This window comes from Balaenoptera borealis (genome assembly GCF_965194805.1).
Source record: "Balaenoptera borealis genome assembly, chromosome: 5".
Classification (NCBI taxonomy): domain Eukaryota; kingdom Metazoa; phylum Chordata; class Mammalia; order Artiodactyla; family Balaenopteridae; genus Balaenoptera; species Balaenoptera borealis.
Genome location: NC_138862.1, coordinates 2,856,554 through 2,980,187, shown reverse-complemented (window position 1 = coordinate 2,980,187; position 123,634 = coordinate 2,856,554). Strand labels below are relative to the sequence as shown.

Sequence of the window (123,634 nt, the reverse complement as noted above, 5' to 3'; positions counted from 1 at the left end):
ACCGCAGCTAAGGGACCATTTTGGGGGGGGACATGGTCCCCCTGCTTCTCTGTTCTCAGGGCCCCCGCATCCACTCAGCCCATTTGAAACTCCCAGAGTCGGCGTCCTCAGGAGCAACCTTCAGTCAGGAGGGGCTGTGTCAGGATAAATGCCCCAGCTCTGTCCCTCGGTCAGGGGGAGATCCTGATGTGTATCCTACATGATTCCTCAGGGGTCCCTGTGGCTTGAGCCCCAGCCCCCCACCTTAGCGACCCTCTCATCAGGGGACACTTTACTGGCTTCCCTCCTTTCCTGTCTCACTGCCCTGCCTCACTTCTGCTTCCTGGGTCCTCCCCACACCCCCGGCTAAGGGACCAGCACCTGCATCTTCCCTCAGGGTCTGCTCTTGGGGGGCCAGGCAGAGACCCCCCTCCTGTGTCACTGCTTCTCTGTGACAGCATCAAGGGAGACGGATAGGTCAGGGCCTCTCCCTGAGTGCAGCGTCCAGGCTGGGAGATGCTGTGCACGGCTGACCACCTCCTTCTACTAAGCAGACACAGAGCTGCAGACACCCCTCTCCCGTTTTGCATCTGGCTGCCGTGTGAAGTCAGCGGGGTAGAGTCTCTGGTTAGGGAAGTTGTGTCTGTGGCTCAGGAAACAAAGGCTGACCGCCCGGCCTTGTCCTCCCTCCCCGGATGCTGACCCTGGGACGCTGCTGCCCTGTCCCTGTGCCCGCTTCCTCTCATCCCTGAGCACCAGCACCCACGTGTGTGCACAGCCGCACGCAGCCCCTTGGCCACGGCCAGGCCGATACACACTCACGTCTCTTCTTGCCGGCCGCCCGATCGCTCCCATCCAGGTGGAGGTCACGATGAGATTGTCCACCGAAAAGTCTGGGCAGGTCAAATGAAGGTTTGGGCGGCGTGGGCTCTGGCTATCCGATTGTGATGACTGTCAGAAAGGCGTAACTGATCCAGAAAAGCAGAGCGTTCTACGCTGGGACCACGAGACACACAGCCCGCTTGTGGGCCCCGTGGGCCTCCTGGCATCCACGCGCCTCGGCCCCTGCGCTGAGGATGGGGGCTGCAGTGTCATTCATGCTAGCACTGAGTCCACCCCAGGCGTGGCGACAACGCTCAGAAACGTTTGCTATTCACACGTGCACACACGCTCTTCAGATACGAAACTTACCCAGATGGAAGGGTGGCTAAGTTCACTGTCACAAGGGGCTTTTCCAAAGGCCTCTCCCTTCATCTCAGCATTTCCCCCAGAACTGCTAGTTCCTCTGAACAGAGCGGATGCCAGGACTTGAGTCCTCATTACCTGCCTCTAAGCATTTTGGGGTCAGCGTGGAATCAAGGTAAACATGTAAGTGGGCCTCCAGTCAAGCCAAGGGGTCTCACGGAGACTCCTGTGGTTGGCCTGCTCTGCGCTCCGTTTGAAGTGTCATGAGCTGGGCGGTGTGCTGGGCTCCCGGGTTGGGAGGCTGCCGCCACATGCGGCCTGACTCTCCCTCCGACTCCTGCGAGATGCAGCTGAGGGGATGGGGACACTGATATCCCACATGAGAGACGAAGAAAAGGGAAGAACCAAATACCTAAGTAACCGCGTAACGTTAAGGAAATTAATAGCGGCATAAATCCGGAAAACACAGAAGGAAGAATATAATAATAGGGGCAGGAGTGGATGCAACAGAAAACCACAAAGCCAAAAACTGATTCTTGAAAAATCAAACAAAATTGACAGACCTCTCCAGATGAACAAGGGAAAAAAAACAAGCGGACCTAAGTAAACAGCAGTAGGAAGGGAAAGGGGAACGGGTCCCCCGTCGTGCTCATGGGGCCCAGAGGAGGTGCAGTCAGAGCCCAGCAGGAGCTCCTAATGCCGGTGACTCTGGGCACCTACACAAAACTGTGTGTAAAAAGAAGGGAAACCACGAGTTGCCATAACTGACTCAGGGAAAAAAAAATAGAAAATCGGTAGTCCCCTGTAACCATTACAAAAATTGAATAGGTAGAAAAAATGTCCCCAAAATAGAAAACATCAGGCCCAGATGTTTACAGGTGAGTTTGCCAACGTTTAAGGAAACTCTTCCAGAGAAAAGAAAAATAGAAAACATGTCCCTGCCCCCCATTTTATTATGAATCATAACCTTTTTATCAAAACCAGATAAGGAGAGTAAGAGAAAGATTATGGGCCAGTTGCATTCAGAGCATAGATGCAAAGTCATAAACGTACTAAGCAAACTTATAAACCCACTGGCCGTCTCCTAAGAGCCCTGGGGGCAAGGCTGGGCCTGGGCCCCCATCTCCACACGGTGGGGCTGCGGGAGCTCTGGCCCTCAGACTGACTTCCCTGATCAGGGGCTGGACTCTCCAGAGGTTGCCCAGAGGGGCCCAGGGAAGACAGGTCAGAAATGCAGGGAGTTAGTGCCCTTTGGAGCAGATTTGGCCCATGAGAGTGATGACATGGGAAGCAACCGGCAGTTAAATTCTGTTCTGAGGTTCTACCAGCTGTGCTCTTGTCAGGGCTGCTGCCAGCTCCAGAGAGCACCACCATATACTGTATTCTATTCTATTCTATTCTATTCTATTCTATTCTATTCTATTCTATTCTATTCTATTCTATTCTATTCTATATCATGTATCATATCACACCCTCTTTGCATTCCTTCATTTCCCGCTTTCCTTTTCCCCACTTTTGCTCCCCTGGGATTGCACCTCCCAGTGAAGTGTTAATACCCACGCTTTGCCCCTGCTTGGTTTTCTGGGAGGCCTGGGTTAAGACAACTCAACTGGGTTGATTCCAGCCTTGGAAGATTGGTTAACAGTAGACAATGAATCCATATGGTTCACCATTTAACAGATCAAAAGAGGAAGACACGTGAGACCTTCTCCATAATGCAGAAAAAGCTTTGGAAAAAAGATACCTCTCCCTAACAACCAAAGAAGAGAGTGGATTTGGTTTGGGTCTTGATTTAAAGAAATCAATTGTAAAAGGACATATTTGAGATGATCAGGATGTTTGATTAGGGACCAGGTGGTAGATGATACCAAGAAATGATGACTATCAAATATGAAATGGAATTTGTGCTGATACAAGGAAATGTTCATCTTTTAAGAGAAGTTACTGAAGTATGTAGGGGTGAAATGACAGGAAGTCTGGGCTTTGCTTTAAAGTAGGAGTTTGGGATTAACATACACACACTAATATATATATAAAATAATCAACAGGGACCTACTTTATAGCACAGGGAACTCTACTCGATATTTTGTAATAATCTATATGGGAAAAGAATCTGAAAAATAATAGATACATGTATATGCATAACTAAGTCACTTTTCTGTACACCTGAAACTAATACGACATTGTAAATCAACTATACTCCAATATAAAATAAAAATTAAAGAAATAAAATAAAATACTCTAGGAAAGAAAAAGAAGATGAAGCAAATGGGGCCAAAATCATCGCAATTGTTGAATCTGGCTGATGAGTATATGGGGGTTCATTGTACAACTTTTTCTACTTTTTAGATGTATGAAAAATTTTGTAACAAAAATAAACTCAATGAAATAGTACTTTACTCTCATGGCAAAAATTATTGAAAATGCCAAGTGTCGTGGGCAGAAGTGGGTGACTCACTGGGTCAAACACGACCTGGTGTGTTTGGAACAGAACTGTCTCAAGTCCCCAGCTTTGCTCGTTTCCCTTTCAGGCGGTGTTTGGGGGGCCTCTGCGGGGTCTGCCGATGCCAGTGTCCTGGAAGGGGCTGGAGGAGGATGGCCGGCCCTCCCGTCCCTCCCTGGGGCCGCAGTGGGTGTGGGCAGGGGACTGTCTGTCCAGCCTGCCGGCCTCACGGAGGGTCAGGGGCGAGCGAGGGCTCAGCCCGCTGACCCACAACAATGCCTGTTGGCCTGCGTTGGGCAGATTTGTGGGTGAGCCCCGCTGGGCCTTGGAGTGGAAAATCGGGGTGCCGGGGCTTTGTGACTGCGCCTGCAGACTGCTGACGTCCGGGAATCCTGTAGATAAAGCAAATACCAGCCTTTGTGTGAGAAGGGCTGGCATTCAGCTGCTGTGCAGCGGGATGCAAAACTGCTGAGAGCAGGCTTAACCCGCCACGGAAACAATGCGAGAGGGGCCGGCGCGTCTCTGGGGGTCACCCTCCAGGCCCCACTTCCTGCCGGCACAGGGCTTTGCCAGCGTCCGGCACCAAACTCCCAACGGGTCCCGATCCGTTTAGATGTTAGAGAAGGATGGTCTCAGGGACTGGGGCTCTCGCTTCCCCAAACGCACACACTGCACAGACACACACACACCCCACATGTGCACCCCCATATATAGACACACACACACATACACACAAGCACACACGGACACACAGACACACACACGTACCCCCCATACAGACACACACACACACACCCCACATGTGCATCCCCATATATAGACACACATACACATACACACAAGCACACACGGACACACAGACACACACACGTACCCCCCATATAGACACACACACACACAGACATAATACACAGTCACACACACGCACCCCCCATATAGACACACACACACACACACAGACGTACACACCAACACACACATAGATACACAGACATACCACACATGCACCCCCCATACAGACACACACACGCAGACATACATACACACACAGGCACACAGTGCACCCCTTCTATACACACAGACACACACACACAGAGCCACACGCTCGGGAGCTGAGGGCCCCGGCCCCCGCCCCCCGCTGCAGCCCCCGTGGGCCCGGTCCCCCCTCTGCAGGCGGGAGGTCCAGGGCCGCCCCTGCACAGACCGGGCCCAGGCCAGACACACACCTGTGCACTCCCCCTGCTCCCTCGCCTGCGCTGCAGGTGGCCTTGGCGTCAGCTCTGTGGCCTTCCAGATGCCATGGCGGGGCCGGGTGGGAAGACCTCTGTTGGCGTCTCCAGGACAGGCTGGAGGGATGGGAGCACTGGAGCACAGCCGTCCTGGTCACTAGGGGTTTGCACAAGGCAGGGTGCCACCCGGGGGGGCCTGGCTCAGGGCTCAGCGCGAGGGCAGCCGGGGGTCCCTGCACAGACACGAGGGGGGCGTCTTTGTCACAGAGAGGGTGGGTGGTCAGGCCCCCAGCACCCCTCCCCTTGGGGCGTCCTCAGCCGCTGGCCCCTCCACGTCTCAGGAGCACGTTGTTGGGATTTTTGTGGTTCCGGCTTCCCTCGGGCACAACTTTCTGGTCGGCTCCCAAGACCCTGATAAATAGCCCAACAACCAAAATGGGGAAGACTCGCCACCTCCTCTGAGACAGCCTGTAACAAATACTCAGGGTTTGGTAGGCTTATGGGTATTCCCCCCACTTTTAGGTTTATTGGATTTATCCAGATTCTGAATGACAATGGATCGCTTTTATAACAGCAGTGTTATTTGAAATAGAATGAGCATCACAGGGTTCATCGGTCCTCTTCTAAAGACTTAGTACACAAAGACCTTCTCGAGAAAGCATCTCCTCGTCAGCAGTCTGTTTTTGTGTATGGGAATGATAGAAAGGACAGTGCAGAGGGGCCTCGGGCACCCGTGGATGTCCATGGGGCTGTGTGGTCCTCAGAGCTCAAGTGTGACCATTAAGGGCTGTGGCGCCGGAGCCGCTGCCCCAGGTTGGTTTACCAGGCGGCCCTCCCACCGAGAGGCAAGGGAAGGGTGGCACCTCACTCTTGTGACACGCTGGTGTGACCTCCTCGTGCATCCTCTCCGCCCGGGGGCCCCAAGGCTGCTGGTGACCAAGCGGGCTGCAGCCTGGGGCTCACAGAGGCAGAGCTGAGGTCCTGGCCAAAGGGCTCCGTGTGTGTGTCCACCCAAGACCTTTTTGAGAGCTGTGGGCAGCGGGGCGTGTACGGTGGGCTTCAGGTCTGCCCTGGACAGCTGCGGGGCCCACATCACTGCTGCAGATCTGCAAGATGCTCCTGGGATGCCAGCAGAGAGCTCAGAGGAGCCCGAGGCCAGTGGTGTGCCCGGTGCATGTGACACCCGGAGCAGGTCACTCTCCTCCTCCACACGACACAGCTATTTCCAGTGTAATCAGGGAATAATCATGAATAATCATGAGTTTCCTGATTTGTTCTTTAAAACAAACAATTAACAATAAAATAGAATATATTTCAATCTTAAAGATATTCCTCAAAATCAGTGAACTATTCCATTGAGGACTATCGTTTGCCCTGAAACATCACACCTCACAGCCTGTGCTCTGTTTCACAGTTTTATATTTTAAACACGCAATAAAAGTGCCAAGAAGTCACACAGCATGACAGAACCGGGATAACTCCGGTGCTGTCTTCACGTGGGCTGTCATTCGCCAACCTGAAGCCCCGTGTTTAAGCACAGAAGTCAGAGGCTGGAGGTAAGAACCGCCCTGGGAGCCTGAGCAGTTCCTGACCTTGGAAACCGGCTCCAGAACAAACGTGCAGAGCAGGGTGGGCCAGCCTCGGGCCGTGTCACTGTGAGTTCTCCGGGTGATCTCCACTTAGCACCTGTTTAGAGAAGGATAAGAAAGAAAACTCTGCTTGTTTGAAGATTACACACATGCAGGCCCTCCTTGTATTTGCGGATCCTGCGTTTGAGGATCTGTCTCCTGTGTTAGGTGCCCAGGCCGCCACACCACAGAACCACACACGAGTGGCTTAAACAACAGAAGTTATCTCTCAGTCTGGACTCTGGAAGCCATGATCCAGGTGTGGGCAGGGCTGGAACCCCTGAGGCCTCTCCCCATTGGCGCGTAGACGCTGTCTTCTCCTGTGTCCTCATACAGTATTTCATGTGTTTGGGGACCCCTGGTGTCTCTTCCCCTTATAAGGACACCAGCCCTCCTGTATAAGGTCTTCCCCTGTGTGTATCTGTGTCCTCATGTCCTCTTTTCATAAGGACACCATCAGATTCGACTAGGACCCACCCTAGCAGCCTGATTTTATCTTGATCACCTGTTTAAAAGACCCCTCTGCAAGTAAGTTCACATTCTAAGTACTGGGGGTTGGGACCTCAACATAAGAATTTGGGGGGGACACAATTCAGTCCATAATATCTGCTTTCTGAAATTTGACCTCAAATCCATGCTCATGGCCCTTTTCACAGTCATTCACTGAGCAGAGCGGCAGAGGTGAAAAATCTGCGTGGCCGGATGTGCACGTCCCCGGCCGAGGGTGACAGGGCGACTCCGCCTGCTTGTTTCAGCTCGTGCTGCAAACCAGCGTCCTTTCCAGGGTCTGTTTAGTATCCCGTTTCCCACAGTTTTCTGCTTTTTGTGGCTTCACTGTTTACATGGTCCCAAGCACAGCGGGAAGGGCTGTCTAGTGTCCTAAGTGCAGGAAGGCTGGGACGTGCCTCCCCAGAGAAAACACGTGTCAGGTGAGCTTCGCTACAGGAGTGAGTTATGGGGCTGCTGGCGTGGGTTCAGTGTTAAAGAATCAACAACAAGTATGAAATTAGCTGTCTTTGTACAGAAACACACACCAAACAGGCTCACGTATTGATCGATGAAAATGTTGCCCACGTAGTGACTGATGAAAATGTTGTGACCAGAGGCTGGTAGGACCTGACCCTGTGTTTCCCTGGGAGAAATGGCTCGTTACCAGTTCACTGTTCACGGCAACTTTATAGGACATCACTACCTCCAATGAGGAGATCCGACTGTATTATTATGTATGGATTGCTCAGACCTCAGACTAACAGAAGAGGAGGGGTATTTTGCACCTGCATGATTAGAACGGACCTTTGGGTGGTTTGTTATTGTTTTAAATCTCCGCAGATGCAGACAGTGCACCCCTTAGCTCATGGCCGTGAATTCAAGGAGGAACCCAGGCCCGGAGAGAAAGGGTCTTGTTTTCCAAGAATCCAGGGTGGGAGGGTCTGGGCTGTGTGAGGTCAGGTGTGAGGCAGGGTGAGTTCGCACAGGTGAGCTGGCAACAGCCAGTCGCCCATCACTCCGTCCTGCATCTCCTCCCATCCCTGTGGCCACTTTGCGGAGCTCTGGACCGCCTGCCATAGCACGTGTGGGCCACAGGTTTGGCCGATAGGCGAGGTCAGCAAACAAGACAGGAAGTTGGAAGGGCTCAGACGCCTGACGGAGCTGTAAGTTGACTTGAACGAGGTGGTGGCTCTGAGTGGTGTGAGTTTGTATTGGCCGCTACTGGTGGGCCTTTCCTGAGCTGAGGGTCCCTCCAACCGCCCAGAGGGAGGGCGCCTGTCATCACAGCGCTTCCCTCTCTGCAGCAGGTGGTTAATGGCCTCCCCACCCTGATTCCAGGACCAGTGAATGTGTCACCTTACATGGCAAGGGGGGAAATAAGGTTCCTTCAAGAGCAGACTGGAAGACTGGGGGGTGATCCTGGATTCCCCGGGTGGGCTCAGTAATCACAGGGTCACTAGAGGGAGGCCGAGGGGGACAGCCAGAGGGATGTGATGTGACGGCTGCCTTGGAAGACAGAGGAAGGGAACACGGGTCAAGGGATGGGCAGCCTCTGGAAGCTGGAAAAGGCAAGAAACGGAGTCTCCCCTGGAGCCTGCAGGAGGCGCCAGCCCTGCCGACACCTTGATTTGAGCCCAGTGAGACCCATTTGGACTTCTGACCTCCAAACTACAAGGTAATACATTTGGGTTGTTTTCAGCCACCAAGTTTGTGGTCTTTTGTTACAGCAGCTGCAGGAAACTGATACAGCACCGTCATCTTGGGTTGGAAAGGTCCCCAAGGGCTCTGTGGCCATCCTGGGGCCCCTGTCTGGGGCCTACATGGCTGGGTTTGCCACCTTGGTGCTGGCTCACTCTGAAGGCCAGCCCTGGGCTCCCGCTGGCTGCAGCCCACGGGTTGGGGGCATGGGTGAGTGCCTGGGCACCCCTATGTGTCTGAAGGACCTTGGAAGACCCTCAGCGACCCTGGGCCATGCATCCCGTGGGCCGAGGTTGTACCCCGCCCCTGCCTGCAGACCCAGCCTGTTTGAAGGACCACATGGACAGCCAGGTGTAGGGTGAGAAGGTACCAAGTGTCAGGGGGACCAAACGCAGTCATCAGGATACATCACATCTTAATGTGATGTTTAAACAAATCAAAATGGGTGCAAAAAATCCATGATGAACAAAAGATCAAATTGTACATAAAGGCAGGATCCTTACTGCTGGCTTTGCTTTCTGTCTTCAGCTTCAGTGTGGCTCTGGCCTGCACTGACCGTGTGCCTGGCCCAGCTGGACCCTCTCCTCAGCAGCCAGCATGCCTGTGCCCTTCCTCCCCCTGCCCCACGCCCAGGAGCAGGCAGCCCATGCTGTGTGGGGTCGCCCACAGCCCTGCCCATGCCCCGGTTGACTCCCAGCCTGGGTGGGCAGCCTGCACCAAAGCCCCCTCCCCTTCCTCCATGCTAGGTGACCTGTTTAACCTTTCTATACCCTGCTTTCCCTGCCTATGAAGTGGGGAGATTTGGGACCTACATGCCATTTAGGGTGGCTGCAAGGGACCATGAGGTCACCATCAGTGTGGGCTCAGGGAGGCCCGGGGCAGGGAGAGTGCCCTCTACCCCCTCAGAGTATTGATTATCTGCCCCCTAATTTGGCCCTTGTTGCCTGACACCCTAGGGAATTGTAGACGTGCAGGGCAAAGGGTGGCATTTCCAGTTTTTTCTGGGCCCTTTACCACTGGCTAGATGCATATCACAGGTGCTCAGAGAGGCAGGGGGGTGGGCTTTGATACTGTGCACTGCTAGTTAGGGAGGGGCTGTGTGAGGGAGGCGCTGAAATTCCCACTTTTGACACCAGTTGCTTCTTAGATGTGTGAGACAAAATCCTCCTTAGGTACAGGGTGAGTGCCCTTTCCTGACCCACTAAGCCCAGGGCTTGGAGGTAAATTTGCAAAGATCCTGAGTGCTTTGAAGGTGCGCTGACCCCACAAACAGGAGGTGGACGCTGGTCAGAAACTGCATGAGGACCTGGGGAGGTGCAGGGTGAATTAGAAGCGTCTCACCGTCTGGACTGTGCATGAAAAAGCTGGCTCGGGTAGGGCGTGGGTCCGGCACGCTCCTGTGCTGCGGGTGTGGAGGGGGTGGTGAGTCAGTCTAAGGCCCCCGGAGGCCAAGTTACTGAAAAGTATGAAAGCCTTAAAACCAGGAGTGCCCCAACTGTGGCCGGTGCCCCCGGAGCACATCCTGGGCCATAGCTGGATGGGCCACAGAGACGGGAGCCAACCAGTCACCAGGCCAGTAACAGGGACAGGGCACCTGCTCTAAGGACCCTGGCTCTGTCTGTTCCCAGGCCCCGAGGTTCTCAGGGATGGTGTCCAGAGGAGACCCCGGGATGCAGGGTTTCCATGTTTGTCAAACCAAACCTGCCTCCCCTCTGGATGCACACAGACCCCACAGCAGGGCTCCCCGGTGCTGGCATTACGGGCGCGTTTTAGTTTCTTCTCTGCATTTTCTGTCTTTGTTGAGATTTTTTACAAGTATGTGTAATGTTTGTAATCAGGAAGAAGTAATAGAGGTAATTCTGTTATAAAACACAATGCAGCCTTGCCTCGCAGCGGTGGGATTTGGGGACCACTTGTCTAGCCTCTGTGTCTCACTCTCTTCGTCTGTGAACCAGGGGTATGAGCTCCCACTCGTAAGGTGGCCGTGAGGTCACAGGGGACCACATATGCAGACACAGGTACCTGGCACACAGCACCCTCGCCCAGGAAAGGGGAGATGCGAGCCTTCTCTGCAGCACCGGCTGAGTGTGGGGGGCACAGAGAAGCCCCTTGGGGACGCCGTTCTCCTGGCATCCAGAGCTCTGGGCTGGTCAGCGCTGCAGCCGGGGCTGGGAGAGGTGCGCGCTCAGCCCAGCCCACGTTTCTGCTGACTGGGCGGCCTCCCTCCTGAGCTCACGCCTTCCAGACAAATCCCCCTAATGCCTCCATTCTGTCCCGCCGTATATAGGGAGGGCGTGCGCCCCAGCTCCCCAGTGCGCTGCACAGAGGCCCCTGCCCTGACTCCCCGCCAGCCCCGGGTCCCTGCAGAGTCGACGCCCGCCATGGACATCGCCATCCAGCACCCCTGGTTCAAACGTGCCCTGGGCCCCTTCTACCCTAGCCGGCTGTTTGACCAGTTCTTCGGCGAGGGGCTCTTCGAGTACGACCTGCTGCCCTTCCTGTCCTCCACCATCAGCCCCTACTACCGTCAGTCCCTCTTCCGCACCGTGCTGGACTCCGGCATCTCCGAGGTGAGACCCGCTGCGCGCTGCGCCCTCCTGCGGCGGCAAGGGGGCCCGGGCGGGAAGCGGGGCTTTGTGAGGGCCGGCCCTGGGGCAGGCGCGGCACCTCTGCTCTGTGCGCTCCTGTCCTGCTTTGTGGAGCGGCTGGTGACGGCCGCGGGGCCACTTTCCCGCCTCAGCCCGCCTCGTCCGTCCTGGACGCACAGAGGCCAGGCCAACTACCCCCCGGCAGAGCCTCCCGTGCCTCCGGGGGGGTGGGGGGGAGCCGGCCTGCTGCCTTTTCCTCCTGTCATCAGCTCAGGACCCGTATGTGGTGGGTGGCATCCCTCCACGTGCTGGGAGACCCCCGAGCAGCCCGGGGCACGGGCGCTGGTGGACGGAGCTCTGTGCAGCCTGGGGCTGCCCTTGCCCTCCAGCAGCGAGGTCTGGCAGGAGGCCTCCTGTCTGAAGCCCTCTGCGGCCACAGAGCTGCAGTGTGTGGGCTCTTCCCGAGTTTGCCCGGGCGCCCGAGGCCAGGCCCTGAGGGCAGGCAGGGCGGTCCACCGGCCTTCGCTCCCAGGGTCCAGTGTTCTGGAGGTGCCAGGGGTCAGCACTGCCTAAAACACAGGGGCCTGCTCGGAGCTGGTGAAACGCCGAACATTCCGGGGCCGATGGGGCCCACAGGAGTGTCCCAAGAGAGGGGAGCGGGAGGGGAGGAGGCTGGAAGCACTTTCTGTGCGAGAAGCTAGGTGACCTGCGTAGCCCACCGGGCACATCACATGCACGCCCGTGTGCAGAGACAAGGCCCCAGGCTGTTCACGGAGAGGCGGGCAGAGGCCAGGGGCCGCGACCTCATTCCAAGTGCTCAGTCCCACCGACCGGCCAAACAACACATAACCAGCCAGCCAACCAATCTTTCACCGGCCACTCAACCCATACCAATCAGCCAGGCAACCCCTCACCTACCAGGCGGCCACAGACCCCCGGGGCTCTGGGTGTCAGCCGAGTGGCCACAGTGTCCTGAGTCCCAGGTCCCTCTGTCCCCCGGGCACGTGGAGGGAGAGGTTAGAGCCTTGACCGCAGGTTCTGTTCTGATAACTGGGGACTGAGCCCCGGCCACCGCACTCCAGCCGCTCCGGCCAGCCCCCTCCCTGAGCCACAGCCCCGTGGAGACCCACACGGATACTTGGTTTCAGGTCCGATCCGACCGGGACAAGTTTGTCATCTTCCTGGACGTGAAGCACTTCTCCCCCGAGGACCTGACCGTGAAGGTGCAGGAGGACTTCGTGGAAATCCACGGCAAGCACAACGAGCGGCAGGTGAGGCTGGGCCCGGAGGGAGGGGCTGCATCTCCGAGCAAGGCCCCCCTGGTGACCAGGAGGCCACCCCGCGCCCGCAGCAGGCCTGGGCAGCGGGTGAGCGGCCAGCGGGGGCCCGTGGGGAGCCCCACTCAGGAACTGCTCGGCATCCGGGGCCCTGTCCAACTCCCCTGGGTGATGGGGTGGGACTAGGAAAGACCCCAGGAGACGCCAGCACCAAGGGAGCGAGCTCCAAGCCACGTAGGTTTTCACACCAGCTTCTCTCGGGAGGACGGTGCAGCTGACTCGTGTCGGAGCCCGAGGGCCCGGAGCCCATTATCTCGAGGGGGCAGGGGCCCAGCCAGGACAGCTCGGAGACCAGGGCTTTGTCCAGTAGTGGGGAAGCTGGAGGCGGGGGAGAGACCCCACTGCCTCTGCTGCTCTCCCCTCCTGGGCCCCTGGAGATGCCCGGACACTACGCTGAGGCTCTGGGTCTTTCCACCTGGAGGGGAGGGAGTCGGGCCAGGGGCTAAGCTGGGTCCAGGGCGTCAGGAGAAGGGAACGTCGAGGCACGGCTTTCTGACCCAGCTAGATGGACGGCAGGGACCTGAGCCCAAGCAGTCTGTGAGGCCAGAGGTGAAGGGATAGCTGGACCCAAGGGCAGGGCCAGGGGCAGGACCACTCACACGACGTTGGGGTGACATTATCGTGAAGAGCCAGGGGCCCCAGGCAGGCCCAGACGGTATGCAGGGATGCAGGGTGGTCCCAGGGCCCTGGACACGGTCCAGCCGCCGCCCCGTGAGGGTATCGTGGGTCTGGCCCTCGTGCGGTCCAGGAGGGCCTCCTCTGTGCGAGGCCGCCGCCACCCGCTGCAGCGGCGTCTCTGACCGCGCCCTCCCCTGGCCCCCCAGGATGACCACGGCTACATCTCCCGCGAGTTCCACCGCCGCTACCGCCTGCCTTCCAACGTGGACCAGTCCGCGCTCTCCTGCTCCCTGTCTGCAGACGGCATGCTGACCTTCTCCGGCCCCAAGGTCCCGTCCGGCATGGACGCCGGCCACAGCGAGCGCGCCATCCCCGTGTCGCGCGAGGAGAAGCCCAGCTCCGCGCCCTCGTCCTAAGCTCGGCCTCGGCCTCGGCTGCCACCCATCCCTCCGGGGGAGCCCTAGAAAGTGGGGCGTCTGTCTCCCCCGCCTCCCTCTTTTCCGTTTCCTTTTCCTCTTCTCCGAGGGCATGAGGGTTTGAGAGAGTAGCCTGGAGAGCTCGGGGCCTTGGCCTGAGGTGCTGAGACCTCAGAGTGACCCGGATTCCAACACCAGCCAGTCGGTGGAAGTGACCGCCATCCCAGCTTCTTAGACGGCATCCCCGTCCTCCCGGGCTTGCGGGCCATCTAGGCTGCCCGGGAGGTCAGAGAACACCCCTCGCTGAGCAATCTCTGGGTGACCTCTGGTCTCCAGGGCCAGCCAGGTGCGTCTCAGCCCTCGGTGGCAGGCGCCCGCACCGGGGCCGAGCCGGGTGCCGTGAGGTCCATCTGGCGGGAGCTCCCGGGCGCCTGGGCTCTCTGCAGGCTGCACCTCTCAGACCCCCTCCCCTCCGACCCTCCTCTATGTAGTGCCGCTCTTGGGGCATCTGGTCACCCACGAGAAGGCAGCCCGTGGCAGTCAATAAAGAGCAGATGACACAAGCAACTAGCCGTGTGCTGGCCGTGCTATTTTCCGGGGGGGGGGGGATGGTTGGGCTGGCCGCGCTATTTTCAGGGACGGGGTTTGGGGAGCGATGGAGAAGGCACGAGGGGATCCGTGGTGGGGAGGCAAGGGACAGGGAGGGGCGGGGGAGACTGGTCCGCCTGTCCCTGTTCAGCCCCGGCCGCCTCTAAGTGACTGGGTCACCTCCTGGCTCCCAGACCCGGTGCTTCCTCGAAGTCAGCTGTGCAGGCAGGAGGGGGTTCTTCCAAGAGCCCTGAGGGATGGAGGGAGGAGGGGAGGGGGCGGGGGACGTGGGAGGGAGAGGATCTGGGCTCCCTTCTGTAACCCTGTGTGGGAACTGGGGTGCCAGGTGGGGATTTCCTGACCGCTGGCCTCCCCCTGGGGACTTCTGTCCTAGCTCCCTTGGGGATTTGCTCCCTGGAAGTCAGAAGTGCCCATCCCTGTTAGGTACCACGCCCTGGGGGCCCCCCTCACTCTGGCTCCGCCTTCCCGGAACAGGCACGGGGTCCTCGGGGGTCTCTGGTGACCAGGTCTGAGCGTCCCCCACCCAGAGGGGTGGCCTTCGTGCTGTCTGCCGACTCCCCCGCTGTGGGAGGAGACGAGAGGCTAGCGGCCTCCTCAGGGGAGCTGGCAGGGGGTGGGCGGACCAGCCAGGGCCCGCCAGCTGCTCGGTGACCGTGCGGAGGGCAGTGGGCGGCCAGCTGTGGCCTCCGGGAGCGGAAAGCGAGCGGATGCCCCGGCTGGCGGGCCTTGCAGGTGTTGCCAGGCCATGTGGAGCGGAGGCCCAGGGCCCTGGGCACCCCGATGGGGCCCAGCGGGACGCTCCTTGCGGTGGTGCCACGCTTCTCCTCCCGGGAGAAACTGGACACCAGGAGGGGAGGGCACACGGGAGAATTTCCAAAAGTGAGCCCTGCTTAACACACAGGGAAACCGTTGCTGTCACGTGGATTTAAGTGGAAAGCAGGGCATTCGTGAGAACACACACACACACACACACACACACACACACACTTGCGCCCTTGTAGCTTGGAGTCACTCTGGGTTTGGCCCCATCTAGGGAAGGGTCCTCACCCCGTGGGAGCTTCTCCAGACTCCTTTCCACCCGCCCCCCCCCCGCAGACTCCTTCCAACAGGAAGCCCCCCTGCCGCCGCCCTGCCTTTTCATCCACACCCGTGGAGAAGGGCATACCCTGGGTAGGCGGCATAAATGGCCACTGCACTTGGGGGCTGGGCAGGTATTTTGGAAAATTAGAGTCTCTGAAGCCCCTGTTCCTCCCAGGTCCCCCCAGAGGGCACCTTCCGTTTTGTACAGCCTGGCCTATCACTGCACCGGGTCTGGGAGGCTGAGGGGTCCTGTCGATCTGGCCGCAGCCAGAACTGAGCTGTCATTAGATGCCGCTGGTCTCGTGTTCACTGTGGTTCTTGCCCAGGCCTGGTAACGGCCTGAGCTGTGATCCCCAAATCCATATGTAAGTCCTCCCCCCAAGCATTGCAGAATGTGACTATTTTGAAGATGAGGGTCTCTAAAGGGGTGAATAAGTTAAAATGAGGTCATGAGGGTGGCCCCTAATCCCATAGGGCTGGTGTCCTCACACGGAGAGGAGGTTAGGACTCAGACGCACACAGAGGGATGACCATGCGGGGACACAGGGAGGGGACGGCCGTCTACATGCCCAGGAGGGAGACATCAGAGGAACCGCGCCTGTGACACCTTCATCTCAGATTTCCAGCCTCCAGGACCGTGAGAAAATGAACTTCTGTTGTTTAAGCCTCCCTGTCTGGCATTCCTCATGGCAGCTCGAGCTGACTAATACAGGCCTGAATATGCAGACTTTGGCCCTCTGGGGAGGGGTGTGAGGTCACGCAGCAGGCTCAGGGAATCCGGGATGCAGCTCCTCGGGGATTTGCAGGGAGCACTGGGGCCCAGCCCGGGCAGGGAGCTGAGAGGACTTTCCCTGATGTCAGCACGCTGGGAGACCCCACCTTGCCTGGACTCCTGAGGCAAAGCCTCGCCCCGATGTCCTCCCAGGGCCCCCGGGCGGCACACGCCCCTTCTCTGCTCTCCTCCCTGCCTGGGCGTTTCTGAAGCTAAGGGGCCCAAGGGCTGGCCCACCGCTGCTCTGCGGAGATGCCCGGGACTCTGGGGCACGACCAGCTCCTGAGGCCATTGACAGAGGGCCAGGGTCGGCCCCTCCTGGGCCCAGGAGGCCCAGCCTGCATCCCGGTGGCCTTCGCCTGTCTGGGGCTGCCGCGTCAGCTGGCGTCCGAGCTTCCTCGTCTTAGGGTCTGTTCTGGAACAGTCTCCCCGCACGGCCCACCCACCATGGTTGCCGTCAGCCAAGTTACGCGGACTCTGTGCAGGCACCCAGCTGACCACCGTCTTCTGCAGAGCCGAGGGCGAGTCTGCCTGACGCTGGCCGGACAGGAGGCCGCACTGACGCAAGCAGGGAGCACAGCTTGGGCTGCGGCTGCCCCGCGCGCTCTGGGATCTGACGGCCACCAGATCCCTGACCGTGGTGCTCCCACCGGTATCCGCCCCTCGGGCTGCTGCAGGAGGAACTTCTGAACCCCGAGGACTGTCTGCTCCCCTTCCCTTCAAGCTCCGTCCAAGCTCGTGTCCGTCTACTGATGCAGGGCCCGAGCTCATCACCTGGGCAGGTGCCAGGCCCCCGCCGCCTGCTGCTGTGCCTCTGCCTGCCGGCCCTTCCTCACCCAGGTTAGGTGACAAGGGTCTACCTCTGGTCACATCTCTCCTGAGGGGGGCACTGCCCAGACAGTCCTGGGCCACCAGAGCCTGGCCCTGCCCGCTCTAGGACGCGTGTCTGTCCCCTCTACCAAAACCACGAAGGTGGGATGGGTCCCCCAAACCTGTCGGCCTTTGGGACCCACCCAGAGTGCTGCACAAAGACAGATTCCTGGGCCCTGTCCCAGACCCAGCAAATCGGACCGTGTGGGGCTGGAGTCCCGGAGTCTGTGTGTCCGATAATTCTCCAAGAGACACCTATAACCAGGCTAATCCGGGACATGACAGAGTAAGAGTGGTCGCCTCCATGGGTGGGGCGAGTGCGGGGAGAGCAGTCTCGCCGGAGGCCGCCTCTCCCGTCTCAGGGCTCAGGTCGCGTTGTGGATCTCTGGGAGGGGGAGGGGGCAGCTGCTCATCCCAGCCAACAGGATGCTTGGCTGTGGCTACGTCGTGCTTCTGGAGCAGGAACATCCCTGTCCCCTCCTGGGGTCTCGTTTTCATCCTGAGCAGCAAGCTCGGCACCATCGTCATAGCCTCCTCCTCCTCCTCCACCTCCTCCTCCTCCTCCTCAGCAGCAGGAAGAGCATTTACTGAGCACCTACTGTGTGCCAGGCACCGTGCCAACCGCCCTGGCAGCTGGCAGCCCTCAAGCAGCCTCCTGTAACAGGCACCACTGTTAGGGAGGAAACCCGGGCTTGGAAGCTGAGTCCCTTGCCCGGCGTTCCCCATCGGTGACGGCCTGGCCAGGACCCAGCCCGTCTGCCTGACCTCAAAGGCGGGACTCGGAACCCCTACCTGATGGGTATTATACAGCCTCACCCCTAACCAGTAAGTCAGGAGGCACTGAGGAAGCCAGGCTGGTTGTTCTGCAGGCGGCTCGCTGCGTGAACACAGACAGATTTATCAAGCCCTCTGGGTATCAGATTCCCATCCTTACCGGTTCACGAGGGTGGTGGACTAGATTCTCCCAGGGGTGTCCAGTTCCCAGATGACCACCTGCGATTCCAAGATACACCACCAGATGGCAGCAGAGGCTTTGCCTTGGCCGCCAAGACCTCGCCGGAAGGAGGCGCGGATCTTGTCTCAAAGGTCACCTTCACGGGTCCAGCCTTCGGGAAGCAGCCGCAGCACACGTCCGCAGAGGGCCTCGCGCGTGTGGGTTGGGCTGGCCACGCAGAGCTCTGGGAGACCCCATCCTGACCCAGGGAGCCAGTGTCCAGCAGAGGACACTGAAACAGACACAAAAAACCCCAAAGGGAGCCAGTGGTATTTCTTTATAATAAGCAGTTTTTGTTTCATTTGCTCGTTTGCAAAATCATCTGAAAAAGAGGCAGTCTCTGCCTGGCAGGACAGCACTGTGCTGGGGTCCCTGCGGCTCTGGCGGGATCTCTTCCCACACAGAATGACGTGGTATGTCAGCCCTCCCAGGCCACCGGCTTCCCGGGCCCCCGCGGCCTCTGCTGGGAAGACTCTCAGAGCAGCCTTGGTCCTGCCATGTCCCAGGAAGGGACTCGGCTCGGCAGGCAGCCCCAGAGCCTGATACAGGCGGCCGGATCACGGGGTCAGAGGTCCCGCCAGCCAGATGCTGCATGTGGCCGCCTGGGAGCGGGCTGAGACCCAGAGGCTTATGCATACGTGTCAGACCTCAGTTTGAAAGGGGGCCCGAGGGATGGGACCTGAGGGATGAGGCCTGCACCTGTTTCTAGGGGCCGGTGCCTGCCCCCAGTACCTGCCTCGGCCTTCAGGACGGGAGTGGAGGTGCGGGAAGTGGATTCCCACCCAGGCCAGGGCCAGATGAGCGTGGCCTGCGGAAGGCTGCAGCCCCTACGTGGCCCACATTGGGGTCAGTTCCCTGATGCCGGGCTCGCCAGGCTGCAGGTGGGGCTCTGCTGCTGCGGGGTTACCCCACGATCCCGGGCGGAGGGTTGAATTTTCAGGGTCAGGGGAGGGGAGCCGGCCCTACACCTGTGTGTGCAGGCTGCTGTCAGGAAGACAGAACCGAATAGAGGACATGCACACGTGTGCACACACACACACAGAGCAAGTCACATGCACACGCACACACACACATGCACACAGAGCAAGTCACGTGCACACGCGCACACACACAAATACACACAGAGCAAGTCACGTGCACACACGCACACACACACATACACACAGAGCAAGTCACATGCACACGCACACACACAGGCGTGCACACACATGCACAACACCTGCACATACATGTACACACGTGCACACAGAGGACACACACACACACCACCCCTATGTGCCTGCAACAGACACGAGCAGGGTCTAGGCTCTATTTCCTACCTCTCACTGGCTTCCCTCTGTGTCTGATTAGTACTTGAAGACACAATCACACAAAGATGTTTCCTGCTTGTTTCTCCACCTCGAGGAGAAACCTCCCGTGTGCTCTGGTCAGCAGACCCTTTCACACCAAGGTGCTTTTAGGGAGACCCGACATTCTTTGTGTGGCTCGAGATACCTGATGACCTTCCGCTGCTAGAGATTAGCAAGAGAGAAGGTGGGGCGGTGTGCTCAAGGGTACTCCAAGGTCACAGGGAAGGAGTGTGAGGAGTGGGGCGGCCCCTCCTTCCCCGGAGCTGTCAGCTACTCGGAGCCCCGTGAGCACGTTCCTGCACTCCCCCCACTCCCACTCCCACCCCACCTGCCAGGAGCCGGAAAGCAATAAAAAAAAAAGATCTGGCTCCAAAACGCAGCTTTCCGAAGACTTTTCAGACGGAGCCTCCCTGCACACAAGGGTGGGTTTGCAGAGTTTTGCTAAGTTGGGGGGTGGGACACCGGGCACCGGCCAAGGACACCAATCAGACCTGGGGGACCGAGGTGGGAGGTGGGAACTGGGAGGCCCCGTGCTGGCCTGGTAGCGTCTGGCTGATGACGAAGGGGAACGGTTCCTGGAGGGGCTGGGGGCCAACTTCCTCCCGATGGCTGGTAACAGCGAAGTTTGGGGTTTTCTTGTGCCGGTCTGTGCTGAGAGCGCACCCCTGGGCTCACCTGTGGGGACTTACCAGGGGCTGTTGCTGCTGCTTCTGCTTGTTTCCTGTGAAAAACCGAGTTAAATGAAGGGTCTGAGGACACCTGGCCTCCGAGGGGGTGCAGGGATGTGAATCCCAGCTGTCTCCTCCTGAGCCCGGTCCTGGCTCTCTCCACCGCCCGTCCTGCAGCCAGTGTAGAGCTTGTTTCCCCTGGTGGGCAGCTCATGTCCCGCAGGGCTGTGCAGGTTTCCTGGGGCTGCCGTAACAGATGACCACAAACTGGGCGGCTTCAAGCTACGGAAATTTATTTGGAGGCCAGAAGTGTGAAATCGAGGTGTGGGCAGGTCATTGCTGCCACAGGGGCTCGAGGGCGGGGTCCTTCCGGCCTCTTCCAGCTCCCGGTGTTGCCAGCATCCCTGGCTTGTGGCCGCATCCCTCCCGTCTCTGTCTCCTCCAAGGTCACGTGGCCTTCTTCCTGCGTCTGTGTCTCTGCTCTCCTTTTAAGGACACCACTCATTGGGTTTAAGGTCTACTCGGGTAATGCAGCAGAATGATCTCATCTCGATCCTTACCTTAATTACATCTGTAAAGACCCTTTTTCCAGATAAGGTTGCGTTTGGGAGTTCTGGGGTTTAGAACTGAGACAGCTCTTTAGGGGTCACTATTCTGCCCACGGCCAGGACTGACCCCCCAAGTCACACGGCCCTCACCTGCTGGGATTCTTCAGGTGCACCACTCCTCTTGGTCCAGGAAGGGAGTCTCTGAGGTTGGCAGGACGGACACCAGCCCATTTTAAAGAAGGAGAGACTGAGGCTCAGAAACGTAGAGCCAGGGAGCAGGAGGCCTGGGGGTGGGGGGAGCCCCGGCGTGGCCACTGGCCGGGTTAACCTGAGTTGATGTAGCCGTGAAGTGAAGGGCAGTCTTCTAAGGTTCCTTTGTGAGGAAATGCTGTGATTTCTTGGTAAAGGCAAGTGAGGGGTCTGCGATGCACTTGGTGACCCCTCCCCAGCCCCCCGCAGGCCAGGCCGCCCCGTGGCCTCCATCTCAGCAGCCGCACCTCTGCTTTAAGAGCTGGGTTTGGATGGGTACGTCTGAGGTGCCCCCCACCCTGGCTCCCCCAGAGCCCAGCCTGCATCCTGACACTCGGAGGCCTGGGGTTCTGTTTTAGGAATTGCTATGGCAACCCTCTGTTGCCCAGCCATGGATGACCCGATGTCCTGTGTCTGTCAATGATTCACCTATTAACAGAGCTGTGGGGCAGCCGCTGACCCGGGCCCGGTTATTGCCGCCCACGGGGCCCCAAACATTCCTGCCCGGAACCAGGAGACCGGCGGGCGCCACTCAGGGAACATCCCCGCCCTGCCAGCAAGATGGTCCTGGACGTGGTCCAGAACCTTGCCCAGGGATGTGGCCCCCAAGGCCAAGTGCAAAGGAGGCCTTGCTGGGCCCTGGGCACCGGGGAGGGGGCAGGGTGAGGGAAGGCCTGCGGCCCAGGTGGCTGGGATAGGCCCAGGGGACTCCGGGTCACCACTAACCCCGGGGCGGGCACTCCCGGGGGCTTCCTGACACACCTCCACCCTCGGCCTGTCCGCCCAGAGAGGAGAGCCAGGGCTTGGGTGATGGGGGCTTGAGCCCTGCCCCCCACTTCTGGTGAGAACGGAGGAGAGGGGAGCAGTGGCGTGTGGCTTCTGTGTGTGTCTGTGTGCGTATGTGGGGCCTGACGTCAAGGGGGGACGGGGAAGGGCCCACGTGATAAACTCAGTGCCCCTCAGACACTGCTTCCTCCAGTGTCCTGAGGACTCAGGTGTTTCGGGGCTGGATGTGCCGGCGGGGGGCAATGTGGGTCTCCGGAAACGGGCCGAGACCTGCTGCAGGGTGGCAGAGAACATCCCACAGCGCGCCTCACGGAGGTGGCCTTTGGCCTGGGCCGCATCAGCCAGCCCCAGGAGCCCACACCCTGCCTGACGGCCACGGGGACCCTATGGTGTGTTGGCCGGGCCGTGACTAGGGAGGCCCTGGTGGGCAGCAGAGGCGGCCCTGCTGTTGGGGTGTAAAGGATGGGAAGTGGGGCGCCCAGAGCCCCCCTTTGGGGAAGGGTTGGGGCCACCCCCCACTCTCCCCCGGCCCTGCTGGGCGGCTCTCCCTCTGCTCCAAGGCCCCCCGGCTCAGCCCACCTTAGCGCTTCCCGCCCCTGGCTGCACTGGTCGCCACCCCTGAGCCCGGGGTTTAGTGGGTGATGGAGTCGGGGTGGGGCTGGGGGAGGGGAGCTGTGGGAGCCCCCAGGTGAGTCCCCGTGTGGCTGGTGACTTCTCTCCTGTGCGCTGAACCTGGGGGAGCTGGGGGCCCAGGTCCCAGCCCCCTGCCGCACCGGACCTTCCCGTGAGAGCCCCCCCACCCGGGCGTTGCGGGTCGTCTTCCCCAGGTCACCTGGACACCCACCGGACTCCCTGAGCTCCAGGCCAGGCCCCCTCCCTCTGCCCACGCTGGGCGCCTTCCACAACTCCCTCTCCTCTGGCTAATTAACGCGACTCAGGGCTAACGGATAAACTCAGGCCCCTGGACGCAGTGCGCGGGAAGATTTCCGTTTTGGAAAACAAGGAGATGCAAATTCTCACCCAAAGCCGGCCTTCTCCGTAGGCCATTCCCAGGCAGGTGGGCGGCGGGGAAGGTGGGCATCAGTCCCTTGGGTCTGGCGGGAACTTGCCTGCACGGCAGTGGGAGTGAGAGATGGGGAACCCCCCTACCAGGGGCGCAGCTGCCCTGCCCCTGGGGCTGCCCCCACCAGGGTGGAGCAGGGACATGGGCCCCTCCTCCTGGGGGTCCCGCGGGGAGGGAACGGGAGAGCCAGGCGCCAAGGTGTGAGAGAGCAGCTCGGGCCCAGGTGGCCTGCAGGAGCGGCTCACCTGTCCTGAGCCCCGCCCACCACCTGCGGGCAGGAGTGCCGGCTGTGGGAAACGAGCCGTGGCTGTGAATGGCTGGGGTAGCCTCACGGCCACTGTGTCCCCACGACCCCGTGGCTGCTTCCCGTGCCCGTCTTGGTGTCACACCCCTTGAGCTCGGCTTGGACCAGAGGCCACACGGGAGGGGCTCTGCCATCCCGAGAGGCCCACGGGGCAGCGAGTGCTGGAGCTGAGGCTCCACAGGGCAAGCCATGACGGGAGGGGGTGGATCTGCGCCTCCCCGCCTGGGGGCCAACCCCGTGGAAGCCCGCGTGCAGAGCCCACGTGCCCGGGGGTGACGGCTGCTGAGGCCGCTGCGTCCGTGGCCTCGTGGCTTCTGCCTCAGTTCCCTCCTGGCTGTCGCTGCCCTGGGCTCGCACTTCTGAATTTAAGCTGCTCAGTATTCGGTCCGGACTCTGCTTTCTAGAGCAGCGCTTCCCCGACATGACTGGCCATCACCTGAGAATGAGGCTGTGGCCCGGCAGGTGGAGGCTGCGCCCCGTGTCGGAACCAGCTCCGGGGAGGACGCCGCAGTGGACAGCACTTAGTGGGGAGGAGTCTCGTCCGCGTCGGGCCTGCAGCGTCAGGGCTGCAGGTGGTCCTCCCTGGTCCCAGCCCCCAGTCACCCTGGGCCCGCTTTCTGACCGTGCAGCTGGGAAGAGCATGAGGGGCGTCTGCAGGGACAGCCTGGGGTAGGGGGCACTGTGGAAGCCTGGGGCTCACGCGCAGCCTGCCGTGGGGCCCGGAAGCCCTCCCCCATCGATGATCCTCACGTGCGGGGTGGGGGGGGCCGGGCAGGGAGGACGCCGGGGACACTGGAGCCCTGGGCTGACCAGGCTCCCGGCTCTGTCCCCACAAGGCCAGCTCTCCAAATGCGTCCACTCCTCACCCTCCAAGTCCGAGCCGGGGGCCAGCTCCTGCGGCCAGCCCCGCTTTGCAGACACCAACTGGGGTTTGCAGAGGACAAGGAACTTTCTGGGTCACGTCTGGTTGCTGAGAGGCGGTGGGGGGGGCTCCTAGAACCCTGGTCTGAGCCCCCAGTCCGCTCCTGGTCACTCCTCCTTGTTCCTCGGGGCATCGTGGGCCCGTGCTGCCCTGGGGGGCCCCAGCTCATTCAGGCCGGGTCTTTTCTCCTCTGAACTTGGGCGGCTGGATGACCGTAGCCCTGGGCTGGGGGAGAAATCCCCGTGGCCCCTGCCAGTGGGGGTGACAGGTGAGGTCCCGACTGCGGGGACGGAATGGGCCCGGGCCCCCCGAAGCTGCCAGCTGGGAAAGCCCCAGCTAAGAAAGGGCGGGGGGCTTCACCCAGAAACTCCTCTGCCTGCTCCCCGATCCCTGAGGGACTCCCCAGAGGGAAGCTACCGGAAGGAGTGGTTTCTTGTGGCTTCCGCGACCCGGGAGGACACGGCCACACTGCCGCCTACACACACCCTGCCTGCTGTGGCCTCCCCTCCCCCCGCCAGCCCCTCCCCGAGCTCTGTACCTGGTGGGCGGGGCTGGGGGAAGGGAGCAGGGCCCCTTAGGGGGCTCCTTATCTGCGGCCTCCGTCACCCAGGGGACTGCAGGCGGTCAGACGCTGAGTCAGTCTGAGCCACTGGCCCTTGTCGGGGGAGAACTGGGGGCCGGGGTGCTCGCAGTGAGGACGTGAGGGGAGAGCCGGGTCCCTGCCTTCGGGGCCAGCAGGTCCGGGCAAATCTTGGAGCTTTGGGCTTCTTGCCTCAGTTTCTGAATCTGTCAAGTGGGACGCTGAGACTGACCTTGTGGGGCCTGCTGGACGTGGGTGGCCCAGCGTCCTCTGAGGAGGAAGAAGGTCTGCTCTCAGGCCTACAGGGTCCCCACTTCCTTCCTGCCCCAGGCTTGGGCCAGTCGCACTCTGCACCAGCCGCCCTGCCCCTCACCGCAGGCTCCTGCCCCAGGACCTTGGCACGCTCCGCCCCTCTGACTGGAGGGCCCTTGTGCACGGCTCCCTCTCTCCCGGCCCCGAGCCCCCCTGCTGGACAGCCTTGGCTGAGCACGCCATCTAGACAGCGCCTTTCCCACCCCGTCACAGCATCCCGTGCTCTGACAGCCCAGAGCCCCCCTGTAGGACCTGAGCCCCACGAGCACAGCGGCGGGTCTGTCTCATTCACTGCTGTTCCTCCAGGGCCTCGGGCAGAGCCTGGCACCACAAAGGTGCTCCATAAATGCTGGGAACAAATGACCGAAAGAATGAATGAGTGAATGAATGAATGGGGTGATGGTCAGAGGTGGAGGGGTGGTAGAATCAGAAGCTGAGTGAGTCCTGGAAGTTCCCATGGGAAGGTCAGCCCCACAAGCCTCCCTTCCCCTCAGTGTGTTAACCTTTCCCCAATTCCACGGTTCTCGGCCCCGGCTGGCCCTCAATACTTGGGGAGCTTTTAAAACTACTGAACCCAGGCCACCGCCCTGCTTCCCCATTTGGACATAGTCTGGGCGGGCCTCCACAGGTATGTCGTAAAAACCCTCAGGCGATTCTACGTGCAGACGGGGTCAAGGACCCTGGTTTGGCTTTATTTCAATCCTCGACCAATTAGAGAGGCATTTAGGTTAATTGGCAGGTCTGGCAGGTCCCATCAGCCATTCACTCTTGAGTCTGAATTGGTGGCGGAGCCTGTTTCTTTTTCCAAACACTGTGCTGGGTTAGGCAGGTGAGGGAGTGGAATGTTTCCTGGGTGGGAGAGAGAAAAGAAGAAGGTAGTGCTGGGACGGAAAGTCCCTGGGGGGCACGTTTGGGTCGGGGAGGGTGATTTGAGGACCTGGAGGTGAGGCGGAAAAGGGGCGACCTTTGGGACCTGGAAGGGAGGGTACTTCTGCTTTCTGGGTGCTTCTCAGGGCCGGACTTAGGATGGGGCCCCCTCCCCAAGGGCAGAGCAGGTTTTCCTGCCCAGCCTGGTGAACCTGGGGGCTCCGGGCCGAGGCTGACGACCCCGTGACAACAGTCAGGTTGGTGGCGGGGCCTGGCTGGCTTCTTGTTACGCTCTGACCCCTGGGACCACGGGAATCCGCACTTGCGGCTCTCCGTCTACAATGCCCTCCCCACCGGTGGCTTGACCTTGCCAGTGACCTGCAGCTGTGGGTTTCCAGGCAGATCCCTGCATTGGCAGAGATTTCTGACTCTGAGGCGGCCCCGAAACTGCTGGGTGCGGCTGGGTTCTCACAAAGCCTCCAGGTGACTCTGTGCCCGCTGGTCTCCCAACTGTGCCCAAGAGATGGGGTTACCCTATCGCAGAAGGGGAGGATGGGGGCTGAAAGATGGCTCATCCCCACAGCCCATGGTCCCCGATTGCTCAGAGACACCGCTTATGCCCAGACCCTCCTGGTCACGCCACAACTGCTGCCCAGGTAAATCTCCCCATGTGGCCCCTGGGAACAGATGACCCACACCCCCATCTCAGTGCCTCGGGAGTCTGTGGACCACATCCCTTAGAAGCCGGTGACCTTGAGCAAGCTGCAAGGTCACTGTCAGCAGGCAGCCAAAGCTGAGACCCACGGGAGCTTGGAAAGCGCCTGTGCAGGAGCGAACAGACACTAGATCTGCACCTCGAAAGGGGAAGAGTGACAACCTTAAATTGAGTCTGAAAGTGACCAATCAAAGGCAGTGACTTTAATGCATTTCACCATTTTAAAGTTCAATAAAACGTGCTTTAATTAGGGTGTCCCCTATCTTCACGTTAACGGCCCTGACAGTTGGCACACGACTTCTGCGTGCAGGGCCCTCTCCTGTACTGCTGGGGCGGGTCAGCCTGGGTGCAGGGGGGTCCTGAGCCCTGCTCGCTGGGGAGAAAGCAGTGTGGCTGGGGGCCCAGTGCCTGGCCTGGGTATCAGAAAGCTTGGCTTCCCGGCAAAGCCACTGAAGTGGATTCCAGCGTGGTGGGGTTGAGGATTCTGCCGTGGGGACCCAGCCTATTCCACATGCCAAGCGGGGGTGTCCGGGTTTTGGCCAAGTTGTCTGGCCTCTCTGGGCCTCAGTCTCTTCATCTGACCGATGGGAATCCCAATACAGTCATGGGGTTTGGGGGATCAGACAGAACTCGGCAGGTCAGTGGTGATGAGTTAGCCCTGGGGGATTCCTGGGGCCAGGAAGGGAGGGGCACAGACCTGCAGCGGGGTGTGGACACAGGGTAGGAACTTCTGGGGAGCAGGCTCGGTTCTCCTGGGCTCACCTGTGCCCTCACCTGTCACAGGGGAGGAGCTGGCAGAGCTTCCATGGCCGTTCCTGTGCTTTCTCTTGTTCCAGGACACCCGCGTCTCTGCAGTGTAGACACATATAACCCACACCCGAGGAGGGCAGTGCTGGGGGCTGACACCCCTCCTGCCAGTCCTGCAAACTCAGTCCCCTAGCCACGCCTGTCCTTGGCCTCCTGTGGGCCCAGCCCAGGTGAGGTCTGTTGGCCTGTAGACACAGGCACGCATGTGCCCACTACACACGTGCAAGTGTGTGGAAACCAAAGGGTGAAGTCATCCGATGCTGCCAACTGAGGCCTGGCCACCAAGATCCATGCCGATTGTCGCTTGGCTAAGTTGTCACAGACCCACATTTGGTTCAACAAAACAGAGGCTGGAAGAGTCTCAGGAAGAGTCTCAGGCCACCCACACTGCCACATTTAGTAGCGAGAGGCAGTGCCACACCTTCATGTCCACTGAGGTGCAGTCCATGGGGCCTGGGATCCTGAGTGTGTGTGCACATGTGTGTATGCGTGTGCACGCATGCATTTGTGCCATGTGCCCACATGCATTTTTGTACCACCTCCATGCACACGTACGTGCATGTGTGCGTGTGTGCGTGTGTGCATGTGCACACACCTATGAATGTGTAGACATGTGTGTATGCAGCCCCCGGGTAGAAATGCCCTAGTTCCATGACAGCGACCAAGACCTCCTTCAGAACTCTGCGCTCAGAGTGGCTGCAGCCTGGTTTTCATGGGCTCATCCATGGCTTGTGGGTCCCTCCTGAAGCTAAGCCCGTGTTTCTGAGTGTGTGGTGAGCCTGTGTGTAGGAGACCGTGTGCTCAGCACACACAGGGCTTGGTCAGCTAGGGGATGTGTGCCTTGGTCACTGACACAGTTCATGCTGTGAATAGCGTGTTCTGCCCAAGGCAGGATACTGGATTCGTTCACTTATTCACCCATTCATTGGTTCACCAGTGGTTTATTGAGCATTTACTGCATTCTGGGCTGGCCTGGTTTGGGGAGGCAGGTCCTCGTCCTTGGAAAATGCTCTACTAGGAAGGGAAGGAGGTGGGGGAGGCAGGAGGCAGGTGGGACATAAATGGAAAGATACAGCTACCATGCGAACTGATGCCTTAACTGGAGCTGGGGAGGAGTGAGACATGTGCCCTCCAGCATCTTTTCCTGCAGCAGTCAGGAGAGACTGCTTGTGCTGCATCACAAGCATGCCCCAAATCTCAGGGCCTCAGAGCAGCCTTGCCTCTGACACGGGGGCCGAGGGTTTAGTTCTGGTTGCTGCTGTCTGACCTCACAGTGTGGCATTATGTCCATCCCTTCATTTTCAGCATCTCTTCCTGAGAAAGGGACTCTGCCCCCTGGTGTGAGGTGGGCCATGAGCGAAGAAGAGGGAAATGGGGCTTGTGGTCTCCTGCCCCAGTCTGGCACTGTGCAAGGCCAGCCCAGATTCAAGTGGAAGGGGGCTAGCCTGTGTCTCTTGGTGGAGGAGCTGCAGGGTCCCGCTGCAGAGAGCATGGATGTGGGAAGGCCTGGGACACTGGGGCCACAGTCTACCCACCCCAGGACTCTTTACACACTCCTTGCAGAGGGGTGGGCCCTTATCCGCTCCCCTCCTTCAGTTTTGCAGCTGAGCTGGGAGCCCAGCCAGGGAAGGCGCTTCTCTCTGCCCCAGGGGTACCGTGACTCAATTTTGAGCCTCTTGTCAGGGCTTTCCAGGCTCTCCCTGCCCTCCCCTCACCCCATGCTTGTTACAACACAGGAGAGTCCTGCGTCTGGGAGGTGCAGGGTGGATTTTCCTTCTCGAGTCACCTGTGGGTGGAGGGTGCAGCTGGGTAGAGGGTGCCACTGCTGCCAGGGCTCTGGTGGGCTTGGGTCTGAAGTCTGCAGCCAAGCCCATCTCCTCTCTGCTCTGTTTGTCACCACTGGCCAAGGGCCTGTGGGTGTTCTCTCCATGGTGATCTGTCTGTGCTCGTGACACGTGTGGACGGCCAGGCATGGGGGAGGGAGGGCACCGCCGGACACACGGGCGGGAGTGGGGAGCACTGGTCCAGATGGAGTCTTCCTGAGCTTGACCCCCCGCCCCTGCGTGGGGCCTTTGGTACCTCTGGAGACCCTCGAGGTAGGCCCCAGGGGGCGGCTTTCCCAGGGGGGAGATTCTTGGGCCAAGGCCTCCCCTTCTGGGCCCTGCTCTGGCTCCAGGCTGAGAGCACGTGTCAGGAGGAAAGGGGCGACGGAGGAAAGGGGCGACGGCCCTCCTGGTCCCTGGCCTCTGGGTAGAGCCCTGGGGGCACAGGGCTGATTGGAGAGCATCTGACCTCCCCTCCCCCAGACTGGCTCAGACACCTGCACTCGCTCTCCTGTGGGAGACCCCCATGAGATGTCCAGAAGGGCGATGAGGGGGCAGCCCCTGGGTGCCCAGCGGTGGGGGCCTGGGGGGCTAGAACTTGCTGCTGGGGTGAGGGCAGGACCCTCGGTTTCTGGAACTGGCTGGCTCCTTTGCTTTTGAAATGGGTTGTTTGTGGGAGGATCTCAGAGTTGGGGGTGGAAGGGACCTTCCGTTCTGCAGGACACCCTGTCACCCAGACCACCCAGCCCAGCCCCTGTCGGGGCAGTGTGAACTCCCCACAGAACCGTCCCCTCCGTGTCTCACCAGCTGGACCCCCCAGGACCGACGGGATGCACAGGGGGCGTGGTGGGGGTGTGCTCTCCAGGAGTCAGGACCCCTGCCGGGAGAGCTGAGCCGGAGGGCTCTGCACCTGGGCTTCCATCCCCACAGCAGCGTGGAGCGGGGGCTGCTGGGCCAGAACCCCCTGAAGCCTCCCTGACCTTTTCAGATGAAAAGAACTGACAAGGAGAAGAAAAAGGAAACAGGGAGCTGGGGAAACCAGCTGCGAGGTAGGAGGTGACAGCGGCTTGCTCCATCTTGGCAGCTTTGAGCTCAGCCCGGTCCCAAGGATGCTGAACAGCCCAGGAGAGGATGCAGGTTCTGAGCTGAAGCCTTTGAAAGCTGAGCATGTGTTGTTTAAGGGCACAAACCTGCTCCTAGTAGATAAATGAGGCCCGGGGATCTAACCCACAGCCCTGTGATTATAGCCAACAGTACTGTATTATGAACTTCAAAGTTGCTGAGAGACTACATCTTAATTGTTCTCACTGCAAAAAAAAAAAAAAAAAAAGATAATTATGTGAAGGGATAGAGGTGTTAGCTAATTATGGTGGCTACCATATTGCTACATATAAACTTATCAAATCAACAGGCCAGTACACCTTAAACTTATACAATGTTATATGACGATTATACATTAATTAGAAAAAAAAGCAGGGTGCACCTTGGAATGGAGTTGGGACACGGGTGGGGGGGATGGGTCTCTGGATAAGACGTTTCCATCGGGGCTGACAGGGGAAGGACCAGGAGAACCTAAGGGTGGGGTTTCCTTGCGGAGAAGCCTGGAAGGCCCAGGGCACTGGGACAGCACCGAGAGGGGGCCGCCTGCTACCACCCACGTTTTCCCCAGGCGCCCTGCCGGTCTACTCCTCTTTGCATCCTAAAGGAAATATCCTGGCTTCTTTCCATCCCGCTGAGCAGGGGCAGTGGTATGAGCACGCGCTTTGGGGCGCACGGGCCTGGGTTCCATCGTTGTTAGCTATGGGACTTGGGCAGGTTGTCAAAGCTCTCTAAGTCTCAGTTTCCTTTTCTGCAAAATGACACTAATAGTGTCTATCTCAGATAATTGTTTTAAATATTAAAAGAAGATGTATTGATAAAACACTTAAGGTTTAACTTAAGGTTAAGTTCTCAATGAATTGAAACAACATGATCACCACTATCACCGTAATCATCATCATCACCACAATTATTATCATCATCATCACTACCATCTCCATCATCACCATCACCACCATCATCGTTATCACCACAATCATCACCATCACCATCACCACCACCATCATCATCACCACCATGATCATCATTACCATCATCACCACCATCATCACCATCACCATCACCACCACCATCATCACCACCACCATCATCATCACCATCATGATCATCATCACCATCATCACCATCATCATCATCACCACCATCACCATCACCATCATCACTACCATGTCCATCATCACCAACACCATCATCATCATTATCACCACCATCACCTTTACCACCACCATCATCATCACCATCATCATCACCACCATCACCACCATCATCATCACCACCACCATCACCACCACCACCGTCATCACCACCATGGCCATCATTGCTGGGTCAGTCTGCCCGAATGCTTAGTACTCCTCTGGTGGTCTAGGCAAGGGTGCAAAAAAGAGAGTGTGAGAGAGAGGGTGGGACCAAAGACTGACCTCTACAAATCTGACCACAGATTGCTCATGAGGTGTGGGGTGTGGTGGGTGGAGATGAGGAAGGAGGAGGTGGTGGTGGGATTAACATGAGGGTGGATTCTGAATTCCTTCACCCCGCAGGGGTCTACGGTGGGCCCTCTGAAAGTTAAGGTGCTACATACAGTGTGCTGGGCAGGCCCATCTGACTCAGGCTCCCTGACATGGAACAGGGAGTCAGGAGGGTCCGGGGCCCTGGGCTGCCCAGGGGTGAGGCTGATGGGAAAGAGGATTAAGAGTCCTTTGTGATGAAGTTCTCAGTTCAGAGAGTGTCAGACTCAGAGCCCAGTGAACTGGCTGTGTGTGTATGTGTGTGTGGTGTGTATAGATGTATATGTGTTTACATGTGAATGTGTATCTCGGTGTGTGTATGTGTGCATCTGTGTGTGGTATGTGTATATGTGAGTGTGTGTATGTGTATATGTGAGTGCGTGTATGTATATATGTGGCGTGTGTTAGGTGTATGTGTGTATATGTGTGAGTGCATATCTGTGTGTGGTGTGTGTATACCTGTGTGTGTGTGTATCTGTATGTGGGGTGTGTGTATGTGTGTATGGCTGTATCTGTATGTGGGGTGTGTGTATGTGTGTATATGTATGCGGGGTGTGTGTGTGTGTGTGTGTCGTGTGTGTGGTGTATATAGATGTGTGTGTGTTTATGTGTGAATGTGCATCTCAGCGTGTGCATGTGTGTATCTGTATGTGGGGTGTGTGTATGTGTGTATGTGTGTATCTTATGTGGGGTGTGTGTATGTGTGTATGTATGTATCTGTATGTGGGGTGTGTGTATGTGTGTATGTGTGTATCTGTATGTGGGGTGTGTGTATGTGTGTATATGTATGCGGGGTGTGTGTGTGTGTGTGTGTGTGGTGTGTGTGGTGTATATAGATGTGTGTGTGTTTATGTGTGAATGTGCATCTCAGCGTGTGCATGTGTGTATCTGTATGTGGGGTGTGTGTATGTGTGTATATGTATGCGGGGTGTGTGTGTGTGTGTGTGTGTGTGTGGTGTGTGTGGTGTATATAGATGTGTGTGTGTTTATGTGTGAATGTGCATCTCAGCGTGTGCATGTGTGTATCTGTATGTGGGGTGTGTGTGTGTGTGTGTGAGTGCGTGTGTGTGTGTGTGTGTGTGTGTGGTGTGCCTCGGGGCGGGTGTCAGGTTAAGCCACAGAGCCAGGAGGGAGGGGTTACGACGAGGGCGGGGCAGTGGGTGGAGGAAGCAGGCCGAGGGGCGTGGCCGGGTTGGGGCCGCGGGTCGGGGGTGGGGGGGGGGGAGGCTGGCCCAGGGCGCTATGGGCAGAGCCGGGGCTGGGGCAGCGCGGGCTGCTCGGCAGCGTCCCAGGGGAATTCTGACCTGGAGACACAGGGACAGCGGGGCCGGGCGGGGCCCACACCCGGGAGCTGGGTGATGACGTCCATGGGGGGCGGGCCCTGGGGGTGGGGGACGCCTCGTGCTGCACGCAGGTGCCAGCGTTCGGCAGCTTCCTCTCTCCACGGCCAAGCCGCCTGCAGGGCCTGAGGCTGCGTTCACGCGTCAGCTCAACCGGGCTCTGCGCTTCCGCACACCGAGGTTAGGACTAGCCGTGCACCTTAGGTGGTGTGTGTGTGTGTGTGTGTGTGTGTCCACTAACGTGTGAGCGTGTCCATGAGCATGTGATTGTGCGTTGGTGTGCAAGCGTGTATGAGTGTGAGGGGGTGTGTGTGAGTGTGTGCACCTGTCCACGAGCACGTGACTGTGTGTGTGACTGTGTGTGTGTCTGTGCACCTGGGAGCGGGCTGCAGAATAGGAAGTGGGCACCGGTCTGGAACCCAGGCACTTGGTCTTTGCGGGGAAAGCACCATGTTTGTGGGCCCTCAGGTGGCAAATACCCAACATTAACTAAATATCCAGCCCCCCAGAGCCACCTGGGAAGGTTTCTGGGGGGCTGCTCACAGCGTTCCTTCCCTTCTAGGGTGCAGCCAGGGGTCGGCCTCCCGTCTCGATGGAGCAGCTGGCCCCCGGTCTCTGGGAGAACCGGCTGTGCCCTGCTGCGGGTCATTTCCACATGCAGGTTGGCAGGAGGTGAGGACTCCTTCCAGGGTACCTCGGTGGGAAGGTGGCTGTCTTCTCTGGCAGGTGGAACAGCAGGAGGGCACCGGGGCCCTGTGGTGGGTGGGCCACGGTGGACAGGCTCTGTGCAGCTGGTTTCTGTGGCGCTGGCTGCGGGCTGAGCAACACGCGCGAAGGTTAAATGCGGAGTAGCACTGAGCGCGGTCTGTGGCCGTCCCGCCGGACAACCTGCAGGCAGAGCAGTGGCCCCAGAGCCCCCGCGGCATCTCAGCATACGCCCTACCGTGACTTCGTGGCCAGTGGTGGCATCCAAGGATGTGGAGGGCAGAGGGTGTCCCTGGTACACTCGTAGTTCCTCAGGGGTCCTTGGTGCCCAGTGTCCACCCAGTGGAGGTGATGGTGGGAACAACCATGGCACGCATGTCTTGTGTGTGGATGGCCTTGCTGCACGATCTGTGCCAACTGCAGACAGGCAGAGGCCCTTTAAGTGAATTCCCGCGCACCCCGCGACGGGACCTGGCGGATGGCTCAGGTCGCCTGCTGGAATTGCACCTGCTCTAAATTGCGATCCGGCTAAATTAGATGGAAAAACATGCAAATACAGTTGGAGCTTTTTGGCAAATTAGCATGCAGACAGGCAGAGGTGAGGATTGCTCTGGAAGGAAAGAGCTCGCCCCGTTTGACTAATTATCCAGGCAGTCAAATTGAGACAGCGGGCTCTCCATGAGAGCATTTTTAAAGGGGGAATTATTTCAGCTACATCTTCTAGTTTTCCAAGGTTGCCTAAAAAGGCCAAGAAAAGATATTCCCCTGCTGGTTTCTTCCCCCACTGTATGGGTAAAACTGGGAAAGCTTTTTCATACTAAGAGTCTGGAGATTTTCCTTGGTCAGCCTTTGATCACAGGATATAGAATCCCAATATGTTTTACTGGGTGGGTTATTTTGGCTACGCTTGCTGAAGATGGAGGAGTCAGGGCCCTGAATCTGAGGTCATCTGTGTGTAGGAAGTAACTGTTGGACTCCGTTTGTGTGTGATGCCATGACGTCTCAAATACCGCAGCTGCACGGAGATGGTGTTAGGTGTTAGCTGTCCGGGGGGAACACACGGCGTGGGGGTCACATCAGCAAAGAGGACCAGTGGTAACATGATACCAGGCCCTCGCGTGGAACGGGGCCATGTGTGGATGGCCAATCCAATTGCTCACCTGGGTACCATAACTTAGCATCAGGTCAAGGCCAAAGGCATGTCTGGGGTGCCCAGTGGGGACAATGGACATGGCGTTGTCATTTGAGGGGGGTGAGGAGCCATCCCACGTTACTCCAGCTCTCTCTGACCCCATCCTTCCTCTGGATGCCCCTAGCACTCCCACCCCATCACTAATGGGGCCCTTCTGTTTTTAGTGCATTTTCCTAACTCCCCATCCGAGGGAAGGACTGTGTTGTGCACCTTCCTGTGATTTGACGCCCCTTCTCCCTCCTGCCCTCAAGGTCACGGCACACGCAGTGCTGCGGGGCTGAGCTCACCCTTGTTCATCCAGGGTGGGTCCCCCGGTGAGGCGTCCGCTGCTCTCTCTGAACGGCTGAGAGTGGCAGGAGGGCATCCTGGGCATCTGCCCATCGCGGGAGACACAGGGGCGGGAGGGCTGGCTGGCCCGTGGGCAGGATCCCTAAGATGGCATCACTGTTTGTCCTCTTGATCTCAGAACTCAGCGAAGCTCTGCGGCTCACCCTTGTTTCTGGACAAGCCAACAAGCAGCCTTTCCCTGAGTCCCCGAGGGTGCACACCTGTGGCTGGCGGGGCTGCCAGAGCAGCTGCCTTTGTGTAGACGGAGGCATCGGGTGGCGACGGCCCCGTGGCTGGCCCGCACCTGGGTGCCCCTGCTGCAAGCAAGGCTGTGGGGTTGGCCACGTTAACCATCTCGCTCGTGGATGCTTGGACTGAATCCAGCATTTTTTCCCCTGGGATGGAATTTGGAGGTGGAAAAAAATCACATAAAGACTAATGTAGCTAATTATCAAGTATACACGGAACAATCCCCATCACGTCCTATGTGGGTGGTCCTGCAGCAGGTAAGCTGAGGTTAAAACAACGACAACAGCAACAATAACATCACACAACGCAGAATTGCTGCGATGTGCATCCTGTGTTTAGGAGCTTAGAGTTTCAAGTTGTCCTCCAAGGTGACTGCCATGGTTGGAGAGACCCACTGTGCCACCTGTAGAGCTGAAGTAGAAAAATGGGACCCTGGGACCCTGGGGGAAATTGGACCCAAGGCACCTCAAATCCTGGATGAGGAGAGATGAGAACCCCCACTTTGAAGCTGTAGGAGCATCTTCTGTGCAGAAGAGACTCACGTTTGCATTTGGGGGTGACTGTCTGCTTGCTCTCGTCCCTGGCGGTTGTGCACGTGTAGCCAGGAGCCACGTCTTACTCTTGGAAGATGTGAAGCTTTCCCCAGTGGAGGTAGGGGCTGTGTTTCAGCAGGTCTGTGTCTCCTTTACGTAACATGTCTCTTTCCTCATTCATCGCTTCCTGGGAGACCTGCTGGTCCTTTCCAAGCACCGGGCATTGAGAAGGAAACAATAAGCAGCTGGAAGAAAAGACGTGGGGGAAGCCGCCCCCCTGTCTTGAGGCCTGGCGGCGCCAGCACTGCCCCAAGGTCGCCGAATCCACTTCAGCTCTGACGAGTGCCACATGGCACCGCTTCAGGTTAAACAAACTTGACCGCGGATTCCCAGCTCCCAGAGAAGGTCTTGTTTCCCCTGTCTTCCTGCTGATTATGAACTCTGGACAAAATAGAAGCAGTAAGTAGTTGAAGGCATTGGAAAGGGGCATAAAGCAAGAGAAAAGCCCTAGAGGGGTATAAGCTGTTAAAGAAGGCCCCTTCCAGGCCCCAGAGTGGGTGCAGCTCAAGCCAAAGGTGGCAGTCCTGTCGGGCTGAGAGGTCTGAGGCTAGAATTTGGGGCTGCCAGAATATCTGGATATTTAGGGAGAAATCTCAGAAAAGCCACACGGAGCCGATGCCCCTACACCTGGCACAATCTCCCCTCAAATCCCTGGCCGGCACGGAAGTGAGTGTGGACGGACAGGACTCCAGAAAGCCCAGGAGGAAGCGGCGGCCGGACAGTGGAGAAAGCAGAGTGTCCAGCTGGTCCTGGGAAGACCGGTTTGGGGTCACGTCCACCAGGTTAGAGGAACGCGGCAAACACCTTGGGCTTTTCACCAGAACCCCTGACATGGAGTGAAATCTTCTATGTGCGGAAATAAAATGATTATCAATTATACTGATCCTGGGCAGCAGGAGGGAGAGACGTGCCCTCACTGGTGTGACGGGCTGGCCACCTGGCGCAGAGGGAGGTGAAGCCCTCCTGGACGCAGGAGCAGCGCACTCAGGTCGAGAGTCTGTGCTGAGGTTCCCTCTGGGTCCCCTCGCCTTCCTTCTCTGAGGCCCTGGTGCATGTTCTAGATGCCTCCCTGCCTCCCCCATCCCTGGGGCAGCTGAGGGAGGGGTCCATGTCTCGGGGAGGACCCGGTCATCAGCAGACCCCTGAGCTGCGGGACGAGGTGCGTGGGGTGCCCTCGCCCTCGGAAGAGCGTGTCCAGAGGCCACCTTGCTCCCTCCGTCTCCTGCATCATCACATGGCCCGGGCTTGCAGCAGACACCTGGCCACCGGCGTGAGGACAAAGGCTACACATGGAAGAGGGTAGAGCTGGGGTGCCTCATAGGAGCAGCGCCTCCTTTCTCCCCCCCGGATCCCCATCCTGCGTGCGCCAGTGGGGCTGATTTTCTGTTCCTCGAAGCCGAACACTTCCCACCTGGCACATGGTCTGGAAGTGAAGTAGTGATTTCGTCACTCCATGGCAGGTGCAGTTAGGTGCTTGTGACCTTGGCCCTGACCGTGGGCTTATGGAGGATTGCCCACTGTGAAGTCCAGTCACTGTGGTGAAATAATGAAATTGGATCGGCCACGTGGCTGGTCACTGGCTTGACCTCAGAGCCCTCTGCTGAACCGTGAAGGTGCCGCGGCAGGGCTCAGGGACACTCGGTGTGGACGAGGCACAGGGAAGGGGCAGGGGCCTGACACACACTGGCCCCAGGTGCTGGACTGGCCAGGCCTTGAATAGGCCACGGCGGGTGTCACTGTCACCACCCACACTTTGAGAATGTGCTTCCAGAGCCCAAGACGACTGGGCCAGGGCAGAGCTGGGGTTCAACCTGGAGCTTCCGACTCTGCAGCCAGGAGCCCGGAGTTCCTTCGGGACTAGGACCCCGTCCTCTGTGGCCCTTGGTCACGAATCAGCCCCGCCTGCACGTGGTCCTGGGGCTCAGGTAACCAGCGCGGCTTCTGGGGAGACCTGTTTGAATATTCACGTGCCTGGTGAACCCCCCCCCCCATGTGGTTCTCCTACTGGGGCCTCTGCGCCCCATCTCGAGTGTTCCTTCTTGCCCAAACGAGCCCTCCCGTTTTATATACTGGTTTAATCTTTGCATCGTCAGCCGCAGCTGCATTTCCCGCCCAGCCCGGACCCCCGCCCGGCCGGTGTGGTGTGCAGCGCGCCCCCGGCTGAGGGTTACGTTATGCGGCATTGGGCTCAGGGCCGGCTTCTCGGCTCTTCGAGGTGGTGGCTGCAGGTGGTGGCCCTGCGGTCCTGCTGGGCCTTTGCTCTTGCTGCTGCCCGGGGTCCTGGGCTGGGCGCCGCCTGGCAGTGTGGTCCGTGCACGGCCGATCCCCAGGGCGGTGCAGGTAAAGCACGGGTTTCCAGGGGTGGACACAGCTGGCCTGCCTCCCCCTTCCTGTAACACGGGGTGACCTCGGATTCCCTGAGCGCCACAGAAGGGGCTGGGCTCAGCCCGGGCAGGAGGAGGGAGGTGGGACTTGGACTCACTGTGGGCCTCCCTGAACCTTGGTTTCCTCATCTGTGACATATGGACTGGGGCGGGTGCAGAAGGTCAGGGGTGCCTCTGAAAATGTGATCGGAAAGCACTGACTCGTTTCTAGGAAAAGTGCACATATGCACACTCACACACACAGACACATACACACACCTGCACGCATGCACACAGAAACATGTGCTTACACATGAGCACATGCTCACACACACAACATGCACACAGCACACACACATACATAATTGCATGCATATATGCACTCGCTCCAGGGGGCTCATGGGCTCAGGGAAGCCCGTCCATGGACCCCAGGTTGAAAACCCTTAGGGAAACCATATTTTTCAAGCTGTGGTCACATGTTATTAACTATGAAATTCATTTGGCGGGTCGCCACTAGCATTCCTTAAAAAAGAAACAGGGCTTCCCTGGTGGTGCAGTGGTTAAGAATCTGCCTGCCAATGCAGGGGACACGGGTTCGAGCCCTGGTCCGGGAAGATCCCACATGCTGCGGAGCAACTAAGCCCGTGTGCCACAACTACTGAGCTTGCGCTCTAGAGCCCGTGCTCCACAACTACTGAGCCCACGCGCCTAGAGCCTGTGCTCCGCAACAAGAGAAGCCACCATAATGAGAAGCCCACGCACCGCAACGAAGAGTAGCCCCCGCTCACTGCAACTAGAGAAAGCCCGCGCGCAGCAACGCAGCCAAAAAAAAAAAAAGAAAAAGAAACAGAATAGAGTGGAGTGGAAATGGCATAGTTTCATCACCCTTTCATTTCAGGGCTGCACCCTGGCTCACATGTGCTCTAGCCATGCGTCCCTCCCCCTCCTCTTCCCCTCCCCCCTGCAGAAACGTTAGCCAGAGGGGCCCGTCCCAACCTCTCTGCTAATGGCACTAATGAGCAAACTCGCTTCCATCCCGGTGGGCAGCTTGGCAGTTGGAGCCTTTCAGCGTGCCAGAGCTTCCTCCTCGCCCGTCCGGGGCTGGGAGGACCGCGTATCTCAAAGAGGGCACGTGCCGGCCTCCCTTGGCAAGCCCATGACTTTTCTCCACTTCTGCCAAAAATGTAGCAAAATCCAGCTCAGTTTCTTGAGCTCTTCTGGAACTCAGAAAAGAAAAATAATGATTCCATATTTTTCCCCTAAACTTTCCGTCCTCATTTTCTTCTGATACTTTTGTCTATTTCTGCACTAAAACCGCAGTGCTTTAGCTATTCTACTTCGGTAGTGTCAGTAGTGTTAGTAGATTTAGTTATTCGACATCGATAAATACAAGTTCTCCCCCAACACTGTTTCCTTCCAAATGTTTTTGTGATTTAAAACAATTTTATATTTTTATTGTGAAATAGAGAGTGCATACAGAGGAGTGTGTACAACACATATGCGCCTTTTAAAGACTGTGTGGCCTCTTCCCAGATGAAGAAACAGGGCATTTACCAGAACCTTTGAAGCTGCCTGGGTGCCCCCTGTGGTCATATCTCATCCCTCCATCCATCCGTCTGTCCGTCCATCCAACCATCCATCCATCCATCCATGTATTCGGCACATCTCTGGGCCCTTGCCATGTGCCAGGCATCGTTCTGCATGTCTGGGATACACAGTGAACAGGATGTGAAAACCCTGCCCCACAGCCCGATGTGGTCCCTCAGGTAAAAGGCCTTTTGATGGTCGTGGCTTCCCTGCCCTTCAGAGTCTGTGTGCCCGGCTGTGTCCCTGATGTACTGTGCGGGTTTGCCAGTTTGGGAACCTTAGGTCAGTGGGACTGTGTGCCTGGCCTGATGGTCCTGCCCCCGCGCCGTCCTCATCTGTGAGATGCATCCTGTCGTTGTTATGTGGGTGTCGCTCGCTGGCGTTCATGCCTGTGACCACAAACACCCAATCCATTTCCCCATCCTGCTGCGGATGGACAGCGGGTGGTTTCTGATTTGTGGCTCTGACGGAAGATGCTGCATGAGCCTGACTCTCCGTGTCCTGGGTCCCGGGAGCGGCATTGCTGTGCCCCAGGACTCGCTCGCTCTACTGCACCAGGTAACGGCAGCTCCGATTCAGTCCAGTTCGCGGTCACAAGGGATGTGAGTGCTGCGTGGATCTGCATCCCCTAATACTGTGAGGCCAAGTCTCTTTTCACAGGTTGTATCCTTTTCCGTTGGTTCTTTTTGAAGTCTCTGCCCTTGTCCTCCATGTTTTGGCCTTTTTCTTTGACTTCTAAGCCTTCTCTATATTGGCTGTTCTCAACAGAGGCGGTTGTGTCCCCCAGGGGACATTTGGCAGGGTGGTTCCTGCTGGTCGGGGTCCCTGTGGCACCCCCTTGGGCTCTCAGGTTGCAGCTCTTCTCATGAACTCCCCAAGTGTGGCTGCCGGCTGAGTGGCTGGCTCCAGTGACCCCTTCCCTGGGGGATCCAAGCCCAGATTGGCCCTGGGGCACCACTGGTCAGGGTTCCTCCTCCTGGTGTCTTCCTTGGGCTGAGTTCTTACCCTAAATGGAAGAGGGAGGGGCCAGGGTCATTGCCACATACAGATGTCCTTCCCCCCTTCCCAGACCAGCTCAGCCTGCACAGGCCACCTGTAATCTGTCCTTCCGTCCCTCAGGGCAGCAAGGACCTGCCCAGGTGTCACTGCTCAAATGCTGGCGCTCCTCCCCAACAAAGGGGTGTGCCCACCGTGACCTGCCGTGCCCACCCACCAGAGAAGGGCCGGCAGGGTCTCAGACGGGGTCGCGCCTGTGGATTACCTACCTGTGGATTACCTGTGGGTTACCTGTGGGTTACCTGTGGGTCACCTGTGGATTACCTGTGGGTTACCTGTGGATTGGGGACTGTATCGCCACTGTCACCTCCCGAGGAGTCTGGGAACAGCAAATTCGAAAGTACAGGTAGTTCCTGTAAACCACGATGGCGACAGCCCCCCTCCTCGCCCCGTTACTGCCCAGACCCATGAGGCTCTGATTCAGAGATGCCAAGGGGTGGGGGAGGGCGGCGGTCCACACCCGCTGCTGTCAATCAAACCATATTTGGAATGAGATGCGGGAGTTCAGCGTTCAGAGGCGTCCCGTCACAGACCTGTTGGTAAACGAGAGAATTTTTCTTTAAAACGTGGATTTTCTGACGTCATTCTGCTTAATAGACAAAGTTCAGTGAGGCGTGAGGAGGCGGCTACGGCAGGAGCACGGATGTCAAGTCCGCTGAGAGTCCTGAGGTGTAAGGGGAGGGGTGGCAGAGAGGAGCAGGATTGGCAGGTGGGAGAGGAGGTGGCGGTGGGCACAGGGGACACCCGCGTGCTGGCGGGAGGGGAGGCCTTCTGAGCCCCCAGGAGGAAGGTGCCCACGTGCTGGTCCAGGGCGGGGGAGGGGGAGGGGGAGGGCTCTGCTGCCGGGGGAGGTGACTCAGCTCCGTTGTGGGGACCGTCCGAGAGCCCCTGCTTCCTGGGCCCTGTCCCGCGGGTGCGGAGCGGCCTGCATTTGAGAAATGACAGCAGTGCCTTCAATGTTTTCTTTTACACCTTTGAGTCGTTAGCCGTAAATTTCCTCCCAACAGCAATTAGTTCTATGCTAATGTAAAAAGCACCGTATACAACTGCCACCCAAGTCAATTTTGTGCAAATGAGTGAAAACAGAGGGCAGGGTGGCCTCTCATCCTTTGTGGATGGAGAGACTCCTGCCGCGGGCTGGTCTTCCGGGGTCTGTCTCCACCAGTCATGGCCATGGGGGCGGGGCACCGGGCCTGGGGGAGCCCCGGAGTCTGTCCACGCAGCCGGTGTGTCTGGGAGCCCAGGCTGTGGACCCGATGTCCCCTGCCCCTCCCTCTGCCAGGGCCACCTCTCAGCCCTGGGGATCCTCCAGGGAGCAGCGGCGGTGGCGGTGAGTGCTGTGAGGAGGAATGCAGGGTCCTGAGAGGAGCCCCCACCAGCCGGGTCCCTCCCTCCCGCCCCCTCCCCCTTTGTCTCAGTCGCCTGGGCTTCCTTAACGAGATACCCTGACTGAGCAGCTTGAACAGCGGACATCGACTGCTCACAGCTCTGCAGGCTGGACGTCCAAGATCAAAGCGCCCACCGCTCCGGTGTCTGGCGGGGCCCCACTCCACTCGCTGTGTCCTCACGTGGCTGAGAGACAGCGTTGGTCTCTGCCTCCTCGTGCGGGCCCGGCCCTGCCCCGTCAGGGCCCCGTCCACCCTTTATCAGCTCCTCACAGACCCTGCCTTCTCACATGGTCACCCTGGGAGGTAGGGCTTCAACATGTGAATTTCAGCCCACGGCACTCGCCCTGTAGCAGGACGACTCCCAGGGCCTCACTCCAACCTCATCTGGCTGCTTTCGAGTCCGATCTTGGGACCTTGGGCTTGGCTCACTGAGGGGCAGTATCTCCTAGGCTCCCTGTGTTTTGCTCAATTTCTCAGGTCTGTGTAAGCTTCTGTCCCTCTAGCAGCGACGATCCAGCCCCGAGGGGCCTCCAAATGCGCGGGGGTCCTGTGTGAGTGGTGGGGACGCAGGGCGCACGGTGGAGACCCGGCACCACGGAAAGGGGCTGTTGCCTCTCGGCGCCAGGGCGACTGTGGTTACGGGAGATGCAAGCCCAGTCTCATGGCATCTTCGTAGTTACGGGAGATGCAAGCCCAGTCTCATGGCATCTTCCGATTTTTTGAAAGAAACAAGAGATCAGGATTTATTAGCTTATATTAAAAAGTGCTGCACAAATCAAACAAAACATGTCTGTGAATCAGCTCTTTGGCCACTGGGTTGAGACCTCTGCCAACGCCTTCCTGGCTCTCTGCTTTGCCAAACTGGGCAACAATTAAATCACATCTTGCTAGACTACCTGTATTCGGTTTTAGCATCCCTGCAAACGATGGTGATCATTTTGTTATGTGTTCAGTGTCCTTGGATGCAAAATAGCTCAAGCGATGGGGGCTTATTTTAAAGATAACAGAGGAATAAAGGTGGCAGAGCTTCCGGGAATCCAAGGTAGGAGCTGTGACAGTGTGATGTCCTTCCACGAGGCAGAGCCCTGGGGCAGCTCAAGGGACCTCTCAGGGAGGCTCCGCCATCCGTGAGACTGACGCCATCTCTGTGTGTTTGCGCTGTCCCCGTGTTCTCATTTTCCTGTCTTATAGCTTCACTTACTTGTAACTTCAGCAAGTACTAGCCTGTCCTTTCTCTGCCCCTGAAGGGTCCCAGACTTAACTCAAGGCTCATCTCTTTAGTATCTTTTGAGTTTCAGCTCTCACTACTAAATGTCTTGTTTGTTTGATATGTATTAGTTCGTATCCAAGTGAAGGATATTTTTCCTTGCAGGCCACCCCACAGGCCACTGGCAAGCATGTAGACAAGCTGTGCTGCTCAGGGGTCCACTCTAGACCAGGCGACTGGAGGAGAAGGACCAGGGCCAAGGGTGCCAACATGGTAACCCACGTGGCAGGGCTCAGGGGCCGGGAGCTGCTCAGTAGAAAGGGCCGTGGCTGTAGGCACATGCCTAACACGGTCATCTTTACAGCTCATCCATCTTGCTGGAAAGTTGGTTTTATGAGGATCTACTAACTCAGAAGAAAGCTCTTTCATCCTAGAAATAGAAAGCACTGGAGTGGGCGTTTGGTGACAACAGACCTAGATCACTCTACTCAGAAATGTGGCTCATCCAGGAGTTTTATCAGTTGGAAATCCCAATGCATCCCACTTTGACTAGAGTCATGTGTTTGCAAATTCTGCATGTTGCTTTTGTATTTTTGAAAGTGGGAGTAAATAACTCATATAAAACACCAAGATCACAGATTGCTGGAATCAGAAGGAACTTGGCCCTAATCCCTCTTTTGTTCTGCTCTGGACGTGCCTTGGCCTTTAGTCCTGGATGACCACACCCTTGTGTGGTTCCTCTTCCCGGCCTCAGGGACTCTTGTTCCGACCAGTCAGCCTTCCCAGGGTCTGGCGTTGGCAGGTGGTTAGTACGTGTCTGGTGCAGGCATTTTAATCGTCTCCTTGAACCTTCTCAAGTTCCATTTCTAAGAGTTCCTAAGGAAGGGAGGTGGTTTAAAACACCAAAAACGGTTTTCAGAATTTCTGCAGCCAGCCACAAAGGCATAACTGGTAGGAAACTTGTGCTGGCTCTTTTCTTTTTGCCAAAAGAGCTTGAAAGCTGGACACAGTATTTGCAACAACTGGATTTGGACATCAGGACAGCAGGTGGTTCAGGACCGCGACCCCTTCGAGAAAGGGAACAGACGAAGCAAGTCTGTCCAGTCCACACTGTTGTCTTTCCGGGGGCAGCGATCCTTCTGCCAGCTGGGAGGAGGAAGGTCCGAGAGAAGAAGGTCAATGCCTGCATCAGGTCCCGTTGAGCTTTGACTGAATCTGAGTCTACACACGCGTCAGGGAAGTTCCATGACGTGAGCTGGCAGTGGAATAATTCCCAGAACTCAGGCCAGGCGGGGAGATGTGTGCACTCCATCGAGCCAGTTAGAGAGACAGCTCAGGGAACGCTTGGAGGCGACGGATAGAGGACACCAATGGTTATGCGGGGGTAAATCAGCCCAGAGGAAAGTGTACTTAGATCTGCCCCAAGGAAGCACAAAAACAAACCACAAAAGGAGCAATGTCGTCTGAAGTCAAGAACATCTTACCTGATACAAACTTTAACCATTTCATGTTGTATTTATAGGAAATATTGTTCTAATAGGTCTTTAAAAAATTTCCTGTATGATAGTTTGATGTACAGGAAGATGCAGAAGCGTATGATCTGATTTAGGGGGGAAAAAAGTCAATGCCAAACCTGCTGGTCCTCAGACCATGTGCGGAGCCAGCTTCCTGTGATGTAATCTCATCTACCTTGAGTGAATAAGGTAAGATATTGTAATTTTAATTCCTTCAATCCCAAATGTGTATAGTTATTAGACAGCAAGCTGGACTTTTCCCTAGGAAGACCCTTTTTAATATATATTTTATTATTTTTACATACCTTGAATCTTTGAGATCTGACCTTTCCAGAATGTTCTTAGTGGGCCAATGTTGTTTCCATCTGCTTCCCCCTTTGTTCTGGTCAGTGCCTGCCTTTCCCTCCTCCTCCTGCTCATTCCAGGCCATGCTTCCGGTCAGAATACCCTGGCTGTCAGAGTACCCACAAGAAGGGACATCTGGTCAGAGTCTGGCCAGTCATAGTACTCTAAACCCCACCACAGGGCCTGATCCAGAGATGGGGCCCGGACTCCTTCCCTTAATCAGCCAGCCTCAAAAAATCACCAGTATTGATGGCTCTAATCTTCAGGCTGGTCGTGAGGGGGCGTGAAAGAGCTAAGATTCACTGTATTTAATCAGGATTCCCCAGAGAAATAGGATCTATCTATCTATATATATATATATATATATATATATATGCATATATTTAATTTATTATAGGAATTGGCTCACAAAGTTGTAAAAACTGAGAAATCCCATGATCTGCCCTCTGCAAGCTGGAGAACCAGGAAAGCCATTGGTGTAATTCAGTCTGATTCTGAAGGCCTGAGAATCAGGGACCTGACGATGTAAGTCCTGGTCTGAGTCCAAAAACCAGAGAATTAGCTCGATATCTGAGAGCAGAAGATGGTCATCCCAGCTCAGGCAGAGAGAGCAAATTCACCCTTCCTCCACCTTTTTGTTCCGTCTGGGCCTTGGTGGTTTGGATGAGGCCCACCTGCCCTGGTGAGGACCATCTGCTTTATTCAGTCTACTGATTTAAGTGCTAATATCCTTGGAAACACCCACACAGCCACCCCCAGAAATAATGCTTCTCCAGCTGTCTGGGAACCCTCTTCCCAGTCAAGTTGACACATAAAATTAACCATCACATACACTATATAAGCTTTCACCTCATCTCACTGTTCTTAGCCATGTGCCTCTCTCCTGACCTCTTCTGCACCCAATATCCCTGGATCCAGCGAGTTACTGCTTTAAACCTTCAGATAATGAAACTCTAGATTCTTGTGGGGAAATGCCTGGCATGGGGCTTGGAGGGAGACCTCCCCACTTTCAACCAAATCTCCTGTTTTAGTACTCTACATCACCCCCCCTTGCATGATAGTGGTACCTCCAACTCCTGACCCATTCTGTGGTTCTGAGGTTCATCCTGAAGTAGTTCTTTCACGGAGCGTCTGTGAAAAACAAATGTGACTTGTCTCTGCTTTTTTTCTGAAATGACTTTGGTTCATCCTTGTTGTGAAGAATAGTTTGGCTGGGTATAAAATCCCAGATTGACAGTTATTTTTCTTCAGCACTTTGGCGTTCTCACTTCTAAGTCTTTTGGCGTACGTGGCTCTTGACAGCTTCCTGGTGTCCCCTTTTGAGGAAATCTTTCTCTGTAGTACCTTTTAAGATTTTTGTTTGTCTGGGGCTTCCCTGGTGATGCAGTGTTTAAGAATCCGCCTGCCAATGCAGGGGACACGGGTTCGAGCCCTGGTCCGGGAAGATCCCACATGCCGTGGAGCAACTAACCTCGTGTGCCACAACTACTGAGCCTGCGCTCTAGAGCCCCCGAGTCACAACTACTGAGCCCATGTGCCACAATTACGGAAGTCCGCGTGCCACAACTACTGAAGCCCGTGTGCCTAGAGCCCTTGCTCCGCAACAAGAGAAGCCACTGCAATGAGAGGCCTGCATACCACAACAAAGAGTAGCCCCACTTGCCACAACTAAAGAAAGCCTGTGCGCAGCAACCAAAATCCAACACAGCCAAAAATAAATAAATAAAATAAATAAATTTATTAAAAAAAAAAGATTTTTGTTTGTCTGTGTTTATTTATCCTGTTTGGCACCTGATGTGCCCTGCCCATCTGTCTCACATCTTCAATTCTGAAAAGTTCTGAGCCATTACCTCAGAATTTGCCAGAGAATCACAATGCCTAACTGCAGTTTCCTCTGTTCTCTATGCCTGGAGTTTCTGAAAGGCATGTGCTAAATCTTCTCTACCTGCCTTCCTCATCCTCTAACTTTTCTTTCATGTTTTCCATCTTTTGACATCTCTATTATTCTCTTGGTCATTTCTTCACTACTAACTTCCATTTCACTAGTTATTTCTTCTTCTGTGTAGGGTTTATCCCAACTGTTGAGGATTTAAAATTTTTTCATGGCCATAGTTTTTATTTCTAGTATTTTTAATTGGTTCTCCCCTATATTCTCTGTTCTTGACCAACAGTCTTCTTGGCTTGTTTTCTAATCTCTGGGGATTTCGAGTTTAGGAAATGTTATAATGTCTGTTTTGATTGCTTTGTGATTCCATTGCTCCCATCTGTTGAATTTATTGGCTGAGTATCATGGCATTAGTTTTTCTAATGTGTTTTGAAAGTTTAGTTTGTAAGTTCACCTCGAGTAGGTGTTTTCTGTTTTATTTTGCTTTTCTCCCCTCCCCCTTGCTCAGCCAGACCCATGCATGAGCACTTTTTTTTTTTTTAAGAATTTATTTAATTTTTATTTATTTATTGGCTGCGTTGGGTCTTCGTTGCTGCACACAGGCTTTCTCTAGTTGTGGTGAGCGGGGGCTACTCTTCATTGTGGTGCATGGGCTTCTCATTGTGGTGGCTTCTCTTGTTGCGGAGCATGGGCTCTAGGTGCGTGGGCTTCAGTAGTTGTGGCTCGCGGGCTCAATAGTTGTGGTGCGCGGGCTCTAGAGCGCAGGCTCAGTAGTTGTGGCTCACAGGCTCAGTAGTTGTGGCTCCCAGGCTCAGTAGTTGTGGCTCATGGGCTCTAGAGTGCAGGCTCAGTAGTTGTGGCACACAGGCTTAGTTGCTCTGCAGCACGTGGGATCTTCCCGGACCAGGGCTCGAACCCGTGTCCCCTGCATTGGCAGGCAGATTCTTAGCCACTGCACCCCCAGGGAAGCCCATGCATGGGCACTTTTGCAGCTGCCACCATTGGGTTCACAATTCAGAACCAGGTGTGACTTCAGCAGATGGAGGTTCCCTCCCCGAGGCTGATGTGGCTGAGACTTTGGTTCCATGGCCATCTGCGCCCTGAAGGCAGCAGCTCCCTTTTGGCCGCTGTTTACAGGCAGAGCAGCCTTATACCAGCCCGGTCCCAGGCTCTGCACACTTCTGGTCCATGCAGCAAGGCCGGCTCAGCCTCTGTCTGGGAGCAGAGACTTCAATGCCCAGGGGAAAGGGGTGTCCCCTGGCTTCTTCTGCACTTCTCGAGTCCAGCCTCAACTTCTGATTCCTGTGGAGAGTTTCTGCTCCCTCTCAGGCACTCCAAAATGTTTAGCTTGCTTTTGAGCTCAGCCGTGCCCTTTTATTTTTATTTATTTTTGGCCACACCTCATGGCTTGTGGGATCTTAGCTCCCCAACCAAGGATTGAAGCTGCACCCTCGACAATGAAAGTGCAGAGTCTTAACCACTGGACCGCCGGGGAATGCCCATCAGCCGTGCCCTTTTAAACTAAAAACCCCACCGTGGACGGGAGTTGGAGTGGGGGCGACTCTAACATGACCCTAACAGGTGGTCCACGGAGCTGTTCTTCCCGCTCTGCCCGAGGCTGGGCCTCCCTGCTCAACCCTGACTGGGCTGCTGTAGGGCAGGCCTCCATCACCTCTCGTCCAAAGTCGCACCGGCCTCCGCTTCTGCCTGCAGGTCCATTCTTCACGTTGTGGAGAGGTCACACCCCTAAACGTGGAAGGCCTGGCAGCGACCTCAGCACAAACCCTGACCCCCAGGCTTGGCGTCTCCCTGTCTGGCGCCTCCAGCCCGTTCTCTCCGGTGTCCCGGCTTTCTCAGCTCTGGGCTCTTCCTCCTGTGCCTTCCCTCCTCCTCGGCGTCCTGAGTGAGCGTTTGGGTGGTCTGGCTCATGCCTGGGTGTTCCCGTGGCCGGCCTCGCTCCCAGCCACAAGGCAGGGGTGGCCCTAATGTGTCTCGCTCCCCAAGGTCGCTCAGAGACCAGGGGCATCTTCTCCTGTCTCCAGGCACGTGGCGAAGTCTCCCTGCCTTCGCAGGTGCGGCCTGTCAGTCCCACCACGAAGTTAATCCGCCTCCAGGGGGAGTGGGGGGAGTGGGCCCTGGATCAGAGTCTTAACTCACCCCCCATGCCTGCCCCCCAGCCAAGGGGAGAAAACAGTTCCTCTCTGAAAAAGGGAAGGAGATCAGAAGAACCAGATGTATCCATGGGAAAGCCACCCGGGCGAGAAGGCAGGGCGAGTGCTCAGTGGTATCTTAAGAAGAAAATGCGTTGATACCCCCTGGAGAAAGTCAGAGCCGGCGCCGTGTCCAGCCGTTTCCCAATTAATGCAAACACCCCCGCCATCAGCACTTCCCAGGAGAGCGCTTTCCCTCCTCGGGACCCTAATCCACGGATCTGTTTGTCTGGGATGACGCACGCGCTGCTGTTCATAAAATACACGTGCGTTCAGGAGCAGGACAAGCCACCGTCCACTCAGCACACTCAGGGTCTCCAAGCGACCAGAAAATCACCTTTCACTGCAAAACCTGGATGTTACACCACAGGGTGACCTTGACTGCGCTCAGGAGAACTTACAGGGGGCGGCTCTTGCCTTGCTCAGAGGGAATCAAATTATCACCAAACGGAAGGCATTTGATCAAACTTCACCAGTAAGTGACCGGACGGCCACGTGAGGAAGGCCACACGTTGGCCACGGCGGGGACACTCACGCCAGCTGCTCTGTGTCCCCGTCAAAGACCCGTGTAGGGCCGGCCGGGGCGGGTGCACACTGGGGTCTCCAGCGCTTCGGGGAAGGCAGGATTGAATTGGAGAGCAACTTTCAAATGTACCTTAATAATTCGGGGAGGAGGACCCGCATGGATGGGGCAGACGATATTGGCTTTCCTGGGCTCTGGACGGTGAGTTCAATTTTCCGACTTTGCAAGGAGAAAGCTCTCTTCTTGAGTTCATGAAAACACAGCCATTTTCAAAGTTCGGCTACGGATTGTGTGTGTGGGGGGCCGCGTGCTCATTTTAGCGCAGCCTGCTCCGTCCTTCTCACAAGGCCCCTCTTCTAAAGGGCTCCCTTGTTCCGGGAACTTGCAGACTTTTGTGTTGGCCCCTGACTTGACCCCCGGAGTGGCTGAAGCCTGATGGTCACCCCCTGTGTCCTCTGCCCTCTAAGCCCCGGCTCCCGGGAAAGAACAAGAGGAATTACTCCCACCAAGGGGCACACGCAAAGAACCCATACGTGTTACCCAGGAACTTGGGGCTCAGCAACACCGGATCTTAACCCAACGCCGTCAGGGTGCCAACGTGAGCAGGCCGCCCGGTGGGGGGATGCTGGTGCTGGGGGCAGACCCCATCTGTGCCCTCCTGGGTCTGACCCCAAATCCAACAACTGCCCCCATCCCGGGCGACTGTAACTGTCCCCTGTGTGTGATACAGATGGACTCCCAGTGGTGACATCGGGGCCACGAATGTGTGTGCTCCTCCGCCGGGGTTCCCCAAGGCAGACGTGGATGGAGCGTGGCCACCCGGGTGACCGGCTTCAGCGACCTTGCTGAGGGCCCTGTGTGCTCAGCTCTGCGGCCCCGCTGCCCCTGGAGGAGTCCCCCCCTTAAAGGGCCCTGGGCACGTCCCCCCGCTGGCTGATGGGCTTGTCACGTGCAGGGGGTTTCATCCCCCTCTCACAAGCAGGCTGAGCCGAGCTCCTTTTGTCCCCTTTGTGTCACGCCTCCTGCCTTCACCGTCAGCCGAGGGATGGGGTGGCCCGGCAGGGGCTGGTCGAGCCTGTGGGTCTGTGGTGGACACAGCGCGCAGCACCCCATCCTGGGACATTAAGATGAGGGCGCGACTGCTGGGAACATCAGGGACCCCCGGGCAGTGTCCCCCGGGCCCTGTGCCCCCTGCGGGGCGGGCTCAGCCGTCGAGGTACAGCAGGCCTGCCGGTTTCCAAGGTTTAGAAAATGACAGTTTGGGTGAATGAAGGGAAAGAAAAATAGCTGGTCATTTAAGAAAGTTTGCCGTGTTTCTCTTTTCCCGCTTCTGGTGCCACTAGGTGGGGGGGTCTCGCAGGCTGCCCAGCTCTGCACGTGTCCCCTCTGCGCCTGTTACGTCACCTTGAAGTAGGGAGGGCGTTCCCTGCAGCACGAGCTGCTGGGGTGACAGAACTAAACCCCGAAGGCCCGGCTCCCAGCAGGTGCTGCGCCCGCAGTGCTGACCATCGCCGCTCTTTTCCGCAGTGGCCGCCGTCACCCGGCTCTCGCGGGCGGCTCTGCTGCGGGGCTGGGCCAGCCAGGTCCTGTCCTTCCAGAATCTGCTTTGCTGCTCCTCCAGCCAACCGTCCCCCTCCTGCCACCAAAGCGGTTCTCTGGTCCCCTTAAACAAGAAAGATACCTCCCTGGACGATTAGAATTGGGGCTTCAGGCTACTCTGGTTGACTTTGGACGATTCTGGAATTTTGTCCCTGTTATCTGTCATCATCTCATCATTTCCCTGCAGACACGGCCAGTAAATCTGCTCAGATGAGACGGGCCCATGGGCTCAATCTGGGGGGCAACATGGGGGGTGCTGGAGAGTCTGACCTGTCAGAGTCGTCTCGGGGGTAGATGCAGGGACGCCCGGGTCAGTCCCCTGCAGGGTGGGTGCTGGCCCGTCTTCTCCGACCAGAGCCCCCTGGGACCCCCGACTGCAGTTCCGGCCTCCTGCCTCCACCCGGGACTCTCAGGCTTGCTTTTTGGGGGCCATCAGGACCAGAGTGCCCCCTCCTGCCCACAAGCACCATCCTTGGGGGCACCCCTTCCAGGCCCGCTCATTTTATCGGGGTCCCAGTCTCCAAGCTGCTCAGTTTCAGAATCCTGCGGCAGCTCGGGGGCGTCCAAGGCCACCAGGTGCCCTGAAGTCACAACCACCCACCTAGGAAGCCCCGGAGTCCTGAACCCTAGGAGGGAGAGGCGTTCGGTCCTTCCCAGTGGCTCCACGGGCAGGGTCCTCCGTGCCAGGCCCGCCCGCTCTTTGCAGACGATTCCATGTGCCGCCGCGAGGGCCCCCGCGTCAGGAGGGCGGTGTGAGCCTGGCTCCTGGGGCCGTGTGGAGGCCGCTGGGCAGCGGGGAGACGCCTTTCAGCCATCTGACTTGGTTGGCTGCAGTTTTTTAAATCGATCCTTCAGTTCACAAGCGAAAGAAAATCACGAGTTCCTGCCACGTGCCAGGTGGGGGACCGGCCGGCGACAGTCTTTCCAGAGACTGTTGTTAATTTCTCTGCAGCCGCTGCCCGTTAGGTGCTGGGAGGCCCCGGTTCCCAGGCAGCCGGCCTGTCATTACCTGTCCCCAGGAGCTGTACCCAGCAGAGCGCTTGAGTGTGTAGGTTCCCAGAGCTGTCCCATGAGGGCAGGGCCCCGTCTTTTGTTTTGTTTTGTTTTTGTATATGCAGTCCAAAGCCCAGCACACGGTACGTACCTAATAAATGTTTGCTTCGTGTTTATTTGACTTAATGTCCACCTCATTCCAGAAGTTTATAGTGGTCATGAATGTTTATTGAATAAATTAATATGCCACACATTAAAAAAAAACTGTGGCACTCGGGGCACGAAGGGCGTCCTCGGCCGGGGCCTCTGCTCGCTGAGGATCCTCACAGGAAACCGTGGGGCTCAGGGTCTTGGGAAAAGCCTAGAAGCATCCACTCCCCGACATCAAGCTTCTGGGGTCAGTCAGAATGCCAAGTTTCTTTGCTTCTAGAGGAGCTTCATCGTCTTTGTCATGTAACGCCATCTCACAGAGATGGAAGCTGACTGACAGTCAACGTTTGATCCACGAAACAAGAGGAAAAGGAGTTAACCTCCGCTTGGTAAACACAGTTCGCTTGGGGCTAAGTGAGCAAAAGTGAGCAGCTGTCAGACAACCACGCGCAGGGCACGGGGGCACAGGAAACAGCTTTTTTGGGCAAGTATGGCTGAGATTTCTAGTGGAACCAGTGTCCATCCCGCCTTTCTGGATACGCAGCCACCCAGATAACAACTACACCTCCCAGCCTCTCTTGAAGTCAGGTGAGCCACGTGAGCCACTGTGAGTAGAGGGATGAGGTCATTTCTGGGATGCGCCAGTAACGGTGAAGGCTGTGTCTACCTTCCCCTTCTCCCCTTCCAGCTGCCTGGAAACTAGAAGAGAAGGACGGAGTTGGAGCAGCCATCTTGGGCTGCGAGGTGGAAACTGCGTTGTGAGGAGGGCAGAACAGTGAGATGGAAGGAGTCTGGGTCCACACGCACGTGCGTCTGGAGGAGAAATCTCTGCCTTGCTTCTGCTGTTGTGTTTGGGGCTCTTCCTTACAGCAGCACCAGCTGTACCTCACTTCCACGGTGCCCAGCACTCCTTGTCTGAGCCCTCCTCTTGCCATGTGATCCCTGACCTCCACCCGAAGGCAAATGTCACTTTGAAAATTCTCACTTGACTTTATTTTCGAAACTTAGTTTATTAGACTCTTGGTGAGAAGTGGCATTTAAAAAAAATTTTTTTTGGCTGTGTTGGGTCTTTGTTGCTGTGTATGGGCTTTCTCTAGTTGCAGCGAGCAGGGGCTACTCTTCGTTGTGGTGTGCGGGCTTCTCATTGCGGTGGCTTCTCTTGTTGCGGAGCATGGGCTCTAGGCACATGGGCTTCAGTAGTTGTGGCTCGCGGGCTCAGCAGTTGTGGCTCGCAGGCTCTAGAGCGCAGCTCAGTAGTTGTGGCGCATGGGCGTAGTTGCTCCGCGGCATGTGGGATCTTCCCGGACCAGGGATCGAACCCGTATACCCTGCATTGGCAGGCAGATTCTTTTTTTTTTTTTTTTAACATCTTTATTGGAGTATAATTGCTTTACAATGGTGTGTTAGTTTCTGCTTTATAATAAAGTGAATCAGTTATATATATACATATGTCCCCATTTTGCAGGTGGATTCTTAACCACTGTGCCACCAGGGAAGTCCCGAGAAGTGGCATTTAAGTTTCCTAATAATCCCCTCTCAAAAAAAAAAAAAAATTCCCTTTTTATCATTTCCCGCTCTCCTCTTTCCTCTGCTTTCATTGTTTCTTGGCTTCTATTTCTGAGATCTGGGGTGGGGTGATTCCCAGCTCTGTGTCCAGCTTGAGGCTGCCGGCTGTTCCCACCCTCCTTCTGTTTCTTCTCCCTGCCCCCGTCCTGTGCTCTCTCCCCACATCAAGACCTCATCGAAGGGAAGTGAGAAGGATGTGGGTTGTATCGGAAAGTTGCTGGTCTAGGACTCCCTGGCCTGTCCAGGCAGCAGCGGGAACTCAGGCTGTGGGGTGGGCCTTGGACCCCAGATGTGCTCCATGTGTTGAGAAAGCTAGTGTGGGGCTGGAATTCAGAGAATGAACCAGAAATTCCAAGGGTCATTGCCTTGATTTTATTTTGTGTACTTTTTTGTTTTTTAAACATTAGAGGTCTTAGGTCTGCTATGTTTTCTTTTACTTTTTAGCATGTCGGTCCAGGCTTGCTTGAATCAAATCCCCTTTTTAGTTCAGTGACTGTAAACTCACCTTCCACCTCCGCTCCCACCCTGCAGACGTTTCTGCTCATCACCATGGTCCCCCGATGAATGGCTCCTTGCACCTGGTTCCAGGAACAAGTGAGGCAGCAGGATGAAGGGAGAGATACTCTTCTCCCACCCCTCAGGCTGCACCCGTCCCAGTCGTGGGTGACTCTTCCCACCCTGCATATTTCTCCCCGTTTCATCGGCCGTACAACTTGTGGGAAACCCTCCCCAACCTCAGAGACCCTGCACTTTCCTCATCTCAGAACAAGCAGCTCAGCAAATGCCGTGAGGTCTCTGGCTGCCAATTGGAAATGTCAGTTTACACAGACGGCAGCCCTCCCTTCCCACAGCTGGAAGTGGACGCTGGCTGCAGACGGGCACCCATGGGCACCCACCTCCCTTTACCCCCGGCCTGGGTGAGGACAGGGACGTGGACGCCATGAGTTAGTGCAGCTGAGCCTTTGCCAAAGGGCACACAGGGGCTGCTGACTGCTAAGGATGGTCTCGGAGGGCCGATGCCAGGTGTTTCTGGCTTCCTCAGGTCCATGAAAAGCTGAGGGCTGGAGAAGGAGCCCAGGGGAGCCCCTGAGCCCTGGAGGGAGGCGGGGCCTGGGAGACAGAGATCCTGGGAGGCTGGGACCAAGGGCCTTTGGAGGCTGGCAGTGCGGGGGGGACGGTCTGCCCTTCTCTGGAAGTGATGGAAAGCAGGGTGCCCTCGCAGGGCCCTGCTGCCGACTGCCCACCTTGCAGGTGTGGTCTTGTCATGTCATGTGCCTGGGCAGCCCCGCCTTCCCCTGGATTCCAGCCCATGTCCTGGGGCTGCTGGCTCCCAGTTTCGCCTTCATCAACAAGGGGGTCATCCCCTTGGGAATTGGGGGAGATACCGGGCCAGGGCCTGGTGGGAAGGATGAGCCCTGCAGACACGTGGGCCAGGAGTTGGGGGCCGAGGAGAAGACGCTGGGTCAGAGGGGGACACGCACACAGGGCCTGAGTGGGGACCTCGGGGAGAACCCAGCAGGTGGAGCTGACAGCTGAGGGCCGGGTGAGTCGAGATGAGTCATGTCCCATTTTCTGAGAGGTACAGTGTTGACGTGAGTCACACGCAGCCAGACCCCAGGAATAGAATCGGAGAGCCACTCTGCTCCCCACAGGCCCCTTGTGGATCCGTCTGGGTCAAGGTCACGAACGAGAGCTACCTCCACCCCGTGGCCACTGTCCTTCTCGGCTTCCCTGTCCCGAGGCCAGCAGCACCCCTCATGCAGGAGGGGATAGCGGGAGGCTGGCGGTAGGGACGAAGGTCATCCACAGGCCCGGGACACCCTGGCTCTGACCACGCCCCTGCCCCCTCCCCAAGTGCTCTCACAGCGTCGGAAAGTGCCCCCCGCGCCCAGCTCTCCGAGGGGTTGCTCTGTGCTCAGAAAATGAGCAGTGCTCGGCCCACTGGTGGCCGCTCAGCGTTTGTTCCAGGTTTGAAGCTGTGCGGCCCCGGTGGGCTGGAGGCTGTGTTCCAGCTCCCGTGTGCCCCCCAGCAGAGGGGGTGCACGTGTGCACGTAGAGCATTTCCAGAAAGCACGGGCACTGGGCGTGGGCAGCGGGGAGGAGGAAGAGGAGGGGAGAGGGCTGGGTGCTGAGGACACTCGCTGCGTGGCCCGGGGGGTGCCGGGCGATCCCCACCAAGGAGCCCCGGCAGGCAGGCGGCAGGTGAGGGCCAGGACTCGGGATCCCGAGGGTCGGGGCCAGGGCTGGCCTCCAGGACCCAGGCCTGCAGGTGGCTTTGAAGTCAGCCCATGGGGAAGCAGCGTGAGAAATCATTTCCCCGTCGGGGAAAGAGCAGTTGTCGGGGGGCCAGCAGGATCACTGGCTGCAGAAAGGGTGCTTTTCCTCCAAGTCTCTGCGCTGGTGCTATTTGTGCAGAGGTTTCCTGGAAACGCCACTGGATCTCCCTTTCAGGCAGATGGCCTCGTAATTACCCCCAAACTGGTGGCCGCTTGGCCCCCCCTGGGGTGCTCCCGGCTCAGCCAGCCAGCTGAGGCCTCTCTGGCTGCCCAGAACCCCTCCCCCCCCCTCAGCCGTCACCGTCCGGCATCCAAGCGCCTGCAGCCTAGCTGGCGTTCGCTGCGTTCGCTGCACACAGCAGATTTGCAATCTGTAACAGACTGATGGAGACGTCTCTCTTTTCTTCCCATGGAAAAGGGCTGCGAAAAGGAGAAGGTGTATCTGTTTGGGGAGCTTTGCCCGTCGCTTGGTTTGGCTCTTGGGAATAATTTGCCCCAAACACCCCAAACCCAAAACAACCACGGAAAGGTTACTCTCACAGTTGGAGTTTTGAAAAAGACACAGCGCGGCCTGCTCTGCCTCTGAGGTGCTCACGGCTGCATCACTGCGCGGGCCCGAGTGTGAGCTCTCTGGCCTCACTTTGTTTCACTTTGTTTCTGGGGCTTTAGCAAATGCTGTCACCTGGGTCCCACCCCCAGGAGTTCTGATTGCCTCGTCTGGGGTGCAGCCTGAGCACTGGGGCTCTGAAAGCTCCCCTGCACATCCTAACTTGGTGGTCCAAGGCCAGGCTGGTCCCGTTCTGAGTGGGGAGTGGTGTGTCCGCGGTGGGTGGCCCTTTAGCACAGAGCAGACATGCCGACCCGTCCTGGCCAGTGTTGAGTAGTGCCTGTAGCTCGGCAGACAGTGAGCTTCTGGAGGGAGAGACTGAACGCTGCTCTCAGCGGACGCCAGCATCTGTCTTTTAAGTCTTCTGGACTTTCTGAAATACGGCTGAGCCGCCTTGACTCAAAGGTATCAAAGACTGGCCCTTCTCTGCCCTTTTTTGGACTATAAAAGTGGTAAAACCACCCAAAGAAGCCCAGGGAATGCATGTATTGACCGATTCTCACTTGCACGATTGTTTGACAGAGGAGGATGAATAATGGCTGAGGTCCTGATAATGTTGTTTGGAGCCAGGAACAAAGCCCAGCTCAGCAGCCAGCTGCCCCTTCATTCTGATTAGAGTGGAGGGGGTCCACCCAGGAGCTCAGACTCCCCCTGGGAACCTGCCTGCCTCAGCCCCCAGGCTGTGAGCTGTGCAGCCGTTTAGACCACGGACCCTGAGATGGTTCTCTGTGCCTTGATGCTCCCCTCTGAGGCTGGAATAGCTGCCCTGCCCCCAACCCCAGCAGAGAAGCCAGCAGCACCTGCACATCCTGTCCTCAAATGTGTCCTGTTCAGAAGGGGCAGTGTCCCGAGTAGCTTCAGGGCCCTGGGCTGCACCCCCCTTGATCAGTTCCCTGCTCTTTCCAGTGACCTGCCTTCCCGGAAGTAAAAGGAAGAAGCACATTTGCGATTGCACTGAATTGTCCTCAAATGCGGCTCTCCACGGGAACACCCGCCCAACTGGTGGCTGTTCAAGGAAACAAGAAAAGCTACAAGAAGAGAACATTTCCCACATCCCGATTTTATTAATTAAAAATGTTTATTTTCTCACATTGGAATGGGTAATACCTTCAGAGGCTTCAAAATCCAGAAGGCAGTCTCCCTGATGCAAAGGCTTGCTGTAAAGCTGCAGTGTTGAAGACCCCGTGGTGCTGGCAGAGGGTCAGACCCGCAGATCAAAGACATCAAAGGAACCGCAGGAGGAATCCGCCACCCCCCGCCGCCCCCCATGGCTGATAAAGGTCAGAGTTCAACAGAGGAAGGATGGCCTTGTCAATAACGGTGCTGGAGAAATTGGGAGGGAATTCAGGGGCTGAAACAGGAAACTGACCCACGTCTCGCCCCTAATGCAAAAATTAACTCCAAATAGATCACAGATTAAACATAAAACATAAACTATAAAACTTTTAGGAAAAATAAAAAAATCTCTCAGGAGCTAAGACACACACACACACACACACACACACGAGTGCATGTGGAACGAGTGATGAAGGCCTTTACTGGAAATGGATCGATGTCCATTCCTTGCCTTGATCCAGAAGCCTCATGTTTGCATTCAGGGTAATACACACAATATCCATATACAGGCAGCCCTTCCTGACTGCACTGCCGTGGCCGGTGACCCCCAAAGGGATTCCCCCCCCCCCCCCCGGGCGTGGCGCGCCAGCGGCAGCATGAGGTCCATCCTGCCCAAGCCCGCTTTATGTTCGTCTGGCTTTATCCCGGGGGACCCCAAAGCCTTAGTTTATGGCTTCAGCTAGAAAGATAGGAGTCAACTCTTCCCTAAACAGAAATACCATTCACAGGGAAGTGTTTGCCATCGATGAATGAGAGAAAACGGTTATGTAACTCACGTAAAAATAGACACGTTTAAATGTGTTTAAGGAGAATCTCTATTTAAGCGCCTTATGAAGTGGCTGGGCTTCTGTCCACTGGGCTCTCAGGGTCATTCAGAAGAACACGCTTCAGCTGTTTCGTTCCGGTCAGAGGACGGCGGTTGGTGGCATGAATTAGCAAGCGGGCTGCCGGGTAACTCTCCCCTGGTGGAAGGAGATCAATTTTCACAACCCAGCGGCTCCGTCACAGCCTCGCCGTCTGTGCTGATAATTGCTTTTTGCTCTCTGGGGCGTCTGCCTACCCATCTGGAACCTGCCGTGCACCACCCGTCCATCCGGGGGTGCAGGGCAGGGAGGTAGAGGGTGCACGGGATGACGGGTGCGTGGGGAGCCGGTGGGATGGGCCTGCGGGCTCCAGCCTCCCATCCACCTCTCTTGGGTGACTTTTGAGCTCCCTGCCCCCTCCCCGCACTGTCTGGTGACCCCTCCCCATCTGGCTCACTGTTGCACATCCAGGCGCTGTCTGACCCTTGCAGCTGGGACCACTGGGTCCTTGTACCACTCCGCGAGGCGGTCACTAGTAAGCGTGTTACCCAGGGTTGCCCTGAGCCGGGATTTGAGCCCTGGCAGTCTGATGCAGAGGCTGGCCCTGCCCCTGGTGGGCGAGTGCCCCTCACCCAGGGAAGGCAGTGGGCCTGTCAGGAGGCACCTGCAACCTGGACTCAGGAGCCCTGGGTTCCAGGCTGGCGGTGACTGTCGGCCACAGGATCGAGAAGCCAAACTCCCCGCCCCACCTCCTCTCCTCCACGGAGAGGCTCCCTCTGTGGTGTTTCATTTTAATGGCCCGTGGCAGGTGCTGGGGATCAGATGGGACTGGCTGCCCGAAGCTTTGTGTTGGAGGCGGGAGCTGAAACGCTGCTTCAGGCAGCAAGCCCGACAGACAAAGGCCCCGCTCTCCCCAGGCTCACCAACAAGGGCCGGCAAATGTGTGAGACCAGATGTGCTGGGCGAGAAAGAAGGCAAAGCACAGGGCAGGTGGTGTGCAGAGGCTGGGGTGACCGTTTAAAGACAGAATGGGGGGGGGCCTCCCTGACCACGTAACAGGTGGACACACACCCGGGGGAAGTGAGGAGGCAGCCACCTGGGGGAAGAGCCGTCCAGGCTGCGGGAACAGCACGTGCAAAGGCCCTGGGGCAGTGGTGTGCTTGGGTGCTCAGGGGGCAGGCCAGCGAGGCTGGAGAGGACAGGTGGCCCTAGAAGTCTCTGATAGTGATTGCCTCACTGCCTCCAAGAGGCTAATACCAGTGCCTGCCCCCAACAACAAAAAGCAGGTCAGTGGTTGCCTGGGGCAGGAGTTGGGAGGGACGTAGGTTACAAAGGGACACAAGGAAACCTTAGGAGTGAATCTTGATTGTGGTGGTGATTTTATGGGCGTAGACGCTCATCAGACACCCTGATTAATACAGTTTAAGGGGTGCAGTTTATTGCACACAAATTATACTTCAACAACAACAACAAAATAAATAAATAAAAGAAAACTGTTCTGAAAGGTCCCCGAGCGGCAGCCGTGGAGGCCAGACCTGGGCCCGGTTCCTGCCTCAGCCTCTCACGCTGATGTCTGCCCTGCAGGGACATGTCCATGGAGCAGGGGACCCAGACCGTCCCAGGGCACTGCAGGCCCAGCACAGGAGGCAGACCGCCCCTCGCCTGCACTTACAGGTGGGTGTAGGGAAGGGCACGGGTGTGTGTGGGGAGCCCAGGCAAGGGGCCGCCTCTGGGGGGCTCGTGGTCTGGGGCTGCCGGCCCTGGAGGGAGGGTTTGCAGAACCTGGGGTCTAGACCCGCTGGAGATCAAGCTGCTGTGGCCAGAGAGATCCCCTCTTCCCTTGACGCTCACCCCAAAAGGCATGGAAATGTAGAAAAAAGCACCAATTCTGGGGGTCCCTGGGACTGCCCCCCTTCAAGGGTCCCCCACTTCCAGATGGAAGCCGAGGTGCTCATCCCGACACCTGCCGGTGACAGCGGGCCGGACCCGAGTGGCCCCGCTCCTGCCCAGAGACCGTGAGTCAGCCCCGAGAGGCTTCCCCGGCCACTCGAGCCCAGGGCGCCAGCGATGGCCCTCCAGCCACCTGCTGCCCCCCAGGGACCGAAGGCCACCAGGCGCCAGCCTTGGCCACCAGACTTGTGTCACTCGTTCTCGGGTCTCGGCCCCGCAGCGTTGGGCACGTCCGGTCCCCTCCCCTAGCCTTCCAGCGACCCCGCCCCGTCCCCCCTGCACTGCCCTGCTCTGAGGACACCAGCCCTTGCCCTGAAGCCCAGGGGCCTCCTCCGACACCACCCTCTCCTAACCTGGCTTCCTCTTCCCTTGTCCCCCATCGTGGCAGCCCCTGGCCTCAGTGCCCCTTCACCCCCACGTCCAGCACCCACAGGACAACCCCTGGGCCCCCAACCTACATGTTCTCGGCCCCTGGAGGCCTCAGACCTCTGCACAGCTCGCCTCTCTCGCGACCTGTCTGCCTGCTCCCATGCCCACCCGTCTCTCCCTCTTTCCCCCATCCTCTGTCCCCTGGCCTGCCATCCAATCCCCCTGGGCTCCCGGCACCTCCAAGTTGGATGCGGGACGCTGCCTCCTGCCCCAGCCTTGGCAGGCGCTGCCTCTTCCTCCTGCCCTGCCCCGACCTGTCGGGACTTGGCTCGTCCTCAGGCCCGCAGACCCAGCCGGGGCAGCGAATGGACATCGGGGACCTCGGCACCTGCGCGAGCCGTGTGCGGGTTTTCTAAGGGGCGGATGGGCACGGGCTGTCTGCAGGAGATACCCAGGGATTTGGCAAATGGGGAAGCGGGGGGAGGGGCAGCTGGCGAGCCTCAGCGCGGGAGCAGCAGGCAGGGTTCAGAAGTGTCTGCGAGGCGCTGGGCAGCACAGCAGAGCCTCGGGCCGTGACCCCTCCCCGAGTGAGCCGGGGTCCGGGGGCGCCACCCGCTTCCCCCTGCTGGGTGGGAACCAGCGTCTTGAGCACCAGCTGCGGGCAGACCCTGGAGGTGTGACTGCACGTGTGACCTCTCAGCCCTCTCACTGACCTCACCCCATCGGGGACAGTGTCCACCCCACAGAGAAGGAGATGAGGCTTTGAGAAGATGCCATGGCTGGGCCCAGCACTCTGAGGCTGGTCTCTCCCACCGATCCGCCCACCCACCCCGGGGGTTTTCCAGGACGATGGACGAGGCAGGGACACAGCCGAGCCACCTGTCAGTCATCGTCATCCTAACACGGACCAGGGGCCATCAGAGCTCGGGAGAGGCAGGAGGACGTGGGTTCCAATCCCGAGGCCACGTGGGGAAGGGCAATGGAGCAGGTGAGCGCTTACAAGGGGCTTGGAAGAGCGAGGGCCGGGGGAGTGGCACCAGGGGGAGTGCCAGGGGGCAGCGGGGAAGCATCACCCCCACACCCTGCCATGCCCCGCTGGGTTTAGCAGCTGTGGGAGGAGACTGGTGATTAGTGATTTTTCTCTAAGCAAAGAGTTCTTACTTTATTCAGGTTACTCACTTTCTGCCTTTTCACTACACCTATGTAGCATCTGATCTCTTTTGCTAGTTGCTTTAAAAAACCTTTTATTTGGAAAGAATTTTAGATTCACGGACCAGTTGCAAGTTCCTATATATCCTCCCCCCAGCTTCCCCTAATGTTAGACTATGATTTTTTTTTAGTTACGAAAGTAATCCATGCTGCTTAGAGAAAGCAGGAAAAATATAGAAACCCAAACAGATTTTTTCAAAAAGTTAGTTAATATCAGCACTAAGAGATAAATCCTGTTACTGTTTAGAATCTTCCTTTTCAATCTTTCTTCATTTCTTTTTTAAAAAAATTTTTTTCCTTTGAAATAATGATAGATTTGCAGGAAGTTGCAAGGGGAGGAGAGAGAGCTGTCACAGACCCTGTCCCAGTTTCCCCCGAAATGGTTACATCTGACGTTAGTGAAATATCAAGACCAGGAAAGTGACGGTGCAAGTGTGCCCGGCTCTATGGCATTTCATCACGTGTGGACCAGTAAGCACCACCACCGTCCGGACACACAGGGGCTCCATCACCTCAAAGTCTTTCCTGTGCTCCCCCTTCACAGTCATGCTCTCTGGGGCGCTCACTACTCCCGGTCACCCCTCATCTGTCTCCATCCCCATATTCTGTCATTTCAAGAACGTCCTATACTCGGAGTCAGGCTTGGTCCTTTCAGGGAACTGTGTCTATCGTTTCTCTTTTTGCTGCGTAGTTTCCAGGTGTCGCGGTTTATTCATCCACTCACCTGCTGAAGGACCTCTGGGTCGTTCCCTGTTTGAGGGGATGACAGACAAAGCTGTCATGAACATTTGCGTATGCGTTTGGCTGTGGACGCAAGTTTTCATTTCCCTGGGATAAATGCCACACGTGTTTTAAAGAACTGCCGAAACCTTCTCCTTCACGGCTGCATCGTTCTGCATCCCGACCGCAGCATGTGAGAGTCTTTAATGCTTAGGCATGACTGTTGTCCTCCTTGGGGTCGAATTGCACATACAGTTTGGCAATGGCCTGATATCCCCTGATGTGATCTTATCTGCATTTTCTCACACGTTATAGTTTTCTACATCTCCTTTAAGTTGCTGAAGAGTATTCCAGCAGGTGGATCAACAGTTTACTTACGTGACCAGGCATACTTAGCTGGTCGTTACTTGAGTATGGGTTCGTTTGATAGCTCCCGCTGCGTGTCAGCTGCATGGGACACGTGTCATGTGTCATGACGTGTGACAAGCCCGGTGCTAGGGGCCGTGACAAAAAACAAATCCACAGTAGAACACGTTTATCACAAACTGACGGGTGCTGTGAGCAAGCTGTGAGGGGCTCTGAGACTGCACACTGGGTCCTGCCAGGTATGAGATTCAGGGAAGGTGCCTGCCTGAGTGATGTCTGGGCTGAGGTCTAGAGAAAACGTACAAGTTCAATAAGCCAGGGCGGTTGGAGGGCTGGCTGCGGCTGTCCCATCTCGGTCAAGCTGATTTCTGATCCTGAGCTTATTCAAGGCACACTGAGCCGCCTTCCCCCGGGCAGGGACACATCTGTTCACCACTGCACAGAGAATAGAGAAGACCACATAGAATATCTGTGTACACGAGAGGTCTTTGCACACAGCTCTGATATCTTGCTTAGATTCAATCCTTGTGAGTGAAGTGTCTGGTGGCTAGATGCCACTTGCATTTGCAAGGTCTAGGTCGCTAGGTCCACCCTAGTGACCGTTCACTTACATCCCAGACTCCAGACTTGCGAGGACCCTCTCTGGACCACAGTAGTACCACGGGCGTCTCAGCAGATGCCGGGAGCCACCCACCCCCTGGCCTCCTGAGCCGGACCCCAAATCCTGAGGCCAGTGTGCAGATGAGGGTAGGCTCAGCTCTCAGGAGCAGCACCGGGTCCAATCCTGCCACCAAAGGAAGCAGCCCTTGCCTTAGGCCAGTGCCCGGGGTGTGTGTGCAGGCCGGGGCGGGGAGGGAGGGGCCAGGATGAGAGGGTTTTCCGTCAGGGGGTGGGCGGAAAGGGCTGGGGACTAGACTCCCGGGCCTAGAGGAAGAGGCAGAAGTAACTGGGACTCACCTGTGACTTCTCTGCTCCGCCCCCAGCAGGAACTTCCCACTGAGCCCTCAGCTTTGCCAGGGGAGGTGGGGAAGGAGCTCTCGCCGGAACTGGTGATGGAGAAGGATGAGACCGCAGATCCCAGACCACCAGCTGCTGGGACGCTGCACAGAAGAGTCGTGTTCTCCAGAGGACCCCGGGGAGGCGTCACCTCACCTAGCAGAGGCCCAGGTACCTGGACGCTGAGAGGCAGGTATGTGGTCAGGACTGTCCACAAGGTTCTCTCAACACTCTTACCTTGGACTTTGCAAGTGGGCGCTGGACAGTGAGAAAGGCCGTTCTGCACGGACACAGCTGGACGAGAGTGGGGTAGCTGGTCATCAAGATGCCCCTACAATCCCTCCCTTCCCGGTACACACGCGGCCCCCATATCAAGAGACGGAGCTAATTTCCCGGTCCTTGAATTCCCCCAGCCCCTGGGACGGGCTCTGACCTAAAGGATGCAGCAGAAACGAAGTTCTGAGGCTGCCAAGCCCAGGCCTTTCTACTTCCTGCTTCTTCGAGCCCGGCTGCCATACTGGGAGGCCGTCCAAGCAGCCACGAGGAGAGGCCACACAGAGGAGAACCAGGGACCCCAGCCAACAGCCCCGCTGACCTTGTGGCCACCAGCCAGCCCCGACCTGCAGCCATGTGAGTGAGGCCATTTTGGACCTTCCAAACACCCCTGAACCCCAGGGGCTCCAGAGAGAGCAGACCCCAAATTGACACACAGAACTGTGAAGGACAAGAAATGGTCGGTTTTTATTCTAAGTCACTGAGCAAATAGCTAAATGAAACAGAAACCGATACGGCAAGGCTCTTACAAAATGTAACATGATGTAGGATTTCCGGTTTTGCTCATTAGGCCTGTGTATACTGGGCATTAGCCCAGGTTCCAGAAATAATTCAAGCAGAGTCAAGATTTGGGCACTGACAGGCTAACCCCCCTTGCTTTTAAACCAGTGGTTCTTCCGTTGAGTCTGAGCCATGTTCATAGAACTCACATCTGGAAAGGACCCGGTGGTCCTGGGCCCCCTCCCTGGAGGGCGGCGGCCGGTTTCTCAGACCTGTGTTCAGCTCAGAGCACGTTGCTTCCCGGTCTCCCCTGGGAAGACCCTCAATCCTCAGGCAGGTCGAGGGCGGGCACCTGGTGTTGACCTGAGTCTTGGAGGTTCGGGACGTGCTCTCTTTCCTGGGGAACACCCACTTAACCCCCTACCCCCCCGGCAGTGGGCGGGAGCTGGGCCTTCCTTGCTGGCCCTGGTCTGGGGGAGGATGGTCTCCTCTCTGGTGGGTCCTGTTCCCTTTGCAGTTTCCAGGAGTCGTACGAGCCTCACAGTGGGACGGACGCCAGGCTGGAGCCCTGGCATTCACACAAAAAGACTTTCATCTCTCGATTCTGGGCATCAGACTGTCCGAGGGGCTCTATTTTCTGCAGAAGGTGCTTGCTGACTGTGGACTTGCCTGTCTGCTGAAGACCTTCTCAAAGCCGGGTTCCCTTCCCCGGCACCCGCCCACCCCTCAGCTGTGTGACCAGGCGAACATCCCTTTGATCCGTGAAGGCGAGAAAGGAAGCAGGGCAGGCCTTGCGGGGGGGCGGATCCCACACGCGGGTGCAAACGGAGAACCATCTGGCATCCGTCTGCTTGCCTCCCCCGTGATGGGTTCTTCCGGCTTAACCCTCTTCCCACCCGTCCTCTCGGAGCTAGACGCCGGCTCCCCTTCCGCCCGGTGTTCCTGGGCGCTCGGGCCTCTCCCGAGGGGGCTGGGCGGCCTGCCTTCTGTCCACCTGCGCTTCTGCCCCGAGGCCGCAATGGGAATGGGTGGTGACGGCGGCCCCTCTCCAGGGAGCGGCTGAGGTGTGGATCGCACTTCTGTGTGCGCCACCCCTGGACTCCCAGCCACGGCCACGGCCACGGCCACCTGAAGCCAGTGCTGCGGCCGTTCCCACTTCACGGGAACGGTCTATAACGCACACGGTCCACGGCCACGGCCACATGACAGGAAGGTGGCCGTGGAGCTGCCCGAGGCTGGCCCCTGGCCCCAGGGCTGCACTGCTCCCAGCTCCCAGCCTGGAAAGTTCCAGGCTGGCTGGAGCCGGGGTGAAGCTGCAGGCGGGGTGCAGCGGGCGGTTTGCTGATGCGATGACGCTTGTCCCGCAGACGCCAAGGCCGACCTTCCCCGCCGCCTGCCGGTCCCCTGGGGGCAGGGGGGTGGGCCCGGGCCTGGCTAGGTGTGAGCCTGGCGAGCCGCCGGCCTCCTCGCCCTGCGGTGGGGCCTCAGGACACCCCCTCGGGGCCGTGTGGGTGTCCAGGGGCTGCAGAGCCCCCAGCAGCGTCCGTCCAGCCGGCGTTCGCCTGGGCTGCCGAGACCGCCTGGCCTCTGCCGGGGGCGGCGGCACAAACTCACCTGCGACAAAGACCGGGCAGCTTCGCCGTGTTCACTGCATCAGCTCCGATCCTCCCCGGGAGGGCGCCATTCTTGGAAGTGGACAGAAGGAGGGGGAGGTTGAGGCCCGGGAGGCGAGTGAATGTGGCCGCAGAATCCCACGGGGCCCTCGATCAGACTTGCTTTATGAGGCCCAGAGGCCCGAGTGTCGGAGGTAAGGTTGGGGACCCTGCTATCCTCAGCATCTCTTGGAGCTGCAGGTCTTGGGGTCCCAGGCCTGTGAGGAGGGGTGGGAACAGAGGCACAGGTGCCGCAACCACATACCTGTGCCCCTCCTGCCTGCCTGCACCTCAGGTCACACGTCAAAGGGTCTCCCCACCTGTGACCCCACCTGGACACAGCCAGGCCGGGCAGGCAGTGGCCCCTCAGGAAGCCAGGAATCGTGACTCCCCAGATGATCTGTCTAAAAGCCGGATGTGAGGTGCTGGTGAACGAAGCTGTGCAGGGGGCACTTTCTGGAGGAAACCACGTTCCAAGCTGCACGAGAGTTTCGGGCGGACCTCGCCCCTTGTCAGGGGCAGCTGAAGTGCAGCCAGGTGCAGGGGGCAGCTCTGGGCACTGGGTTGCCTTGGCCCCTGTCGCCTGCAGCCTCCAGCCTGGGCAGAATCTTTCAGCTGCAGCCAGACCATCCCAGGGGATTCCAGCAAGGCCTCACGTCCCAGCGACAGTGACCCGTATGGCCAGAGGGAAAGTGAGCTGAGCAGAGGCCTTCACTCCTGCGTTCCTGCTTCCAGGGAAGCCCTGATTACAAAGAGAGCTGGAGGGCGGCTGCTCTGGGAATTAAACCAAGGTGTTAGTTGTCCAGGACCTGGCTCATTGAGAGTGAAGTGACCAAGCTTGGAGTGTTTCCCCTTGGTGTGAGGGCAGGTGCAGAGGCAGCTCTCTTGTTCAGCTGAGGAATAGGATGGTGACAACTTCTATGTGGGTGCCGTGAGGACCAGTGTGACATGGGATGTGCTCTGGGCTGGCTCTTCAGGACACTCAGGTCCACGTTCTCCCTTACCTGGTGCTGAGGACCAGCTGGGCGTGTCTCACAGGTGCCCTTCCCTGGAGTGGGTGGGCTGGGTCCTGACATAGCTGGGTCCTTTGACACAGACAGCACTTGTGATTTAGAGAGGAGAGTCTGGTGATGGATATGCTGGCTGATCAAGCCAAAAACAATGTAAAATGTTTATAACAACTCTTCTTCCTCAATTCTCTCCCCAGCCATCTCTCTTAAAAAATTTTTTATTAGACTAATTTTTAGAGCAGTTTTAGGTTCATAACAAAATGGAGCAGAAGTATAGAGATTTCCCATACACCCCTTGTCCCTACACACGCAAATCTCCCCCACCATCAACATCCCCACCAGAGCGGTGCGTTTGTCACAAATGATACACCTGCACCGATGCATCATTGTCACCCGAAGTCCATAGTTTACATTAGGGTCACTCTTGGTGTTGTACATTTTGGGGTTTGGGCAAATGTGTGATGATGTGTATCATACAGAGTAGTTTCACGGCCCTAAAAACCCTCTGTACTCTGCCTACTCAGCCTTCCCCCTCTCTTTGTAACAAATACTTTAGTAGCTTCCAGACCTCACGTGCACAGCCTGGATTTATCATAATCTGTGGTTCACGGCACACTCTCTGCATTGGTCTCCGCTGGATGCTCTTTTCCTTTAAGGTTATGGTAAAAATATAATGAACACTCCGCACCACCGGCCAATCCGAGAGCTGGAACAGTCAGTACCTCAACCGCTTCCTCCTCCATCCGAGGTAAACATGATTCTGCACTTGGTGTTCATTTTGTTTTTATTTCTGGGACTTGATTTTTCCTCTTCAACATTACATTCCTGAGCTTTGTTTATAGTCTGTGAGCAGCTGTAGATAGCGACTGTCACCATGGTAGAATTTTTCATTGTGTGATTACATCATACATCATCCATTCTCTTCTCTTGTTGTCGGGCCTTCGGGCTGCTCGGGCGTTCGCTCTGACGAACAGGCCTCCTGTCCACACCCGCGGGGGACCCTGCTGGGAGGAGAGCTGAGAACGGAATCTGGATCATGGGAACGCAACATTTTAACTTGGCAAGGTAATGCCTAACTGTTCTGCAAAGCGGTTCATCCATTTATGCTCCACCAGCAAAGTGTAAGCGTTCTGGTGATGAACGTCCTCTCGGACATTTGCAATTATCAACACATTTTTTTGGGTCAATCAAATGTGTGCAAAATTCCATCTCATTATGAAACATGTCCCCTGATGACAGTAAGCACAGTGGACCTCTCTCTCCACGTCTGTTGGCCCCTATGCTGTCCTGGAAGCGCCTTCTCCTGTCTTTTGCCAATTTTGCTGTTGGGTTGTTTGCTTTTGCTTCCTGACCCCTAGGAATTCTTTGTAAATTCGGACACTTGTCTTTGGTTGGTTTTGGGTGCAGTGAGAATTATCTCCCAGTTTGCAGCTTGTCCCTTCACAAGGTAAAATATACCTTTCCTTCAGGTATATTTTATTGCATAAAGTCCTTAATTTTAATGTAGTCAAACGTATCAATCTTTTCTTTTATATGGTTAAGGTTTGTGAGTGTGTTGTTTAGGAAATTTTTCCCTATCCTGAGGTCACGTAGATATTCACATGTATTTTCTTCTAAAGTTTTAAACTTTTGCTTTTGACATTTTGTTTCTTAATCCATTTGGAGGTGCTTTTTGAGTGTAAAGAAAGGATCTAATTTTTTGTCCTGGGGTTTTCCTGCTCCTTTATTGTGTGTCTTTCTCCAAGGATCCATCATGCCACTTCCCTTATTTATCCAAGCCCACCTATGGGTGGGTGTCCTTCTGGGTTCTCTATCCTGTTCAGTTGTCCAGTTTGTCACTTCCTGGGCTGACACCACACCTCATCCCCACCCCTTTATTTCTGGCTGCACCACGCAGCATGCGGGATCTTAGTTCCCTGACCAGGGATCGAACCCGTGCCCCTTGCAGTGGAAGCACGGAGTCCTAACCACTGGACCGCAGGGAAGTCCCCACACTTCACCCTTGATTGTAGCTTTACAAATCGCCATTCAACTGGTGGGGCAGCCCCACTGCCTTCTTTTTCTTCTTCAGGAGGGTTTGAATGGTTCTTTTAAAAATTGAGCTGTAGCTTACACAGAGCAAAGTGCACAGACTCCCAAGTGTACATTTCACTTACCCTCTGTGTGTGCACTTGGTCCCGTCACCAGCGCTGCCTCAGCAGCCTCCGGAAGCAGCGGACGAAGCCCCTTCGTGGTGTGAGGGTCCTGTGGGTCCAGAGCCGGCCGGGCGTGCGGGGACAGCCCGCCCCTGCTCCAGGGCGTCTGTGAGGAGCGGGGGCTGCGATGCACCGAAGGCTTGGATGCGCTCCACTGGAGCAGCCGTCCTCACGTCTTTTGGCTGATGCTGGCTGGGCCTCAGCTGGGCTGTGGCCGGAGCCCCTCCGCGTGGCCTCTGCATGTGGTCTCTCCTCCGGGTGGTTTGGGCTTCGTCGCAGCATGGCGGCTGGGTTCCCCGAGGGAGTGTCCAGGCGGAAGTGCACACAGAGTCTTTCCGTGGTCCTCTCTCTATTGATCGAGGGATCACAAAGGTCTGCTCACGTTCAAAGAGAGGGATTATCCACCTCGTACCTCAACAGGAGCCTCAAGTCCATGTTGTGAAAACCTTGTGGGAAGGGGGTAATTGACGCAGCCATCTTTGTACAATACGACCTGCCACGTCTGTGGAACCACCCCCCAGATCGAGGTGGTTCCAGTGACCTGGTGGCCCCTTGGGCCCCTTCCAGTTCATGCCAAACCCTGAAGGTAATCACTGCCCTGATCTCTGTGACACAGGCTAGTTCTGCCTCATCACGAATATTACCCGAATACCTAAATGGAAGCCTGTGGTGTGTGCTTTGGGGTCTGGCCTCTTGTGTTCCATATCGTATCCTGAGAGACTGACCCATATCGAACGGTCAGCAGCTTGCTGTTTCGCACCGCTGTGCAGTACTCTGTTGTGTGACATGCAGTTTGTCCATCCCACTCCGGACAGACAATGGTAGGTTTCCGTTTAGATCATGATGAGCATTCTTGTACAACTTTTTGGTGTGCGTAGCCTCTCGTCTCCGTTGGGTATATACCAGGAGGGGCACCCTGGGTCATAGGATGTTTGCATGTTTAGCTTCAATAGACCCCAGCAAACAGTTTTCCAGAGTGATTGTAGATTTTACTCATCAGCAGGAGTGCCATCTCTCCGCAGCCTGTAATTTTTAGCCATTCAGGTCGGGGGGGTGGTGGTGCCTGGTGACATGTCACTCTCCCTGTCCCTGGTGACTGATGGTGCTGAACCCCTTTTCACGTTTATTGGCCATTTGGGTAACTTTTCTAAAAGTGCTTTTTCAAGTCTTTCACTCATTTATTTAAAACTGGGTTGTCAGACCTAAGTGTCCCTCAACAGAGGAATGGATAAAGAAGATGTGGTCTATATCTACAATGGAATATTACTCAGCCATAAAAAAGAGTGAAATGTTGCCATTTGCAGCAACATGGAGGGATTTGGAGGGTATTATGCTCAGTGAAATAAGTCAGACAGAGAAAGACAAATACTGCGTTATCACTTATATGTGGAATCTAAAAAATACAACAAACTAGCGAATATAACAAAACAGAAACAAACTAGTGGTTCCCAGTGGAGAGAGGGAAACGGGGAGGGGCAAGATAGGGGTGGGGATTAAGAGGTACAAACTATTCGATATAAAATAAGCTACAAGGATATATTGTACAACATGGGGGATATAGCCAATATTTTATAATAACTATAAATGGAGTATAACCTTTAAAAATTGTGAATCACTATGTTGTACACCTAAAACTTACATAACATTGTTCACCAACTATACCTCAATAAAAAATTGAGTTGTCAGGCTTTTTTCTCACTTGTGGGAGTTTGTTGTCTGGATACACTCTTCTGTTGGATGTGACCTGGAGTTGGGCAGACTTGGGATTTGGGGCGTGTCCTCTAAAGACCGCCCTCACTTCTGACACCAGTTCAGGGTCCCCAGGACCACCTGCACTTCTGACTGGCTGGCTGCAGATTCAGGGTCCCCACAGACTCTCTCAGGTTCCATAATTACCTAGAACAGCTCCCAGGACTAAGGAAAGTGTTATACTTAAGGTTACAGCAAGAAGATATCGTAGTAAAAGGCTACACGTCAGAGTCAACCAAAAGGAGCCTCGCATCAGGCCAGGTCTGGGAGGGTCCCGCAAGGAAAGAGCCTCCGTCCTCAGGGATGGCCATCCCTTCTGGCACATCCATGTGTGACCTTACTCTGCGGTGGCCAATCGCGGAGCTCACTGAGCTTCAGGGCCCAGTTTGCGTCGGGGTTGGATTGGTCCAATCATCGTCCACGTGGTTGAGCCAGTCTCCAGCCCCCTCTCCTCCCCAGGGGTCTGGCTGATAGCACCCGGCTCAAAGCCCCAACTCTAATCCCAAATTCTAATCCCACGGTTGGTGTTTCTGGTGTGACCAGCCCCATCCAGATCACCGCATTAGCACAAACTATCAGATACGGCCAGCACCCAGCTCTGCAGGACGCCTGGACCCAGCTATTGGCACCTCCTCAGCCTCCCTGCCCCCCCTCCCCAGAGGCTTGGGCGTCCTCCCCCAAACCCCATCCCAAGAGCAGAAAACACTGGCAGTCATGGGTGGGGGGCCTGCTGGTAGGGACGCCCACCCTGGTCCTGGTAGCGTCCTTTCTGGGGTCATCTGCATCAATGAGCCGAGCTGACTGCCTGAGTCATCGAGTGGATCCTTCAGCATTTGGGGGTGGGGGTGGGGATTAAAAGGGGGTGATGGCTGGAACCAGCCCCATTCACCCTAAAACGCTCCTCCCCCTTGCCCTGCTCTTGGCTCGTCCACTCCCCGTCCCTACCAAGCACACTGCGAAGAGGCCCTGCTGACGGGCGTCCCCCGACCCAGCCGTCGGTGGCCACAGCTACCCTGCTGCTCCCGCCGTGGGATCAGCAAGGCAGCCGCCGTGGCTTCACTCCAACCTGCCCCCGCTGCCTTCCCCGGGGGTGGGCTTCACACCCCATCTGCCTGGACGTCTGGCCCCAGGCCACCGCTTCCGGGAGGGAGAGAACCCCAGACACCTTGGGGTGGGGTTGGGAGGGATGGCTGACCCCTGGACCTGGGCTCAGGGCCCCAGCAGAGGTGTGGACGGGGGCTGCCTTCGTACGCGGGCACTGACCTGGGTTGTCCAGGTGGCAGACCGTCCTCGGCCGGCTCTAGATCCTGCGTCTGAGGGGACAGGGCTGACGGCGCCAGGGCCACCCGGGGGGAGCTGGCTCAGCTGCCCCCACGTGCCTGCTCACTGAGTCGGCCTCCTCTCTGGGGTAGACGACGCGCAGTGGTCAGAGGCGGCGGGGGGCACTGGCAGGGCAGGGCCACAGGGGCCCAAGCGCCCCTCCCTGTGGCTGGGCAGGCCTGGCTGCCCTTCAGGAGCCTGGGCTCAGCTGCCCACCAGGGGGTGGAAGTCCTCCCGGTGGGAGTGTTGAGAAAACTGGCGATTCTGTTCGGAAAAGCACAAGAAGGGCTTGTTGGCAGAGAGGGACAGGAGAGCTTTCGTTCAATGGCCAGCTCTGGTGCTGCGCCGTGGGCACCAGGGGCTGTGCTCAGAGGGGCTCTGCGGCCTCGGCCTCAAAGGGAGTAGAGCCCAGCTGCCACCTGCAGCTGTCCGCGGGTCGGCCGGCCAGCGGGCCACGTGGGCTGCAATGTGGCCTCGTCTCTGGGGAGAAACGTGACAGACACACACACCCCCATCACCCACACGCACCCTGGCACACACTGATGCACACGTTCACACCCCCCATGCACAGACGCTAGCACATAAGCACCGTGCGCACACCTCCCCACGTTTCAGACCCGCGCCAGCCCTGCTGGGGCCACAGCCGGCAGCGCCGGTAAAGCAGACACAGGGGCACGGCTCTTGGAAGTGCCCCGTGGGGAGGCGGCTTCTTCTGTTGGGGGTGTTTGCCCTTCATTCCGACCGGAGACGCATGCAGGAGGCGGGCACTAAGCGCTCCCAGCCGGAGGGCGACCATGTGGTGGGCACGTGGTCCTGGCTTGTCATCAGTTCACCGAGGCCTGCTGTGCCCTCAGAGCCTCAGGGAGCAGGGGTGGGTCTCCATCCGCACCGGTTAGGGCGGGACAGCTGGAGCATCCCAGGCTCCCGCGGTTCCCAGGTTCTGGGGCTTCACGCGCAGGCTGCCCCGGGTGGGGATCTAAGCCACTCCAGCCTCAGCTCGTGCCCAGGTGCTGGGCCTCCTCACCGGGACAGTGGGCTCCCCACCCAGGCTCAGCCTCAGGAAGCCCGTCAGCCGCAGCCAGAGCCTGGCAATCGGACGCTTGAGCGGCTGCCCCAGAAGCATTGCCATGTCCGCCCTGGAAGCCCCCGGCCCAACAAAGCATCCAGAGGCCTCTTTCCTTCCTCCTCCCGCCTGACTCCCCGGACCCACTTAACTTCTGTTTATTATTATTTTAAAAAGTACTCCTTCCCAGCAATTCTACCGCACTGGAAAGAGTTTTATTTAAACTCTTGAACTATATTTACTTTTGGCCCACGTTCAGGTGGATGACGATCCCGGAGCTCTGTCTGCTGCACACCCACCTCCAGACACGTGGGACGGTGACCGCTCCGCGGGGGCGGCCGCGAGGCTGCAGCCCCGGCCCGTCTGCCGAGAGGAAAGTCTCTGCGCCGCGGCCGTGAAGCCCACCGTGTGTGAGGCCGTGGGCACGTGGAGGTGGGATGCTCAGACCAACCGGTACGGAGCCGACAGCCTAGAAAAACGTCCTTTAAAACCACGAGATAGAAGGTTCTGGTTCTTTCACATGAAAGGAATTTGGAGGCAGGCACGTGTAGCCTGGCACAGGGTTCAATGATATGGGGGCCCGATTGTCGCATCTTGCTGTACCCCACCCTAGGTCACCACGAAATGGCTCTGGGGCTCCATCCAGTAAAGGTCTGGGCACACGCGGTGGGCCCTTAAGCTGGCTGGAGCTGGCCGCCATGGCACTCTCCTCGCCTGGCGGTCCTCTTTCCTTCACGGGTTCCATGTGCCCTGGCCCCCCGCGGCCTCTTTATTCAGGACCTGTGGTCACGTGTGGAACCAGGGACTGGCCCTGCCCTTTGCATCTGTCGGATTATCACCCCAGCCTCCCGGGGCCTCTCAGGTCCGCCTGAGGCATGAGTGGTTGGGCAGCGTCCTGGTGAGAATTCAGGGCCTGGGGCCCCTCCCCCGCCAGCCCATCACTGCCCTTCCCCCTGCTCCAGGCAGCTGGTGGCTGCAGGGGGGAAGTGTTTGGTGCAAGGATGAGAAATAAATTGTACATAAAGCCCAGAGAGAGGCATTCATTGACCACCCATTACCGCCTGTCGCTTTGCGTGAACTCCTTACTTCCGTTCATGACATCTTGGAAGGTTGGTGCACCCGTCCCATTCTGCAGGTACAGAAACTGAGGCCCTGAACGCCCGTGGTCATGGCTGGTAAGGAAGGGAAAGGGCCAGGAGAGCTCAATGCCTGTCAGGGCGTAGGAGACAGGGGGTGACACAGAGGGCGCACGGCCCCTGAAGGAGGCACCCAGGTCCGGGTCCCCTTCTGGCCCAGCCGCCTGAACATCCCCACGTACCCAGGGCCCCACGTGTGTTCCTGCAGAGCTGTTTCAACACGGGAACCCCCCGCCTGTTCTACATTCCAGTTCAGAGGCCCGTCCCCAAGGCCAGCAGGGCCGGCAGCGTGCGTCCCACAGGAAGCCGGTTCCCGTCATCACCCAGCCGCTGGCGCATTCCAGAGGCCCCCAGGGATGCCGCCCCCAGTCTCCCAGGAGGACTGCCTTCGCACAAGGGCTCCATGGCCTTCTCTTGTACGTGACTGCCCGCGTGTGCACATGCCTCGCCGTGTGTGTGGGCGTGTGCCCGGGGTGCAGGAGCGACGCTGCATGGACTTGTCATCTGAAACAAACCAGCAGGCAGAGACGTCAAAGCCAGAGGCAGCGCCTGCCCGTTTGGGGTTGAACAATGCTGCTTTTTTTAGGCTGACAACCTGTAAGCGGCAGGAGCTGCTGTCCCCCTGCCAGTCGTGGAGGAGCCGGGCGCGGAGCAGAGGTTGCTGACGTCTGTGGCACCTCCCTCCCCGGAGCCTGGTGGCGCAGCCCTGGGTCCCTTGGCGGAGGGGGAGGGTGGAGGGGCTACTGCCCGGGAGGGCCTGTCGCTCGGCCCTCAGCTTCTCGGCCGCTGGGAGCGTGCTCAGACCTGACAACTGCTGACTTTGGGAAGTTTCAGGACTTGAGGCAAACTGATGGAACAGGGCGAGTTTGCCTGCGTTTTCCTCCCTGAGAGGACTCATTAGGAAGTGAATTCGGACTTGTCGCTGGGGAAATGAAAACCAAGCAGGAACCATGGAACGCATGGGGACTGCACCTGTAACACGGGCGGTGCCCAACCGAGACAGCCCGCGGGGAGCAAACGGGCCGAGGGCTGGGGTCCGTCAGAAGCTTCTAGCCCACTCGGCGGATGTGCTCGGGAGGGTAGCACTGAGTAATGGGCTCACGGGGCCTGTCATTCAGCCACCGTCACGATAATGCTGCATAGCTGTGTCCACTGGGGTTTGAGCCAGAGACAGGCTCTCCCTGGGAGGTGCCCGGGGAATCGGCCGCATCAGAGCAGGGTTCCCGTTCTCGGCCAGCCCGGCCTCCGCACTCACTCACGGGGGTTCTGTATCAGCAGGAAGGATCTTCCAGCAGGTGCCTGTCCGGGGAGGTCCCCTCACCCGGTTCTGGATTGGACTCAAAGCAATGGATGAGCTGAGTATTTGCGTGATGGATTTGGGAATCTGACCGCACCCAAGCTTCCCTTCACGCAGCAGCCTCTGGACCCCTTCCCGTGCCGGCCCAGCTGGCACGTGGCCCCAGAGCTGGGGAGGGCAGCACGCCCTCGGCCGCTCCCGCGGGTCAGGGGGCATGAATGCCCCTTGATGCCATCGCTTCCCCCTTTCAGGCCACCTGCCAGGGCCCACTCACCCCTGCAGACGCGGCGGGCCCGCCCCGTGTGGTTGGAGCTTGCTCTCCGCCCCGGTGCACCTGCTGGAGCGGCTCTGTCGGCCCCACCGGGGGCACCGGGCTCTCTGGGCCCCTCCTCTGGCAGCTGGGAGCTTCTCCTTGGTGCCCCTCGGCAGATGCCTGGAGCCCGCCCAGGGCCTTCCCGCCCTTCACCTGCCGGCCATGGGGCCCCTGAGAACACACTGTCTCCACAGTGATGACACAAGCTGCCCAGTTTCTGTGTCTCAGACCAGGCGTCCGAGAGCCAGGAGAGCAGGATGTGTGTGTGCCTGTGTGTGCAGGCCTGTGTGTCTCTGCCTTTCCTAATCCTAAAATTAAATACCCGCTATTGTATTTAATCCAGCTTTGACCATTTCCTGCAGCAATATTTTGATCATGGTTTTGGGTTGTCGACTCTAATTTTTGGGTCGTTCACTGTAATTTGCACACCTGCTGTTTCCTGAGCTGTTCCGGGTGTTCCACAGGCTGGTCAGTCTGGGAAACGCTGGGATGGACCAAGTTTGTGGAGCTCAAGCTCTTTATGATTTTGCCAACCGTCCATCACCCCTGACTCTCACACACCCCCGAGCAAGTGAGAATTCCACTTAGAGAATTCTGAGACTCTCCTGGTGGTTTCTTTCGATACTATTGTTGGGGGAGGAGAGTCCCAGACACCAGGCTGGGAGCCCTGGGGGCTGCTGGAGGGACCCCTGGGGGAACGCAGAGCGGCCTGCCTGGGTATCCCTGCACCCTTGGGCATTAGACGCCTGGGCAGGCCCAACACATACTTCACATCAGAATGTCTGCCCTTCCCTTGACTCTTGGGGGTGAGTCCGAGCGCTGTCAATGTCCAACAGGACATACGTTTATTTTTTGGCCGCGCCCTGTGGCATGTGGGGTCTTAGTTCCCTGACCAGGATCGAACCCAAACCCCCTGCATTGGAAGCATGGAGTCTTAACCACTAGAGCACCAGGGAAGTCCCAGGAAATCCGTTTTGAATAACATTGCAAAGGGATGTGTCAATGATAAGGCGAGAGTCGTATCACCGGGCAGTGGTTATTGAACAGGGACCTGCAGACTCAGCCTTCGGTCGGAAAGCTGCTCATGCATCAGTGCTCAGTTTCCTATTCTGTAAACGGGGGTTCTGATACGTCCTACCTCAGAGGGCGTTGAGAGCATCACACAGGCTGATACGTGCAAAGCTTTGGCACAGAAGCTGTTGCCTCCATGAGGCTTTGATGTCCGAGTGGACTGATCACTTAGCTCCACTGGCCCGGGGCTCCCAGAGAAGCCACAGGCTTTCTCTATCCATCAGCTGCTGAGTGGAGCAGGGGTCCCTCTCCCGGGCGCAGTGAGGGGAAGGCTCGTCTGTGGGCCCACACCGGGTATGTGTGAGCCCTGCTCCCGCCCTGGGAGCCCTGCCACTGCCCAGGAGGACCAGGAGGAGGGGAGGATGGCACTCTGGTCCCTGTGCCTGCCTGCTCACAGGTCTTGCCCTGTCCCCATCACACGCTGCCGCTAAAAGGTCGAAGGAAAATCACAGCAGGAAAAGAGGACCAGCCTGGCCCCTGAAGAGACCTGTCCAAACCTCAGTTGGAAGTCGCAAGCAGGGGCTGTTCTCCTTTCAGCAAATTAAAGCAAGAAGACTCTGAAAAAGTGGTTAACAATATCCCTAATAGGACTGCATCCCTGCTGGGGGGCTTTCTGAAGAATTGGGAAAGATAAGCAATGAAAAATTAAGGGGTGACGTATAACCAAGGTCACTGGTATAAATTCCAGCAGAGAGGCCAGGTCGCGAGGCGTGTTCCTGGATGGTGAGTGACCACCATCGATTTGGGCTCCTGGGAGGAAAGGCAGGTCAGAAGTAGTGACAGTCTGAATCACGGAGAGTTGAAAACAAAGCAGGCTGGAGGGCTTCCAGGGCGTGGACAGCCTCGCTGGGACGATGGCTTTATCCTGCAGCAGCGTCCGGGGAACCATAGCAGGATTTGTAACTGGCTTATTGCCGTAATTGAGCATCTGTCTCCAGGGAGCTGGAAAACACATTCTCAGAAATGTTTGCATTTCGTTATTTGTCTGGTGGCCGGGGTCCCCCAGGCCGCCCTGGTTTGGCAGCGGTGGGAACGGCAGGCGTCACAGGTGTGGGAGCCCCGGAGTCTCACCTGGCTCTCCCGGGGCTCCTCCCGATGCCACTCGGCCGCTGCCCTGAGCGTGTCCTCTTGTCCAGGCCTCTTCCATGAGGCGTCGTCTCTCGGCCGTCCAGGTGGCCCCGTGGTCACCGACACTGACCACGACTCGCCACACCCTTGCCGAGGGCGCTCCCCAGGGCTGCGGTCCCCCTGGGGTCCCTCTGGCCCCACCCTGCTGGTGGGTGCACTTCCCGGGAGCAGAGCCGTGGGTGTTCGCAGGGATCCTCACACTGGGCCAAAGCCGTAGGCTCCTCACCCTTTCCAGGCCTGGAGGGGCCCATGGGGTGACCGAGACCGTGTCCTGTGCTGAGATGCCGTGTCACAAGCTCCGAGACGGGGCTGGGCTAGCGGGGAGAGGTTTCGCGGCCACTGCCTGCCACCCGGATGTGCTCCCTGGGACCAGCAATATCTAAATGGAGGCTGAGCCACTCATTCGTCTGTTCAAAGAATTTGGATGGAGGCCAACCCTGTGCCCCGCCCCCACCTCAGGGGTTAGATCCCAGTGAGGGAGATGCACAAATGCCAAATCACGAAGGGCTATTTGAGCTGCATGAGCTGCTTGTAAATTTTGGAGATTAATCCTTTGTCAGTTGCTTCATTTGCAAATATTTTCTCCCATTCTGAGGGTTGTCTTTTCGTCTTGTTTTATGTTTTCCTTTGCTGTGCAAAAGCTATATGGAATCTTAAATAAAAACAAAAAACGGTTCTGAAGAACCTAGGGGCAGGACAGGAATAAAGACGCAGATGTAGAGAACGGACTTGAGGATATGGGGAGGGGGAAGGGTAAGCTGGGATGAAGTGAGAGAGTGGCATGGACATATACACACTACCAAATGTAAAATAGATAGCTAGTGGGAAGCAGCCGCATAGCACAGGGAGATCAGCTCGGTGCTTTGTGACCACCTAGAGGGGTGGGATAGGGAGGGTGGGAGGGAGGGAGACGCAAGAGGGAAGAGATATGGGGATATATGTATATGTATAACTGATCCACTTTGTTATAAAGCAGAAACTAACACACCACTGTAAAGCAATTATACTCCAATAAAGATGTTAAAAAAAATCACGAAGGGGAGGGTGAGTGCAGGGTGTGGACAGCGAGAGGCGAGGGGGGGGGTGGGAGGGCAGCACTTCAGCTGGGTGGCCAGGAAGGCCCCAGGGCGGGGGACATCTGCAAGATGGAATGCAGAGGTGCTCTGGGGCCCCCTCAGGGCAGAGGGCAGGGCGGGTGCCCAGCTGGGCAAGACTGGGTCAGCCGGGCTGCAGGGGCGTGAGCGAGGGGGAGAGGCTGGGGCTGGGCGGTGGGGAGGGGCAGATCCCATGCGGCCTGTGTGTGCAGAGGGGACCCAACCTCCTCTGCAGCGTGAGTGGGTGTCCCGGCACATGTGGGGGAGGGGGGGGAGGGGGAGGGGGAGGGGCCCGCCCCGGGAAGGGGGTCCCTGGGGCTGTCCTGGGGGAACTCCGACACTTTTCTCTACACAGCGCCCTTGCACGCCCCAGCCGGGAGACGACTGTCCCCAGGCAAGAGAGAGAAGAGCGTGCCTTCCCCGCCTTTCCCCCCACTGCCTGTGCCGTAATCTCCTCCCCCATCCCTGCAGCAGTGACGCAGGCAGGCAGGGGCCCGCGGCGGTCCTCGGTCACGGCTGCTGTCCAGCTCTCGGGGCTCCTCCCGGCACGGCCCGTCCTTTCCCTCCCGGGGAGTCCTGTCCCCTTTCCGTGCCGTGGCGGGAGGGGGGAGACTCTTACAAAGCACAGTCCGCGCCTCCCTTCACAAGACAAGAATCCAACATCCATTTCAGCACGAATCCGGGCAGCAACGGAGCTCACTCTGCAGCGGCCGGCTGGCCGTGGCCTCCTCCGTGGCTGCGCAGGGCTGGCCGCGTGGCTCTGCAGCTTTGCGGGTCCTTCCTGAGAACCGGTGCCTCCGGTGTTTCCTCTGACCTCCTTGAGATGCACGATTTTACTCTGGGTCCCAAGTGACCGTGTGGACGTCTGTGACCTCAGCTGGGATCCCAGAGTTGAGCCGACAGAAGAGGGAGAAGCTCATCACAGACATGGGGGGAGGGCAGGGCGGGTGATGTTTCCCCCACACTATGTCCCTCTGGGTGGGGGGGAGGGAAGGTGGCCCTCCCGCGTGTCCGTAAGCTTGCCGCCACCTCTGACGCCCGCCTGGGCCGCCACACGGTCTGCTCAGTCACTCGCTGCCCCCTGGACGCCCCGGGGCACCGGGTCGGGGTGAGAGAACAGAAGTTCCTGGGGCAGGTCAGCGTCCGGGAGCAAAGGGAGGTCCAGCCGGGCAGTGACCCTCAAAGAGTCTCCGTGGTGAGCTCTCCCGGCAGAGACGGGATGGGGAGGGCATTTGGGACAGAGCTGCTCCAAGCCCAGGCCTGGTCCTCCCAGGCCCGGCCTCCATCGGAGCCCATTGTTATAGGCTCTGCGGCCTTTGTCCGCCTCGTGCAGGTCTGAGCTCCAAGAGGAGGCTGGGGGGAGGGGGGCGCAGGTCATGTCTGTGCCCCCAGGAGGGCAGGGGCTCAGTAAGGGATGAGTGGCTGATGCATGGTGGAGGACTTGACCCCTGGGGAAGAGTGGGAGAGGCTGTGGGGGAGGGGAGGGAGAACAGAAGTCCTGGTCCTTCCCGAGGCCTCCTCCAGGGCCACCCAGGGTCAGGACTGGACATGAATGATGGCCCATTAGCGTCCTGTGGCTGCAGAAACAAATGACAACAGATGGGGTTGCTTAAAGCAACAGAAACGTTTTCTATCACAGTTTTAGAGGCCAGAAGTCCAAAATCAAGGCGTCAGAGGACTGTGCTCCCTCCTAAATGTCTAGGGGACAATCTGTTCCACGTCCCTCAGCGTCGGGTATTGCTGGAATCCTCGTCTTCCCGGCTTGTGGGCACATCACTCCCAGCACAGCCTCGGCCACGGCAGGCCTGTTTTCTCCTGTGTGTCTGTCTCTTCTCTTCCTACGAGAACCCACCTGACCCCAGTCTGACCTCATCTTAACTAATTACACCTGCAAAGACCCATTTCCACAGAGGGTTACAGTCACGGTACAGAGGTTAGGACATGGACAGCCAGGGTGCAGAGTTAGGACGTGGACGTATCTTTTGGGGGACACACAGTGCAACCCACAAGAGATGGCAAAGTGATCCCCTCCCTTTAAAGAGCCGGTCTGGGGGGGGGAACGCAGAAGGTGGGCCCTGGGGATGTGGCCTGTGGCTCAGTCCTTGCTGCCGGTCACCAGACGTGGACTGTGCCAGCTGTTTTCACCCTAGGGATATCGATACAGTCGTTCTGGCCCCATGCTGCATGGCTAATCCGAGGGTCCCCGGGGCTGCCCATTTCTGTGCCTTTGTGAGGACACGGGCAGTGTTTGTGTCACGTGGGCACTGAGGAATGTCCACTGCACGGGCTTCCCGAGGCTCCACAGGCCTGAGAGGAACAGGCCAAGCCAAGGCACCGCACGGGGCAGCCTTGGCAAGGAGGGTGCTGACTCCCAAGCCCGGCCAGGGACGCCCGGTCCCTGACCAGCCGGCGGGGGCCACAAGGAGTGTCCGGGGAAACCATCAGAATGCAGTGGCACAGACCTGGCACCAGGCAGATGGGGGAACGCCGATTGGGACTTCGGAGGCCCTGCGGCGTGGCCTGGCTGACAGAGTTAGGACTTCTCTTGCAGAAGAGGAAGACGAGGCCCCGCAGGGGAATACGGGGCAGGCACAGCCCAGGCACCTATGGTCATCCCTCCACCGACTGATGGACAAGCACGGCCCGCACGAGCGTGGGCAGGGTCAGCTCTGTCTGCCCTGGGGGCTCTGTCGCCAGTGCACTGCCGATTCACCGAGGGACCCCATCCCGGCCCCCAACAGGGAGGGTGGAAGCAGGTCCCTGCAGGCAGCTGGCCACGTGTCCTGAGCACATTCTCATCAGTTCATGCAGTGAGGGACGGACTGATGGACGCCAGGGAAGGGTGCGAGCCCACTCCCCGGGGGGCACCGCATTGTCTGACGCAGGGGGTGGGGCTCTGAGGGTGCCTCCCTCCTTCCTCCCACCAGCCCCCTGAAGGCAGGCTCAGCGGGGCACCCAAGCGTGGCGTTGCCTCTCCATCGCCAGCAGCTTGGTCTACCAGAAGGACCTCCGAGCCCCAGGAAGCCGGGGCCCTGGGTGCGCCCCACTGCAGACACCAGCTCCAGCACCACCCAGTAGGGACATCTCCCTGCAAACACTCCCTTGGGAAACTAGGGCGGGTGTGAGAGGCTCCCAGGTGGGTCACATGCAAAGTGCTTCCTCATCTTTAATGTGGACGCGAAGATGCCCGATTCCCAGCGCGGCTAGAACTTCAGCGGACGCATATGGAGCAGCGCGTGAGATGCTGGTGCAAGGGAGGTGCCTCGTAGACGCGTGTGATCATCACTGATAAAACCGTGTGGCCACCGGGCTGCAGGACCACGTGCCGCATCCCAGCTGACCTGGAATCGAGGCTGCGCAGGAAACTGACTCCCAGCCAGGAGGGGACTGGGCGTTTGCTGAGCCCAGGGGGGTGGACCCCATTCCCCACCCGGCGCCCTGATGTCCTCCTGAGCTGGCTCCCAGACCTCGCTGTCACACCCTCCAGAACGCTCCTGAGCCAGGACCGGGCGGGACAGAAACCGAACAGGCTGTACCGGGAATGCAAATGGCCCTGCCCCAGAAAAGGGAAGGGCGTCCAGCCACGGTCCAGCCACAGCCTGGAGCTGGCAGCCCCTGCGCGTTGACACAGCTGGCACGGGAAGTCCCCCTGCCTCAGAGTCAGCCCGTTCTGTCTTATTTTTGGAGGAAGCTAGGGAGGGGTGTGGCGTCCCCGATTAATGAGACCCAGCTTCTAACAGGCCCGCGGGACAGCTGCTCCCTCCACCAGCCCCTCGGGCCTCTCTTGCCCATCCAGCCACGGCCGACTGGGGGGCCCCCACGGTGGGCCTGTTTTCCACCTCCACATGTGAGGCCCAGAGCTGCACCAGCCAGACTGCAGAGGGGCGGCACCGGCTGCTCCCCCAGGGCCCACGTGAGCACAGGGGCAGAGGTTCCCCGCTGCACGGACGCGCTGGCATCCCAGGCCTTGGGCAGCTGGGGCGGGGCTGGCGGAAGAGAGGCGAGGACAGCAGGGGAGGGGGACCTCCCTGAGGGAGAAGCGTTTCTCTGTCTGCTCCCCAGCCCCCAGGACAGATGGAGCCTCCTTCAGAGGAAGCAGTGGGCAGTGGCCCTGGGAGGATCATTGCTCACTGCAGGAAGGGGGGGCCCCTGGTGTTTCCGGAGCAGGAGGGACCGGGAGGTGGAGTCCTCCGCCTGACTGATGGGGGAGCCCTGCCCTCGGGCCCGGAAACCCAGAGGCTCCTGCGCGGGGGGTGAGCTTCACAGTGGCCGCCGGGCAGCTGTGGGGAGAGGCCCTCATGGGAACCCTCCTTTGAACAGAGCAGGCTTGGCTGGATGTCGAGCTTGACCGTACAGGGGGTCGCCTGTTGGCGTGGGGACTGGGGTCTGCCTGCTGCGGGCTGGTGACTGAAGGCTAATAAGGCAGATGGGGTGCAGCAGTAATTAACACAGGTCCAGGGGCCGGCCAATCGTCTGTCCACGTGTCAGTGTGTGTATATTGACCCGAGGGAGGACAGCAGCCGTGAAACAGTTAAGTGCGTTCAGAATGCGCCTGCAAGTCTCCGGCACACAGCTGAGAGCTCTCGTCCCTCCCCACCGCCACTTCACCTTGGCCACCGGTGACGGCATGATGGAGACGCACAGCCTCACGCACGCTGGCATCAGGAGATGAGAGGAACAGGCTGCAGATTTCGGAACGCCCACGCGTCTTCATTTCCACCTCCGATGTATTGTTTGCAATGTCTAAACGACATTTTTAAGATGCGCTTTGGAATTCAGCCCAGTGACATAGGAAGCTGTTCCTGGTGTGATCACCCGAAGCACCTACAGATCCTCTTACCTTCCTGATGTAAGAAAACTCTGCAAAGGAAATACCCATCTTGGGTTTTTCGCACCTCACATGCCAGATTCTCTTCCACAGCGTGTCAGCGCCGAGTGATCTTACAGGCTCCGTAAATGTTTAGTCTGCCCCGGCTTTCCTCTCCCCATGCCTGGGCTGGGAAAGAGCTGTTTCAGGGACTCTGTTTATGAAACGAAGAGTGCAGTTAAGTGGGCAGGACTGGGAACGGAGGCATTGCTTGTTCTAGTGTCTGAGTTCTTCAGACAGCTGGGCGTGGGGCTCGTCTGCACCGTGACCATCCACCTCGCTTCCTGAGTGTGGGGAGGCGACGTGTGCGTAAACGCGAGTAGGACCTTGTGTGCTGCACGTGGAGGCTCTGTGCTGATTTCTTTCTGATCCAGCCCCACCCTTTGGGAATGAGACCGGCCTGTTGCTGCAGGTGGGAGCTCAGGCCTCCGTGGGGCTGCCCAACGGCTCCTGGGCCCTTCTGGGGACTGTCCGGGGACCCGCCAGCCTGGAAGGACGTTCTCCAGGGTGGCCACCCCTCTTCTTGATGAGGATCCTCACCCCGAGCAGAAAGCACCCCGTTTCTCAGGGTTTCTCAGGGCAGAGTAACCCCAGAGCGCGTGCATTTATGAGACAAGGCCAAAGGTGAAGATTCTGATAAGATGGTGTTGGTGGAAAGGTCCAGAAAGAGGTCAGCTTAGCGTCCCGCCAGTGGAAGAAAGATCTGCTAGGAACACGACGGGCCACACAGAACCAGGTGCGGGAAGCTGGGAGGCTCCTTGCAAGCTTCTCTGGTCGGGTTCCAGCGGAGGGTGTGTGCGGGGAGGGGGGTGGCCGGCCAGGTTGTAGTCCGCGTCTCAGACACCGCGTGTCCAGTTGTCCCCGTCACAGACACGGCGACGCTCTGGCAGCCGATCCCGACAGCCCCGGCTCTTACCTTGCCGACGTCTTCTCGCCTCTTAATTTAAAATTTGTTTCTAACAACAACTTTTCTGTTTCCTTTTTAAAAAGTCAGAGGACTGTTTGTTTAATTGTAGTAAAATACACAACATAAAATGTATCATCTGAACAATTTTTAAGTGCACAGCTCAGTGGCATTAAGTTCATTCACCTTGTTGTGCAGCCATCACCACCGTCCATCTCCAGAACTTTCCATCTTCCCAAACTGAAACTCTGTCCCCATGAAGCACTCACTCCCCATCCCCTCCCCCAGCCCCTGGCCCCCACCGTCCTGCTTTCTGTCTCTATGAATCTGATTCCTCCAGGGACCTCATATAAGTGGAATCACACAGTGTTTGTCCTTCTGTGTCTGGCTTATGTCACCAAGCGTTATGTCCTCAAGGTTCACTCACATCGTAGCAGGTGTCAATCTCCTCCTTTTTCCAGGTTGAGTAATATTCCATTGTATGGATGGACCACAATTTGTCATATTCATTCATCTGCTTCTACCCTTTGGCTATTGTGAATAATGCTGACACGAACACAGATGTACAAATATGGGTTTGAGCTCCTGCTTTCAATTCTTTTGGGTCTATACCGGTAAATGGAATTGCTGGATAATATGGTAGTTGTATGCTTAATTTTTTGAGGAACTGTCATGCTTAATTTTTTTGAAGATTTGGGGTTTCTCTGGAAGTTTCCCTAATACTTTTATAATAATGTCTCACAACTAATATGACAAAAATTCTTGTCCTCTATTTTCTCATTCTAGGGGGATAAATTATACGATTTGAAGACGGTGTAAATGCATACTAACCCAGCTCTAAGACCAGGCCCTGGTCCCTGGCAGAGGTTCGGGGTTTGTGTTGGCTTATGGAGGAGGGTGAGCTCCCATGATGTCCCAACGGTGGTGTGCCAACAGGGGGTCCTCTCAGGAGGGGGTGCATTCTTTCACGGACGATTCAGAGTTGACAGCACGTGGTAGTAATAGTTGGTTTTACTATTGTTTTAAAATTCCGTATAGACAATGCATCCCCTTATTACCTGCCAAATGCAAAAAGCGAGGTGCAGAACAGGGACTGGGGGACACATGGAACCCCGAGGGGCATGTGGCGTGCTCCTGGGGACACACAGAACACCGCAGTAGCAGCAGCTCTGGAGACGGTTGGTGTGTTGGTGTCCTGGGGCCACTGTAACAAAGTGTCACAAACTGGGTGACTAAAGACACATTTATTCTCTCATGGTTCTGGATGCCGGAAGCCCAAAAACCAAGGTGTCAGCAGGGCCACACCCCCTCCGGGCTGTAGGGGAGGATACATGTTCGCCTCTTGCAGCCCCTGGTGGCGCCAGACACCCTTGGCTTATGGCCGCATCCCTCCAACCTCTGCCTCCGTCTCCACGTGGCCTCCTCCCTGTGTGTCTTTTCCCTTATCTGCTCTTCTAAGGACACTTTACAGGATTTAGGGCCCACCTTAACCCAGAATGACCTCATCCAGACATCTGCAAAGACCCTTTTTCTGATGAGGTCACATTTATAGGTTCTGAGTGGACCTATCTTTTGGGGGCCACCATTCCACCCACTACGGTTGGAAACTGAGGAAAGATAAAGGCATTCTCTTTGGGATTTCACGTCGTGTCTTAGAATTACCTATTATCAATATCAGTAGCTAAAAATGCCTCTGGTGTTGAGGAGGTCTGTGCGGAATCCTCCGGGCCATCCTGGCTTCTCCTGATGGAGGAGAGGCGGCGGCATCACTGAGGCTCAGGACAGGCCGTGAGCCCCGAGGACAGCTGGCGCATGCAGGCTGCCTCCTCTGCTGGGGCGCTGCCCTCACATCGCAGTGTGGCGGGCCACCTCTTTTCAAATGTACGTGTTTTAGCTAAATCTCTTGTTTTTAACAATACGAATATTCATTAATTCAAACACTTTTCCATTTTATATTGACTTACTCATCTCTTGTTTTAGCTGAGCTCCAGCTCCAAACACACACCACACACACCTACACACACACCACACACACACATGCATATACACCACACACACATGCCCCCCCCACATGCATATACACCACACACACATGCCCCCCCACATACATATGCACCATACATACACGCCACACACACACATGCATATACACGACACATACACGCCACACACACACATGCATATACACGACACATACACGCCACACACACACACACACACACACACACACACACCCCGATGCTTCCAGGTGGGAGGACAGGGATGAACAGGTGGGGCACGCACCCTCCTCCCTCCCCAGGTGGTTCCAGGAACAGTCTGGTCCTTTTCTGGTCTGGGCCAAACACCCCCCGACTCAGAGCTTTGCCTCCCAAAGGGTTTCTTGCACCCCTGAGGCCCCAAGAGTTTGCTTGTCCCAAAAGCTTGGTTCGTTGAAATGCAAACTCTTCCGTGCAAATGTTATTCAAATCACTTCTCCCTTCAGAGGGAGTCCCGGCAGCCCTCTCCTCATCTCCTTCCGCTCCTCATTTGCCCTGAGGACGAAGCCAGGCTCCTGGCCAGCCCCGCCCACTTCCACCCAGCGCCTCCAGAGTCCTCCCTGTGGCCCAGAACCCGCAGCTTCGGGGCTGGAAGGGCACCAGGAGGCTTGCACCTTTCTCCCCAGCCAGGACGCTCTGTGTCAGAGGTTCTCCTTGGGGGGCACGTGGCCACGTCTGCAGACATTTTGGTCATCCCCACGTGGGGAGGTGCTATTAGCATCTCGTGGTGGAGGCCGGGGAGGGTCCGCAGTATCCTCCAGCGCAAGGATGCCCCACACAGAGGATGTTCTGGCCCCAAATGTTCATAGGGCTGAGTGGAGAAACCCTGACCTGTACTGAGACAGACACACGAGCATCAGGGCAGGTGTTAAAGGCATGCCAACCAGTAATCAGTATGGAGGCTGCGAAGAGCAGAAGAGCTTTACTTGGGGTCCTAAGAATTACAATCCCGGAGGCACAGAGCTGTCTGGGGAAGAGAGTCAGGGGCTTCATAATAAAGGCGAAAGCCACGACGCTGAGCTCTGACACAAGAAAGGAGATATTTGTCCTTAAGGGATGGCTGTCACGAGTTGTTTTAGGGTCAGGGTCCCACAGGCATCTTGAGTTTCTGGCAGGTGTCCTGGATGCCTTTGTCAGGACAGGACGTGGTCACAGGGTCAGATTCCTTCTGGGCTGAGATGAGCGTAAGGTCCGTCCTCAGTGGCCTCCTGGATCCGTTTGAGAGGCTCTCTGAGCAACACCGACTTCAGCTTGATTTTCCTTCCACAGACATCAGGGGAGAGCCTGCGAGCCTGTAAGACAAGCCCTTTGGAGGAACCACCGTCTCCTGGGAGTGTGTGAGGATGTGCCCCTTCTGGGGACCCTCCCAGGGGAGACCACCTGTGTCCACTCTGGTGGCTGGTCGTCTCTCGGGGACGCACTCAGCACGCGGCCCGAGGAAGGGGGCCACCACGCGGGAGACCAGCCAAGACCCTTTGCCCGCGTGGTCCCTTCTGCGTCCTCATCCCTCTCTGACTCTGAGGTCTGCTCCCCACCTGCTGTGCTTCTGTTCTCCTCTTCCTGAAGGGGGAAGATGGGGGGCTCTTACCTGGTTGCGGGGGGCTGACACTAGGGAGGTACGCGTCACTGTGTCACTGTCCCGGGTCCTCTGGCCAGTCCGGGCCCTGCTCATCTAGCGGCAGGTGCCCCTTCCTGCTCAAGGATTACAGACCAGCTGGCAGGTCGGCCCTGACCAGTAGGGCTGGGTACTGGTAGTAATGGTTACTGGGCTGACCCGGAGGGTGGTCTGGTACTAACAGGGATAGCAATGGGGCTGATCCCAATGGCGGCAGGAGCCGTCCACGCAGGGTGCGGATGCGTGACAGCGCGCTACGCAAGCTACTCCTGACTTACCCTAAAGCAGGGGTCCCCAACCCCCCGGGCCAAGGACTGGTACCGGTCCGCGGCCTGTTAGGAACCGGGCCGCACAGCAGGAGGTGAGCAGCGGGCAGGCGAGTGAAGCTTCGTCTGCCTCTCCCCATCGCTCCCCGTCACTGACATCACCACCCGGACCATCCGCCACCCCACATCAGTGGGAAAACTGTGTTCCGCGAAACCGGTCCCTGGTGCCAAAAAGGTTGGGGACCGCTGCCCTAAAGGGAGTCCCTGGAGCAGGCCTGCCGTGGACCGTGGCCCCCCCGGGCTGTCTGGGAGAGGCCGCCCAGGTAGTGATCAGGGAACCTGAGGTTGTGGTTTGCAGCTCCCTCCAAAGCAGTGCAGGTTTTCCTCAGCCTCTCCCAGTCCTGGCCCAGCAAAGGGGCAGCGGGTCAGGGCGGGGCGGGGGAAGGCAGCATCTCCCAGAGCAGACAGGGGTGGGGGCCTGTCTCAGGGCGGGCGGGAGGCTCTGCTCCCAGCCGTGGCTAAGGCCATGTGCGCATCACCCGGCAACAGCCAACACAGGAACCCCTGACTTTGCCCCCTGGAAAGCCAGGAGCTGCTGATGGAGGGCGGCTTCCTTCCTCCCCCTCGCCTTCTCCAGGGGAATCTGGGCGGTGCCCTTGGCCTGTCTTCATTCGCCTGCTCTGTGGTTCATCTCCAGGGGTCTCTTCCTCCGGCCAGTCACCCAGGGCCCCGAGCAGGGCGACTCCCCGTGGCAATCGGCTGCTGGGAGGACTGTGGGAGGTCGGAGGGTGGGCGGTCAGGGTGGGCTTGGGTGTCCTGCCTTGCACCCCTGGGGTGATATCACCTCCGCTGCTGACGCCTGGAGCTTCCCCTGCAGGAGCTCCCCTGGAAGCGTTTCCACCTGGGTGGGGTCCTGCTTGTTGCAGGGACACGATGCAGGAGGCAGGGAGATTTCTGAGGTACCTGGTTGGTCGCAAAGTGGAGGGACAGGCCCTAGGAGCTCAGGTAAGGGGGTGGGAATGAAGGCATGCAGGTGGCAGGTGCACAGGGCACAGCGAGGGTGCCAGGGAGTGGCTTCCAGAAGTGACAGGCCGGGTGGGATGGCTGCAGCCTGGGACAAGAAGGTCGTGTGACCCCAGGGACAGGAGAATACTCCACCAGAGGGCTGGACCTCAAGCGGGGCTCCTGAGCGGTGGTCCCCAGGGTGATCCCGAGTGGCTGTCAGAGGCACCTTGGGCTGGCAGCCAGGAGGAGGAGGATCGGAGGGGGCATGGGGCCAGGGAGAGAGGGAGAGGCTTTACAGTGGCCTTGGTGAGAAGCGTCCCCTTACACAACTGCAGGGGGCACTGCTGGCGAAGGTTATGAGGCTGCCGCAGGGAGGCTGGGGGGACAGGGCTGGGCGGTGCTGGCCATGGGGAGGGCGCAGGGAGAAAGCTTTCCCTCATCAGGGGACCCTTCCCTCGTGCTCGAGGTCTGCTCACACTGGCTGGGGTCGGGGGGCGGTCAGGAATCCAGGGCTGGCCTGCCTGTCAAGCTGGGGTTCTTATCCCCTCCACTCCTCTGCCCCCTGGGGTCCCAAGCAGTGGGAAGGATGAGAAGAGCCCTGGAAAGGAAACGCTGCCCACGCCAGTCTTCCAAGCATTGGGGGAAGAGAGCCAGCGGGGGCACAGGACCCCAGACGGTGGGAGATCACACAGGTAGGAGGGGTCCAGGACATCAGGGGTGCCATCAGGAGCCCCTCCCAGGCAAAAGGGAGCTCAGGACTTGAGACCAGCGGAGTCTCCAACAGCTTTGCAGAACTCGGAGTCGGAGGGGGGCAGCAGGAGGGGAGTTGGGGTGCCGAGGAAAAGACCAGAAGGATATATTTCAGTCCATGAAGCCAGCACAGGTGACTGGCTGACCCCACTCAGCCAGGCGGGGAGGCAGGGTCCAGGTGTGTGGCCCCAGGTGACACCAGGCACACCAGGCCAAGGGGCTTCGAGCCGCGGGAAGAAGCCTGGGAGCCTCCCAGGGCTGCCACGTGCTGGCTGGAGACTTCTCAGGGTCTTGAAGGCCTTCTCCAAGGGCATTTGTGTTCTGTTTGCAATTACTCATGATGGGCCAATAAGAGGCCCCACAACAGGTATGTCCATGTCAAATCTCTGGACTCCTTACCTGTGACCTTATTTGGGAAAATGGTCTTTGCAGATGTAATTTAGTTAAGAATCTCAATGTGAGACCATCCTGGATTATCCAGATGGGCCCTAAATCCAATGACAAGTGTTCTTATAAGAGACACACAGGGAGAGACAGAGAAAAGAGATGAAGCTCATTCGAGGACGGAGGCAGAGGCTGGAGGGATGCGGCCGCAGTCAAGGGATGCCTGGAGCCCCAGAAGCTGGAAGAGGCAGGGAGGACCCTCCCCCAGAGCCTCCAGAGGGAGCACGGCTCTGCCACCTTGATTTCACCTTGATTTCAGACTTCTGGCCTCTAGGACTGTGAGAAAATAAATTTCTGTTGTTTTAAGCCACCATGTGTGTGGTAGCTTATTGGGGCAACCTCAGGCAACATTGCCTATTTGGGGAAGAGGAGAGCAGGAAAATGTATATTAGCTTGTGGGGTGAGAATTTTCAGGCAAACAATTGGTTTCTCTTTCATTGGAAAACCAAAGCAAAAGCCATACTCAAGTTCAGGTTTTAGATGTATGTTCTGTCTCAGAATATATTGCAAATCAAAGGTAACTTGTTGGGGGGTGACCTGGCCCACACAGAGCAACGTCTGGTTCTATAACTGCTCCGTCATAAGCAGGCTCTCATCAGGACCAGCATGGCTGCTTGGGCAACCCAGCCAGCAGGGATGGAACGAAGGAGGATATCTCAGTGTGCTCAGGCTGCTGTAACAAAATGCCACAGACCAGGGGCTTAAACAACTGACATTTAGTTCTCACAGTTCTGGAGGCTGGAAGTTCATGATCAGAGTGCCCGCCGGGTAGGGTTCTGGTGAGGGCTCTCTTCTTGGCTTGCAGATGGCCGTCTTCTCACTGAGCCCTCACATGGCAGAGAGAGGGCTCTGGTGTCTCTTCCTCTTCTTATAGAGAGACTAAATCCCATCATGGGGACTCCACTCTCATGACTTCATTCAAACCTAATCATCTCTCAAAGGCCCCACCTCCGAATACATTGAGGGGGTAGGGCTTCAACTTATACATTTTGTGGGGGACACAATTCAGTTCATAGTGGAGGGCATGGCCCTTCCCATTAAGGATATTTTCTGGAAGTTGCATACAACATGTTTGTCTAAAATTTGTTGGCCAAAATTAGGTGCATGGCCACATCTAGCTGCAAAAGAGAATGGGGAATATGCCCAACTAAATTGGGGGGTTAATTTTACAATGTGCTCAGATAAGAGTTGGGATTCAGACTTCTTCCCATGTTGCTCCTTCATTCTGACCATGCCACCTCATGGTCCAAAATGGCTGCTTCAGTGGCAGCCACCTCCTCTGCATTCCAACCAAGAGGACATTCCTCACTTAGTCATAATGTAGTGTGGGGAATGTAGTCTTTTATCTGAATGCAGTGTATCCAGCTAAAAGTTGGGGTTCTAATTACTAAGGGAGAAGGAAGGAAAGGATGTTGGGGGTAGATTGCAGTCTTTTCTTCATCCAACTTCTTGGTTCCCTGAAGGATCTGATCTAGAGCTTGATGTATAATAGTGCCCTCGTGTTCTGAAATAACCTGTTCAGAATCCATCTCTGCTAAGTCTACACCACAAGCTTCCCAAGTGCACGAGTCACAACTTTTCTTCTGTTCCTTGCAGATGTGGACTGCTAGCTAGTAAGCAACAGGAATCACTGGCCTAGCATTTGTTTGCTGAGCTGAAGTTGAGTTGCACCCGCTGTGGAATCGGGAAGCAGCGGCCGGCAGTTACCGTCTGACCTTGAGGTAACCTACCACGCTGTTCTAATGCCTTTTCCTTCCTCAAGTCTCCTCCAGTTTCACAGTTTTATGAGCCTGGCTCCCCTCTGTAAGGTTTCAGAACTCTTTCTAATAAATCCCACATGGAAGGAACGTTTTGCCCAGCAGCAAGTTTCACTCTCTGGCGTTCTTGAGACATTTAACAGCCAAGCACTGTCCAGAGCTGGGAGAAGGCCATAAAGGGCAGACACACAGCCCCAGGAGGTGACAAGAAATGGGGAGCAGGGAGAGACACAGCCCCCAGCCATTCCTCGGCAGCCAGGGGTTTCCAGATGGCTCAGCCTGTTCTGCGGGCTCCCCCCCAAACCCCCTTACCCCGTTTCTGCACACCAGAGCTGGAGGTGAGGGGGGCAGTTCTTTTTCTGCTCTGGGCCTGGTGATGTGACCCAATCCTGCAATGATGAAATTGTGGGTGGTGAGGTGGTCCTTGCCCTCCACGGCCTGCAAACATCACCGATGCAAATACACACAGATATCCTTAGTGGACACATTGTGTTTAGCTGTAAATGCGGAAGGCTGCAAGGCCCATCCTTGCAAGGAGCCCTGCGCATCTTTATCGCCCTCAGCGGCACCTGAATCCTGGGGGAAGGCCCCGCGGTTTTAATAAGCTCTTTCTTGACGGGCCTTGGGAGGAATTAGAAATATAATTTTTCAGGCACTTACAGAATATCAAGTAATCAGAGCTCATGCACATAAAAGGGGCACACCATGAGATTTGTGGCTCGTTTCTTAAAATAACCAATTTATATATTAAAACAATAAAAGATGTCAGGGGAGTGCTAGCCCTGTGATGTTTTCAGTGTCTGCTCTATGCAATTCCAGAAAGCTCCTCCTCCAGAGGAAACCAAGGAGACCATGCCCCCTGGCTCACCATCAGAGTGTTCAGGGCTGTGCTTGGCCAGATGGAGAAGGATGTAGAACGACGCTGTGTCTTCCCGAGGCAGGGAGAAAGGCTCACTGTCATTAGTGCTCTCCCTGGCCACGTGCCCGCTTGAATCAGCCCAGCGTAAAACAGGGAAAAAAATATGCCCATCCTGCCAGGTCCTAATGTAGAAATCGAAGTAGCAGGAAGGATTTGATGTTAAATTTCCAGCTCGTAAAACTAGATGCAAGTTTATGCTCGCGTGTGGCAGCAGCGGGAGGAGAGAGGCGCTGGGAGCGGGGTTGGTGGGAGACCCCCTGTGGAGGATGGGGAGCCTGGGGTCCTCTGGAGCTCCCAGCACCCCAATCCCAGCCGAGGCCCCCTTTCCTCACCTGCCCTGCCCCCAGCCGAGGCCATCCTGGCCTTGTATCCTGAGTGCACTTATCCGGGGGAGTGAGGTGGGGGGAGCGTAGAGGGGCCGCTGGCTCCGGAGTGTCCCTAGCTGTCACTCCTCGGAGGCCCAGGGCCGTGTCTGCAAATACCCCAGGGCCCTTAGTGAGTCCCGGAGGCTGCCGAGCTTGCCCGGGCACCTTCAGTGCTGTGAGAGCATCCTTCCCGATGATCCCCTTTACGGAGGACAGAGGTCGTCAGGCCTCCATGTCCCCAAGAGCCATCACAGCGGCCCCTCCCTTAGAATTGGCTCGTGGGGCCCGGGTCCGAGCTCCAGAGGCCCCCTCTTTCCCACGGGGCCAGGCGGATGCTTGCTGGGGCCCAGGCCCTCCTTTCCCACCCCCTGCTCTGACTACACTCTGGTCTCTGCCTCAGGGCCTCCCACCCGTGCAGGCCTGCCTGGGCCCCTCCCGGCTGTGCCCCTCGTCTCCGGTCGGTGGGTGGAGCACAGATGTGGCGGCAAGTGTAAGGGCCTGGGCTGGCGGATGGAGCTGGCTGGGCCGAGAGGGGCCGGTGGGCTGGCCTGCCCCTGCGCCTTTGCCTCCAGGCCCCGGTCCCCGCACAGGAGCCCAGGGCGGGGTTCTCACACTTCGGGACAACCCAGTGCCTGGCTTTTGTCCTCCGAGGGGCCAGCCCTGGAGACCAGCCAGAAGCTGCAGCTGTCAGTGGGTGCCAGCTCCCCACAGGCCCTCCACCCTTGGCAGTGTCCCCTGCGTGTGGTCGCCTGGCTGGAGATGTTTCAGGGCACCGGGCGGGGGGCCGGGCTTTCTGCAGGCCGTGCGCAGGCCAGCCCGGCTCTGAGGCTGGACCTTCCCGCCCCATACAGGACAAGGGGTCGCTGGGCCAATACGATGACTGGTGGCCTCAGAGGTCCAGCCTGGGGATCGGATGGCAGCGTTTGCGGGGAAAGTCAGCTATGTGACAGTGGGCAGCGTGACTGAGGTAGGACAGTCCTGGGATCTCTCCAGGGTGAGGACGCGTATCACGGAGCCTGGATGCCAGCTGTTGCGCTGAGAGCTGCGGGCCCCCAAGGGCCAAGTGGGTGGGGAAGGGATAGGGTGTCGCTGCAGACAGCGGGATGTGACACGGGGACCTGCCAGGTGCGAGCATCCTGTAGCAGAGTCTGGAGAGCTCAAGCAGACCCTGGAGATCACGGGTGGGGGGGAGGGCGGAGGAGGGGGTGTCAGTGTCAGCTCTGGGAGGCCAGGTGTCCGTGCGTCCTCCGACCACCTGAGCTGCCTGATGGCTCCTTCCCGCCACAGGCAGAGCCCCTACTTTCTCTCCATCATAGAGAGATGAGGGAGCCCCTCTGGATGAAGCCCCCGGGTCAGGCCCACCGGCCCGTGGCACCCCGAGACCTTTCCTCCCTCGGGCTCTGTCTCCAGGGCTCAGCCAGTTCCCCTTCCTCCTCCTCAGGGACTCCCCCAGGTGAGAATGGTGACAATGGTGGTGTGAACTGACCTGCGCTGGTTTTGTCAGGACAAGTCTCATGGTGACAGTGGCCCCAGAGGGTGGAGCGACTGAGGCTTAGTGACCTCTGCAACCTCCCTGTCTGACTAGAGATGCTTTGGGAACCGGCCTGTGTTGGAGAGCAGATGAGAAATAAGACTGACCTGTTCCGCGGCCGCAGCCATCCCTCCGGCAATCTGTCGTGTGGGTGCTCCAGCCACCATGGGGTGGGCCACAGCTCCCCAAGGCAGGCGCACCGGCCGCCAGGACACCCTGACACACACACCCCTTCCGTGTCGGGTTATGTGTTGTTGGCCATCACCCCGCCCACCTCCCCAGCGTGACTCTGGCTCTGGACAATTGGCAGCCTTGACATTGAAGATGCACACTTTAAAGTAAATCACAGCCCATTCAGAGCAGCCAACCGATTCCAGGAGTGCCCTCCAAGTCCGGCAGTCATCACCTCTGGTCTATTTAGGAGCAGAGCTCGTGGGTCCTCTCCCCACTCTGTCTGTGCACGGCCCCGGTGAAGGCCCCTCTGCAGGGGTGGAGGCCCAAGGCTCAAGGACAGTGGACAAGCCAGCGTGAACTAAGGGCGCTCAGGTTCAAAGCGTCTGTGGACTTAAGGAAGGAAAAAGCAGCGTCCATTCCCCCGGCCAGGCTCCCTCTTTCAGGCCAAACAAAGGAGCCGCAGGGACCGCGGCGGCTCAGCGCTGGCAGCGTGGGCGGGCAGACGTCGTCGGGGAGAAGATTCCCAGGCAAGGTCACTAGCAAGGGGGCACCTGCTGGGTGTGGGCGGGTGGGAGGAGGAGCCAGGGAGGAAGGGGCACAGGCAGACCCCTGGGCCTTGGCCCTCAGAGCCAGGGCAGCCGGGATGGGGTTGGCGCTGGGGAAAGACCTGATTCCACTGTGAAAGGCTGTCTTTGCTGTGCCGACAGCGAGGTGACCAGCCGGAAGCAAGGGTGACACAGCAGACCTGTCAGGAGTCGACCTCAACAGCCTGGGGAAGGTGACGGCCCCTCAGAGCAGGGCAGGGGCGCAGGTGAGAATGACCAGCTGCCCCGTGGGTGAGAAGGTGGGGCCTCCTGCTGGTGGGGACGGGGGGGAATCGAGGAGGCAGACGGCCCTCAGGGTTTGGGCGGACTTACCGAAGGGACGGCGCTGGCAGGGACCGAGTCGAGTGGGTTCAGAGCCAACAGGACACGTTGGGGTGACCGTGTCCACGACGTGTCGGCTGGGGGTGCTGAGCGGGCATTTGGAATGGGGTCTGGCTGGATGGCAAACGTCCCGGTTCACGGGGGAGGGTGACAGCGCATCACCCAGGGCTCAGGGCAAGGTGCCCGCAGGCAGCAGGGGTGCGGGCCAGGGCACCACGGAGGGACCAGGCCCTGTCTGGGTGGCCAGGACAACTGTCCCGCAGGCCATCTGGAGACACGGTCACGGGGCTGACCCCGCCTGGGGACGGTCCCAGCTCAGTTGCTCAAATCCTCTAACGTTCCTAGAGTTCAGTGGAGCCTTGGCGCCTAAATTCACACTCCTGTACTTTGATCAGTTGCATCCGTGGTATCCACCCGCTGCAGAGTCAGGACCCACCGGCCTCACTAGTTTAGGGACCAGAGGAGGCCCCGGGGAGAAGGTCATTGCAAAGTGCATGTGCACAGGGCCCCGGGCCCCAGAAGGACTCTTCCCAGGGATCAGGTTTCTGGTCTCTGAGATGGGCCATGGCACGCTTCCCAGGGAGGACTGAGGGGAGGGTTCAGTGGCCAAGATGTGGGGAGCCCCGGGCACTACCCCGGGACATGGTGACCATGGGAACGTTCCATGGGCCGGGCTGAGGGCTGGTGTGTGTCAGCCCACTGGCCCTCGCAGCTGGACATGAGGCACTGCTAACCTCCCCCTCTTAACAGATGAGAAACTGAGGCACAGAGATTACCATCCAGGAAGTGGCTGCAGCAGGGTCCAGCCCAGGTGGCTGCATTAGGGCCGAGACCCACACCCCTCAGACCCCTGCATGCACCAGGCTCCCTCAGGCAATACTTGCTGCTGGTGGCCTGCTCTTTCCTGAGTTTGCAGATATTCTTCACCTTTTTACATTACTGAAGTTGGGAAGCTTCTCAGACAGACCCGCAGTTTTCCCCAAAGTCTGTTTTTAACAGTGACAGCGCATGTCACAGTGATGGTGTCTTGGAACCAAGGGAGTAGAATATTATTTGTAGGTCTAGTTACCCCAAACTTACAGTTGGAACTCAATGCTTAGGGAGCTTAAAAGTTGCCCAAAGTCACACAGCCAGCAAGGAGAGCTGGGGGCAGACCCCCACCACTGCTTTTCCCAGACCCACAGCTAGGGCCAGGCCAGCACATGTCCTGGGTGATGAGGGGGCTGGAGATGAGTCAGCACTGGAATCTATGAAGTTCATCCTCACAGACTTGATTTGTGTTCACATGAGATCTGGGTAAGGGTTACTCCCAAGAAGGACGGCCGAGACCTGGTGTGTTGGTGGGGTGAACACAAGGGTTTCCTCATTCACAATGCTCCCCGATTGATACCTTTTGGCCAGTGAGACCTAAGAAGAGTCTACTAGGAGGTCCTGGCAAGCTGTGGTTTCCCTGATACAGGCCTTCTTCCATCCCCCACATATAAACCCTCCCCTAACTCTGTCACCAGAAAGCAGATGGGATAGCTGGTGCCACAGCAGCCATCTTGCATTAGTGAAGTAAAGGTCAAGAATATGGCAGAGACTTCAGCAATGGTTCATTGAGCTGTGAACCACAGATAACAATTGTCTGTCTCTGGTTTCTCACAATGTGATTTTTAAAAAAAGAACCTCATTTGTTTAGTTATTCCAGGTTCCTCCCTACCACTAACTTGCAGCAAAGCACATTTCTTTCTGATACCCATGGAAACCAGACAGGAGGTGGTGGCTCTATTCCACTGACCCCACTTGAGTAGATTCAGAGCTAGTCTTATCTTCATGACTCTCATGAATCAAAAATACAAACAAGGGGGCTTCCCTGGGGGCACAGTGGTTAAGATTCCGCCTGCCAATGCAGGGGACATGGGTCTGATCCCTGGTCAGGGAAGGTCCCACATGCCGTGGAACAACTAAGCCCGTGTGCCACAACTATTGAGCCCGTGTGCTGCAACTACCGAAGCCCACGTGCCTAGAGCCCATGCTCCGTGACAAGAGAAGCCACTACAATGAGAAGCCCGCTCACCACAACGAAGAGTAGTCCCCGCTCACCGCAACTAGAGAAAGCCCGCGCGCAGCAACAAAGACCCAACGCAGCCATAAATAAATAAATAAATAAATAAATAAATAAATAAATAAAGGGCCTTTCCCTAACAGGCCCTCCAGACATTGGCGACGGCGCAGGGTGGGGAGGACCACACGAGCCGGGGGTGAGGAGGGTGCACGGACTCACATGGAGCAGCTCCTGACCTTGACTCCACGTGTGCTCAGTGCTGCAGGCAGAGCCCCGGTCCCAGGCCAGAAACCAGGGCACAGGTTATGCCGTGCCGAGCGCCAGAGGGTTCTTGGGGAACATCTGGTCCTGCTTCCCCCTTTTCTCCAGAAAACAAGGTCTGGAGATGGGTCCAGTGTTATCCAAAGACAAAAAGCTGGTCAATGGAAGGGCTGGCCTAGAGCCCGGGTCTCCTTCTGCCCAAGCCAGTGACCTCTTCCAGCCACCTCATCGCCCCGTCAGAGGACCAGCAGACTCTGGTCTGAGACTGGCCGGGCCTAAAATGCTTGGGAGGATGTTAGTCCGGGCAACGGAGAAGCAGACACCAAGGTGGGGTGTGTTAGGGGAAACACCTGTGTGACAGGAAGTGAGGGGGTTCCGGGGAAAGTTGGGAGGGCCTGAGATGGCGGAGCAGGTCTGACCCCAGTGCAGGGCAGAGGGAGGGAGGGCCCCAGGGCAGCCTCGATCTGTGCTTGGCCAGCTTGGGGGTGCTGGGTCTCCTAGGAGTGGGCCCGCCTTGGCATCCCCACGTGTGTCCCACGGACACTGGACGGCAGCCCTTGGGGAGCGTGGTCTCAGCGTGGCCATGGGGGCTTGTGGCCCATTAGCTCCCTGGAGGTGGAGGCTTAAACCACAGCCTCGGGCAGTGCCTCTAAATCCACGTTCCTGGCTCTACCTCTGGGTTCTGTGGTTCGGAGGCCTGGGGTGACACACATAGAGGACAGACCCTCCTGTGTGTTTTCTCTCTCCAAGCCCCCGGTCATCTCACTGCTGTATACTGGGTCCAGGCGTCCAGAGCCACGGCCCCGAGGTGCACAGCCAGGCCTGCAGGCCCTCTGTCATGCACCATACTGCTCTCTCTGTTGTTTTCCATATGCCGTTCCCAGCCCCCACGGCCTTGCATCACTGCCCAGCTCCATGGCCGTCCAGAAGCCATGGAGGAAAGGGGAGGGGCTAGTGTGGGAAGGGTCCTTGGCGCCTTCTACCGAGCGGAGGGGACCCTGGGGACAATGCGGGTCACCTACTTTCTCCTCGGAACGTGACCTCTTATCTGCCATGACTCAGTCCCGTCTGCCCCCGCCCATCAGACCCTAAATGTCCAGTCCCTGCTGCACCTGGCTAACGAGGATAGGAGGCCTGTGGGCTCTGCTAAGAAGCGAGTGGCCTGAGTCGCCAAGTTCAGGCTCGCCTGCCCAGGGCTGCGGGCAAGTGCCTCCGGACCGCTTTTTAACGGTCGGCTCCGCTGACCTGGCTTTGCTGTCACAGCCAGCCAGCTTGGCTGTCGAGGGGACACACGTCGGTCATTCAGACAGCACGTCAGCTGTGGGGCTTCCCGCCGCCCTGGGGGACCAACCTGAGACGGATGCTGCCCCCCTTTCCTGAGGGAAGGGGGTGCCGGGAGCACGGGGGCGTCACCTTGCTGCCTTTTCCGTGGCTTCTCTCAGTATTTTCTGAGCTGCAAATACAAACCAACTACGCAAGAGGGAGGAGATATGGGGTTATATGTATACATATAGCTGATTCACTTTGTTATACAGCAGCAACTAACACAACGTTGTAAAGCAATTATACTCCAGTAAAGATGTTTAAAAAAAAAAAAAAAGAATACAAACCAACTGTACCACCACAGCCTGGGTGGGCCTGAGTCCCCAAAGCTCAAGAGGACCCCGTGGTGCAGTTGTGTTTAGAGCACAGTTGGAGCTGAGTGGGAGGGAAGGAGGGCTGGGGGATGGGCCCCCTGCTCTCTGTCTGAGCGGTGCCTGCTCCCTTCCTGGCCTCGCCATCATTCCGGCAGTTTCATGGGGATGCACAGGCACGTGCCCACGTGGCCAGAGGCCGGGCCCACCCTCTACACCCACTGGCTTTGCACTGGGCCAGCGACCCTGGAACGCTGGCCCCTGGGGTGGGCAGTGGGTCTGTCCACAGGAGTCAGGTGGGAACTGCTAACACAGAGTTGGGGGCCCAGGCCTGAGACCCTGCGGGGGCTGGAGGGCTACATTTCCAGGTAGTTTTCTGGATCTCCTGGGGGGACGGACACGCAGCAGGGCTGGGAAGCAGCAGACCAGGCCGTTCATCCATCCACATTCTCCTTCAGGGCAGCAGCTTCAGGCCGGGGTGCCGGATGCAACGTCCCTGCTCTCGATGAGTTCGCTGTCTAGAGCAGAGGCAGACTTTGCCCCTGGGGTCATGGCGCCTGCTGAACTTCCTTTTCCCAGCGCTGTTCTGAGCTCCTTAGTTCTCTAAACCGCCCCATGAAGCAGGGGCCACCATAATCCAGAGGCACAGAGAAGTTAGGCAACTTTCCCAAGGTCACACAGGAGCTGGACTCAAAAGCCGGCGCCCTGGACCCCGAGCACATGCCCTGACCACTATGCCACCCTGCCCACCGGGACAAGCACTGTGCAGAGTGCTCAAGAGTGTGATACGGAAAGCAGTGACTGGTGCCGCTTTAGGTGAGATAGTCAGGGAGGACTGCTCGGAGGGGGTGGCACTCAAGAAGGAGGAGGCCAGAGGGAAGAGCCCTTTAGCCACAGGCCATGAATGACCTCTAAGCTCCTCTCCAGCGAGAGAGCCCCAGATGGCCTGCAGCTCAACAGGGGGCCCGGTCCATGCGAGGCTCCAGCTTGTCTGTGCTGGAGGAGCCTGGGGCCGTTCTGCTCACTCAGGCCGGGATGGGTCTTGGGTGGAAACATGAGAGACAGTGGGATGGCCCCAGGAGGGTGGGATCCCAGGAGCTGCCCTGGGAGAAGCCCCGGGACGTGAGCTGAGCCGGGGGCTCCATCCTGGACGTCCCCTTCCCAAGGACTGGCCCTGGCCCTGGTCTTGTTGGGGCCATGCTGTTCTACACTGTGTTTAGGAGCTTCAGCCCCACAGAGTGGGAGTCCCAGGCCCCACCCCTAATAAAAGAGCCACCCCTCCTGCAAAGATTGTGCACCGCAGGGGCAGGTGGCTCTCGCTAAGCCACCCCAAACCAAACCAAACAAAGCAGGTGTGGGTGTTTTGGGGGGCCCTTAGGACAACCGAAATCTATTGTCTCGCAGTCTGGAGGCCAGAAACCTGAAATCAAGGCGTCGGCAGGGCCAGGCTCCCTCCCAAGGCTCCAGGGGAGGGTCCCTCCCTGTCTCCGCCGGCGTTCCCTGGCTGGCAGCCCCATGGCTCAGCCTGCTCTCTGATCACAGGGGCCCTCCCTGTGGGCTGCTCAAGCTCCCTCTGCCTCCGTCTGCCAAGGCCAGGTGTATACAGGGCCCAGGAGCCCCACAAACCGCACCGTTGGAGCGTGCGGATGCTGGGGCTCTGAGCCCCTCTAACCAGCGGCCCCTCCTGCCCCCAGAGAAGGGCCCCGGTGACCCATTACCCGGCCCTGCAGACCTGAGGCTGGCCTGAGACCGAGGCCCCTGACTGTGGGCAGCGTCTGCAGGCCCCCGATGTCCCTGGATGACTGCAGCCTCTTGGGCGCTGGCTCTCTCCCCCGGCCCAGGGTCACACCGCGCGGCCTCCAGCGGGGGCCAGGAGTTCCACCTGATGCAAGTGACAGGGATTTAAGTGTCCCCGTTCCTGCTGCTCTCAAGGCCTCAGGTCATTGTCATCCCTATGGGTTGCCACCATCCACAGGCTCTGGACAAGCTTGTGCAAGCGTGTGCATGCGTGTGCATGCGTGTGCAGGGTGTGTTTCTCCAAGGCCCGTCGGTGTCCACATGGACCTGCCCTCTCGGCCCAGGCAGGGCTGTGAGGCCCCAAGGTCTTCCCTGTCCACACTGAGAGGAAGGGTGTACACACACAGATGCACACACACTCACACACCAGACAGCCTCCACTCACACACAGACACACACCACAGAAACACACGCACCCACAGCCACACACCCGGCGGCGTGATCTGAGCAAAGAGCTTTCCTTGACGGTGGTTCCCAGGCTCAGATAGGTCCTGCCATCCATGCTCTGGACAGGTGACTGTGACATGAACGTGCCAGGGCCCTGAAAAGCGTCAGGAGGCCTCAGACCACCCTCGGGGTCTCCACACGTTGCGCCTGCACCTTACAAACGGTGTGGGGTGTCGCATGCTTCACGGAGCCGCAGGAGCCTGGGGGGCCTCCAAGCCCACTCCCAGCCCCTCCACAGTCCTCCTCTGTCCCAAGGGGGCCTGGAGGGGCTGTGCTGGACCCAGGGCTGCCTGGAGGATAAAATCACCTGCTGGCAGCGCGCATGGTGGTGATGGATGGCTCGCCTCGGGCTGGGTACCTACAGGGCTGTAAGCAGGCAGGCCCCACCCTTAGAAGCCTCCTTCCACCCAGACCAGGTGCCCGCACAAGAGCCTGGGCTGAGAGCCGCCTGGGGTCCAGTCTCGCTTCTCTCTGAGCCAGGCTGTCCTGTGGGAGTGAGGAGGCGGGTGGATCCCTCTGGGCTCTCCAGCCGGGGCCTCCGGCGGGCTCAGGTGGAGAACCTCCGGAGGAGGGAGGGGCTCCCCTTGCTCATCTGGGCAGTGGGCAGGCAGTCTTGAGGTTTATTATAACTTTTTACCCCACGGGCTTGAAACCCAGGAAGAGGGGCAGGAGGGGAAGCATGCGGAAGGGGAGCCAAAGGGGGAAGGTGAGAAGGAGCGGGGGCAGGAGCTGGAGGGGGCAGTGCCCCCCCCGGACCGGACTTCCAGCCGTGCCTGAGCGGCCAGCTTACCAGCCCAGAGCCCTCACAGTCCTGTCCGGCCGGCTTGCCGTTTGGGGCTGGAAGAGCCTCCCTTTTCCCCGGGATTGTTGATGTCAGCTTTCTCTCCTTGCACCTGCCAGGACACTACCAGGTGTGGGCCGGGGGCTCCCAGGCGTACCCACGTGGTCCCAGGCCCTTGGCTCACCCCGGGTTCAGGGGACAGGTTCCCAGCACCGCCAGTTCTGGGCCCGCCCCTGCCTGCACACAGCCTGACGTCAGCCCGGCCTTCCGGACAGGAAACCTGGAGCCGGCATCCGGAGAGTCTGTCCACGGCCCGGCCGCTGCTGGCACTGGGGACGCTGCAGCTCTGAACGAGAAGGGCTAAAACGCTCCTATTGCCCAATGAAATTCTCGGGGTGGGTCATGAAGCAGCCCCTCCACCCTCCCCTGAAGGGCAGCAAACATTCTGGCCTGGCCGAGGGGACCTCCCCCACCAAGGGCAGAGCTAGCGTGACCTGGGGTGACCACCTGGGAGCAAAGTTGGGTCAGCGCGTCAGGCCAAGCAGGGCAGGGAGCTACCCCTCCCATCCCCCAACTTAGAGTCAGGCTCTGATCCGGTCTCCAGGGAACCTTCTGGAACCCGACCCTTCGGGTCATGGCCTGTTTCTGACACTGTCATCCCTCGGTCTCCGTGCTCCTTTTGCTCCTGGTTCCATTGCTCCTGGGAACTCACTGGGCTTTGAGTGGACAGATCTGAGTTCAGATCCTGCCCCCTCCTGGGCCCATCCCCAGCCTAGGCCCCCACCTCCCTGTCGGTGAAACAGGCTGCTGAGGGTCAGGGAGACCACAGGCATGAATGCTGTCTCTAGGGAGGTTCGTATGCACAGACACCAAGGCAAGGGAGCGGGCACTTAGCCAGCAAGGTGAGTTTCGGGGGTGGGTGGGTTTCAAGCCCTGGATCTTCCAGCTCCTGGGAGCCACGTCCCTGCAAACATGCCAGGTGGGCATTCAGGGCCCCGTCTGACCTCGATGCTAAGCAGAATCCTATCACCCGGGAGCCAGTCAATGCAGATTCCTGGGCTCTGACCAGACAGAGCCCGTCAGAAGGCGGGCTGGGGCCCAGGAAGCTGCATCTTTTTTTTTTTTTTTAAGTATTTATTTATTTATTTATGGCTGTGTTGGGTCTTCGTTTCTGTGCGAGGGCTTTCTCTAGTTGTGGCAAGCGGGGGCCACTCTTCGTCGCGGTGCGCGGGCCTCTCACTGTCGCGGCCTCTCTTGTTGCGGAGCACAAGCTCCAGACACACAGGCTCAGTAACTGTGGCTCACGGGCCCAGCTGCTCCGCGGCATGTGGGATCTTCCCAGACCAGGGCTCGAACCCGTGTCCCCTGCATTGGCAGGCAGATTCTCAACCACTGCGCCACCAGGGAAGCCCTGCATCTTTAACAAGGCCTGGAATTTGCAGTTCTTCTGGGCTCTGTGTTCTAGTCTGGGACCCTGGCTCTACCATCACCAGCTACGTCGCTTCAATGTTTTTGCACTTCAGTTTCCTCGTCTGCAAAGTGTCAATAATACACACAGTCTGCACCTAAAGCCCTAGGTGTGGTGCTGGGACTACAACAGGTATCAAATAAATAATACTGCTGCCGTAAAGTAAATACGGGAAATCCCACAGCTCAAAAGTCACCTTCAATTCTACCATCCATCACTCATGCATTCTGAGAAGTTTCAGTTTATTCTCTTCCATCTTATCAATATAATACAGTATAATTAAAAATCGGGACCACACTGTATTGCTGCTGTCCTTTGAAACTGTCCTTTAGGAAATTTGGATTGTTTTCCATTTTTCACTATCATAGATTTGTAACAATTGTCATTAATATCGTTAGAAAAGAATCTGTGTGTTTGCAAGATCATTTCCCAAGGCGAAATTTCCAAGTGAAATCCACAGAGGCCTTCATGCCCCCTTGTTGCTTTCAGACTCCGACCTGTCCCTCCCCTCTCACAGGCCCCAAGGCCAAGAGGGACCCAGAGATCCCAGGCTGTGTCACTGTAGAGTGCAGCGCCGAGCCTGGAAGGGTCAAGCCTGGAAAATGTCTTTGGAGTGACCTCCCGCACACACCAGTTTGCCAGGTCGCCCAGCCGCCGGCCGACACTGCTGTCCTTGCTGGGAGCGCAGCTGCCGCGGGACATGGGTGGCCCTGGGTGCATTCCTTTGCTCTCTGGCCATGAGACTTTGGATTGTGTAAAAGGAGAGCGTTTGTGGCACAGTGCACACAGAGAACTCTAAGACCCCCAAAAGCCCTAGCCCTAGTTTCTTGGTAAACTGTCCCACTTGGTTGTCTGTAAACCGAGGGAGACCCCTGGGGCCCAGACTTCCTTGTGCTTTCACCAGCCTACCCAGGACCACCAAGAGCTGTGGGAGACAGGGCCCTTCCTTCCCGGAGTCTTAAATCCTTTCTATCGTGAAAATGTTCAGACATACAGGACTAGGTATAATATCCCTCATCTCCATCAACAAACAGTTATTGACCTTTTGACCCATTTGCTTTATTGTTTGTGTGCATGTGAAATGTGTTAAAGGAAATCACACGCATCATGGCATTGCACCTCTCTATTTTAGATGAATCTTTGACAGACACAAACGACTTCTCATACGGTATCTATGCTACCACCACAGCTAACCGGAGGCAGCTCCATGCTGTCCAATGCTAGCCCACATTTAAATTTCCCACAGTCCCTCAGATTCTATTTCACAGCTGGTTTGTTTGAATAATGATACAAAGTCCCCATCCTGCATTTGCTTTTATGTCTCCTACGTTTCTTTTAATCTGTAAACAGTCCCTCCCTTTTTTTCTTTCATGCCAAGGCTTATTCAAGAAACAAGGTCAAAAGTCCCTCATTCAGGATGTCTCTGCTTGTTGTGATGACGTTGAACTGTCCTCCATCTCCCTTGCCCTGTGTAAATGAGAATTTAGACCTAAAGGCTCCATTAGACTCGGGCTCATCATTTTTGGCAGGAGAACTTCACAGATGTTACATTGCTCAGAAGGCATCTTGCTGTTTGGCCGCAAGGATGCTAGGACTAACCGGTGATGCTTGCAGTGGCAGCCTGGTCCCTCCACCATACAGCTGCAAGCTCCCCCTTGGACCAGCAAGGGCCTGTGGGCACCATGAATATCCAGGCTCCTGGTGGCCTTCACCTAATGGCTTTAGAGTCTGCTGGTGAGGGTTGCTTGGGTCGTTGTTTCGTAAGAACTTGCAAAGTACCGATTTTCCATATTCCAACATTCATTCGAGATTTATTAGCTGGAATTCTTTTGTAAAGAAGAGCTTTTTCAGGACTTTTCTGGTGGTGCAGTGGTTAAGACTCTGCAATTCCACCGCAGGGAGCACGGGTTCCATCCCTGGTCGGGGACTAAGATCCTGCATGCCGCGCGACGCAGCCAAAAAAAAAAAGAGCTTTTCACTGTATCAACTAGGGCTATTTGGTTATCCCAAAATATAGGTTGTATAGGAAAGATAAGATAAATACTTAATTATTTCCCTTTTCCCCTTTAATTATTACTTTTCAGAGTAAGGAGTTGGTACAACAATGACTTGCAATGGTAACAAGTGTGATTTAAACATTTATTTTTACTTTCTTTTTTAGGGTCATTAGAAACAAATGGATTTTTATATCTGAAAGGTGTTTCAGTCAAGTGTAGTCACTGCTTTCTCTGATGACTTGCCTGGTGTTGGCCAGTGAAAGGCCCTTGTGTCCTTTTAGTATGACCTCAGTAGTCTGTGATGCCTTCCTTTACTTTTAGCACAGGATGGTCTCAGGCTCACCTTGAATATTGCCTGCCTCTGATGTGAAATCAACCCTTTGGCCACGAGCTTTTAAAAATTGGGGCAAGGAATTTAGAGACCAGGATCTAGGTACTCTCAGTGCTTGTTGCAACTGGGTAAGTATACATTTCCATCCTTTTCAGAGGCAAGAGCTAGGAAATTCACATTTTGTTTTTAAAGCATGAGGTTACAGAAGTAAAATGTGACATCAAAAACATAAAACGTGTAGAGAGAAGAGTAATAATATTGAACTCTAGAATGGGATCAAACTTAAGTTGTTATCAACTTAAAATAGACTATTATAGGTACAAGTTGTTATATGTAAACCTTATGGCAACCACAAAGCAAAAACCTATAGCAAATCCACAAAAGAGAAAGAGAAAGGAATATAAGCATACCACTAAAGAAAGTCATCAAACCACAAAGGAAGAGAGCAAGAGAAGAAAGAAACAGAGAGAAAATACAAAAACGGGCAGAAAACAATTTTTAAAATAGTAATAAGCACATACCTATCATTAATTACTTTAAAAGTAAAAAGATTAAATTCTCCAATCAAAAGACATAGAGTGGCTGAATGCAATAAAAAAAATAAGACCCATCTATATGCTGCCAACAAGAGATCCACTTTAGATGTAAGGACACATATAGACTGAAAGTGAAAGAATGGAAAAAAATATTCCATGCAAATGAAAACCAAAAGAAAGCTGGGGTAGCTATACTTATATCAGACAAATAGACTTTAAAACAAAGACTGTAACAAGAGATGAAAAGGGTGTTACGTAATGAGAGAGGGGTCAATACAACAAGAAGGTATAACATAGTAGCACCTAAATACATAAAGCAAAAATTATTAGACCTAAAGGGAGAAATTGACAGCAATACAATAATAGTAAGGGGATTTAATACCCCACCTGAAAAAAAAATACCCCACTTGTATCAATGGATAGATCATCCAGACAGAAAATCATATGATCACCTCAATAGAGGCAGAAAAAGCATTTGACAAAATTCAACATTCGTTTATGATAAAAACTCTCAACAAAGTGGGTATAGAGGAGACATACCTCAACAAAATAAAGGCCACATATGACAAGCCCACAGCTAAAATCATGCTCGACAGTGAAAAGCTGAAACCTTTTCCTCTCACATCAGGAACAAACCAAGGATGCTCACTCTTGCCACTTGGATTCAACATAGTATTGGATATCGTAGCTAGAGCAATTGGGCAAGGAAAAAATAAAAGGCATCCAAATTGGAAAGGAAGAAGTAAAACTGTCACAGTTTGTAGAGGACATGATTTTATATGTAGAAAACTCTAAAGGCTCCATCAAAAAACTGTTAGAACTAATTAAATGAATTCAGTAAAGTTGCAGGATACAAAATCAACACACAAAAATCTGTTGCATTTCTATACACTAATAATGAACTGTCAGAAAAAGAAATTTAAAAAATAATCCCATTTATAATTGTATCAAAAATAATAAAATATATAGGAATAAATTTAGTCAAGGAGGTGAAAGATCTATATATATTGAAAACCTCAAGACATTAATGAAAGAAATTTAAGAAGACACAAATAAATGGAAAGATATTCATGCTCATGGATTGAAAGAATTAACATTGTTAAAATGTTCATACTATGAGAAGCAATATACAGATTCAATGTAATCCCTATCAAAATTCCAATGGCATTTTTTCACAGAAATAGAACAAACAATCCTAAAATTTGTATGGAACCATAAAAGACCTTGAATAGCCAAAGCAATCTTGAGAAAGACAAACAAAGCTGGATGTATCATGTGCCTTGATTTCAAACTATATTACAAAGCTGCAGTAATCAAAACAGTATGGTGCTGGCACAAAAATAGACACATAGATCAATGCAACAGATTAGAGTGCCCAGAAATAAAACTCACTAAATATTGTCAATTAATTTATGACAAAGGAGCCAACAATATAAAATGGGGAAAAGACAGTCTCTTCAGTAAATGGTACTGGGAAAAACTAGACAGCCACAAGCAAAAGAATGAAACTGTACCACTATCTCACAGCATACACAAAAATTAACTCAAAATGGATTAAAAACTTGAATGTAAGACCTGAACCCACAAAACTCCTAAAAGAAAAAATAAGTGGTAAGCTTCTTGATATAGGTCTTGGTGATGACTTTTAAAAAATCTGACACAATAAGCAAAAGCAACAAAAGCAAAAATAAAGTGGGATGACATCAAACTAAAAGCTTCTCCACAACAAAGGAAACCATCAACAAAATGAAGAGGCAGCCTACTGAATGGGAGAAAATATTTGCAAATCATATGTCTGATAAGGGGCTAATATCCAAAATATAAAAAAACATACAACTCAATAGCCAAAAACATCTGATTAACAAATGGGCAGAAGATCTGAATAGATGTTTTTCCAGAGAAGACATACAGATGGCCAACAGGTATGAAAAGATGCTCAACATCACCAATCATCAGGAAAAAGTAATCAAAACAATATAAGATATCATCTTACACCTGTCAGAATGGTTATTATCAAAAAGGCAAGAAATAAGTGTTGGTGATGTTGTGGAGAAAAGGAACCCTCTTGCACTGTTGGTGGGGATGTAAACTGGGGCAGCCACTATGGAGAACAGTATGGAGGGTCCTCAAAAAATTAAAAACAAAACTACCATATAGGGTTTCCTTGGTGGCGCAGTGGTTGAGAGTCTGCCTGCCGGTACAGGGGACACGGGTTCGAGCCCTGGTCTGGGAGGATCCCACGTGCCGCAGAGCAGCTGGGCCCGTGAGCCACAACTACTGAGCCTGCGCGTCTGGAGCCTGTGCTCCGCAACAAGAGAGGCCGCGACAGTGAGAGGCCCGCGCACCACGATGAAGAGTGGCCCCCACTTGCCGCAACTGGAGAGAGCCCTTGCACAGAAGCGGGGACCCAACACAGCCAAAAATAAATAAATAAATACCAAAAAAAAAAAAAAAAAAAAACAGAACTCTATGGTCATTGCTCTTCCTGCTTCCCTCTCCTCTTCACCTGGAAAACCTTTAAAAAAAAAAAAAAAAAAAACTACCATATAATCCAGCAATTGCACTTCTGGGTATTTATGTGAAGAAAACAAAAACACTAACTCGAAAAGACACCTGCATCCCCATGTTCTTTGCGGCATTATTTATAATAGCCAAGATATGGAAGCAACCCAAGTGTCCATTGATGGGTGAAGGATAAAGAACATGTGGTACATATACAGCAGATATTATTCAACCATAAAAAAGAAGGAAATCCTGCCATTTGCCATAACATAGATGGACCTCGAGGACATTATGCTGAGTGACATAAGCCAGACAGAAAGACAGATATAGTATGCTCTCTCTTATATATGGAATCTGAAAAACAAAAACAAAAAAACAAGCTCATAGATACAGAGAAGAGATTGGTGGTTGCCAGAGGTATGGGGAGGGTGGGTGGGAGAAATGGGTGAACCAGTCTTGGTTTTAGTTTAAATAAATTGAAAAAAATAATAAACCATGAGATTACATTAACATTTCCAATTCAAATTTAAGACTCAAGTGTTATACTTAACCTAGGTGATTGTTTATTTGTATATTTTTCTCTTACACTAATAATTTTGCTTCCTCGCAGCAGCCAGGTAATTATTTATTGGCTTTATCCTAGAAATACAAAAATACTTTCAAATAACAATGTCAGATTTAATTCTAGCAATAAGACTTTACTGAATGATACTTAGGATTTCTTTGTTGCTCTTTTTGTCCTTAAAATAGATCCTCCTGAAAACAAACAATCAAAATACTATACTCTGAAGTCCTTCGAAATAAATCTTTAGTTATGTTACAAACTTTATATAAATTTACATTTTTTGTTGGATTCTTTTATAAGGATATTTTCCTTTTCAATTCAAGTTTATTTTTTGAATATGGGAAACATCTGCATAGTTCTGAAGTTAAACCCTGTGAGATAATAGAAGATGTATATTGGTCTCTGCCCCCAGTTCCTGGCACAGGGCTCCTGGAAACCCGTGCCATTTCCTGGGTGATAGGAATATCTTCTGTCCAGTGAGGAGACCCTGGGTGGGCTCCTGGGTGGGAGCTGGTCACCACAAACAACAAGCCATGATTAGAAGTTGGGAACTTTCAGCTCCCGACCCCAACTTCTCCAGAAAATTGAGAGGGGCTGGAAATGGAGTTAGTAATTGGTCATGCCTACGTGAGGGAGCCTCCATAAAATCCCCACGGGATGGGATTCAGAGAACTTGCAGGTTGGGACACACATCACATACTGGGAGGGTGAGGCACCCCAACTCCATGGGGACAGACGCTCCTGCACTGGGGATCCTCCTACACTTCACCCCGTGTGTCTCTCTGTCTGGCTGTTGTCCGTATCCTTTATCCTATCCCTTATTGTATAATAAACTGGCAAATGTGTTTCCCTGAGTTCTGTGAGCCTCTCTAGCAAATTCACTGGACCCAGGAGAGGGTTGTGGGAACCTCTGACTTGTAGCCAAGTCGGACAGAAGTTGTGGGTCATCTGGGGACCCACTCCTTGCCATTGGCATCTGAAGTGTGTGGGGGGCAGTCTCATGGGACTGAGCCCTTAGCCTGTGGGATCTGATGCCACCTCCAGGTAGGTAGTGTCAGAACTGATTTCAATTGTAGGACACTCAGCTGGTGTCATAGAAGTGCTTCGTGTGGGGAAAAAAAACCCACATTTGGTGTCGGAAGTGTCAGAGGTGATGTGTTCTGTGTTAGTAGTAAGAGCAACACACAGGCGGAGGATTGGGTAGTTTTTTTTTTTTTTGGGTAGTTTTTTAATACAAACTCTATAGCAAAGTGTATCCAGAGAAGTTTAACTGCCATCCTTGACTGCTCACCACTCGGGCACCATTTTTATCAGTTTCTGATTTATCCTTCCAGTGCTTTTATCTTTTGCAAATAAAAATAAACATGCACATATTCATATATTTTACTCTTTATTACACAGAAGACAGCACACTAATACTGTACCCTGCTTTATCCACTTAACAATGTATCCGGAAATTGCTCCTTGTCAATCCCTGGAGAAGTAGGACGTACCTTGACCATACCCAGCAGGATGGAAGCGGGGTCTGCAGTACTTTCTGCAGGCAGTGGGCGGCATTGACGGCGTGGCGTGATTAACGTGGAGTTCCTAGCAATCAATGTTTATTGGAATGCTGGAAAGAATGTTAGGAGAGAATGTGCACACAGCTATGGTCCAGGCTCCGACACTAACTCACTTGATAAATCTCACAGTTTAGATCAGATTCCTCATCCCTTATGTGGGATTGTAGGATGGGGTAGTGGGTTGAATAGGGTTCCCCGAAATTTCACGTCCACTCGCAATATCACAACATGGCCTTATTTGGGAATAGGATCTTTGCAGGTATAATCAACTTAAGATGAGGTCACGATGGATTCTGGCAGGCCCGAAGTCCAATGACTGGTGAGCTTACAAGAAGAAGACACAGCAACACAGGGAGAAAGCCATGTGATGACAGAGGGAGAGATGGGGTGATGCGGCCACAGGCCAAGGGATGCCCAGGATTACTGGTAACCGCCAGAAGCTGGAAGAAACAAGGAAGGATCCTCCCCTAGAGCCTTCAGAAGGACCACGGCCCTGCTCATCCTTTGATCTCAGACTTCTGGCCTCCAGAACTGTGAGAGAAGGAAATTCTGTTGTTTAAACTGCCCGGTTTGTGGCCCTTTGTTGCAGCAGCCCCAAGACATTGTTAGAGATGGACTCATCTCCAAGGTCACTATCTGTTCTGGACCCAGAGGACTATCCCAAGTGAAGCGGCACTCGAATCCCAGAGACAGGCACCCAGGGCTCCGCGCCGATGGAGACCACCCCAGCTGCAATCAACTCCCACGATGCTTGTAATCACTCAAGCAAGAATGGCGACTGTAAACAGACATTAAAAGATTCTCAGTTACACTGTATCTCCGGGCAAAATTATATTTCCATAAACACTGCAGAAACGACTCAGAGAATTTAGTCATGGGGCCAGCCTGGAAACCAGAGAGAAGGTAGCAGCGTCCTCGGCACCCACCAGACTCAAGCCCATCCTGCAAGCCCCTGGCCCCTCCCAAACTCCAGGTACATCCCTGGTCTGGTGGGGCGTTTCCTCCCGGGGCCTTGACACCCCGGCTTTGGCACATTCAAAGCCAGACTCCCACCGGCATCTCCATGGGAATGTGGCCCGGGGTCTCTGTCACACGCCAGCTCCGCTGATCCGCGGTCTTTGGTCAGCCCGCCCCAGGCCTGCGGTCGTGTGCTGTTTCCTGTCCGCGTGTGGCCATCTGTCCGTGGAAGTCACAGAATTAGGGTGGGCAACAGCCGCCCATCTAATCAGTGTTGACGGAGGAGCTGGACAGAGGGGGGAGGAGAGCTCGTTTCTCCGCACACGGGACTGCCCTCCCCACGTGCGCGGAGATTCTCGTGAGGTCCCGGTGGAGGCGGGCTGTCCAGGTGAGTCAGAAAGCACTGCAGAAACGGCTGGTCCCTTCTCCTGGGCTCCCTGGGGCGCAGGCGTCCGGCAGCTCCATCCCCGTCAGCTGGGCCCATGGTCCACATCCCCCAACCGGCAGGCAGGCCCTGAGGGGCACCTGCGCCGTTTGCCCACACAGGTGGGGTCTGCTCGCTTGCGGTCCATCCAGATGTCCCCAGAGGCACACGGCCGGGGCCCACAAACCTGACGATGTCCCCTAGAGGACTCCCAGTCCCCTCCACCCAAGGGGCTCACAGGCTACTTCAGGCTGTCTCCACTGTGGTGGGAATTCTTGGGACTAGGCACCTGTGGCTTGAAATAATTATTTCAATAATTATTTTCACGCTGCTATTAATTTCAGTGCTGAATTGTTGGGTAATTGTCCGTTCTAGTTCTTTGCAAAGATTCTTTAAAAAACAGCTCAACTGGGCTAGAGGGAAGAGGGGGCTGAAGGGACCCAGAGCCCCCTTCTCTCCCTCCAGGCTGCTCAGGCCCCGGGGCCCCCGCTTTGCTGAAGACCTTTCCTCCCAGAGGCCTGCCCCTGCTCAGAGCCCACGCAAGCCCACACCCACTCAGCGCTCTGCTCTGTTGGTTTGTTCACCAGGACGGAGCTTCTTGCCTCTGCCTCTCTCTGCTTTGTAAGTCAGGCCACGCTGCCTTTTCCAGGTTTTAGAGAGTTCTGGAAAGTTCTGGAGCCTCAACATCTCGCATGTGGTCTGGCTCAAGGTGACAGCTGAGGGGACAGAACCCATTGCCATATTATTATCTAAATGTCCCCCTCAGGTCTCTCGTCTGTCTTCACTTTCAGACTCCCCTTTGTCGTGGCCATGAAGCCAGATCTTTCTTTTCAGGGCATTTTTGCAATCTGCCCTCCCAAGGTCTGGGCTTAGGTCCGCTTTTGCCACACCGCCTCCCCCAAGCTGTTGGGTGACGGAAGGCCGAAAGGAGTGCCTCTCAGATGCTATCCTGCATCATGGCCAAGGCAGGACGCCCACCCCCGCCTGGGTCCTGTGTGGGCAGACGGGTAGGAGCCACAGCCCAGGCGCTGTCCTTTCACACTTCCCTGGGCTCAGGCTTCAGATGGATGGTGTGTTTGCCTCCGCTGGGGGGAAGGGTGGTGAGATGGGCGGTGGCTCAGTTCTCTACGACCGAAGCCCGATTTCTGTCTGTGTAGCTCACCGCTGTCGGCAGGACATTTCTCTGCTGCACACGCTGCGGGCCCTCCAGGCCGGGGCTCCACGGGGCTGACCCTCAGGGAGGCGTGGAACGTGTGTATTGGAGGAGGAGCCCTGGGGGGCTCAGTCTGAGCCCGCTCCACGGCACAGCATTCTGTCTACAGAGCTTACGATGGGGGAGGAGCGGCAGCAGGGGAAAGAAAGAGAACAAGGCTGCTGTAAACACAGTTGCCCCAGTGCCTAGTGGTCAGCAGGAGGCTTCCAATGGGTGGAAGCCCAGCCTCTGAGGGCACTTTAGAGAGCAGCCAGGCACAAGGTGGGTCCACATGTGTACCTGCCCAAACTTGAGACCCCCTTCCCACTTTTAAGGTCCAGGAAAGTTTTATCTTACTAGTACCCTCCTGTTAGTTTTCTCCCCTATAAAAGTCTAGAGAACCCCATTTCAATTGCATTGCTCAGGAATCTTTTTGATTGCAGATGTCAGAACCCCAACCCAAGCTCATTTCAGAAAAGAAGGGAGTTTGCTGGTTGACTTAACGAGAAAGTGTAGGGTGCAGTGGCCTTCAGGCACAGCTGGATCCAGGAGCTCGAAAGATATCACTGGGCATCATCTTATTCAGTCTGATTTTACCTGGATTGGCTTCACTCTCAGGTAAAGACGGCCCAGGAGTGCTAGTCTTAGGGGCTCTTTGGAATTCTCAACTTGGAAGATCAGGGTCATACTGTCGTCTCTGTTCTAGCAACATCCTGGGCAGGACTTTGATATTTTGGACTCGGGTCACATGCTTGTCGCTGTGCTGATTTCTGTGGGTGGGGAAATGTTGTTCTCTCATTGGCTGGCCTTGGATCATGTGACCTCAGCCAGCTCATATGATGGTCCTGGAGATGGTGGGGCTGTAAAACCAACAAGAAAAGCTGCTATGCTCACTAGGAGCGGGCAGGAGTTTTCCCTCAAGGAAAGCAAAGAGGGGTTGGTTACCAGATGAAGAGGAAATTGTGTCTGGGAAGGTGGAGTCCAGCAGCACCTGGCAGTCCTGAGGATGATTCCTGACATCGCCCCAGGAGAACCTTCTTGCTTTCTGGGGCCCTTATACCTCACGCCGGGGAGGTCCCACAGGGCACACAGGTCTGGGAACACAGTAGGTGCTCAGTACACATCTGGGAAGTACACAGTGGGCACTGCGGCCACATGCATCATGGACTCTTCCTGTCTTGTACCATGCGGGTCCGTGTGTGTGAGAGACAGACAGACGGACAGAGGGAGAGAGGGGTGTGCACAAGGGCCATTCCCACCCCTGCTGCTGGGATATGGTGCCCTTTGGGGGTCTGGCCCTGGTGACCCCCCCCAGGTATGCAACTTGTCTAAAGCCGGCTTCTTCCCCCTCTGCTCCCATCAGCTCCAGGTCAAGATCTACGCGCGTTTGACGCTAATGGAAAACTGCCTTGTGACTTGTGAAGTGGCCTGAGCGAGCCGGCATGCGACAGTGAGGGGCCCAGGCTGGGCTGCTTCTCCACTCCATGGGGAGGGCTGGGAGGGCCACGCTCGGGGCTGCCACGCCCATAAGGCCAGCCTCTGGGCTCCAGGGCCAGGACCCCGGCTCTCTGCTCTCGGAAGAGTGCCAAAGCCTGCCCTCCCGGTGGCCAGCTTAAAGGGGGGCAGCCCTCAGCTGGCCCTAGCTTGGCTGTGTGGGAACAATTCCAGAATTTCAGGCATTTGGAAATAAAGCAGCTGCGGCACCAGGCCACCCCAGAGCCCCCGCCCCTAACCAGCCTGTCAGATCAGGGGCTCACGAAACCTGGTGCCCAGGAGACCTGCAGGAGGCTGCAGAGAGATCTGAGGAAGAGAAAAACTTTCTTAGCCAGCACTTCAAATGGACACCCTCTTCAAACCCTCAAGGCCACTACTTTCTTCTCCTTTGCAATCTGCCTGTGTTTCTGGGTTTCTAGGGGCCTGGCTGGGCTGGAAATAGAGGTGCATTCCGTGCGTTCATTTACTTTGCAAATATTTGCTGAGCACCTCCCGGGGGCCAGGCAGGGCGGGGGGCCCTCGGCACCCTCCTCCTCCTCCTCGTCTTGCGTCAGTGAGCAAAACAGAGAAACCCGAGACTTCATGGAACTTGTGCCGAGCGCAGGAAGACAGAAGAGGAGCAAAGAGAGAATACAGAAGTGAATTAGGAGGTGACGATGTGCTCAGTGGCGCATGGAAGCAGGGCAGGCAGTCCTCCTTTAGAGCACAGGGAACTGTATCCAATCTCCTGGGATAAACCAGAATGGAAAAGAGTATGAAAAAAGAAGGTACATATGTGCATAATGGAGCCACTTTGCTGTACAGCAGAGATTGGCACCACATTGTAAATCAACTATACTTCAATTAAAAAAAAAAAAAAAAGCAGGGCAGGCAGAATGGGGACGGCCTAGAGGGGGTGGTCTCCCTTTTACGTTTGCCAGTGGGCGAGGCAGCCCCGGGGCTGGAAGCCCAGTGGCAACACCTCCCACGTGTGTTTTTAGGCTTCCTTGGCTGGCACGTGGAGGACAGATGGTGGTAAGCGTGGCAGGGACACCAGTGGGAGCCTACCACGTGATCCAGGGGTGATCCAGCCAGGTGAAGTGGGCAGATCCCAGATGTGTTCTGAAGATAGAGCCAGTGGGGTTTCCCGAGAACTTGGATTTGATCTGAAGAACTGGAAGAAAGCGGGTGGCAGGCGGGGAGGGCCATCCCTCGCTCCGTCTACGGGACCTCCAAGTGGGGGAAGCTGGAGTCCGGGACAGAGGGCTGAGCCGGGGGGAGGCATCCACGAGTCATAGTGACCATTCACTGTTGTGAAGACATTTTAATTCCAAGACCCATGCCAAAGCCGTGCAAACATTTATCGGACACCCTGCTGTGGCCCCTAGAGAACTATTCTCATGGTGTAGGGTCAGGACCCGGGCTGTTCTGAGTCCTCCTGAGGGTGAGAACTAGCCTGCCGGCGGGTCACCTGACCTTCTACAGGCTGGGCTCTGCCCCTCAAAGCCCCTCCGAGAGCCCTGACAGCCACACGGGACAAGGTCCGCTCCTATGCTCGAGGTCCTGTAATGCAGCGAGAAGTGACCAAGTGAGAGCCCACTTTCCCACCACATTCCATGGGGGCTGCACCTAGACCTCAGGGTGGCAAAAGGAAGCTGCAGCGTGCATGCGTGTGTGTGTGAGTGCACGTGGGTGTGCTGTATGAGTGTGTGTGTGCATGTGACACGTCTCGTGTGAGTATCTGTGTGAGTGCTGCAGGTGTGCGTGCATGGATGTGTGTGTGTGAGTGTTTGTACTTAAGCCTGGTTTAAAGAGTGACCGAGTGAACTCATGCAGAAAGAAGCCAGGGTCAGAGGGCTGTGCCACTGGACTTGGGAGGAGCACGTCCAGGTCCTGGGGCGGGGGCTTGGCTGGCACGTTCCTCCCTGGGACCCACATTCCCACATTCCCCCCCGTGGTGGGAGAAGCTCCACCCTGGACGGGGGAGGCTGGAGGAGGGGGACCTGAGAGGTGGAGGGCGGGAGAGGAAGTCAGCCCCGTCTGGGCGGTGGGTGGTCATCTGGGCAGGAGGGCCTTGGGGGGGAGGGCGCACCCACACCCCCAGCGGCTACTTCCTGTGAGTGGCCTGTTTGGACCTTGGCATATAAGCAACTCGTGTACGAGGGGGTCAGCTATGGGCACTGGAGCCTCCACAGGAAGTGCGGCCTGTGCTCAGTGGTGCGGGAGGGCAAGGATGCGTTCACGGTCAGGATGAATGGCGGCTGGGGTGGGTTCATGGCCAACAGGACTGTCCTGGCCAGAGGTAATTTCCTGTGGCCAGGTGGCCCTCTCCATACACTGGCAGCCAGCCTGAACAGGGGTGGGGAGGATGGGGGATGATTCGTGCAGTGTTTCCAAAGGAAAATTGGAGTTTAGGGTGCTGACCTGAAAGCAGATAGCGAAATGCCATGAAATGGTTCCAGACTCTCTAGAAAAGGGATTACCTCACTTCCAGCACTGAGGACGTCATCAGCAACACCACCACCATCACCATCATCACCACCACTGTCACCGTTATCACCACCACCATCACCATTATCACCACCACCATCACTGTTATCACCACCACCATCACCATTATCACCACCACCATCACCACCACCGTCACCATTATCACCACCACCATCACCATCACCATCACCATCGTCACCAGCACTGTCACCATTATCACCGCCACCATCACCACCATCACCATTATCACCACCACCATCACCACCACCATCATCACCACCCTCACCACCACCATCACCATTATCACCACCATCACCATCACCATCACCGTTATCACCACCACCATCACCACCACCATCATCACCATCACCATTATCACCACCATCACCATTATCACCACCATCATCATCACCACCATCACCATTATCACCACCATTATCACCACCACCATCACCACCTCCACCACCATCACCATCATCACCACCACCATCACCGTTATCACCACCACCATCACCACCACCATCACCACCACCATCATCACCACCATCACCATTATCACCACCATCACTGTTATCACCACCATCATCACCACCATCACCATTATCACCACCATCACCACCACCATCACCATTATCACCACCACCATCACCATCATCACCACCATCACCACCTCCACCACCATCACCACCACCACCATCAAACCACCATGACCACCACTACCACCTCTACCACCATCACCACCACCACCACCATCACTGTCACCACCACCATCATCATCACAGTCTGGTCACTACTACTTGGGGGGCAATGACTGGATATTCCTGTTTACCCCCACGTACTTCCATCCCTCTCTCTCCTGCCTCCACTGTGCTCTAGGAAGCAGCCCAGCAGGCGGTGATTTGTCTCACCCGGCTCCGTCGCCCTCTGGCTTCCAGCTTGGGCCTAGCCAGTCGGAGGCAGGGCAGGACTGGCATGGAGGAAGCAGATGGGGGAGGCCTTGCTCTGCTGCATCCCACAGTGCCCGTCTCTCCAGGAGCACAGGTCCTGCTAGGTGGTCCTTCCCAGGGCTCCTGCCCTCACCCTGGTGACAGCTGTCCTTCCTGTGCCCCTTCCGCCTGGGGTGGTCATAGTTTCTACTCGCACAGGTGCCTTGATGCCTCAGCAGCCCTTGTTGTTTCCCTCAACCCTGCCAACACCTCTGAAATGTTCTTTTCATTAACAAACCTCTTCCACCGCCCCCCATGAGTGGGCCATCTGTTTCCTGCTCGATTCTGAAAGATGCCAGTCACGTGGTACGCCAGGCGTGTCACACTCATCCCGGAGAGCGCCAGCAGCAACTGTACAAGGGCCCCATCACTGCGCCTGGGGGTCCAAGCTAAGCTCAGGGATGCGGCCTGCCCTGTGGGTCCTGCTCCAGAAGCTGGGGTGGAAGCAAGCACTGGGGAGCCTGTTGGGATCAGACAGGCCTGGGTGTAGTGGGGATTGGCCCATCACTGAAGGGGGCGATCCAAAGTGGCCCTGGAACTTGCCCTGGTTGCTCCCGGGGTGCTAGGAGATTCTGCTGGGTGGGGGGTGGCCTCGGCCCTTGGGGAGGGAGGAAAGACAGACCCTCGCCGTGGGGAATACAGCACCCTCTCCAAACAGCGCCGGGTGGGGAAACACAAATTCTGGGATAAAACCCATCTCCCCGACCCCTCTTGCCTTCCCTCTTTTCCTGCCTTCTCCCGGCCCCCTACCCCCGTCCCCTTCCCCCTTCTGTGTTCACAAAAGCAGCCCCTTTGTTTTCCCCTCCCTCTCCCGCCCCTGGCCCTGTTTTCCCTGTCCTGAAGCCGCACGCAGACCTCGGGGCACCTCCCTGCTGTCAGCAGATCATGACCCTGCGCAGGGGCCCAGACCCAGGTCCTCAGCCCCTCCATCCCCTGGACTCCGGATCCAGCCCACCCAGAGGGGACACGCCATTTCCACGTGTGGACAGGTTTCTGGGACTGGCTCCTTCCCAAAGTGTCCCCCACTCCTGAGTCTTGGGGACACCAAACCCATCAAAGTGGGATCAATGGTTCCTAGAGGGAGCACAGTCCCAGGGCAGGATGGAAATTGGTCCCCCTGGGATGAAATGGAAGTTTCTGGAGCAGAGGCCACCCAGGTGGGGAGAGGGGCTGGCCAGGGGTCGAGACTTTGCTTACCTTCCCCTGGGATCCTGGCCTCTCCCATGGGTCCTTTTTCCTTTCCTTCCAGATCCAACCTTTGGTGTGACTGCGGGTGCCGTCACTCTTACTCTCCCCTCCTGTCTCTTTTCTTCCTTGGTGACAATAGTGACAATAGCCACTACACGCCCCAGCACTGCTGGTCAGCAGACGCATAAGTGCCGTTTGACGGGGCAGGGGGCAGGTAGTGGGGCTCGCCCTCTCCTTGAGAACTCTCCTCTGCGTGGAAGCCATGAACAGCACCCCAGAGACCTGGGAGGGTCCCAAGTACCCACGACAAAGCTGCCGTTTCTTTGGAATCTCAGGTTTTGACTTAAAATTCCTTCTCATGTTACATTCTCCTCCACGCCCGTGGGTGCTTTACACTGAATGCTCCTGGGCGGCTCTGCTCACCCCTCCCAGAGCCTTCGGGTCTGAGCCTCGGTCCATCAGATGCTGGCGACAGCTCACGGCACTGACTGTGCGGGTGACCAGATGACAGTATAGTCGCCCAGCCAGCAGGCAGGGAGCCAGATTCAGAGCCTGGGCTTGGCCTGCGAAGCGCAGGGTGGGGACCCTGCTGCTGGAACAAAGGCCTGTTTACTGGGGTGGGAGGATGCCCGCCGCGGGCTTGCCAGGCTCCGTGGGCTCCACCCAGAGAATCACAATGGGCAGCCTGTGAACCGGCCATCCGATCCTCCCAGGCCGCCGGGCCTGGCGCCGTGGATGAGGCAAGCAGAGAAGAGAAGTCGTGGTGAGGAACCTCTATGCCCTTGGCGGGATGAGATGCACGTGCATGAGGTCAACCGAGACCGTGTGGGCAGAGCGCCAGGGCCAAGTGTGGGAGGCGGCATAGTGGTCCCCAAAGCTGTCCACATCCTAATCCCGGAA

At 56.6% G+C, this 123,634-nt stretch overlaps 2 protein-coding genes and 4 long non-coding RNA genes across 13 annotated transcripts; 5 read left to right on the top strand and 1 right to left on the bottom strand.

Annotated features, from left to right (window-relative positions):
• Window positions 1–9,450: 9,450 nt before the first annotated feature.
• Window positions 9,451–13,610, top strand: CRYAA (crystallin alpha A; the record flags this gene model as incomplete). Of its 3 annotated transcripts, none has more annotated exons than XM_082392587.1 (3): window positions 9,451–11,221; window positions 12,388–12,510; window positions 13,401–13,610. In XM_082392587.1, the coding sequence occupies 3 exons, from the start codon at window positions 10,910–10,912 to the stop codon at window positions 13,608–13,610; spliced, it is 645 nt and encodes a 214-aa protein (XP_082248713.1). The 3 variants fall into 3 exon arrangements, with proteins under 3 accessions (XP_082248713.1, XP_082248714.1, XP_082248715.1); XM_082392588.1 differs by having other exon boundaries at window positions 11,033–11,221; window positions 12,322–12,510; XM_082392589.1 differs by having other exon boundaries at window positions 11,033–11,287.
• Window positions 13,611–18,746: 5,136 nt separating this feature from the next.
• On the bottom strand, window positions 18,747–22,793 carry LOC309630207. The gene is made up of 3 exons (XR_014245533.1): window positions 22,556–22,793; window positions 20,651–20,701; window positions 18,747–20,437 (listed from the first exon to the last, which is right to left on the bottom strand). It is a non-coding gene; the product is annotated as an uncharacterized lncRNA (long non-coding RNA).
• Window positions 22,794–32,875: 10,082 nt separating this feature from the next.
• Window positions 32,876–58,680, top strand: LOC309628963. The gene is made up of 3 exons (XR_014244809.1): window positions 32,876–33,051; window positions 35,235–41,612; window positions 58,113–58,680. It is a non-coding gene; the product is annotated as an uncharacterized lncRNA (long non-coding RNA).
• Window positions 45,148–47,135, top strand: LOC309628962. Its single transcript, XR_014244808.1, has 2 exons — window positions 45,148–45,241; window positions 45,795–47,135. It is a non-coding gene; the product is annotated as an uncharacterized lncRNA (long non-coding RNA).
• Window positions 58,681–58,691: 11 nt separating the features above from the next.
• On the top strand, window positions 58,692–64,524 carry LOC309628960 (uncharacterized protein). Of its 5 annotated transcripts, none has more exons than XM_082392564.1 (5): window positions 58,692–60,799; window positions 61,061–61,140; window positions 62,290–62,432; window positions 63,345–63,566; window positions 64,358–64,524. In XM_082392564.1, exons 1-4 carry the CDS (start codon window positions 60,695–60,697, stop codon window positions 63,488–63,490), a joined length of 474 nt encoding a protein of 157 aa, XP_082248690.1. In that variant the 5' UTR covers window positions 58,692–60,694; the 3' UTR covers window positions 63,491–63,566; window positions 64,358–64,524. The 5 variants fall into 5 exon arrangements, 2 of the variants coding, with proteins under 2 accessions (XP_082248690.1, XP_082248691.1); XM_082392565.1 differs by having other exon boundaries at window positions 61,045–61,140; XR_014244803.1 differs by having other exon boundaries at window positions 58,692–61,140; window positions 62,177–62,432; window positions 62,968–63,566.
• A 2,376-nt stretch (window positions 64,525–66,900) lies between these two features.
• Window positions 66,901–73,036, top strand: LOC309628961. 2 transcript variants are annotated; one of them, XR_014244806.1, is made up of 3 exons: window positions 66,901–67,316; window positions 67,457–68,919; window positions 69,146–73,036. It is a non-coding gene; the product is annotated as an uncharacterized lncRNA (long non-coding RNA). The 2 variants fall into 2 exon arrangements; XR_014244807.1 differs by having other exon boundaries at window positions 67,457–69,236; window positions 70,359–73,035.
• The last annotated feature ends 50,598 nt before the right edge of the window (window positions 73,037–123,634 follow it).

Bases quoted from the DNA above. Each gene is read 5' to 3' on its own strand.
- LOC309628960 (XM_082392564.1), top strand. From the start codon at position 60,695: ATGTCTGCCCTGCAGGGACATGTCCATGGAGCAGGGGACCCAGACCGT. The intron at 60,800-61,060 runs GTGGGTGTAGGG...CCCCACTTCCAG, and splicing joins CCCCTCGCCTGCACTTACAG to ATGGAAGCCGAGGTGCTCAT. The intron at 62,433-63,344 runs GTGAGCGCTTAC...TTTGCTGCGTAG, and splicing joins GGGGAAGGGCAATGGAGCAG to TTTCCAGGTGTCGCGGTTTA.